Source organism: Cucumis sativus, chromosome 2 (genome assembly GCF_000004075.3).
Source record: "Cucumis sativus cultivar 9930 chromosome 2, Cucumber_9930_V3, whole genome shotgun sequence".
NCBI lineage: Eukaryota > Viridiplantae > Streptophyta > Magnoliopsida > Cucurbitales > Cucurbitaceae > Cucumis > Cucumis sativus.
In genome coordinates, this window is record NC_026656.2 from 8,591,398 (window position 1) to 8,735,576 (window position 144,179).

At 31.6% G+C, this 144,179-nt stretch overlaps 9 protein-coding genes, 1 long non-coding RNA gene and 1 other non-coding gene across 13 annotated transcripts; 4 read left to right on the forward strand and 7 right to left on the reverse strand.

Annotated features, from left to right (window-relative positions):
- Nucleotides 1-4,816: 4,816 nt before the first annotated feature.
- Nucleotides 4,817-15,401, forward strand: LOC101211328 (guanosine nucleotide diphosphate dissociation inhibitor 2). The gene is made up of 13 exons (XM_004138900.3): nucleotides 4,817-5,096; nucleotides 5,704-5,766; nucleotides 5,872-5,955; nucleotides 6,131-6,238; nucleotides 6,351-6,523; nucleotides 12,092-12,203; nucleotides 12,297-12,377; nucleotides 12,522-12,584; nucleotides 12,755-12,856; nucleotides 13,215-13,339; nucleotides 14,270-14,480; nucleotides 14,586-14,660; nucleotides 15,050-15,401. Exons 1-13 carry the CDS (start codon nucleotides 5,010-5,012, stop codon nucleotides 15,098-15,100), a joined length of 1,335 nt encoding a protein of 444 aa, XP_004138948.1. The 5' UTR covers nucleotides 4,817-5,009; the 3' UTR covers nucleotides 15,101-15,401.
- A 7,993-nt stretch (nucleotides 15,402-23,394) lies between these two features.
- LOC101211579 (vacuolar protein sorting-associated protein 9A) lies at nucleotides 23,395-31,621 on the forward strand. 2 transcript variants are annotated; one of them, XM_004138901.3, is made up of 6 exons: nucleotides 23,395-23,762; nucleotides 25,774-25,941; nucleotides 28,421-28,568; nucleotides 28,970-29,140; nucleotides 29,905-30,084; nucleotides 30,371-31,621. In XM_004138901.3, exons 2-6 carry the CDS (start codon nucleotides 25,850-25,852, stop codon nucleotides 31,202-31,204), a joined length of 1,425 nt encoding a protein of 474 aa, XP_004138949.2. In that variant the 5' UTR covers nucleotides 23,395-23,762; nucleotides 25,774-25,849; the 3' UTR covers nucleotides 31,205-31,621. The 2 variants fall into 2 exon arrangements, with proteins under 2 accessions (XP_004138949.2, XP_031736798.1); XM_031880938.1 differs by lacking the exon at nucleotides 23,395-23,762 and having other exon boundaries at nucleotides 25,797-25,941; nucleotides 28,325-28,568.
- A 6,884-nt stretch (nucleotides 31,622-38,505) lies between these two features.
- LOC101211819 (cysteine protease ATG4) lies at nucleotides 38,506-49,114 on the reverse strand. The gene is made up of 8 exons (XM_004138902.3): nucleotides 48,518-49,114; nucleotides 48,345-48,430; nucleotides 48,197-48,247; nucleotides 47,723-48,102; nucleotides 41,196-41,334; nucleotides 39,331-39,386; nucleotides 39,139-39,209; nucleotides 38,506-39,016 (listed from the first exon to the last, which is right to left on the reverse strand). The coding sequence occupies exons 1-8, from the start codon at nucleotides 48,969-48,971 to the stop codon at nucleotides 38,802-38,804; spliced, it is 1,452 nt and encodes a 483-aa protein (XP_004138950.1). The 5' UTR covers nucleotides 48,972-49,114; the 3' UTR covers nucleotides 38,506-38,801.
- A 4,874-nt stretch (nucleotides 49,115-53,988) lies between these two features.
- LOC101212058 (probable uridine nucleosidase 2) lies at nucleotides 53,989-61,190 on the reverse strand. Its single transcript, XM_004138903.3, has 9 exons — nucleotides 60,869-61,190; nucleotides 60,588-60,703; nucleotides 60,376-60,435; nucleotides 59,790-59,975; nucleotides 59,609-59,713; nucleotides 55,973-56,069; nucleotides 54,845-54,952; nucleotides 54,607-54,742; nucleotides 53,989-54,485 (listed from the first exon to the last, which is right to left on the reverse strand). Exons 1-9 carry the CDS (start codon nucleotides 60,915-60,917, stop codon nucleotides 54,377-54,379), a joined length of 966 nt encoding a protein of 321 aa, XP_004138951.1. The 5' UTR covers nucleotides 60,918-61,190; the 3' UTR covers nucleotides 53,989-54,376.
- A 14,375-nt stretch (nucleotides 61,191-75,565) lies between these two features.
- Nucleotides 75,566-79,386, forward strand: LOC101212301 (3-ketoacyl-CoA thiolase 2, peroxisomal). Its single transcript, XM_004138904.3, has 14 exons — nucleotides 75,566-75,789; nucleotides 76,105-76,181; nucleotides 76,349-76,433; nucleotides 76,550-76,676; nucleotides 76,761-76,859; nucleotides 76,992-77,059; nucleotides 77,187-77,294; nucleotides 77,374-77,451; nucleotides 77,554-77,686; nucleotides 77,784-77,880; nucleotides 78,165-78,288; nucleotides 78,366-78,474; nucleotides 78,878-78,961; nucleotides 79,047-79,386. Exons 1-14 carry the CDS (start codon nucleotides 75,703-75,705, stop codon nucleotides 79,154-79,156), a joined length of 1,386 nt encoding a protein of 461 aa, XP_004138952.1. The 5' UTR covers nucleotides 75,566-75,702; the 3' UTR covers nucleotides 79,157-79,386.
- Nucleotides 79,387-80,774: 1,388 nt separating this feature from the next.
- Nucleotides 80,775-88,433, reverse strand: LOC101212546 (uncharacterized protein sll0005). The gene is made up of 13 exons (XM_004138905.3): nucleotides 88,050-88,433; nucleotides 87,276-87,425; nucleotides 86,567-86,737; nucleotides 85,761-85,904; nucleotides 84,775-84,880; nucleotides 84,529-84,677; nucleotides 84,289-84,414; nucleotides 83,909-84,052; nucleotides 83,254-83,341; nucleotides 82,690-83,063; nucleotides 81,739-82,068; nucleotides 81,281-81,511; nucleotides 80,775-81,151 (listed from the first exon to the last, which is right to left on the reverse strand). Exons 1-13 carry the CDS (start codon nucleotides 88,278-88,280, stop codon nucleotides 81,017-81,019), a joined length of 2,379 nt encoding a protein of 792 aa, XP_004138953.3. The 5' UTR covers nucleotides 88,281-88,433; the 3' UTR covers nucleotides 80,775-81,016.
- A 3,133-nt stretch (nucleotides 88,434-91,566) lies between these two features.
- On the reverse strand, nucleotides 91,567-95,003 carry LOC101212780 (vesicle-associated membrane protein 722). Its single transcript, XM_004138906.3, has 5 exons — nucleotides 94,652-95,003; nucleotides 93,100-93,241; nucleotides 92,879-92,999; nucleotides 92,723-92,785; nucleotides 91,567-91,959 (listed from the first exon to the last, which is right to left on the reverse strand). Exons 1-5 carry the CDS (start codon nucleotides 94,839-94,841, stop codon nucleotides 91,816-91,818), a joined length of 660 nt encoding a protein of 219 aa, XP_004138954.1. The 5' UTR covers nucleotides 94,842-95,003; the 3' UTR covers nucleotides 91,567-91,815.
- Nucleotides 95,004-97,808: 2,805 nt separating this feature from the next.
- Nucleotides 97,809-97,895, reverse strand: TRNAM-CAU. Its single transcript is given in 2 exon segments — nucleotides 97,809-97,844; nucleotides 97,858-97,895. It is a non-coding gene; the product is annotated as a tRNA-Met (tRNA).
- Nucleotides 97,896-103,608: 5,713 nt separating this feature from the next.
- On the reverse strand, nucleotides 103,609-105,047 carry LOC116402234. Its single transcript, XR_004214699.1, has 3 exons — nucleotides 104,722-105,047; nucleotides 104,364-104,420; nucleotides 103,609-104,266 (listed from the first exon to the last, which is right to left on the reverse strand). It is a non-coding gene; the product is annotated as an uncharacterized LOC116402234 (long non-coding RNA).
- A 6,041-nt stretch (nucleotides 105,048-111,088) lies between these two features.
- LOC101213022 (non-lysosomal glucosylceramidase) lies at nucleotides 111,089-119,520 on the forward strand. 2 transcript variants are annotated; one of them, XM_011650786.2, is made up of 18 exons: nucleotides 111,089-111,945; nucleotides 112,056-112,166; nucleotides 112,275-112,331; nucleotides 112,487-112,563; nucleotides 112,663-112,762; nucleotides 112,966-113,039; nucleotides 113,474-113,574; nucleotides 113,701-113,804; nucleotides 114,356-114,409; nucleotides 114,490-114,545; nucleotides 114,637-114,675; nucleotides 115,216-115,357; nucleotides 115,502-115,686; nucleotides 116,116-116,183; nucleotides 116,674-116,746; nucleotides 117,270-117,331; nucleotides 117,433-118,726; nucleotides 118,966-119,520. In XM_011650786.2, exons 1-18 carry the CDS (start codon nucleotides 111,865-111,867, stop codon nucleotides 119,225-119,227), a joined length of 2,940 nt encoding a protein of 979 aa, XP_011649088.1. In that variant the 5' UTR covers nucleotides 111,089-111,864; the 3' UTR covers nucleotides 119,228-119,520. The 2 variants fall into 2 exon arrangements, with proteins under 2 accessions (XP_011649088.1, XP_031736647.1); XM_031880787.1 differs by lacking the exons at nucleotides 111,089-111,945; nucleotides 112,056-112,166; nucleotides 112,275-112,331; ... (1 more) ...; nucleotides 112,966-113,039; nucleotides 114,356-114,409 and having other exon boundaries at nucleotides 114,462-114,545; nucleotides 118,966-119,500.
- A 1,254-nt stretch (nucleotides 119,521-120,774) lies between these two features.
- On the reverse strand, nucleotides 120,775-121,449 carry LOC101204936 (E3 ubiquitin-protein ligase RING1). The gene has a single exon (XM_004138955.1). The coding sequence runs from the start codon at nucleotides 121,447-121,449 to the stop codon at nucleotides 120,775-120,777; it is 675 nt and encodes a 224-aa protein (XP_004139003.1).
- Nucleotides 121,450-144,179: the final 22,730 nt, after the last annotated feature.

The following is a 144,179-nucleotide window of genomic DNA, read 5'->3' on the forward strand; positions in this document are numbered from 1 at the left end:
GAAAATCGGTTCTTTGATTACTCGAAAAAGTTTAATTTGTTAGATTTAATAATGATGATGTGATGAATCTGGCTGCTTCGAATTTTTTATTTACCATTCTTTTATTATTTCTGTTCTTGTGTATCTATACATTGCATTTTCTCACGTTTCAATTCTCTATGATAATGATCTTAATTACTGTGGGTCCTTCCATTTTATGTCTGTCTCCCTTTTTTTTCTTTGTTTTACACCATAGTTTCATAAATAGACTAACCCCATCTCATATATAACAAATAATATATATTATACATATAAGGTTTCTTTATTATGGTAATTACCAATAGTAGATCATTTAATTTTATTTGTTGAATTGAATAGGCACTTGGCTTATTTTTCGTTTTTATTTTTTCAATTCTACCACTTTATGGAAGTACGAAATGGTGACAAACTTATATAATATAATACATAGTCGGAGATTTGTTTTCTGTTTTGCTTTTTTTTTTTTTTTTTTTTAAATCTTGTCTATATTTAGTTTATTATATTTGAAGGTGTCTTAGTTTTTAAAGAATTCATTGGCGATGGGGGAAAGTTGGGCGAAAGTTGTGCGAAATGGAGGAGATTGTAATCACAGGTAACGCCAATATTTTGGCTATAACTATAAGGAATAAATACTCCTATATAACCCCAAAACCAGCATCATGACTCAATTACCTTTTGGCTTTTATATGGTTCACTAATCATTTATATGATCAAAATTTTAGTCTATTAACATTAAAAGAAACAAAAATTCTTTTAACGTTTTAATTGGAAAAAAGATACTTCTACTTATATGTATCATTCTAAATAAAAGGTACTTTGATTTGCGTACCATTTTAAACTTTACTTCCTCATCTCTTTTCCAAGAGCATGCGGAAGCCAATTAATTTGAAAGCTTTTATGAATATGAAAGTAAAGGAGAAGGGAGGGAAAGGTTTTGGAAAGAAACAAAAAAGAGGGGAAGGGTAAGGCAATGTAAATGGACTGGGCCTTTAACTTGGTCCATTCAAATTGTTGGGGTGGAATTTATGTTAGGTCGTTAGAGAGAGAAACGGGATGGTAGTGCATATGCTTTTGGTCTCATTTTGCGTATTCAATGTATCTTGGGTTTGTAACGGTGATGAAGTGCATAGATAAGGTAGAATTTTCTAAACACATATTTTTCTAACTTGATTCTGAAGTGACTAAACTCTTTAATTTCAACCCATCTTTCCTCTATTTTCTGAATTTTTAAATCGATTTTATATATTATATTTGTTATGAATCACTTAGACTCCAAAAATATAATATTTGTTATGATTTAGTTTTTAGACTCCAAAAATATTTAGTGCTAGATGAGCTCATGTAGGCAAAATAAAAAATATTTAATCTAAAATAGATGTCAGTATTTACTTAACAATATAATTTCAAATTGTTATTAAAAATATATATTATGTATTATTTAATTGTAAATTACCGAAATTGTTTATGATATAAAAAATTAAAAAATTTTAATATATATTTGTCAATACAATCTTGTTCAAAAACAAAATCATAGATATCCTACCTCATGTTAGGATCCATTGAAAACAAAATCTTATTTCAAATATGTAAGCTTCTAAAGAATATGAAAGTAAAAGAAAGGGAAATGGTTTCAAAAGAAAAAGAAAAAAAAAGGGAAGTCTAAGGCAACGTAAATGGACTAGGCTTTAACTTGGTCCATTGAATTTGTTGGAGTGGAATTTATGTTTAGGTAGTTAGAGAAAAAAGAGAAATTGGTAGGAATGACAGAAAAAACAAACTAGGTGGCTATTAGAATTTTGAAATGTCACGATAGTTGCTTACTCTATCATTAACCAAATCAAGATGTAGGTGATGAATGTGACGATAGAGTTGTATTGTTTATCATGAACTATATCATACCAAGAAGTTAAAAAGTAGCAGAGTAAAACGTTAATGAATGTCAATATAGAGTTGTGTGGTCTATCATAAACCGGATTTAAAATAAATAAATAAAATATCGAAGTTTAAAATATTCAAAAAAAATAAAAATAAAAGATTAAAACATCTAAAGAAAATATTGAAAATGGCTAATAAAAAAAATTCGTTTAAATTGGATTTGGGGATTTAAGACCTAAAAATTTACCAAATTAAATTCATTAAAAAAATTATGCATTAAACTCAAAATTCATCCAATTTCATATAACATTTTAATCACTTATATTCAAATGTATAGTGTGGTTATTTTTACATATTAACTAAAGTTAAAGATAAGAATAATTTTTTTTTAGATAATCGTCTTCAAGATTTACCTATCCATACACGAGCACGAATCTCGAAAAGGACATTTGTTGAGCAATAAATTTCGGTCAATTAAATTATGTCACATTGTCATAGCAAACATTGTGATAATTATAAGAAAAATCACTTACGGTGTCTTTTATAACTATTTTAACCTTCAGATCAATATTAAATATAATTAATTTTCGAAAATATATAATAAATGTTACCTTAATTATATTATATCAAATTTATTATCTATTTTATAACTTACATAATAATTATAATAAATAATCCACAATTATATTTGTATTATTTAATCTTACGATATCATTTATTGTAAATTTACTTTTAATATGATATTAAGTTGAAGCTAATATGATAATATTATATTTAATAATTTTTATAAATTCATTTTATTTAATTTCATTCTCAACACAATGTTAAAATGTCACAAACCTACTTTTTATTAATCATTAACATACATTTTTCTAATTGTATTGATATAAATTTTTATGTGTAAAATTTGTTATAAAACTAAAATACGATGTAAAATATGCACACATACAACGTTATCTAATCTTATGTTAAATATACATGAGTATATAATGATTTATTTAAATTTAAAACAGTTTCAGTCACGGTAAAATTTTACAACTTAACTTCAATGATGTGAAAAACAATGCAAAGCGGAAGAAAGAATGGACGGACAGATAGATTGGAAAGTTAGAGAGATCGAGAGGAAATTTTTTTTTTGAACAAAATCACAAAAAATAATAATTAAGGGGTTTGAATTATAATATTACTATAATAGAATTAATCACGTATCATACTTACATAGGATATCTAATAAATGCAAATCTTAATCATGGTCCATTTTTCTTATTTCATTTTTCTATTTTTTAATATATTGTTAATAATAAATATAGGTAAATTAGTCACTTGGGTCATATATTTGTATAAAATATAGGAATAGTTACAAATTTAGTAATTAGATTTAAAATAATTAAGTATATAGCAACATTTTTAAAAAAATTGCAAATATAGCAAATTTTGGCAATAATAGATCATACGAGTCTATTAACGATAGTTTAACTATATTTGTAAGTTTTTTAAAATGTTGCTACATCTGTAATTATTATTTCTAAAATGGTCACGATTACAATTACCCTAAGATATAAGCCAATTTAGGACATTTTTGAAAAATTTGGGTCTTCTAATATGATATACTATTTTAAGTCTTAGTAGTTAAAACCCTTAATTATAATTGTTTGCGGGTAATCAATTCAAGTCAGATGAAAAAATTGGACCAAAGAAATAATGGGTCCAAGTCCAATATCATCGTATAGATCCAAGCTCAAATCCAACGAGCAAATGGGTTCAGGTCCAAGCTCACGTTAAGTCAATGAAAATTCTTAATAAATAAAGACATTAACTTCATTTAACGAATCTTGAATCGAAGGAATAATTAAAGCTACGAAGAATTGAAGATGACTCGTAATACTAAAATAATTCGTTATATTATATGAATTGAATTAAAATGTAATTATTGCAAAAGATTCCCGGGAGAATTTCTTATCTTATTCTCTACTTCAATTTCATGAATAACCTTATTTTTCCACGCATGCAAAAATTTTAAACTTTGGTGACACCCATAAAACAAGTTATACATTTAGATGGATGAACTATGATTTTTTTTAAGTCCCTTTCATGTAAACACTTCTATATAAATTGTTTTACATAAAAACACTCGTGTTTGGTTATTTTTAATCACATTCTAGAAACCAAATAAGTTTTTGCTATTTTTTTTAAGTTTTTAATGGTTGATTTGATTTTTAAAAACATTATTAAAATATGAATAACAAAACATAATAATTTACGTGAAAATAGTGTTTATATGCATGTATAAGTTTAATTTAACAGATATTTTGTATGTTTTCAAGAGACAGAGGTCCTGAGTTCAAATCTCTCCACAAAAAATTGTGCTTATATGCTTAAATTTTAAAACAACAGTCAAATTTTACTTTCTATTAGTGATCGATCACTCTATTTAGATCGATTGTTTTACTTATTTTAATTATTACAAGAAAGAATAAGTTTTAAGTAGGAGTCTTCAAATATCCCAACAACTCAACTATCCAATCTAAACTATAAAGAGTTGGGTTGAGTTTGAGTTACATTTTTTAAAATAACTTGACCTAACTCAACCCAACCCAACTTAAACTTATAATATTATTAAAATATGTATATTACTACTTATACATATTGTTAGAGAGTTTTTTTTAAAGTTTGTAATAGATATATTGATTTTTGATATTTAATTTATGAAATTTTAGTTATTAAGACGTGTGTGTGATAAAAAAATTAAAAATATTTTAAATTAATAAATAATACACTAAAAATAATAATAATCCAACAATCCAATCTCATTAAAATTTGTAGAGTGAAAATGGAGATATTAATGATAAATAAAAGTAGAGAGTAAAAAGGAATATATTTAAGGGAAAAAAAGAAAGGGAGATTGAAATATATGATGAGGTGGGGGAGGTGGTGATTATATAAAGTTTAGGGAAGGGAAGTAATGATTTTTGGTATGCATGCCAATTGACTCCTCCAGCAGGAAGGAAGCCCTAGGGTGAACAACAGGATCTTCTCGCTCATCAACTCTTACTGTAGATCCATTTCTACTTCCTATTGCTCTCTAAATTCTTCCTTTTCCCACACCTTCAATCGCCATGGATGAAGAATACGACGTTATTGTGCTTGGAACCGGTCTCAAGGAGTGCATCCTCAGTGGTCTTCTCTCCGTTGATGGCCTTAAGGTCTTCTTTTTATCCCTTTTTCAGATCCTTTACCCCGTTTCTATCTTTACTTCTCTAATTTATCTCCTTTTATTTTAAATTTGTTCGATCAATGTTCTGTCTCTGATTCTGATCGGTCTTACCAGGCACTTCTTTCTCATTTCTTGCATTTTTCTTGCCTTTTTCTATCTTGATCTTACTTGCATCCCTGAATTACTTAACATCTATATCATCCTACAGATCTTTGTTTTTCCCCCCCACTTGAGTTGAGGTGCTCCCAGATTAAGAAATGGGATATTGTAGTTCTTTTCTTTTATGCATCACCTGTGAAGCAATATCATGCCAGTGATTTTTATATATTTTTTTTTGCGAAGTATCGAATTGCTTATGAGAGAAGGAAATTGGTCGGGGCTGTTAGTGGAAATCAATTAGTCTTTGGTCTGCTACATCTTTTCCTTTATCATTGAGAGGGTTTACACGTTTGACTTTTTTTATTTTTTCTTGGCTGTTAACTGGAGTTATGGGATTCTTTTGACTTTCGACACATACCATACTGACTGCCGGTCTTTGTTTGCTATTTGAAATGGTTAGAAGCTTTTTCACTGACCTCCTTTTTTTCATGTTTTAGGTTCTGCACATGGATAGGAATGACTATTATGGAGGTGAATCTTCATCGCTTAATCTCATTCAGGTCCTCTTCTCTGCTGACTAGCCCCATCATCTTATCGAATTCCAGTTTTTTCTTGTGCTATTCTTCAATCATATCATGTATTTACTGTTTTAATTTAATTTGCAGCTTTGGAAGCGGTTTAGGGGAGATGACAAGCCACCTGCCCACCTGGGTTCTAGCAGGGACTACAACGTGGACATGATTCCAAAGGTCTTTCTTCCCCACTTTGTTTTGGTTTTTTTGCTAGTTTCTTGCACACTTCGTCAACTGATATGCTCGTTACTTCTATTTTCTAATGAATATGCTCTCTCATTATTTACACCTTTTCTTTTCATTATTCTCGATGTTATACTAATACGTATGGTTGTTTTCTCTTTGTGGCTAGTTTATGATGGCAAATGGAACACTTGTGCGTGTCCTTATCCATACAGATGTAACCAAGTATTTGTCTTTTAAAGCTGTTGACGGTAGCTATGTGTATAACAAAGGAAAGGTAATTCTACTTTCATTTTTATTTTGTTTAAGATTCCATGCTCTTTATCTTTGAACTATTAATAAATGTAAGTTATTTATATAACTTAATGATGCCATATGCCTTTTTATAGATTCACAAAGTTCCAGCCACAGATATGGAAGCTCTTAAATCTCCACTTATGGGCTTATTTGAGAAACGCCGTGCTCGCAAGTTCTTCATCTTTGTCCAAGATTATGATGAAAGTAATCCTAAGACGCATGAAGGAATGGACTTGGCAAGAGTGACAACAAAAGAATTGATTGCGTATGCCTCAATTTCCATATATAACTTTGTCTTGTTATTGATGTTACTATCGTTTTCTTTTTGATGACAAACATATGTTATTGACGTAACTATGAACTTTATACTAAAAGAAACTTTAACAAAGACATTTAAATAACTCTCACTAATGATATTTGAACGATCCTTTGGGATTTTCTACTTATCGTTGTAGAAAAATCATTGTCCATTGCTTTTAAATTAAATGCTAGGCACCTTATGAAATGGATATTACCTTGTTTCATAACCTTGAGTATTGACTAATCACGTAACAGTGATAGTTTTATTGTGACAGTAAATATCCATTATTTTGCTTGGACTAAGCAAATTGGCATAGGTTTATTGTAGAAAATAAAGAATTGTTTTTGTGCCAGACTAATTGATACTGATAATGAGTAGCTGTTGACAAACATGTGGAAAGGTACATGAAGCATACGGTCCTTTTCTTTAATTCCTCCACCCATGACATAGGAAGGATCAAGAATTAGCATGTGTTGAAGCAGATTTATCTCTTTGCCTATGAAATATCGTGCATTTCTCTCAATATAAGTGCACCATAAGAAACAGGCGACAACTTCTTTGCCTTTTTCTTGAAAGGTTGTTAAGTGAGAAGAGATTTGATATCAATTGGCTTTTACCTTATAGTTCAAAGTAGAAAACCATTTGGAATAGGGGAAAAGCTAGTTCCAAAAGTAGGTTGCTGTTGAACATTGAATGAAATATGGACTCAGAGATTCTACTGCTTTCTTCAAAAAATGTGTTGCCTTGGAAAGAGAGCCATCTAAGAATTTCTCGTTTGGATTTTGTTTAGGTTGCTAATATTATCTAACTAGGGGATCAAGGGCCAAAACCAGGAGTTATTGACTTTGAAGAGTTGCTTTTAAAGAAGAGTCCATAAAAGAAAGCCAATCTTGAAAATAATTCAAATTTCATCCAAAATGAAGGTTCGAAACGGACAAGGTATCATTCCAAATATGACCTACGGTTTTGAAAGAGGTAGTAGGGATGGCATACAATAGAGAGTAGAATAGCTAGTAAGGACGACCTTAACCTTGATTAGGTCAATACTGAGTGGAATCCCTATGAATTATTAATCCCTTTTTAGGGCCCCTAGCTTGATGTGTAGGAGTATTGATAAGTACATGAGAGATTTTCTGTGTGAAGTGGCTTTGCGCTTTTCCCTTGAACCCGATACTTTATGGCATAGGATTACTGTGGGTAATGGCACCCATTCTTTTGAATGGACTGTGAAAGGGGTTAAAGACATACATCGTAATCCTTGGAAAGATATCTCTTTCTAGCTTTGACAAATTTACTTGTGGGGGATGGTAAGGACACATATTTTTGGGAGAATCATTGGGTGGGGGAGAATTCCCTTTGTTCTTTATTTCCACATCTTTATCATTTATCCTCTTCCAAAGATTGTATGGTATCAAATCTTTTGGTTGGCTCGGAGAATCTCGCGCCTTTCTCTTTCGGGTTCTGTTGTAATTTGATCAATAGGGAAACGACGGAGGTTGCCTCCCTTCTTTTTTTGGTTGAGGGGTGTAGCTTTAGGGAGGGAAGAAGGGATGTTTGTGTTTGGAGTCCTAACCTGAGTCAAGGATATACATGTAATTTCTTGTTCTGTTGTTGGATCCCTCCCCTCCTATGGAGTGTTTTTGATGTGGTTTAGAGGACTAAGGTTCCTAAGAAAGTCAGGTTCTTTATTTGGCAAGTCTTGCTTGGTCGGGTTAACACTGTTGATAGGCTTGTTAGGTCTTTTTGTTGCTTGCTTTGTCGGAAGGCGGAGGAAGACCTTGATTATCTTTTTTGGGATTGCCAGTACGAGTAGGCTATGTGGAGTTCTTTTCTACTGGAATTTGGTGTTAGCTATGTCGGCCTTCAAGGCATTCGTGTGACGATCAAGGAGTTCCTCCTTCATCCTCCCTTTAGAGAAAACGTGGGTTTTTTTATGGCTTGCAGGGGTGTGTGCTGTTATTTGGGACATTTAGGGGGAGAGGAACAAGTGTTTCGTGGTAGGGAAAAGGGTTATAGTGAGGTTTGGTCTTTGGTTAGATTTCACATTTCCCTTTGGGCTTCAATTTCGAAGACCTTTTGCAACTATATTACACTGGTAACATTTTACTCAGTTGGACTCACTTTTAGTCGAGGTGTTTTCGTGGTCTTGATTTTTTTGTATGCCCTTGAATACTTTTATTTTTTCTCAATGAAAGCTATTATTTCTATAAGAAAGAAAAAGCAAGACATGAGGAAGAGGGAGGTGCTTCCCAGCCAAATTTCCTCCTATAAATTTCTATGGAGGCCAAATAACAGCAATAGAAGTAAACAATAGAAGTAAACAATAGAAGTAAACAATAGAATTAAACAATAGAATTAAACAATAGAAGTAAACAATAGAATTAAACAATAGAAGTAAACAATAGAATTAAACAATAGAAGTAATGAGAGCTTTAGAATCACAGGCTTCCCTCCATCCTCTCAGCCCAAATGACAATGGCTTTATGACAATTGCTTTCTTCTTTGAGTTGAATTCTTAGGTTAGCTTTTATTTTTTAATAATAATAGAAATAACAATTTCCATTAAGAAAAAAATGAAAGAATGCACTGACATAATAATAGAAATAACAATTTCCATTAAGAAAAAAATGAAAGAATACACTGACATACAAAAAACCAAGCCCACAAAAAATAGGGGACCCCCTATACAAGAAAAGGGGGTTCCAACTATACAAAATCCAGTCTAAAGGATAATTCTAAAAGATCTTCGAAATCAAAGCCCAATGAGAAACATGAAAATGAACAATAAACCAAATCTCCCAACTCCCCTTTTCAACCCTTCTATTCCTCTCATTCCATGACACTCACAAGATGTGCTTAAACACAAGCGTGCCACAGAAATGGCCTCTCCCCGAACGACGGATTAGGGAGGAACTCCATGATCATCACTCTAACATCTCTTTGATGAACATACAAAAAGCCGAATGTCTTGAAAAAGGCATCCCAAACACAACTTGCCAACTCACAATGCTAAAGAACATGGTTCAAGTCTTCTGGCACATAATACAACAGAAAGGCCCAACGAATGAAGGCAACTTCTTAGAAAGCCTATCCAATGTACTAATACAGTCGTCAAGAACTTGCTAAGAAAAGAACCTCACCTTTCAAGGGACCTAAATCCTCCACACCAAAGAAAAGGTTGACTTCAAAGGATAAGGCTCAAAATCTTCAAATCTCTTCGCCCAAGACAGAAAAATGACTCTCAAGAAGGGAAATGAAAGCCTCAATGTCTGCTCTTTCCCTATCTGAAAGAGAACAACAGAACCCAAGGAAAACATACAAGAGCTCCCAATCCACACCAGTAAATTTGTCACAAAATGATTTTTCGAAGAAGACAAATGATACAACTCGTGGAATAACCCACGAGACCCCCACCCACAGATCTTCCTGAAAATATGTCTCTCTTCCCTCCCAACCACACAATGGACCAAGGAATAAAATAAGGAAGCTCTTTCGTAATGTCTTTCCAAAGATTTCGATAAGCGCATTTAACCCTTTAGCCAACCAATTGAAAGGATGGGAACCATGTTTACTTGCAATAATCATGTGCCAAAGAGAATTAGAGTTGGTGGAAAACTGCCATGTTTCTAAAGGTTCAAGCTGCACTAAGGCGCAATGGTCCTCTGGAGTCTAGGCGCAAGGTGCATAGAACGGTGCGGGCTTTTTTTCATGAGGCGCATTATATGTAAAGAATATATATGTGTATGTATATATACATATGTATCTACAAAATTGAAAGGAGCAACAATGTGGCGTAGGTTCATTGCTAGTAAGCACCCTTATCCTTTCGAGTGGCTCTTTAAGGAGTTTAGAGGTACTCACTGGAATTTGTGGAAGGAAATATCAAAAGAGTCTACCTTCTTTTGTTCACTTGGCTTGTTGGCTTGTTGCGTGGTGGGGGAAAGGAAAGGCATTTATTTTTGGGGGGACCATTTTGTGGAGGAGAGACCTTTTTGTACTTTGTTTCCTCATCTGTATAATTTGTCAACTTCAAGAATCATTTTGTGTGGTTTGGGAGTTCTTGTTCCTTTCGGGTTATGTCACTCTCTCTCCGGTATGGAAGCGATGAATCTGGTCTTTTCTTGCTTTACTCCAAGATCACCTCTTTAGGCGTGGGAGAAGGGACATCAAAATTGGGAGTCCCAATTCTTTGGAAGGGTTCTTGTGCTAATCTTTCTTTCGTTGTTTGGTTGATCCTTCTCCTTTAGGAGTCTTGGTCTTTTTGATGCTACGGGGGATTACGATCCCTATAAAGGTGAGGTTCTTTACCTACAAGTTTTAGATGGCCGTGCTAATATGTTGGATCGACTTGTGAGGAAGTTGCCTTCCCTTATTGGCTCTTTTTGTTGTATTCTTTTCTGGAAGGTGGGGGAAAACTTGGAACATATTCCCTGATGCTATGAGTTTAAGAGTTGTGTATGAGATTCTTTCCTCCAAATGTTTGGGTTGATGCATGCTTGTCATTTAGATACTAGAGCTATGATCAAGGAGTTTCTTCTCAACGTGCCTTTTGGAGAGAAGGGTTGCTTTTTATGGCTTGTTGGGGTGTGTTCAATCTTATGGGTTTTGTGGTGAGCAGAATAGTTTTTATTGTAATGGAAAGGGACTCTAGGGAGATTTTGTACGTCATTTGCTTTTATGTTTCTTTGTAGTCTTCAATTTTTATTTCTTTTTGTAACCATTCTATTGGCGCTATTTTTGCATGGTTGGAGTCCCTTGTTGTAAAGGGAGCTCCCTTCTATTATGGGCTTGTTTTTTTCTTGTATGTCCTTGTATTCTTTTATTCTTTCTTAATGAAGTTGTTTTTACACAAATATATATAAACCACCCTTCTCCCTCTAAAGGCCGATAGAAAGTTTCACAGTATTCTTGTGGGGTAAGCAATCTGTAGGGGAGTCAAATTTTAGACGCTGACTCTTCTTCAAATAGCACTACTTTCAATCGCCTAAAAAATGTTAAGTATATTTAGAAGGAAGACCAAATACTTTTAAGAGAGAGATCTCCAGACTCCAATTCTGAATTCTCCAGAAAGGGAGTGGGTAATAGACTTTTGCTACTTACAAGATGGGAGCAGCCTCTTTGTTGTTACCTTCTCAAAACAATCTCACAACATTTTCTTAAGGTAATCTTCCCTGGAATGTTGAAAAGAGACAATTAATGTGTGGACAAGGCTTGTGAGTGATATTTGAACCAAGTTAAGGTGCCCACGTGTTCCAAGAGGTGGTATTCGTGGAACCATTTCCAAAACAGGCTTCTAGAAGACGGGAATTACAGTTCAAGAGGTTGACACTATCTTTCTTTGAGATTCATCACAACTAGTTTCTAAAAGCTTGGTTTTGTGGATGTTGAGATTCAAACCAAGGCCACAACGCATTAATCTTCTTGTTCATAGTATATTTGGATGTATCCTTTTTCTGATTTCCTAAAATAGATGTCTTTTATTAATATGTTGCAAAGACGAATGTGCTTATATGAAATTGATATGGTTAACAGAAAGTATGGACTGGATGACAACACTATTGACTTCATTGGTCATGCATTGGCACTTCATAGAGATGATCGCTATCTTGATCTGCCTGCATTAGATACAGTAAAGAGAATGAAGGTGACAACCATCTAGACTTGCTAATTTTTTCACTTTTTTTGTCGTATGTTATGCATTAAATATCTCGTCTCCCTTCTTTTATTTGTGTGATAGCTTTATGCGGAGTCTCTTGCACGCTTTCAAGGAGGGTCTCCATACATCTATCCTCTATATGGACTAGGAGAGCTTCCACAGGTCTTTATTTCTCTTGTCCTCCCTATTTACCTACTATTGCATTATTAGCTAACTTTATTTATCTTTTTGTATATCTGCCTTATACTGCTTAATTTAATCTATATTCACTCCCTCTTATCTTATCTTATCTTATTTTTTTTACAGGCATTTGCTCGCCTCAGTGCTGTCTACGGTGGAACATATATGTTAAACAAACCTGAGTGCAAGGTTGTCTTTTAAATTTGACTATCTGATTTCATATTGGACTATATTTTTCTTTTACTTCAAATCACGTCATTGCTTTTTTCACCATTTATTTGGGGTTGTCTTGGGTAAAAACATCTCAGAAACTGATGTATCTCTCTTTGAAGTAAATTGGGTTGGTCTTTGAATTCTAGGTGGAATTTGATGATGAAGGAAAAGTTATTGGTGTCACTTCAGAAGGGGAAACTGCCAAGTGCAAAAAGGTTGTCTGCGATCCTTCCTACTTGTCGAACAAGGTAAGGGATTTATTGTCATACCAAATCATTCCATGTTTTTTGATTGGTTTCATTTTATGACAGGTTTTGGACATGCAAATCATCTATAATATGAGTCTTTTTCTTTTTCTTTTCTTGACCCTATACTTTATGTTGTACTTTTCTTCTCATTCAACGATTTTATCAGTAAATGGAGCCCTAATATTTATGATAGCTTCATCTCATTGTTTGATAGCCTTCACCCCGTCAAGGAATCCATGAATGATGATTTCTCTAAACCAAATTCATTATGTCTTTCTTTTTAAAGTTACGAAGCCTGAAGAATGTGATGAAAACGTAGTTCTTCCCAACTTATATGATGTTGTATATCTTGAAACAGGTCAGGAAGGTTGGTAAGGTTGCTAGGGCTATTGCCATAATGAGCCACACAATACCAAACACCAATGATTCCCATTCGGTGCAGATTATTATACCGCAGAAGCAGTTGGGTCGCAGATCGGACATGTAAGTTATTGTATAGTGCTTATAGTAAGAGTAACTAAAATTCCATTATGCGCTTCTCCATCATTCAATTGATGTTCTGAAATTAGGTAGGGTGGTTTTAGGAGAAGGCAGGTATTTTAGTTTTTTTTTGTCAATTCCATCTGTTTTGGGGATTGCTCTTTTGTTTCCATCTGTGACAATTAAGATAGCTTTGACAGATTTCCAGAAAAGTCTCCATGACTATTTCTCCAATTGTTTTTTTCCAATAATTTAATGGCTTGGCTATGTCTTATCTAATGGTACAAAATTTCAAATGGAAGATTTGAAATTCTTTTGATCCTTTTTGGAATATACAACATACACATCTGTTTCATATAAATACCAAAGAAAAGTAAAAATTTGCAGTTCTATTGCTTTATGACCAGAATTCACTCCACTTTTGGTTTTTCCAATAATTTAATACTCACAACCTGCCTTCTACTAGCTTGGCTAGTTGTCATCTAATGACATAAAAGGAAGACTTGAAGATTTACTGCATATGACCAAAATTCATTTTTTTTTCTGATCTGTCGCTGAGTTTCAGATTCAATTATCTGTGTTATAGAGGGGGTTAAGCATTGGCATAGATATTTTTGAAGAATTAAAAATCTTTGTAGTGCTTTGCATATGCCAGTTTGTTGGTTGAGGTAGAACAAGTTTATCTACGTTGCTTTTACCATATAATTGGGCACTTTGTTTGTACTTGACTAGTGAGTTTTCATTTTAGGAGTTTTGTTAAGTGTACCTCAACCCTTCTAAACCCTTAATCAACTATAACTGTGCAAGTATTAGTGTCCAAATGGCTTTGTTGAAACTTCGATACTATTTTTGAGTGATGCTCTTGGAATCGGTTGTGTTTTACCCCATCTTCTAAAATCACATTGTTTTTAAATCTCTGCTCTGTTTTGACAGGTATGTTTTTTGTTGCTCTTACTCTCACAACGTTGCTCCAAGAGGCAAGTTTATTGCTTTTGTTACAACAGAAGCTGAGACTGACCATCCCGAGTCAGAACTAAAACCAGGAATTGACCTGCTGGGGGCCGTTGATGAGATATTTTTTGATACATATGATAGATACGAGCCAGTCAATGAACCATCTCTGGACAATTGCTTTATATCTATGGTATGTATTAACATTGAAAGCTTTTTCTCCTTCCTTCTTCCTCTGCATGCACGTTTATATGAGTGTGCATGTGTATGAACTAATTTGTATGCACACTTTCAACAGAGTTATGATGCTACAACACATTTCGAATCAACTGTTGTTGATGTGCTCAACATGTATACAATGATAACTGGCAAGGTGAGGATCATTTTCCCCAACTCTTTTAAAACTTCAAATTTTGAACATTTTTGTTGTAGAGAATAAACTTTATATAGTGTCTCAATATTTTTTCCGATCATAAAGTTTAAGCTATGGTGGTGACTTGCCTAGAATTTAATATACTACAAGTTACTTTAACAACTAAATATAGTAGAGTTAAACAGTTGTTCATTAAGCAGTGGAAACTTAAAGATGTTAAAAAATAGTACTAATAATAATTCGTATTTCATTTGTGGTTAAATTTTTTTGTATTGACCACGGGCATCTGATGCGTAGTGAATCAGAGTTTAATCTTGAGTAGGGTCTGGTGTCTGTATTAGTTTGTGGTAGTGGGAAAAGTGGTAAGAGATGGTGTTTTGTTTTTTCAGGCTGTTGATCTGAGTGTGGATTTGAGTGCTGCTAGTGCTGCAGAAGAATGACAAAGCCTCGGAATGCTTTTGTAATACTTCGCTTCTCTTTTTTCATTCTCTGCTATCATCTATACCCTAAAACTTAGAGATGTGCTTTTGTACTTTCCTTGTGAAAAAAATGATTTGATTTGGTCCCCTGTGTTTTCTTTTTTTCATGGACTAATTATAAATTTATGTGTTGATGCGCTGATTGCTTCAATTTTTTCATCTTCGCACTGCATTCTTTTTAAATCATTGGAATAGTGATGCCATAGTTAATAAACTTTGGATATTAAAATAATAATAATAACAACATATGTCTGCCGTCTAATGTTCTTTTGTACTTTTTCTTTGGACATTCTAATTAAAGCTTTATCTGAAGAAGTGTTGTAATCTAAGGTGCAATTCCTTAAAATAATTCAGAGAAATGAGGCCCTCCTTGGGTTGGATAGAAAGCGAAAGAAAAGTGTGCAATTTCAAGATTTTGCTTCAGATCCCTTTTCACCTGACCCACCAGTTTACTCATCCATTTGGGTCGGGTTGATTTCTTGTCTGTACAAGCTCGATTCTATTGGAGTTGGATTTGTTTGAAGGGGAAATTTTACCTGATCCAATCCATTTACATCTGTATGTTTTCTTCCAACCTATTATTTTGTAATTTCATAAACTTTACAATAAATTACCTAATCCAAAATGATTTTTGATTTCTTTTTAAATATAACAAAATAAATAAATATTAGTAAAATATTATCAAAATATCATATAGATTCCAAAATTTTGCTCAATTTTATAAATAATTTCACCAGCTTTACTGTATGCAATAATTTTTCATGTTAATTTTTCTTAAAATATAATTTAATTTGGATCTCTGCTTTATTTTGCCCGGAGAAGAGTGGGGAAAAAAGATGCATAATATATAATATTTGCTGCATATTATTTAAATGATTTGATATGTTTATTAAGTTGAACTCATGTTAACAATGGTCGAATATTTGGACCATATATTTCGATAGTAAGTGATTTGATAGGTTTATTACTTGGATTGTAAAGATGTGATCTTGTGTAAATGTGAAGTATTTAAAAAGAGAGGAAATATAAATTTAAAATCATTTGGGTCATTAGATATAAGTAAAAGAAAAATGAATGGTTGAGATCTAAACTTAATTAGTTCAATACAAATAATAATATAATAATATGTATTTTCAAAATACTTTGTTTAAAAAGAAATCAATAAAGCAACTTTACAAAACTAGCCGTTAGACACAAGAAAAAATAATAATATTAAAATCATTTTCCTTTTAAATTCATTTTCTTTATAAAAGCCAATGAAAAATAACAAAAAGCCACATTTGTTACTCCTTCATTGCTCCAAGTGGCTTTCTCTAATTGGTTCAAATTGAATGCTTGGTCGCCACGTCACCATCTCGGGTATTTTTCCGTTAACCTTCTTTTAGCAATATTTTCTTCATTTGAACTTCGATTTGGGTGATTCAAGAGGCGTTAGAATCATTTTTCCAAGCTCTACGATATGGTCTATTCAAATTAATAAAATTGTCAATAAAAAAAATCAGATTTGTTATCATCAAAACATAAATTAATTGAATAATTAAAATAAATTAATTTGAGATTAAGGGCCAAAAAGCCAACAATCTCCCCCTTTTTGATGATGACAAATCATTGAAGAAAAATAACTTGAAACACACATGATCAACAAGTAATTCTAATTATCAAGATGTATAACCATAAAGCTCATGTATATATTTCACCACAAAGAACATACTTGAAAACAATTGATAAGAGAACCTTCTTTGTCCTTAATTAATTTTTTTTTTCTCTAAAAAAAATATGCATTATTCAATAGAAACAATTATGCAACAAATTGATAAAAACATATTTTTCCTTATACTTCTCCCCCTTTGGAATCATCAAAAACAATACCAATGAAGTTAGCTCTCCCAAAAAACATGAACACATACAAAATGTCTAATTCTCCCCCTATCAATATGCATTACGGTAACAATATCAAGTAAGATATAAAATCAAGATGCATCCCAACGAATAATTCCAAGCTCAAGCCTATTTTTACAAAAGCTTTCTTCACTCAAAGGTTTGGTAAATATATCCGCTAATTGATTATTGGAACTTACAAACTCAAGAGTAATATGACCATTTTGTACATGCTCTCTAATAAAGTGATGCCTAATATCTATATGCTTAGTTCTAGAATGATGAATAGGATTCTTAGTCAAATTTATGGCACTAGTATTATCACAAAATATAGGCACATTATCAAATTTTAATCCAAAATCACAAAGAGTTTGTTTCATCCAAAGAATTTGTGCACAACAACTAGCAACCGCAATATATTCCGCTTCGGTAGTGGATAAGGCAACCGAATTTTGCTTTTTACTAAACCAAGATACTAAGGAACTACCAAGAAATTGACAAGTCCCACTAGTACTTTTACGGTCAAGTAAACTACCGGCAAAGTCCGCATCGGAATATCCTACCAAATTAAACTCAACATTTCTAGGATACCATAATCCAACATCAATAGTTCCAAGCAAATATTTAAGTATCCTTTTAACGGCATGGAAATGTGATTCTTTAGGACAAGATTGAAATCTAGCACAAAGACATACACTAAACATGATATCGGGTCTACTAGCGGTCAAATAAAGTAAAGATCCGATCATACCTCGATAAGTCTTTATATCCACACACTTACCTTTTTCTTCTTTGTCAAGCTTAGTGGTAGTGCTCATAGGAGTTTTTGCAACTTTACCTTCATTTAATTTGAATCTCTGCAACTTTACCTTCATTTAATTTGAATTTCTTGAGCAAATCCCTTGTGTATTTTTCTTGACTTATGAAGATGCCATCCTTGAGTTGTTTGATTTGAAGACCAAGGAAGAAACTAAGTTCTCCCATCATACTCATCTCAAACTCATTATGCATACACTTGGAAAATTCTTCACACAAAGATGAATTAGTAGAACCAAATATAATATCATCCACATAAATTTGTACTATAAGCATGTCATTATTTTTAACTTTAATAAATAGAGTATTATCAATTTTTCCCATCTTAAAGTCATTCTCAAGTAAAAACTTGCTAAGTCTATCATACCAAGCTCTTGGAGCTTGTTTTAAGCCATAAAGAGCCCTTTTCAACTTATAAACATGATTAGGTAAATCAAAACTTTCAAAGCCCGGAGGTTGTTCTACGTAAACTTCCTCCACAATATAACCGTTTAAAAAAGCACTTTTTACATCCATTTGATACAAAATGAAATTTTTATAAGAAGCAAAAGCAAGCAACATTCTAATAGCTTCTAATCTAGCAACCGGTGCAAAAGTCTCTTCATAATCTATACCTTCTTCTTGACAATAACCTTGAGCTACAAGTCTAGCTTTATTTCTAATGATATTTCCATTTTCATCCATCTTATTTCTAAAAACCCATTTAGTTCCGATTATAGATGCATTAGAAGGCCTAGGGACTAATTTCCAAACTTTGTTTCTTTCAAATTGATTTAATTCTTCTTGCATAGCTAAAATCCAAAACTCATCACATTCGGCATCTTTAAAACTTCTAGGTTCAATTTGAGACACAAAAGCAAGATTACTAAATAAATTAAGAGAAGAACGAGTTTTGACACCTTGTTCGGGATTGCCAAGAATTAGATCCTTGGGATGGGATAGAGCATATCTCCACTCTTTAGGCAAGGATGAAGAACCCTCTTCTTTCTTTTCTATGATGTTCACATCTTGCATACTTGGAACAATTTCTTTGCCTTTGTCATTAACAAGTAAATCTCCAAAATCTTTTTCTAAATCATCACTACAAATAGACTCATTAGAAACATTATTCCAAGATTCATCAAATACAACATGAATAGATTCCTCAATAACTAAAGTTTTCTTATTGAAAACTCTATAAGCTTTACTAGTAGAGGAATATCCTAGAAAAATACCAACATCCGTCTTAGAATCAAATTTTCCAAGTTTTTCTTTGTTATTCAAAATAAAACATTTACAACCGAAAACTTTGAAATACCCAATATTTGGAATTTTTCCATGCCAAAGTTCATAAGGAGTTTTATCTAAAGAGGGTCTAACTAAAACTCTATTTGAAACATAGCAAGCGGTGTTAACGGCTTCCGCCCAAAAATATTTAGGTAAACCATACTCATTCAACATTGATCTAGCAAATTCTTGCAAAGTATGATTTTTCCTTTCAACTACACCATTTTGTTGAGGAGTTCTTGGAAAGGAAAAATTATGGGAAAAACCATTTTCTTCACAAAAAGCTTTAAGAGCATCATTATCAAATTCTCCTCCGTGATCACTCCTAATTTTGGAAATAAAAAATCCTTTTTCATTTTGTACTCTTTTTGCAAAACTAATAAAACTTTTCAAAGCATCATCCTTATGTTTTATCATCAAAACCCAAGTAAATCTAGAAAAATCATCAACTATCACAAAAGCATAATAATTTCCTCCATAGCTAGCAATTCTAGAAGGGCCAAATAAGTCCATGTGTAATAGTTGTAAGGGTCTAGTAGTAGAGATCACATTTTTAGATTTGAAAGAGGACTTAGTTTGCTTACCCATTTGACAAGCATCACAAACTTTGTCTTTTTCAAATTTAAAACTAGGAAGACCTCTAACCAAACAATTTTTAGAAATATTTGAAATTAAGTGCATGCTAGCATGTCCTAGTCTTCTATGCCATAACCAAGAATCATTATGCAAAACCGAAAGACATTTATCAATAATAGGATAATCATTCAAATCAAGAGTGTACACATTTTCATCCCTATTTCCAACAAACAAAACTTTTCTATCACTAACATTTTCAATTATGCAATTTTTTTTTATCAAATATTACTCTAAATCCTTTATCACACAATTGACTAATACTAAGCAAATCATGCTTTAAACCATCAACCAAATGAACATTTTCAATCAAAGTAGATGAATCATTTCCTATATTACCCTTACCAATTATTTTACCTTTCTTGTTGTCACCAAAGGTTACCATGCCTCCATTCTTTTTGGAGAAAGAGATAAGCTTGGATCGGTCTCCCGTCATGTGTCTTGAGCAACCACTATCCAAGTACCATTTGTTTTTCTTGGAGGCTTTCAAACAAACCTAAAAACAACTAATTTCAAGTTTGATCCTTTGGTACCCATACTTGTTTGGGTCCTAGAATGTTAGCATTTACATATTTAGGGATCCATTTCATTTTTTCATAGACATTACAAGCACTAGATCTAGATAGGTAACAAGAATAAGCTTTATGTCCATACTTGCCACAAGAAAAAACAAACAACATTATGCAAAGATTTATTTTTCATAACAAATTTATGTACTCTACTTTTATTGGAGAAATTCTTCCTTGGAGCAATGTAAAACTTTGCTCTTTGCGAAAAATTTCTTCTTGAATAAGTATTTTGAGCATACTTCAATTTAAAGCATTTAGGTCTAATGTGACCTTCAACACCACAATTATGACATATGGGTACAAAACTATGATTAGACACATGATTAGACATGTTAAACTTAGGCACAATAGGTGATGCTTTAACGAATGTAGTTTTAGAACTTGAAGGAGTAGATGATTCATCAATATAGCCTAAACCTCTCTTATCACCATAAGATTTTCCTACTTCAATAATTTTGTCCAATCTTTGAGCACCTATTGTCAACTTTTTAATAGTTTCTTTAGCTTTATCAAGTTCTTGTAAAACACTTAGTTCATTTTCTTTAAGCACTTTAATCAAGTTATCTTTTTCACAACTATCATGCTCAAGAAATCTAACTTTATCAAGCAAAGCATCTTTCTCAATACAAACATGCTTATCACTAGAGACATTCAATTCTTCAATTTGCTCAAAATTTTCATTCTCTTTAAAGCAAGCAATTGTATCAAGTAAAGACTTATTTTCACTAATTAAAACATTGTATTTCTTCTTAAGCACAACATACTTAGAACTAAGTTTTTCTAGGTCATTTTGCATGCTTTCAAAATTTTCAAATAATTCATCAATAGAAAGAGGTTCTAGAGTTACCTTATCATCATGTTCATCATCTTTGTCACTATGAGCCATGAGACCAAGATTTGCCATTTCTTCAACTTCACTTTCACTTTCACTACTATCATCCCATGTAGCCTTCATTGCCTTCTTCTTGGATTTCTTAGATGATTTGAGGAGAGGACAATCCGTTCTTATATGACCCGATCTTTTGCATTCATAACAAATCACCTCATCCTTTTTGCTTTTCTCACCTTTTGACTCTTTTTGGGTTGATAGGTGTTTCTTGAAATATTTCTTTCTTTTTATGAAATTTTTGTACTTACGTGAGAAATAAGCAATGTCATCTTCATCAAGGCCATCCTCATCTTCGGGATCAACTTCCAAGGAGATAGTCTTTAATGCAATGCTCTTCTTCTTTTTGGACTCATCCTCCAAGTGCTCCTTCATGATGATCTCATGAGTCATGAGTGAGCCAATAAGCTCCTCTAGTGGAAGTTTGGTGAGATCCTTTGCTTCTTGAATCGCCGTTACCTTAGCTTCCCAAGTCTTAGGTAGAGACCTTAGAATTTTTCTAACATTTTCGGAAGTTGTATAAACTTTACCAAGACCCTTCAAAGCATTTATGATGTTAGTAAATCTAGTAAACATATCGGTGATAGTCTCATTAGCATCCATCTTAAACAATTCATAATTATGAACAAACATGCTAATTTTAGACTCTTTAACTTGATTTGTTCCTTCATGAGTAATTTCAAGAGTATTCCAAATTTCTTGAGCGGAAGAACACATGGATATTCTATTAAATTCATCTTTACTCAAGGCACAATACAAACAATTAATAGCCTTAGCATTAAATGAACACTTTTTCATTTCATTTTCATCATACTCTTCTTCTAATTTAGGCGTATCAACATTATCAACATTTTTCATGGGTACATAAGGACCTTTAGCAACAATTAACCACAAATTATAGTCAATAGATTGCAAATAAATTTTCATTCTAGCTTTCCAATATGCATAATTTGAACCATCAAAATAAGGAGGTCTAGAAGTAGATTGACCTTCAACAATACCATTTGCCAATAGGTTTGCCATAATGCTCTAACAATAATGCTCTAACTAATATTCTCTTTAATTATCATATCATGTTTCTTTAAAATTGTTGAACGTTACTTAATTTAATTATTTTCTTTATATATAATTTCGAAATAAGAAAAACATAGACATTTTCAAAAGAAAGAAAAGTCTTGCAATGCACATTTGTGTATTCTAGTACTTCTAAATGGCCACTAAGTTAACTTTAAATTAAACCGAATGCTTACTAGATCATTGAGTACTATGTGGACATGAGTTGTATTTAGTAATGTGTAAATTATATTGAATTAATTGAAAAATAAATTAAAATAAAAGCTTTAAAATATACCTATAACTTTAAAATATTTTATCTTTTATTATATTAAATTGTTGGTAAAAAACGAAAATGGTAAAAAATGGCAAAATGGATAAAACTATTTACACTTTATGCAAAATCAAATATAATAACTTTATGTCCTTAAGAGGTTTTTGGTTTTTAGAGGTTTTGTGTAAATAGTTGGAATATTTTAGTAGGAAATTTTTACATAATATTTACAACCCATGACAAATTTTTACATAATATTTTAATTTATTTTACTATTTTTAAAAATGTTCATTTTTATTATTCTTGAAAATACTCCAAAAATAATTTAAAAGTTATTAATTTAAATAATATTTAAATTTTAAAAGTTGATACATTTTTACCAACCGTACAAGTAAAAAAGATAAAAAATTTTAAAATTAAAGGTATAATTTATACATAATTAAATATAACTGATGTCCACGTTAGCACTTAATAAATATTTCGTAAGTTAAAGTTAACCCAATGACAATTTATTAAGTATTTAGAAATCGTGGGATCAAAGTGGACCAAAGTATCTGTTTTGAAATTTCAATCAAATAGACATAAACTTCGAAGGTTAGAAATCAAATGTGCATTTTATCCATAATTTAAAAAAGTATTGCTATAATTTATTTAAGAAAAATTGTAAGGTGGGAGTTAATTTAAGAAGGACATGAATGAATTGATTTTTCATTTAAAATAAATATTTAAAAGATTTAAAAGTGAATTTTTCTAAAATTTTATTAGATAAAGTATAAATAGCTTATCAATTAGTAAGAAAATCTATATATTTAAATTAGATTATTAAAAAAAGAAAGACTCTTTGGAAAGTCCGCTCATTAATTTGGTCATTTGCTTCGAAGGACAAAGAAGAAAATAAGAAAAAAACAAATGATTAGAAAACCTAGTCCCTCTCTCTCCCCTCCCCTGCGTTTTCACCCCGTACCAGCTCCTCCCACGCCTTCATTCCCTTCCCTGCCCTTCTTCTCTTTTCTTTCTCCGGCGAGGCCACATTTTGCGACAGGGAATCCTTACACGGTATCAACAGACGCCAGCTTCATCTTCTATCTTGCGCGACCCCAAACACTCGGCAAATCCACGAAACCTCTTTAGCCGACTGCGACCATCGGCAAACCCACGACGTTTGGCAACTTCTGGAACTTGGTCTTAGCAACCTGGGCATCCCCAAACACTCTGACATCAACGTTTCTTTTCCCCCCTTTCGAAAAGGTTTGACTCTTACCCATTCTTATTCGGGGTTAGATTTGAGTTACCCGGCTTCAAATATGTAGTTTCAAGTGTGTTAGGAAATGAAACAGCTAGCCTTCGAGTTGTTTCAGGTAAAATTTAGTGGGTTGAACACTCATTTTTAACTAGTTTAAGGTTCTTTATGTTTTCTCGTATCTGTAAATTTGGATTAGTTTGGAATTATTCAAACTCTTTTCTGCGAGGGTTGAAGTCGGTATCAGCGAGTTTTAGGCATTACAGCACTATTTAGACCCTTTCGAATTAACTTAAGGTGCTATAAATTAGTTTAAAACTCTTGGGTATTCTCCATTTCTAGTTTAGATTTGATTCGAAGTCTTCAGATTGAGATCTAAGGTTACTTTGGCTAAGATCACCCACTCCTAACACTTTTTGAGTTTTTGAATTATGTTTTGAACTAAGTGCTCACCTTGGAACCATGTTTTTTTTTTAATTATTTATTACAGGTGGTCTTTGATTAATGTAGAAGTGCTTTAAAACACTTAGATAGGTGGAATTCTATTATATGTTGGGTTTGGTTGCTTGTTTGAAAGCATGATGTGTGACTTATTCCTATTATGAATAATTAACTTATGTGATATTGAAATTGTGATGTGTTCTGATTCGGTTGAAGACACCTGGATACTCATTGTGTTGATTTTATAGTGTATAATACATTGAAATGCTGTTATGCGCTCATTGTGTTGATTTTATAGTGTATAATACGGTGAAATGCTATTCTATGTCTTTGTGAATATAAGCATGTTTGTGGAGATGCTTGAACACATATATGTTTAATGTTGAAAGCATAATTTGTTTTATGTGGTTTTGGCATAAAGCATTTTTAGAGTAGCATCAATGACCTTGTTGTTTTGGTTAGGGTTAGTGTTGGTGTTGGTGCAATGAGTTTAGAAAGAAAAGTATTGGAATCTTTTAGATCGTCGATGTCCTTTGATGAAATCAGTTGGGGCCTGTGAAGAGGTAGATGGCCTTGGATAAAATCAGTTGGGGCCGACAGAGAGTGTCAGTGGCCTTGGATAAATCAGTTGGGGCTGATAGAAACTGTCGGTGGCCATGGATTTGTTAGTGGGGTTGATGGACTTGATGGCCGTAGATAAATGTCAGTTGGAGCCGACATCGAATTTTGTTGTCCCTGGAAACAATTAGTTGGGGTCTGTATGTTAAAGGATTTAGTTTCAAAAAGTTTTGTCAAAGTTAAATTTATGTATTGAGCGAATTCGAGAAATATTAGGTGTTTGGTATGCATTATATGATGATTTAATTCATGAGTTTAACATGTTGTAACTGGTGCTTACTTTTCATGTATAGTGAGCATGTGTATTTTGCAAAGATTGCTTTTATGTTGTTTGGTGGCCTTTGGAGTGTGGTCTACTTACCTACCAATGACCATTTTATGTATTGGGCAAGTAGGTGTTGACAAGTATTGTGACTTTGGTGATGCTAAAGAGAAAGCTTGGAATGATTGACCATTAGGCTTGTTTTGTTTCTATTTTGATTCTTTTCCATTGTTTATTCTACTTAAGAACTTTTGGTAGTCGAAATTTTGTTTTAGATCTAAGTTTGTTGTGGTTGCCCTTGAATTGGGTGGTTGTAATAGACTTTAGTTGAGTTCTTTTGTTTCAAAGATTGGTTTGAGATTGACTTTAGCTTGAGTTGGTTAGTTATGTTTTACGTATTTGAATTTAGGAAAGTTTTTCTGAAACTGATTGGAAAGTGTTTAAAATATTAGTTTTCTTGATTACATTTGTAGTTAAACTGTTTATCAAGTGTTTTTCAAGTACATAATGTTTATGGCTATGTAGTTATGTTATTGATTTTTTCTAAAGCTTCATAGATGTTAGAGTTCGTTAAAAGGTAACTTTTGGCAATGTTATTTATTTTTGTATTGAAATTTGGGGTGTTTCAAGTTGCTTGTGGTTGTCTTCATCATCTAAGGTAAAAATTTACATCAATTCACTATTAATCATGCTCTCAGACATTTTCGAGCTCAGAGGTCTTCTACTGGAAGTGAACAGGAATTTCACTCAAGGTATTTAGGCGCTCGGTGGGGAATGGAGAACACTGACGTGTTCTTGGGTCTGCACGATTTTCTTGAGCGCATGCGTCAACCATCTGCCTCAGATTTTGTCAAGTCCATTAAAAGGTTAATTTGCTTCCTTTACCATTGATTCAAGCAAACTATAGGATATTAATTGACTTCAAATTAGTGTTATTGTGATCTTTCCTTCAAGTTTTTTTTTTTCCTTTTTGAAAAGGAGACAGCTTCTTTATTATTATAAACTCAAAGTACAAGAGAGCTATACAATGAGAATAATAGGAAAGCCAAGAAATGGGGGAGAGAGAGAGGATCAGAAGGTGCACCCAGACAACTCAACTAGGTTGACACCCCCATATCACCCTCATCATATCCAAAATACAAAGAACAAGAACAATACTAAAGTCATAAAAAGACCAAAGTAACAACCTAAATAACAATAGAAGCTACCTACGGTAGACAAAATCAAGGCTGAAAAGTTAAAACATAATGGCAGAAATACATATTAAAGCCCATCCAAACTACAGAACTTCAAGTTTATTTGGTTTCTTTACACGTTAATTACAATGCTTCCTCATTGTTTTTCTTTTCAGTCCTTTGTTTGAACCTTGAGTTTTTTGATATTGAATTTGTTTATTTGTTTTCTTTAGTATGTTATATTAGAAGTTTTTTAAAAAGAAAATTTCCGTAGTTTTCAGTGAATGAAGTAAAATTGGACTTCTGAAGTAGTGTTGTTGTGCGAGCTGAACTCAGTAAAGTTGATGATATTATTTTAACATTTGAGATAAATATTAATTACTTAATTTGATGAAATTGGCACTAGAGAGTGTTGACGATCTCCTCGTTTGGGCTTTTCGTTTTAGTTGGCATTCGTTTTGTTAGTCTCAAATTCCTGCCCATGAAATCCAGAACCATGGAAGCCCCTTGGTTACAGAAATAATAGGATTGTTGGTAGAATATTAGTATGGTTATTACTTATTAGAAGGGACAAAATAGTAATTAGTTAGGGTTTTTTGTTCTAAATATAAGGTGTGGGCTGAAAGGAAGAGTGGAGAATTTTATGGGATTTCCTTGTGAGGAAATTTGGGAGAGTCTAGCCCTCTCGAAAGGCTAGTGGTTACCTTGTTGTTCTTATGATATTATAACATATTATCAATATATTTCCATATAATTCTATCTTTTTGTGTTCCTTGTGACTCTTTGTGTTCTTGCGTTTTTTATTGTTAAGAGGGGAAATGTGAGATCCTAACAAGCCAATCTCTTCATTTTCTTCTAGGAGAAAAACACCCATTAATGGAAATTTAGAACACATACTCTTGGTAGGAAATGGATTAGCATTTACCAATCTCTGACAGAAAAGAACACTAAATGGATTAGCATTTACCAGCTGTCATGGTGTGCCGATTATTTTATTACTAATCTTTTAATTTTGGACATGGCTGGGACACGGCTTTGACACGAAAACTGTACACTTGGAAATAAAATAATTAAAACTAACATTTGCCCAAAAGCCCAGCCCAAAGACGCATCAACCCCACATTTTAGGGTTATTATTACTGTCCCTGTCCTTTTCTTTTCCACAAAAACAGACCTCCCACAGCTACAATATCTCTCATTTCTCCATGCCCAAAAATTCACACCCAAACCTTCATGCATAAATTCATGAATTTTATGGTGTTTAACTTATTATCTGATGTTTTTAAATGGAATATCTGACAATATGTTTATATGCTGGACATATGCTTAATTATTTTAATAAGAAAATAACGTGTCACCAACGTGTCGTGTCCTACTTTTATTTTAAATTGGTGTATTTTCGTGTTGGCTCCCTTAATGTCCATTCCTCTCAGATTTGGAAAATAAGGGAGCGACTATTCTTTTAAATGATCAGACAGGAGGAAGGCAAGCTGTGAGATTATCCATATTTGTTTTCCCAAGTTGGTGATCTTACATTTAAATCTTAGAGAGCTTCTTAGTCAATATAAACAACTTGTTTAACATCATCAAGAGTCTTTCAAAGAACCTGAAGATGTTAGAGATGTGACATCAAATGATGAGTCCGCTGGAGAGAGACATAGGTTAATTGGTGGCCCAGATGGAACCTCGCTGTTTGGAGAATAAAATGTTAGTTCCTAGTGACAGTTTAGTTTTATTGTTATGCACAGGATAACCTTCAAAAAGACGTATTGGTGAAGGCATGGGATATAATTAATTTGTTATTAATTGAAGATCACTTAATATCACCTACTTGAGAGTTGAGATAGTATAATAGTTAATACCTTAAGTGACTTGCTACATAATACTTTGGACTATTTAGTTTGGGCAATTTCAATCTCAAACTTGGGAGACTCATAAGATTTGTATGCCTAATAAATAATGCATGATGCATATGTGTATCTATGAGGGTGCTTCAATTTTCCAAGTTTTAGATCAATATTTTTTGTTACTGTATATTGAAAGAGTTTGGCTAACGTTGATTTTTTTTCTCTAGAGACAAGTCTTTATCATGTGTGAGGATATTGATTGTTGAGTTTGAAAAGTAATATACACATGCATAAAATTTTGGCTGAACACTTTATATCGGCAGCTTTATTGTATCATTTTCGAATAATGCTCCCGATCCTGAAAGGGATAGTGCTTCTGTCCAAGAATTCTTTGCCAAAATGGAGGGAGCTTTCAGAGCTCATCCACTTTGGTCTGGTTGCTCGGAAGAAGAGCTGGAAAGTGCTGGTGAGGTGAGTTCACTACTTTTGAGCATGTGAAGCAAATAATTAATTTTCAGCGTTTAAAAGATCTGGACAAGGAGACTTCTATTTGAAACATAATGTACAGTACATTTAATATTGTTAAATATAGTAATAAAATTAACCTACATGTAAATGAGCAACGCACATACCGTTCCCATGTGCATACAAAACAAACTTCACATAATTAATGATACCAAGATAACTAAACCAAGATCTTTTATCTTTGTGCATATTTTTGAGAAAACTTGCAAATTATCTTTCTAAAGGGATCGTATATTATGTAAATTTGCAATAGCACAGGGTTTATGTCCAAAGTATTTACTGCTTAAGTGATTTATTATTTCGAACATTTATTCTCTTTTCTAATCCACACTGTCTATTAAATACAGGGATTGGAGAAGTATGTCATGACAAAGTTATTTTCTCGTGTCTATGCTTCACTTGCAGATGATGTCAAAATAGATGAACAAATTTCTGAAAAAATGGCATTGATTCAACAGTTCATTAGGCCAGAAAATTTGGATATCAAACCAAATTTCCAAAATGAAACATCATGGTTGGTGAGTCAAGTTATCTTCATATAGTTTTTGCAATTTTCATCTCCTCTCTCTTAAACTTTGGATCCTTCTGATTCTTTATTTGGGCATAAATCATACTTTGAAGTTCTTTTGATACATTTTGCCAGCACAAGAATTTTTCATCAAGTGATGCTCTATCCAGCGAATTTAACTGAAATTTGTAAAAACATTTCTCCTCAGCATATCATCTATTAAACGTTTGCATATTTTATCTGGATATTCAAGTATAGTTAAAAATGTCACACAAATAAATTTTCTGTATCTTTGTTGCTTCCTTATTCTTTGGTAATGCCAAAGTGTAGTTGGAATTGTTAGAGAACCAATTCTGGGATCAGTTGATGCCTATCCATAATGAACATAAAAGAATTTTACACGAACGTAATATTTTAATGTATATTCACTTGAAATGATTATGAAACCCCCCTAGGTTCTGGAAAATTCTCAAGTTATATTTTATGTTTTCCATGAGGAAATGGTGGGAGAAAGACGATGAAATACAAAGCTTTTTGACACATTCTTTTTATGGAAAGATGAATGAAGTTTCTTCCACACAGGCTTGTTCTCACTCTCTACTCTGATAAAAGAATTTCTTTAATTCAATTTTTTAACGGATCTTGTCTTTAATAACTCAAACTTTCTTTTTTGAATTAGGTCATACCTGACATTTTAGTATGTGGAATTTTCCACCTGAATCTTTGCAGGTCATTAATACAAGTCTCACCTCCATGTTTACGTTTTATTGACAGCTTGCTCAGAAAGAACTCCTGAAGATTAACATGCACAAAGCTCCAAGAGATAAGCTTGTGTGTCTTCTCAGTTGTTGTAAGGTCATCAGTAACTTGCTATTTAATGCTTCGATTGCTTCAAATGAGAATCCTCCAGGGGCTGACGAATTTCTTCCTGTCCTCATTTATGTTATTATAAAGGTGATGTTTAAAATGATTATTTAATGTCATATCTAATGATGTGATTACTTGTGATGCTCTTTGGACTATAGCATGAACTCTTACGTGTCAGCATTTGATATTATGGTATTTTCATTGAACACCAGCAAATTCTAGTCATATCTATTTGGCATTAACATGAAAAGTTAGTCTTATATACTACAAACTATTTGTTTCATATCTTATAAGATAGCTATTGATGTATAAAATGTAGAAACTTATCACATCATGCTCATAAATGTGTTTTTTCATGCACAATCTCTTGTAGGCAAACCCTCCACAACTGCATTCAAATTTATTGTATATACAACGATACAGGGGTCAATCCCGATTAACTGGAGAAGCAGCATATTTTTTCACAAATGTACTCTCTGCCGAGTCATTTATCTCAAACATTGATGCAAAGGCCCTCTCAATGGAAGAAATTGAGTTTGAAAAAAACATGGAATCTGCTCGAGCTCTCCTGTCTGGGCTCTCTAGTGATGTTGAAGCTCTTTCTAACAAAAATAACTTGGATGAAGGGGTAGGCCATTATTCAGAACTTGTAGAAACCAGTTCTCAAGCTTCTGTTGAATCTCCAGTTAGACCTAAACCCACTGAAGGGAAGCCTAGAACTGAGGCACCACATGCCAAAGATCAATCAGCAGTAATGAAAGTTCCATCCCTCTCAGATTTGGAAAATAAGGGAGCGACTATTCTTTTAAATGATCAGACAGGAGGAAGGCAAGCGTTGCGGGAGTATCCATATTTGTTTTCCCAAGTTGGGGATCTTACATTTAAAGATGTAGAAGAGCTTCTTAGTCAATATAAACAACTTGTTTTCAAGTATGTTTCCCTTTCTAGAGGTCTGAGTCTGACAACTGAATTTTCATCCTATTCAAAATCTGAAATGCACTCCCAACATCATCACGAGTCTTTCAAAGAACCTGAAGATGTTAGAGATGTGACATCAAATGATGAATCCGCTGGAGATAGACATAGGCTAATTGATGGCCCAGATGGAACCTCGCTGTTTGGAGAAGAAAATGTTGGATCGGGGTTACCACAAGACAAGGTAGAACTACCTCAACGTGAAGGAAACAACGAAATGTCTCAATCCTAGCACCTTCGACAACATTTATTTTTCAGTCTGATTATCTTCCTCAAATTTCTGCCCACCAGCAAAGAGATCATGTGTGAGGAGGATGTGATGTTTACGTAGGTGATGAGTAATGGCAATAGACATCAACCAAGGAAATTTAGCCCCGAGTTTGGATCCGGCAATGGCCAGTAAATCAGATAACCTCCACGAAGACAAACTAATGGCTATCGGACTCAAAAATTCTTCCCATGTTTCCACAAGTATGTCTATTTTTCTCCACTTGTAACATTAAAGCAATTTCATTCGAGAGCATATCAACAAATTTATAGATTGAAAAGACTTGGACTTTATATCAATATACGTTGATCATTTTTTAATTAAACCATGTATTATTTAGTTTTTGAAAATATAGCTTATAAACAACACATTGAGTTGCTTTATTTTGCTTTAAGCTTTCTAATTGTACTTACAAAAACCATGCCCTTGTTTTTGTAATTTGACTAACCATTCAAATGTTTGAACTTTCTTAAAGAAAGGTGAAATTTTTTTGGCTTCCTATGAAATTAAAAATCTTTCTTAATTGTATTATTTAGTTTTTGAGAGGCAATATTTTCAAACTGGCCTATGAAATTGAACATATTTTGGACAGAATTGGCTTTACCTGAGTTGAACTATAAGAGTATGGTGGTTAGTTTGGGGGAATTTTGTATGATGGCCTATTTTGACAGTGCAAATGACATTTGTGACGATTTCTAAAAATCCACGATTTTGGGGATTTTGCTTACCTCATCGTTGGGTAAAATTACCTAATTTGATCAAGCCAATTTATTCTCGTTATCCTCCATTTTTTAGTCTTTTAAAATTAACTCAATAAATACGTCTATTTCAAACATTGTTTCTTTGTTATTATCAATGGTTTAAAAAGCAAGGTAAAATTGGAAAACTAGATAAAATAGCTTTCAAAAAAATTCCTTTTTTAGAATTTTGGCTAAGAATTTTGAATAGAAAATATATAGGATCAATTTTTAGAAACAAAAACAAAAAAAATTTAATGGTTAAACAACACGATCTTTTTTTGTTCTTACTTGGAGAATCATATTTGGCTACTCTTTCCTTCTTTCAGGAAACCCATCAATTTCACGAAAGAAAAAAAGATCCATTTGCAACCTGGTTAAGAAATCCGTCTGTTGCAAGAACGTTTGATGTATAAACTTTCTTAAACTTGGATTTTGCCCAGAAACCTATTGGTCTTTGAAAGAAAATAAAAAATAAAAAGAAACTCACTCACAATCTGGGGTGGGTTTAGACTTTTCAAACTTAGCCTCTTGTCAAGAAGCCTATTGATCTTAAAAGAAAAGAAACTGCTGATCTATGAATCAAATGAACTATTGTTGCACTTCGGTGGAGCTAAGTGTTGTAGTAGGAAAACTTGGTTGAGTCTGTAGATTACTCAAATGCGCAAACATATAAAAGTGCCCAATTTTCCTAGGATAAAACAGTCTCTAGTTCGCCGGTAGGAACTGCATTGGAATCAATCGATATACCAACACTCACTAGATACTTAGTTGCTTGAAAAATTTAAAAACAGTATGAGATAGAATAAGGAAGATAGGAAGAAGAGAAATTGAGAGAGAATAGGAGAGCTTATATTTTCGGGGAATAATGAAATGAGATGGGAGTGTTACACCCTGTTCTAGGTTTTCCCTATTATTCTAGATCGTGAAATGAAAACACTTTTTGAAAACAACCTTTTTCAACCTAAAAGCCAAGTGCATAGGTTTTATAAAATTCTCTAGCAATTTCGGCAGCATCTCCCCTTAAATATGGGTTAGCCAAACCTAAAAAGAGATGAAAATGACACATATATATATATATATATATATATATATATATATATATATATATATATATAATCTTTAGACTCAAAGTAACATCGAGTGTCTTACCATACACTCATCCAATAAGCCCAAAGTCTCAATCAGAGTTTATATTCAACTAAAAATTAATTACAAAAGAAGTAAAATCTAACAAGGGATCTCTCAAAGCACAAGTTCTTAGTGTGACTCTTGCTACTTCTAACAATCGTATGATGCAATACAAAACTTAGGTATATACATACAAAAAAAAAAAAAGAGAAACTACAATCGGTGACGGGAAGCTCAACAAATGCTTGGAGCTTGATTGCTACTTGGGGGGGGGGGGGGGTAGCAACCTCCATCTAACCAACCGTGATAGAATATTAAATATACAGCCTATAATAGCTCACATGTGATCCATATTCGCAAGAAAATACACCGTCAAACTGAGCTCACACATATTTAATACCTACCACAGTAGCAACCTCCATATCCATGCTCTTATGTGCACATAGAGCCACCCACCATGGGTTAAGCTAGGTCTGAAGCCAAAATCACAATCCTCCACCCATGTCCTCACCTAGACTCAAATTATTGGTTCTTTGGTCACAGTCTCATTTAGTCCTAGAATCCACTGACAGTTGTAGGTGGCGGCTACGAAAACACATTCACATAACCTTGAGGAAAATCACAAACTTTCTTTGATAAAATCACATGTTACATGTTTAAAAGTCAAACATGGTCAAAAGCACATTTTCATAAAGTAGTTTTTCAGTCCTTAGCCATCAACACATGCTTTTAGAATAACATTTCATTCAAAGCATCCAAGTTTAATAACAGATCAATGAGTATTTTTTTAAATTAGTTGTTATCTAAATCATGACTAATAAGTTTGGCTTCAACTGCATTTTCGAAATAGAAGAGTTCATGAAAAATTGAAAATCATATTTAAAAACATTTCTAACACATAGATCATAAAATAATCATACGGGTAATTGTCATAGTCATAATGTACTATAATATATATAGGTTTATTATTAAAATACTTGAAAATAAATAACTCACGATCAATGACTTAAACCCCTCGGACTATATGTTTTTCTAGTTCAATTTCGCCTTAAACAAAGATTAAGGTTTGACAGTTATCTTCGCATAGCAAAATGACATTGTTGGGGTTGATGCTCTAAATCTCGTGGTCTTGTAATTTGTAACTATATATTATAGAAATATTTTATTTATCTAATAAAATAAAGTGTTTTATTTTATTTGACATTTAGTTGCATTAACCCACAAAACCAATAAACTAACACCAAAGTTATCTTTTATAACCTAAACATCCAAAGAAGTTTTCTACACGAGAGAGAGGGAGAAAATTACTAATAACTTCCCCCACCACCACTCTTTACCATTATGGTTAAAATACGATATGCATTTAGGTCATCTCTCTGCTAAAAAATCTCTCTAAAAAGTTTTTCCTTTCGCCAAACCAAAAATCACAGAGGCCCCACATACTCTCTATTGATTTTCACTTTGAGAATAGGAAGACTTCGTGGTGTTCTTTGGGATTCGAGGAGTTCTTGGGAGATTCTACAAAATTTAGAATTCATTTTCTTTTCTTCCTTAGAAGCATGTTTAGGCTTTACTGTTGTTTTCTCTGAATTTCTTTGTGTGTTTCAAATTGAATTTCATTTGCACGGTGTTCATATGCTTCTGCTATGGAAATTCCATTCCTTCAATTGGTATTAGAGTCAGGTTGTGCAATTTTTTTTTCAATTTTTGAAACAAAATTCATAGAAAAGGTGGGTATTTTCTTTTCCTCCACATTGTAAATGTCGGTTTGCAAAATAGATGTTTTTTTATTTTGACACAGTTTTTAATTAAGGTAAGGACCTAGTGTTTTTTACATTTTAATTTCGTAATTGAGTTTGAAAGACTGTATCGTTCAACGACAAGTGTTGCTGTGAAGATGACATTTTTTGAGGTTCTTTTGACAGTTTGTATAGATTCAAATCTGTATAGAGTTGCAACAACGTTTGTTTAAAGAAAAAGAAAAGTGAAAAACGAATATATTGTTTTGGCATGCTTTTAAAGTATTGTATTTAGGTTTTTGGTGCAGTGGTTGTTCATCGCCTTATGAAAGTTTTTATCCTCCCTCATTGACACACAATTGCAAAATAGATGTCACTTATGATATATTAAAATTTTGCTAAATTATTTGGTTTTCTATATGAAAAAGCTAGTATAACTAATATAAATAAATTGTATGCATTCAACAATTTAATAACGACGAGTGCTACTTTGAATATGCTGGGTACTGATAAACTTAATAGCAATAATTATGCATCTTGGAAAAATACTATCAACACAGTGCTAATCATCGATGACCTGTGATTTGTCGTAGTTGAGAAGTGTCCCCAAGTCCCAGTTGCTAATGCAATTAAAAATATTTGAGAAGCACATGAGCATTGGGTCAAGGCAAATGAAAAAGTCCAAGCATACATCTTGGCAAGCTTATCTGAAGTATTGGCCAAAGAAACATGAATCAATGTCACTGCTCATGAGATCATGGACTCCTTGTAGGAGATGCTTGGTTAGGCCTCTTATTAGATCAAAAATGATGCTCTAAAATACATTTATAATGCCCATATGAACGAGGGATCCTCAGTGCGAGAATCCTGATATGAAGGTTCATTTCAACGTGGCAGAAATGAATGAGACTGTCATCGATGAAGCCAATCAAGTTAGCTTTATTTTGGAATCTCTGTCAGAGAGTTTTCTGCAATTTAGAAGCAATGCTGTTATGAACAAGATTGCTTATATCCTTACCACCCTTCTCAACGAACTACAAACTTTTGAGTCTTTGATGAAAATCAAGGGACAAAAGGGAGAGGAAAATGTTGCTACTTCGATAAGAAAATAGAGGTTCGACCTCTAGAACTAAGTTTGTGCCTTCTTCATCTGCCATTAAGAAGTGGAAGAAGATGAATGGTGATCAAGGAAATAAAGCTAACCCCACTGCTTCTAAAACGAACAAGAAAGCCGAGATTGCAAAGGGAATATGTTTCCATTGCAACCAGGAGGGATATTGGAAGAGAAACTGTCCCAAGTACTTGACAGAAAAGAAGAAGGCCAAACAAAATAAATGTGATTTTCTAGTGCTAGAGACATGTTTAGTAGAAAATGATAATTCAACATAGATAATAGATTCAGGTGCTACTAACCATGTTTGTTCTTCATTTCAGAGACTTAGTTTTTTACGGCAGTTGGAGACTGGAGAGATGACAATGTGGGTTGGAACTGGACATGTCATTTCAACAGTTGCAGTGGGAGGCTTTGACTTTGTTTACATAAATCTTTTCTTTTATTAGAAAATGTATATGTTGTTCCTGATTTAAAAAGGAACTTGATTTTTGTAAAGTGCTTACTAGAACAAGCTTACTCTTTAACTTTTAATGTAAATAAATTGTTTATTTGTAAAAATGGTATTGAGTTTTGTTTTGCCAAGTTAGAAGATAATCTTTATGTGTTAAGATCGTTGAAATTTAAAGCCCTCCTTAGTACTGGAATGTTCAAAACTGCGGTGACTTAAAACAAAAAACTTAAAATTGCTCCAAAAGAAAATTCTCATCTTTGGCGCCTAAGATTAGAGCACATAAATCTCATTAGAACTGAGAGATTAGTAAAGAATGTACTTCTAAGTGAGTTAGAAGAAAATTCTTTACCTGTATGTGAGTCATGCCTTGAAGGTAAGATGATCAAAAGACTTTTTACTAGAAAAGGTCATAGGGCCAAAGAACTTATGAAACTTGTACATTAAGATCTATGCGGTCCTATGAATGTTAAAGCAAGAGAAAAGTTTGAATATTTCATCCGTTATTCAATGAAAGACCAACACAATAACAAGAACTGTGGAAATAACAAAGAATATGGAACATATTAGGTTGGAGAAACAAGCTAAACTATGAAAGAAAATGTTGGAGAATGGTAAAGACCAAAAGAGTGCAAGAAACTAGAAGAATGCAAAGGACTAAAAGAAAACTTTTTCAAAATAAATGAAACATTCTCGTGGATTGTACCCCGACTTTTGACTTAAATATCTCTTAGGTGCAAGGATGTAGTGCTTTAGTCTTGTGGATTTTGTAGTAAATTAGTTTTGTGGATATTACAATACCTTAGTTTTGTGGATGGTTGATTTTGTTATACCAATATAGAAAAATGTTGTATCGAGTAGATCATTGCAAAGTTAGGTATCTTTTATGTTTCCATTGAGTAAGGACTAAATAGTTTTTTTTTTTTCTTATATGTGTGGAAGTCAATCGGTATGGACCATATTAGTAATAGCCTTCATAATAACATTACCTTCACATTTAGTTGATTTTGTCATATTAATTATAGAAAGGTGTTGGATTACATATTGAATCATTGCAAGTCATGTATTTACCAATTGGAAAAAGAGTTATAAGGATTAAATAGTTGTGAACTTGATTTTGTGTTTTTAATATAAAAAAATGTTGGACCAGTGCAAAAAAATAAAAAAAATAAAAAAATTGTGCTTTGTATCGAATTTTTTTTCTTCTGAAAACTCAGCAAAGGTTATTTTTAAAAATGTGTTAAACTTTATCACTAATATAAGCTATCGTGTAGACTTTGATTGAAGCTATCAATGATTAACGATATCAGTGATAGAGTTTCCAACATTAATAGACTTAAAAAATGTGTCAACAAAAGAAGAAGAAAAAAACACCACCATTCAACTCAACTCATAACATTGAAAACAGTCTAACAAGGATAGATGAGTTAATATCAATAATAGACAAAAATATGAGTGAACAATGAGAGTTGCCAACAAATCGCTTCAGAAGATGGAGAAGAACGTGTGAGGAGGGTTCCGTTTTTAAGAGGATGAAGAAAAGAAAAAATCACCTTAGATTTTTTCCATTTAAAATCAAGGCTATTTTAGGAATAAAGAAAGAAACAAATTAGAATATTGAAGAGAAATTGCTTGAAAATTTTCTATATTCTTAATTAATTATACTAAATACACGTCATCCACTCTAATTTCTCTTAATTGGAAAAGTTTAATTGAAGATAACTAAATGAAAGCAACTACCTCTTTGTTTATCATAAGAATGCAACTTCCTCTTTGTTTTATATAAAACAATATGGTACACTTATTAAAAAGCTTCATGCATTCAACTTATGAAAATTAGAGATAAAATAGTAATAAATTTTATTTTCAAACAATAAAATAGAAAATTAAATATTAATTAAAAGTTCTATCTGATTTTAGGGATGCTACTTTTACAACAAGGGTTTATTAATAAAGGTGAAGTAAACATAATTATAAAAGTGATTAACATACCAAATACAAAAAATGGTTAAAATAATAATTTTATAATCACTTCTAGGCACTCTCAAACACACCCTCATTTTCAACTTTTCATGGGATGCTATGTAATGCTATTGTGGAAGAATGAAAGCACTAATAATTCATTTATGAATTTTAATTGAAGCTGCTTTATTATTATACACACGAATGTAGGCTAATTTCAAATAAAAGTGGACCAAGAATAAACAAATTCAACAAATAAACTCAACGCCCCTATTGATTGTACAATTAACACTAAATAAACTTAAAACATTTCACATATTGGCCATCCCTTCCCCACCAACTTCAATCATATTAGCTAGAAAAGCTCAAGGGAGCTTGGAAGCCTAAAGCAGTAGTAATCAAGGAATAATACCAACCCTCCTCAAGCGGTTCAAAGAAATTGCCAGTCGTCCTCATGTGATTCCTCTTCGTTCGGCATGTGCACCACGCCATCCCCATCGTCCTCCACTAACCTACTATGGTCATTCAATGCACTGCTCTGTCTCCCTGGATTTGTGGAATGTGTTTCAGCAACAGTAAACAGTGGAGCTCCATCCGACTCCTCTGCCAACTTCGATGCCCGATGACAGAAATTGTCGAAATCATCTGGCACCAGGTAAAAACAAAAAACACAGGAGCAAAATAGGAAACCAAGATTAGGTTTCACAACATGAAACGAATCAATCAAGAACCCATCCACAATTATGAAGCTAGAGGGGTGTGCACACCTTTGTCTCGACAATAAAATCCAATTGCTAGAGAAGGATCTATGGATTCTAAGGGGATGTGCCGGATGACACTACAGAAAACAATGTGAAGAAATAATATATATATATAAGAGAACACAATAAATAAATACATAAATGATTGACGAAAAATGAAAAACAGTAAACTACAAGACATGAAATGGAAAAACTCACTTGCAGTGATAAGAGGAAGTATCAGCCTCTAGGTCATCCTTGTCAATATTAACTACCTAAAATGAAAACTTTGTTAGACACTAATTACCTATCCCATTCTGTAACTTTACAAGAACAAGAAAATCACACAACAAACACTCGGCATACAAAACAACAACGCGATCTTGTTTGAAGAATCAAGATCACAACACAATGGGATGAAACGAAAGTTAACATGTGACTTTGCTTACTCATACAGCAATTCGCAGATAATGAAACAAAGTTAGTAACCAAAATCATGATGTTAACATTTTGGTATCAGGATGTCATAATTTGTAACAAATTTTATAGAGTACATCCAAACCCAAGCAAATTTATATTTGAGGGATTGAATCTTTTATCATTACAAATAAGATATATTTACAACAATGTAAATATTATCCTGGAGCTCAGGGAGACATTTGTTCTGGATAATATGGAGCTTTAGGAAAAGTACTACATTATAGTATGTACATTTATGAGAGGAGTTCACCAGCCTACAATGGATCACAACGCCTATGAGTACTAAGGGGTACTGTAGAACATTTAAGACTTTAATTCAAGTGTCCAACATGTACTTATGCTTGTTTTAGATTCGAAGATCTAGATAGAGCTCGAGAAACCAAAATTATTTTATTTGGGAGCTTTCATTGGTAGAAATGAAACAATGTAAAAGGCATAAAAAAGGAGGGGGAAACTATCAACAAAAAATAAAACCCCAAAAACTACTGAAAGGGACTCCAATCCAATAAAATCAAACTGAGGTCATAGTTTATAAGAATGCCTAGTGACCAAGAACCCACAAGGAGGCATTGAGCCTCACCATCTCCCAAAACTAATCACAAGGCCTCTCCACCTCTCTAAAAAACTTGTTCCTACGAAACCAAACTCACCATTAAGACGCTAGCTTGCCACAAAAAAAAAAAAAAATCTTCCCCTGAAAAGGCAAACACAGGAAAACATCTTCAACGATTGTATAATAACCCACTGGCATTATCAAAAGCCTTAAAGCACACCTCTTCCTCTCTCCACTCCCCTGCTGTAACTCCATCAGCCACCACAGAATCACCAAGTTCTTGATAACCTTAACAATCCAAAAATATGGAGGAACATCTAACACTTCAACCCACCCCTTCTCAAACGTGAATTAGGGAGTTTTAGCCGCAACCCACGCCCAAAATCTAACAATTTCCTCCTTAGAAGAGCTTCACATAGGACTATCACCAACTTCTCCACAAAACTGCCTTCCCCAAATAACTTCCTCACTCCCTTGTCAGTTTCCTCCCAAAAATCAGTCACCTTATCCTTCACCACCAAAACACCAGTTCCTTCTCATTCTAATCATCTCCAACCCCCAATTATAACATGTCGACAAAACATCTTTAAGCACCTTCACAAGGCACGACTCTAATTTTGGAGGTTTGGCTCTTTTAATCTTAGACAAACCTGACGCTTTCAGGAGACACTATTTAGCACATGCCAAAAAGAACCTCAACCCCCTCGTTCTTTACCCTCTAGTACAACTACAAATAGAGAACATCTGCTACTGCTTTGTTTCACTATAACAACACAACTGCCTTTCGCATTTGAGATCAGCTGTACCCAACACAATACCTTGCGTGCTCGTCATCTTCTGAAGAAAGGTGCATCACTCACATTCAAGATGAACCTCTTTCAATCAACCCTTTATGAGGGGACCTAATTACGTTCTTCAACTCTCATGGAAACCCCGATGAGACACCCAGCTCTCTGTTACTATAAGCATGGTGATATCATATATCACACACATACAAGCAAGAATAATTTAGATAATCTTAGAAATGGAGCTCTAAAGGAAATTAATGTACCTGCTGAACTTCATGAGGATCAAGGTAAAAGGCATTTTCATCTTGAACGCCCACTATGTATGTTGAAGCACCAGGCTTCCCTCCCAAGATCCCCAGGCTTTGGGGAAAGGTAAATGTTGTTCGCAATGATGGGATGTACCTTCAAAAATTGAATAAATATGTTGAGCATAAATTTCTAAGCTCAATTTCTACTAGTCAAACTATGGATACAACAGGTAAGCCCTTGCAATAGTTAGGTGAAGCTGCTATATTTTAGCATATGAGTTACTCAACGCATAATTCATAAATACATCTTTATGAAAATCAGTAAAAGATTTATATATAAACAAAACTTCATTGATGCATGAAATTTACGAAAGGTGCCAAAAAATGTAATTTTATGTATATTTCACAAAGAGAGAAGGGTTTTCTTAAATAGAGAAATAACCCACTACAAAACCAGGAGACAAGTCCATAAACACCTCTTCTACAAACTCCCCATTGAGAAGCATTTTTAACATCAGGAGCAAATGTTTCTTGATAATCAACTCCATAGGTCTGTGTAAAGCTCTTAGTAACCAATCAGGCCTTCTACCTTTCAACACTACCATCAGCTTTACATTTCACCGTGAACACCCACACCAACTTGCATCCAACTGTTTTCTTATCTTTTGGTAGTTCAATTATATCCCATGTTCAATTTTGTTTCAGAGCATTTATCTCTTCCATCAATGCTAATTTCCAATTCAAATCATTCATGGTTTCATGTATATTCCTTGGAACAAACAGGTTGGTTATTTTGGATGTAAAGGCTTTACGACTATCAGACAATCTATGATAAGAAAGTTTGCAATTGGATATTTGACACAACTATGGGTACCTTTCCTACGGGCAATTGGAATATCAAGGTCAAAGACATCAGGGAAGGAATTATGAGAAGAACTGGGAGAATTAGAAGTAGGAGGAGAACGTATGTTAACTGGATTGTCTGACACTTTGACCAATGAAGAAAATTGTTTCCATTAAGTCAGATCGTGGTGATTTAGATGGTGGGGAAATTGGAATGGATATGATTGTCGACTTTAGCCATAGTAACTTAGTATTCGACATGGCAGAAGCAATAAAGGTAAAAACACGAAGAGAATAGATCTAAAACACAAACAAAAGTCGTCAGCGGTTACGGACAACACAAAAAGGGGAGACTGGTGAGGACCACGACGAACGGCGACAAAGAAAAAAAAACACCAACTTATAGCCAAAAACCGCAGCTGTCGGTGGAGTCTAACGAGGGGTGGTTGGTGGTGACGATCGATCAGTGTCTACACTGACGATGATAACCCTCAAGGTGACAGAGCACGTAGGAGGTAGCAGCGGGCTGTAAGAATTTTAGGGTTTTTAGGTTTTCAAAAAATTAGAGCTTTTTTAGGGTTTCAAGAACCTTCTACTCATATCAGGCCAAAAATATGTAATTTTCTATATGTTTCACAAAGAGGAGGGTTTTCTTAAATAGAACAACCCATTACAGATACAAAAAAAATAATTTTGGCAAATATAATACAAGCATTGGAAATTAGGAGCTAGTGGTGTGTTTATAGTCCCACACGTATTTGTGCAATATAATGTACCCTAGTTTTATTTCCTTTTTTGTTAGGGCTTATTATAGCCTATACATATTCTTCCCTTTTGTACTCTTTTGGTTATTAGAAAGTAATAAGAGTGGCTCCTATCGTGGTTTTTTCTCCTTGTACTAAGGCTTTTCACTTCTTTTCAATATGGTATTAGGGCATGGTGATGAAACTCTAGCCACCATTTATTGGTGAAAAGCAACCAGTGCAACATAACCTTAGTTTAGCACCAGCCTCGCCTTAGCCACAACTGTCGCCCCCAACCAGGCAACGACAGAGTGAGTTCAGTCACCGGAGCTGTGATTTTTCCCACTGCCGATACTGCCTCTGCTGTCCAAGCTGCCATTGATAGTTATCTTCAATCCTTGCATATCCATGCAACTCTAGTGCCACCACACCCTTTGATGGAAACCCTAGCCGAAACATACACCATGAAAACGAGATTAGTGAGTCGTCTGCCTACCATAAAGGTAAATTCCCTACGCGACAACAAGTTTATCGCAACAACCGGGTTTTCCTCATCATATGTCGCCTAGTTATGAACATTAAGGTTAGGTTGGTTTATCTCCAGCAATGGTACAATAACATTTGGCTAATCTTCAAACAAGTTTTCAGCAACCAATCGTTGCTCTTAGGGCAGTTCTAGGTGCTTCCACATACTCCACAAATACGACCACTCCTTCAGTCTTACCAATATATCCCGGTAACCTTTTCCCCTACCTTAACTTCTATAAATGATTTATCTGGCTCCATAGGAGTAATTGGACGGAAGAAATTGAATGGCCAAAACCCACCTTTGTTAAATCTCAAGGCTTCTCTCTGGAACATCCTGATCATACGTTGTTTACAAAAAGTAAGAATCTGAGAAAGTTGTTGTGTTGATTGTGAATGTCGATGATACTATCTTGTCAGGAGATGATCCTGTTGAGATTACCAGGCTAAAAACGAAAATGGGTAACGAGTTTGAAATCAAGGACCAAGAAATTTTGAAGTACTTCCTTAGGATGGAGGTGGCACGATCGAGGGAAGGGATCTCTGTTTCACAAAGGAAGTATACTCTTGACTTGTTAAAGGAAACAGGTATGACTAGATGCAAAACTGTTGATACCCTTATGGAATTCAATGCGAAACCAAAAAATCCTAGTGACAAAGTTCTATTGACAAAGAGAAGTATCAGCGTTCAGTGGGAAAGTTGATTTATCTAACCCACACAAGACCAGATCTCCTATGTAATTAGTACTGTTAGTTAGTTTATACAAGCACCCTACGAAGAACACATGGAAGCTGTGAATCGCATTTCGAGATACTTAAAAACTACTCCAAGTAAAGGCTTGATGTTCTGAAAAACTTATAGAAAATGTATTAAGGCTTATACCGACTCTGATTGGGTAGGATCGATTACTAACGAAAGGACACTTCGAGATCCTGTACCTTTGTGTAGGGTAATCTTGTTACTTGGAAGAGTAAGAAGTAGGGTATTGTTGTTAGGAGTAGTGTTGAAGCCGAATACAGAGCTATGAGTTTGGGAATCTGTGAAGAGATCTGGCTGCAGAAATTTTTGTCTGATCTTCACCTAACTGTGAGTTACCGATAAAGCTCTTCTATGAAGATAAAGCTCTTCTATGACGATAAAGCTCTTCTATGACAATAAAGCTGCTTGAGCATAGCCAACAACCCAGCTCAACGTGAGAGAACGAAACATGTGAAGATAGACAGACATTTTATAAAGGAGAAACTTGACAATGGTAGCATTTGTATCCCATACATTCCTTCTAGTCAACAAATTGCTTATGTCCACATCAAAGGGTTACTCAGGCAGAGCTTTGACTACTGTGTTAGCAAGTTGGGTCTAATTGACATCTACGCTCCAACTTGAGGGAGTGTTGAAAATTAGGGGCTAAGGGTTTGTTTATAGCCCCAAAGGTATTTGTGTAACTTATTGTACCCTAGTTTTATTTCCTTTTTTGTTAAGGCTTATTATAACCTATATATATTCTTCCCTCTTGTACTCTTTTGGTTACTAGAAAATAGTAAGAATGGCTCCTATCGTGGTTTTTCTCCCTATACTAGGGATTTCCACATACACCTTGTGTTCGTCTTCTTCTTTTCAATAAAAACCAATACAATACAATATAATACAAAAAAGTAAATAATCAATAGAAGGAGTTACAAAAGATCTCTCGACTTGGTCAAAAGAAAGGTGAGAGAATATGACCTATAAAGGAAAGTGCATTTCCGAAAATGAGATCCATCCAAAGAATTCTTTTCCCTTCCTTGTTAAGTAAACAATTAATGTCATTCAGAATAATAAGGTGCCAAATTGATGTAGCAATCAAATCTTTCCAAACACTAGTGGCAAACTGACAGCTGATGAACAAGTGACTTTGAGTCTCTGGACAGTTCTAAAGATTTACAGATGATGCCAAAATTGTGGGGACAAGTGACTTTGAACCTCTGGACAGCTTTACTAATTTACATATGATTCAAAGTGACGGACAAAACCATGTATGAGGCACAGTGTTGCATTCTATCAAGAGTATTTATGGCATAGTGGATAAGCTCCCGAAGGAAAATTTTGATTGTCTTCAAGTAAAATCAGATTAGATTGCTTCCATCATTCCATGTAGGTCGTCTACCATCACCGTGCACTGCCATTAAGGTCAACCAGCAGACTTAATAGAAAGTATGGCTTTTGTAGTCAACTTCCATGCCCAATAGTCCCTGGATTGTGTCAATTGGATATTATTCAACAAATTCATGATATTAAGTCCTTCCTCCAATTCCTCATCAGAAAGATTTCGCCTAAAAAATAAATTCCAGCCACCATGATCACCAGAAGTGTCCTGGATAAAGGAATTTTTGTGCAAGGAGAGGGAGTAATCCAGGGGATAAAAAGCAGCCCAATGTTTCATAAGTCAACCATCTATCAAGCCAAAATGATGTGCTTGCTCTTCATTATCCACTTCATTGTTGACCCAGGAACCTTTCTAGCCATTAAGAATCATTAAGCCACATTGAGGCTGTTGAACAGGCTTCTGGATTGAATGTTAATCATCAAAAACAGGAAATCATTGGGATTAAAACCTGATGATGAAGAAGCTAAGCTCAAAGAAAATATTTTTAATTGTGGTCAATGGCCAAATATTTACCTTGGTCTTCCTTTATTTGGTAAGGAGTACTATGGCTTTCTAGACTCCTATCGTTCTTTTGAGAAGATGAAAGAAGACTCTTCGCTTGGGGTCATTAATATTCTACTAAGGGGGTCGATTTACTCGTCCACAAGCTACTCTCACAAGTCACAAACCTTTACCTCCCCTCTTACTGTACCAAAAGATTCTTTGGGAGGGGAGCTCTGCCACATCTTGTTAATTGGGAAGAAGTCACTAGATCCATTCCTTATGGTAACCTAGGGCTTCAAAGTTTGAAAGAAGAAAAGAGAAAACAGGGTTTTGTTGGCCAAACAGATATGGAAATATTATCATGAAGAGGATGCTCTACGGCGAAAAGTAATTCTTGCTAAATATTGAAAGCCTATTACAAACTTGTGGCCTAACATCATTTCCAAATTACTTTCGAGGTCCTTAAAGAGTTGTTCTAATACATTTTGATCTTCTAAATCGTATTCATATTAGCAACGATCTCAACCAGCAGACAGAAGAAATTGACAGTTGAGCTCATTGCAAGAGCAAAACGATTGTATCAAGCTCTTAATGAATTCCTAGCTAATTCAACATTAATGGCAAGAAGCAACCAAAAGTTCTCCAGCCCTACGTTTGACCTATTAAGAAGCAAAAAATTCACTAGACCACATTTTTCCCATCACAATCAGCACATCTTTAAAGGAAATGGAGAAAACCCATGTAAATTGGAGGATGTGAAATACCCTCCTATCGACAAAAGATCAGTGGGGATAGGTCACATGCCCTTCTTTATAAACCTAGTTCCAAAACAAGGTAATTCATAGTCAATTCCCTTCACGATCCCTTTTCCTATATATCTGAATCCATCAAACTAACAACCTAAATTTCATCAAACCTTTTGTCACAAGTGACTTTAAACACATATAAGTAACAATTGAACCACTAGTACGAACTGTCTACGCTAAGATGAATCTACCTCTCTTAGAGAAGAATTGTTCCCCCATTATTTGAATTTTCAGCTGCATTTTGTACCCTGGGCCTGGGTTCTCCTCAAAAGTCAACATTTCACCATTTTCAGTTTTTATTGATGGGGAAAAGAATCTAAAGTCAGTGCATTTCTATGCTTAGAAAATTGGTCATAGTTTGTTGTATTTTGCACTCAAAATAATTGTTATCATATGTGCTTTCATTTAGTATACTTAACAAGTGGTTTGATATAAAATAAAATAATAATAACAAAAAAGGATACTTTACACATCTCCTAAAAAATAACAGTAATAATAGCATACTTAACTAGTGTTTGATGCATGTCAAACAAATGTTGGATCTACTCTCTCTTTGTACAACTAGCGTCTACGGCATCTATTGAACCAGCAAATGTCTAAGATGTGCCCAACAAGCATCAGACACAGACACCCTAGTCAAACTAAAGTGTTTGTACTTGTGCTTCTTAAGATGGGTTTTAGCCTCATCCATACAAATCCTTACCCACAAATTCTCCCACCCACCCTTACCCACAAACCCTCCCACCATAAAGCACTGCTAGACTTAAAAGAGCTTGATACATCAACCATTTCCAAACCTAGAGCGTCAATTTTTAGTACTTCTAATCAACAGTAATAATTTTCAACAAAACTGCTAAAGCCAATTATTTGGAAAAAACTGTAGCTGCTAAGGCTAAACCTACTGCATCTTGAACGAGAATCTAATTGCACTGTTATTAAAATGAAAGTCAAGCCCAAAGTATTAAAAAATACAAGGCCAGTAAACAATTAAAACATACCTTGGGTTGATTTTTTCAAGTCCAAGAACCAAAGGAACTAATAAGAGAATGGGGCTCCAATCATGTTGGCCTTTTGAAAATTCAAAACAATGTCTTGAGGCATCATCAATGTATAAAACTGGAGCACCACCTCTCTCTCCATCTTCGTCTCCAGAAACAATGTAAATGGCCATCGGAAGTTGCTGGTCTTGGAGAATAGGGGTCTCCCTCTTTGAGCGGACTAGAGTTTCCCATGACCTACACATGGCATATGGTCCCACCCATGACCCAGCAGCAAGGTCATAGGCCCTTCCTGCTTGAAGAAGATTATGAATAGAAAATGCCGAGGTCTCCGAGTCACCAAAAAGGTGCAAAATTTCAACATATTCTTTATCCAATGGCTGTCAATAAAAGTAAATGAGGTTTAATGCTAATTTTGTTTGGGAAATAAATCAGCAAGTTAAACATATCTTTCGGTAACATCACCAGCCATACCTTCTGTGAAGGCTTTCTCCAAGATCTTCCTAATCTATGAAAAAGCAATGCCTGCAGATAATCGACACCAGAACCGATATTGAGAACACCAATGGATAGAAAAACATAAACAACCTCACCAAAAAAAATCAAGTCTGAATTTGTGAACCTGAGCAACAAGCATTTGGCTGCTTCTTAGCATGCAGCCCCAATTAACATCACTGGTGTATTTCGAGTCTTGAATAACATGAAAACCTAAAAAAGGAGAGACAAAAAATAAGTTAGTCGCAAGTTGTCCAGGAAAAAAATTATGATATGTTTATAGGTAAATATTGATGAAACCTTTACGATAGGTCATCAGAATTCTAGATGAAAAATCTTGCTCATATCCTGCTACACCAGGGCTAGATGCTGCATCATCAGGAGGGTGATCTTGAGAAATTTTATGACACACACCAAGAAGCCATATATCACCACCGGAGCTATAGACACCACTTCTGCGAGAACCCAGTAGGCGCTCCTGAATTCTCCTCATAGAGCCACTTGTCATAACTTTCCTTACAGTTGCCCAAACATTGTGTCGAGGATGAAATACCTTCTTTTCAGTGACAGAGGAGTCTTTGTGATGTTCAAAAATTGAGAAATTGGATGAAAAGAAGCCTGACCATGAGGAGGCTTTGGAGGATATGTGATTTTTGGACCCTAACTCTGGGTAAACAGATCGATGAGTTCTATCTATGGCATCAGCTGCAGGTTCAGGAGAGCATGTTGATTTCAGATCTTTCCCCCTTCCCATGAAAACCCTTCATTACCGAGTCAAATAACCGAAAAACAAATCAGTATACGGTGAACAACAGCACCGGCGTTGTTTCAAAGAAATTTTCACCAGCCATATTTAATATAATATAGATAAAGAAAATTAAAAGAGGCGAGGTTCAAATAAAGAAACAGAAAGGATCTTCTACGGGGAGAAACTTCTTTAAATCTTTTTTTTTCTTTTTTTACCATTTTCTACCTTAACATATTAATTTATTACAATTTTGACACAATTGATTTCCAATTTTGAAATATCAATTATTTATTTAACCTAATTTTAAAAATTTGCAATTAATTAAAATTTTCTATTAATCTTTCAAAACTTATTAATAGATGGTTTTTTTAAAAAAATATATACCAAAGCGACCACATATTTAATAATTTGGAAATCGAAAAACTATGGATGCAACTTGTGAGAGACCGTGGGATGTGTTGTCACATATCCCTCACCCACTTACTATGAACTACTTCCCTTATTCACCTTGATATTAATCCATGCAAACACTCTCCGAAGGAAGTTCGCTCCTATGCACAACACAAAGCCCTGCATAGATCTCACTGTGTGAACTCTTAGAGACGCTAGAGTTTAAAAGTACACTACTTCTCTCTAGCTGAAGTGTTCTATAATGGTTTTAAGAGTATTTAACTACTTTAGGATTTTATGTTGGAATTTTTGTCCTAAAACTCGTAGTTTGCGATCATATTATGTTCAATAAAGTTGTTATTGAGAAACTGAATATTATAATCTTAAATACAATAAACCAAGTTCCAAGGCTATTTTTGAGTAAACTTGAACGTTATGTGTAGACATAAACGTGGATCAAGTTCGAGTATATAGTCTAAATAGTCTATAGTATATGAATAATGGTTGGGCGCCTTATTTAGAGAAACTATGGATGCGACCCGCTTTGTAGTAAGTACAAACGAGGTGATCCTGAATCGTTCATGTAGAGACATGAAAGTGGGGGCATCCTATGTAAAGTGTTTACATAAGACTGAACCATGAATTAGTCACTTTTATGTTATAACACATTTTACTGTTTAAAACTGACTATCTCGATTATTAATGATCTAGGTAACCTAATCTTAATCCTAAGCTAACTATGAACTTCTGTTCACACGAGATTATCCTTAGATCTGCTTAGGTGATGACAGCTCATCAGCATTGGCCCAATAAGCCTCCCATTTCAGAGGTATGATTAGGTGGATAGCTAAGGACATAGAGTGCAAGACAAAATTCACTCATACCTGCTTTAGGGTTGGTTAGTAGATAGGTTGTTCTCTTAAGCACTGAATCCAAGTCTTAAACAAGGAGCCTCACCCTCTCATTGGTCCGAGACGGATTAAATTTATAGGTTGGACCTTAAACCAATTGTTCAATAGTGGATTAGTGGAACTTAAGGAGCAAGATGTAATCTTGGGGATAAAATGGTATTTTGACCCAGCCAAGGTTACGAGCAACCTGTGAAGGATTGACTTACTGATTACGGTTTTATCAAATGGACATAAATATATCTATAGTGAGGGGAGTGCAACTACGAGACTTTAGTGGAATGATCCGTTAGTTAACGAATATTGATTAATTCGGTCTAAAAGAATTTTGTTAGTTAATCTTGAATTGTTGGAGTCCGTGATCTATAGGTCCATTAGGTTCCCCTACTAGCTCATATGGATTAAACTTAGAACAGTGTGATGAAATAAGTCGAATTGTTCGAATTGGGAGAAGAAAGAGAAACTGACAAATATAGTGATATAGTTGTCAATCTTTTGATTAGAAATAGAGCTTTATGTTTAAATAAGATTTAAATACTATAACTATGAATACAGATTCATACTAAGAAGCTCGAAATTGATGGAAATGATCAAAGTTGTAAAAAGTCAAAATGTTGACTTTTGACTTTGAAAAGTCAAACTTTGACCGACCTTATATTCAAATGTGATTTGAATTTTGAAAAATGAATGCGGATTCATGCTCGGAAGATTGGAATTTGTCAAGACGGACAAAATGGTAAAAAGTCAAAATATTGACTTTTGACTTAGAAAAGTCAAAGATTGACTTTTGACTTGAAAGGTCAATTGACCATTTTACCCTTAGACTAAGTTAGTGGAAAAATCCAACATTTTATTGGATAATCTCACTAACTCTTAGTGGGATATATGGCTACATGAGATGTAGGCACCTAGCCCACTAAGTTCCACTAATTGTTAGTGGAATATTAGGTTTTGAAATTTGACAAATTAATTACATGCATTTTTACATGTAATTAGGTTATAAATAGAGGTGTTTTCAAATGGTTGAAAACTTTTGCCTTTTTCTAGTAATTAGAAATTACTATTTCATCATACTCCAATATCTCAACCAAAAACTTCTACCTTCCAATTTCCTTTTATCTCCATTATTTTCTACACCAAATTGGGTCTCACAACTCGGTTCTTTGTTCAGAGGATAGTACGTGACTACTAGTGGTGGTCTCGATTTGAATTGGTAAGGAGATATCGAAGATTTTCGAAAGCTTCAAAGGTAATATTCCTTAAAACCCTAATTTGATTAGTTTAGGGTTACATGTTAATTATGGGCAATTAAGGTAGAATTTTGATTCTATTTTCGTTGTGCATGTCTTAGTTCTATCATGTTATTTATGCTAACTTAAACAAATCCTAAGTTTAGGTGAAACATTCTGGGACAGAACCAAAAAACTAAGTCTCGGGCATCACCATTCGCCTTTTGTGGGCAAAAAACTTTAATATTACTCAAAATGAGGTCACCCGGTAGTTAGATGCGAACTTTCGAGACATTTGACACCGTTCTGAGTTGGGTCGTTCCTTTTTAGGCTATCACGTTGGCCGTTTTTTTTACATTTTGGGACGAAACCAAGAAACTGAGTCTCGAGCATCACTGTTCGGTTTTTGTGGGCTAGAAAACTTTAATATTACTCAAAATGAGGCCACCCAGTAGTTAGATGCGAACTTTCGAGACCTTTGACACCGTTCTGAGCAGGGTCGTTCATTTCTAGGCCATCGTGTTGGCCCTCTTTTCGATGTTTTGGGACGGAACCAAGAAACTAAGTCTCGGGCATCACCGTTCGACTTTTGTGGGTAAAAACCTTTAATATTACTCAAAATGAGGCCACCCAGTAGTTAGATGCGAACTTTCGAGACCTTTGACACCATTCTGAGTTGGGTCGTTCCTTTCTAAGCTATCACGTTGGTCCTTTTTTCGACGTTTTGAGACGGAACTAAGAAACTGAGTCTTGGGCATTACCGTTCGGCTTTTGTGGGCAAAAAACATTAATATTACTCAAAATGAGGCCACCAAGTAGTTGGATGCGAACTTTCGAGACCTTTGACACCGTTCTGAGATGAGTCGTTCCTTTCTAGGCCATCGCGTTGGCCCTTTTTTCGACGTTTTAGGACGGAACTAAAAAACTGAGTCTCGGGCATCACCGTTCGGCTTTTGTGGGCAATTTTTTTTAATATTACTTAAAATGAGGCCACCCAGTAGTTAGATGCGAACTTGCGAGACCTTTGACACCGTTCTGAGTTGGATCGTTCCTTTCTAGGCCATCTAGTTGGCTCTTTTTTCGATGTTTTGAGACGGAACCAAAAAACTGAGTTTGGGGCATTACCGTTCGATTTTTGTGGGCAAAAAACATTAATATTACTCAAAATGAGGCCACCCAGTTGTTAGATGCGGACTTTCGAGACCTTTGACCCCGTTCTAGTTGAAAGTCTTATGTTTGTTGCGTATGATTTTTTGTTGTAACATCGTATGAAGCTTCGAGAGGTTGAAAATAAAAGATAATGATAATGAAAGAGCCATAAACTATTTCACTTGGCAGAATACAAGATTGTCTTCAAACATGGGGGTTGAAAGCAAACAAAACACATACCTCACAGACATTCAAAGGAGAATGACTTGTAGTTTATCAGTTTGATATCAAGTTCGTAAAAGTTGGTTGTTCCTTGAAAACTTTAGAAGTTAAATAGTAATCTTGAGATCCATCCTGCAATGAATTGAAACATTAAGGTGGCAACATTATCACATGAGAAGTTTACGACACACAATGGAAAATGCAAGCAATACTACAAAATTTCAGGTATCTTGTAATTCATAACAATGGACTAATCATGTTTTTTTCTTTCTGACAGATATAATAAGGAAAGCGAGAACCTGTCGTGCTATTGCTAGTATTGAATAATATCTTGGGACACTACCTAGTTCTATGAGCAATGGCTTGCACATCAATCCTCCATGTTTTTACTCCTTGAAAGATTATATGGTTTTAGTTTATTTTATCTTAAACTACTGTATTAACCTCTTAAAGTTAGCAAGAAAATAACACTGAGAGAAATAGGGGAAAAAATTAGTATGAGATAAACAGATGCATGTGGTGCTATGTAGTTTGAAAAATCCTCTATATTTAGAAACATATTGAAATTTGATTAATGGAACAATCGACAACACTAGACTTGCCAGAAGGTGAAACCTAAACAATTTCCATTTTAAAATCTAAGACATCTCAAATAGAGCATGATAAACAATGCTAGTGCATTCATGACGCAAGACCTCTACATATGAGAATTCATAAATTCATAAGTTTTTCTTCAAGGTAGAATAAGTGTCATGGTTAAATGGAAATAACATTTACCTTCTTTAGTGTTCTATACGAAGTGTTGGTGGAAGGAAATTTAGTAGTGCATTCACTTTTAAGTGACCATAAAATTTTCAGTAAGCGCTTCTTGAGAAATTTATATAATGTCGATCAAAATAGCTAAATAATATTCACAAGCTAGTGAAACCATGAAAAAATTATTTTAAATGACAAAACTTTTATACATAATTTACAAATATAAAAAATATCATAATCCATCCGTAAAATCATGATAATACATACAGATAGATTGCAATCAGTTTAATAAAAATATATGAAAACATTGTTAACGTAAAATAGTAGTCAATTTAAAAGCAGAAGGTTTCGCAATCACTAAAAGAAGCATGTGAGAAGCTCGTAATTTTTTATTATCCTACCAATTAAAAGTGATTTTTGGGCATCATATTGTTCTGGCTGTTCCAACATCAATCCCAAACCATCACCCAGAAATCACATCAAAGTAAATTCTTCACTCATAAACAGAAAACGCAAAATAAGGATAATTGAGTGAGATCCTTTCTAAGTTCTTAAGGATTAATGTGAAACTCAATATCAAATTACATGAGAAGAAGTTAATCAGCCAACTTCCACGTACAATTTATCTAATTCATAGTAATACGTCCTTTGTACTGTGAGCTTTCATTATTGCATTGACAATGAAAGTGAAAACCGGAATGATACAAAATAAAACATTTCTCCATATGTAATCTCTAACTGGTAGCTCTTGTATTCTCTACGAGTCGATCAATCGGTCCATTACCAGTTTAACAACAGCCGGAGCATCAACTGTGATTGCCACCTTCACAGTTGGTTTATCACACCATTCACTCACTTCACCAAACCTGGTTTATTTCAAACTAACCAATTACCTGCCTTTTTTTATATAAATAGCTGAAACTTTTCAAAGGACCAAGCATTTGATAAATAATAAGATGGAGAAATAGCTTGCTCAAACAAACTTACCTTTTTTGCTTGTTGTACAAAATAGTGAGTCCCCTTGAGATGCCCGTCGTTTGGACTCGAACTACTCCTTCGGTGTATGTGAAAAGTGTGGGATCGACAGCCGCAATCAAAGTTGCTGGATCATGGAGGTAAACTCCTACACGCATATTGGCAGCATGCAATGATAACAAGTCAAACAATCTGCTCCTAAATCTGTGGGCTTATTTTGGGCCCTATTTATTCATTAGGATTAGCTAACCTTTTATCTCGTACGAATCCTTGTGATAAGAGAAATAAATGTCCATAATTTGGCAGAGATACTTGGCAAATTTCCCGTTTGAACGTGCCAATTTGTCACGATCAGCCTCTAAAATTGTTTTGTGAAGCAGAGCTTAGCCAAATTCAAGGGAAAACTAACATGACTTCATAAATAGCTAGGGAGCTGAGCAGAAAAGAGCTTAAAATCCATGGGAGTACTCATAAAAAATACAAGTGGGATACTTCGAGGTGACAAAATGGCGGAGGCATTCAGGAAAGGTTTCCATAGAAGATTAGAATGCATCCAGATAAACGGATGATTGGCAGAATAACGAACCCAGTTTCTGATAGGAAAGCTATTAAGATAGAAGTGGAATATTATTAGGTACTTATGATCGTATGCATTGTTAAGTTGGTTTAGATTAACTGGTTCTTTAGTTCATCATAATGCAATGCATTTAGGTTCTATTAAATCCATTCTCTTTCGATATACATTTGTTCATGCCTACACAAGCTAATTGATATTATTAAAGAACAAAACAGACTTATCACCAACATAAGCATAGTTTAACTAGCATATGTATTGTTTCCGTGGACAAAAGATCTTGGATTCAATTTTTTACCCAAGTTGTACTTAGTAAGACCTTTTTGTGAAAAAAAATTGATCTAAACTTATCACCACCACCAGCTTAGCTTAACTAGCATATGTATTGATTCCGTGGACAGAAGATCTTGGATTCAATTTTCTACCTAAGTTGTACTTAAAAGACATTTTTTTGAAAAAAAATTGATCTAAACAACTCCAAGACTATGCTGAGTCAATTCACATGATTTACTTAACCATCAGAATTAACGATTTTTTCCGGAAGAAGAAGAAAACGAAAAATGTTGTTGCAAATTGAACTTCTAAAACTGTTTTTTATTATTTTAATTTTAAAAACTATCTGAGGGAAGAAGAAGATAACTATACCCGACAGCTAATTGAAATAACAAAGAAAACAATTGTAAAAAAGTACACATAATTTCCATTTCCTTGCTATTGCTCACATTGAAAACAGTTTTAAAAAAATTAACCTACAAAATAAGTTTTCTAACCCAATCCTTTTGTTTACACAAAAAAAACAATTACCTGTCAAGACAACTTGATGTGTAACATTTAACCCCACGACTATCACGTCAGCTCCACTTATGAATACCATATCTGCAGCTTCTGGATCCCCAAATATCTATTTGTTCAAACTCAAGGGTTAGAACGGAAATCACTACTAACCAGATTCCATTATTTAATTAAGGTTGTTTTTTCTTTTCTTTTCCTGTTTCCTTAACCTTAGGAGTCAATTGTCATCACCTCCTTGAATAACAATTTTGTTTTTAGTTTTCTGTTTTTGAAATTTAATCATGTTTCTTCCAAATTTCCTAATCAAAATTTTCACTTGTCTTAAAAGAAAGATTTGAATTTCTAGTCAAAATTTGAAAACAAAATAAATTTTCGAAAACTAATTTCAAAACTTGTTTTCTTTAAAATTAATTTTCAAAAACTAAAATCCAAAAATCAAATATTTATCCAGCTAACCAAATTTAATAATTATTTAATCTTTTAATAGGGAACGGGCAGTAAAGAGAAACACAAACCAAAAAGTACATTTGTACCAAATATAATTTTTAAAAGATGCACCATTTTAAGCTTCACTATGAGGAGTTACAGTTTTAGAAACAGATAAAATAGTAACAGTGGAAATCTGGTTTATTAGAACATTCCCTAGTGTACAAAAATAATTATGCTTGTATAAAAGGATTCAGTATTTTCCCAGTAAACGTGAAACTAACAAAAATGATTGGCAACAAAGTCGGTAATAGGTTAGATGGTATGAAACAAATTACAGGACAAGGTGTTGAGGCATAGAAAAGTCATTCATAGACGATATAACTCTCTTAGGTTTTATATACTTTTGCTCATACCATCATACATATTGTTAGTACTAGTTACTATAATTATGATTAAATAACATTGACGAGTAAATAGGATTTCAATATCATTTTAAATATTAGAATGAAAAATACTTTTGGTCTTTAAAGTTTCTTAGAAGTAACAATTTAGTTCTTGAACTCTAGTTAGCAACAGTTTAGCCTCGGTACTTTCAAATTTGTAACAATTTAGTCCTTAAAATTTAACAAGTAAAAATCTAATCCATATACTTTAAAATTTGTAGCTATTAGTCCTATCATGAAAATTCTTTTCAACATCAAGTGCTAACTTTTGCTATGCAATAACTTAAGCCTTTATAGTAAAAAAGATTATTACAAATGATAGGGTGCATAGACTAAATTGTTACTAATTAAGATTCAATAACTAAAGTGTTACAAATGGTAAAACTTAGAAACTAAATTGTTACCATCTATAGTTTAGGAAGCAAAAGTGTCTTTTAACTAAAATATAAATCCTCATAACTAAAGTCTCACAAGAATAATACATATGATAAAGTTATTACTATTATCATTAGACATATGGAGCCCATTTCATAACGTTATTGTTTCTTGTTTCCTGTTTCTGTTTTTCACTTTTTAAGAAACAAACTCGTTTGATAAATGTTTTCGTTTCTTGCTTTTAAAGTTTGAGAAACATTCCAGAAAATGGGCTAAAATTGAGAAACAAAAAACAGTTTTTCAATTTTGCATTTAGTATCCGTGTGTGTCCAAACCAGTTTATGTGCACCTCGATTAATTTCATGGAACAACTCATCTCTCTTGTTTCCTATGCCTATCTCACCATTCCCATAAGTAATCAATTTGAGCTTTTCGCCTATTGGTGTTAGACAGCAATGATCATTGTCTTCCACTTCCAAATCATGTATTCAAATCCCAATTGAAGAAAATTTTCATTTCTTTATTTTTACTTTTTCTTTATTAATCTGTTTATTTACAAAACTAATTTTCTAATATTTATATATTTTTTAATTTTTTTAATTTTTTAATTTTCTTATATTTAAATCTATATAGATATATATTAATTTTTTATATTTCAAATTTCAACTTCCAAGATGAGACTTTTATTTTTATTTTTTTTCCTTTTATAATTGTTTTCCTATTTTATAATTTCTTTTATTAATTTTGTAATTTACAAAATAATTCTTCTATATTTTATTTTATTCTAATTTTGAATTTTAAAATTATATACTATTTAAATTTATATCTTCTTTTAATTTTCAATATGTATATTACTATTTTTGACCCTTCAATTTTTTAGTATTAAATTTTGCAATAGGCCTGTTTATATATTATTTTAATTCTAATATTTTGAATAATTGTAATTAATGATCATTTGAGAAATAATAATTAAGGATATAACAACATTTTTAAAAAATTGCAAATATAGCAAAACTATTGTTGATGTCTGTATGGTCTATCAGTGATAAACCAATATTTACAACATCATCTATCAGTTATAGACTTTTATCATCGATAGAATTTGACAAATTTTACTATATTTGTAAATTTTTTAAAATGTTGTTATATACTTAATTATTTTGAATCTAATTGCTAAATTTGCAACTATCTCTATTCTTAGTTATGATATGAAATTGGATAGATTTTTTTTAGAGAAAAACAAGTAGAATTTATAAATAGATGTTTCTGATTTTTTTAGTTGTCTTGACTTTTACAACATAAACTCGACATCTTTTCTTATATATATTACTATTACAAAAAGAAAAAGAAAAAAACAAAAAAACAAGAAATAGTTATCAAACAAATTTACGTTCATGTTGCTTTTTCTCAAGAAACAAGACTAGATAATAGTTATCAAACATAGTTCTTGTTTTTCACGTTCAAAAGAGAAAACAAAAAATGAAAAACATGGAACAAGAAATAGAAAAATTATTGAACGGGCCATAGCTATTCGCAAAATGATTAACTTCTCAATATAAAGACATTTAAATTTCTAAGAGGCTAATTCAAAACTCTTTTGCAACTTAAGGCCACCTATATCCATGCCTAATGCTTTAACTAAAACTTCATGCTATCATGGATTTAGGATGGATTGGCCTAGTGGTAAAAGGGAGAACATGGTCTTCAATATCTAGCTACATGGTCTTCAACATCTAGCTAAGAGGTGGGCATAATCTAGTTTGGACACTCATGTATATAAAGAAAACAAATAGCCAAATTCCACGCTCCCATATCTACACTTCCAGTAAATGACTCCCTCGAGCAGCTTCAATAATTCACAAAACCCCATACCCTCCTCACCTCTAAAATCCCTTTCAACAAGTATGCTCCACAATTTGGAGGATACCACTCGACATGAAGGAACTTACATCACTATTTAGTGAAATCTAAAAACAATTTTGGTCTCTTTTCTTTGTTCTTCTCATCTATCGGTTCCCAGATTCTATTTCAAACCATCCTTATAACATCTTCTGTATTAATGTCGCAGGTTCAAACCCCTAAATCAATTTTATAATGACCTCTCTTAATTTTATAATGACTTCTCTTTGGCTTTAACCAGGAATTTTAGATGTTTTTTCAATTGAAGCAAACAAAAGAGCATTTTCCTCCACCATTATAACCTCCTCTGTCTCAATCCGGTAGATTCAAATCCTTAAAACACTTTGATATAGACTTGGATGTCACATTATCTTAAGAATATAGATAAAAGTAGGAAACACAAGATAAAGAAATACTGTTTCAAGCGTAAAAGTACTGACAGGAAGAGCAGACAATGGAATCATAAAAGCTGTTGTGGCATTAAAAGAGTAAAGCAACTTACATTGGCTTCTGCAGCAGGATTTACATTTCCATTGACAAAGAACGCGCCTCCAAGAATAATAATCTTTCCAATTTTCTTTGCAAATCCAGAATCTAATTGCAAGGCCTATATCAACCTTATGTGGGTAAATTGGACCGAAGAAATATGAAATTTACAATTTGCTAGGAATTTAGAATCTGACCAGTGCAATGTTTGTAAGTGGTCCAAGTGCCACAACTGTTACTTCTCCTGGGTAAAGATTTGCCTGCTCAACAAGAAAAACAGCTGCTGCCTGGTCAATTGGCTTCCCATTTGGAGGTGGAAAATTTTGGTTTCCAAGTCCATCGTTCCCATGAACAAAATCAGCAACACGTAGCTTTGTACCATTCTTCATATGAATAACAAATCAAATTATCAAATATCTCAACCAAAAAGAAAAAAGAGACTATTCAATCATCAAGTTAGATATTTGCATTTGCATCTCAAATGTCAACATGTGAAAAAGGAAATCATAGTTAGGTGTTAACCTTAGATAACTAATGTCCTTAGTATCATACAGAAAATATTACAGTTCTTTAACAATAAATTTGGCTCCCGAAAGCCTTATAAATTAAATGTCTAAAACTTCCGTTGATATATATATACACACACACATACTCATACATAATATTTTCAGAGGGTTCAATTTGGCCAAAAAGAACATATTGAAACGGTAAAAGTCAAGACCCAAACAAATAAAACAAGTAGATATGATCTGAGAACAACTCAATGTAAGATAATTATTTTACAGTTATTGTGACGTGCGATCCTTCAGCCACTGGGATGTCAGTCCGACCAGCAATTTCCAACTGATGAACAAACAAAAACTAACGTCATGTAATAATATAACAAAAGGGGAAATGAGAAAGAAGGAGAAAGGAAAAAGAAGCAAGAGATAAACAATCTTAAGCAAAGGTGGATTAAAGAGCAATTTTATCATTTCAACTTATCAATCACTCACCAGATGCAACGCATTTTTTGTAGAAAGAGTAGTATAGACGTTCCCAAAAATAGTCGTCAATCCAAGCACCTCCAACTCTGGCGATTGTAAAGCCAGAAAAATCGCCATAGCATCATCTACAGACATAAAAAAAGAAAAATCATCAGGCTCCAACCGGATCGAATTAAAAAATTTGCTCAATCAGTATCGAATATGAATAGAGGTGTAGGAATTTAAGTCACAGTCTAATATTTATTATCAAAGTCTCCAAAAAAAAAAAAAGACAAAATCAGAAACAATACCGATGCCAGGGTCGGTGTCGATGATAATCTTCTTGGGCGAATCGGCCATGGATGGAATGGTAAAACAAATAAAATGAACAGAAGAAATCGAGGAGAAGCCAATGGCAATAAGAAGAGAGAGAGGAATAGATCAAGAAATGGAATGCATCTTGTCGATAAAACCAAATTAATTGGAAAAGAATATATGGGATTTATGAATTTGTAATGCATAATTAATAGTTTGGGAGTGAGGATGAGAACTTGAACACTCAATTTTTTAATCAAAATAAACATTGAAAAAGCAAGTTCCCACGTTTTAGAAATGGAAAACGAATCATGATTCCATGGAAAACAGAAAAAAGAACCACAAAAAGATGATTGCCTTTGTGTTTTTCTCTGTTCGTAGATACGGGTGGGATTCTACCCAGCTTCTTTGGGTTTTTTGTACGGATAGCCTCCTTATGAGGCCCAAACAACAATTGGCCCATCTTTCAAATTCTAATCAAAGATGCCCTTCAATTTATCAAAAATAACTCATACGCTGGTTCGGTCCAAACTTCTTTCGGATTAAAATTTGAACCCGAAATCTCTTATCTACATGAACATATAAGTGCCAGTTGAGTTAAACTTATGTTAACTTCTGGTATCTATTTTTTGTTTTTTATTCTCTGCTTAAACACCATTCTTCTCTCGTAACTTTTCATTTCTCTTTCTCGTTTCAAATATCTATTTCTCTTTTCTCTTTCACTTTTTTTTCTTTGTTTAGATTCTTCTTTCTCTTTCAAGCTTTCGTACAACAAATAAAACTTGGATAACAGACCATAGGGAAAGCAAGAAAAAGAAAAAAACTTAAAAATGGAAGAGGAAAAAGACGATGACACCAAAAAAAATGAAAAACAGAGAACAGAAAGAAGAAGAATAATGAAAAGAGAATGCGACAAAATGAGCAAGTAATAGAAAAGAAATGTTTAAAGTTTAATTTCATAGAATTTGTTCAACAAAAGGTCAAATCACGTTTATTTTTTTTTAACTTGAGGCTATTCTTCATTTGGATCCTTTAAGAAGGGTCCTCTATACTATTATTCTTATAATTGTGTTAAATTTCAAATTTAGCTAATATAATTTGGAAAGTTTAAATTAAATTGATACGAAAAACTTTAGAATTCATTTATATCACTTAAAATTATATTTTTATCACTTGATTAACTAATATTTACAAGAATTATATTGACTATTTATGATATTTTTTTACTAAACATTTAAGTTCTAACTTTTTGTTTTCTTTTAGGAAAAAACTAACTTTTTAACAATCATAGAGATTAACTTTGTAATTTAGTTAGGAAGTGCTTCTTACTTTTCTAATTCTTGGTTTTTGGTTTTAATTATAAAAAATATAATAGCTTCTTTTGTATTAAACTAATTACATCTATATCTTTAATAACCTTAAATTAGACTGTGTGTATTAGTTGCATTATTAGAACTTTTGATGTCATATTTATGAATGAATTACCATACAACCAATTCAAAACAAGCAAAAATGTACCTCTAAGGGATATAGATTGCAACATTTTCCTATAAGCACAGAAAAATTACCAAGCAATAAACTTGAGTGAACAACGGAAAGGTGTACGAGTGTTATTGAATGAAAATAAATTAAACTTAGACAAATTTTTAAACCTTAAATTTGGTTGAACATCCCGTATATATTGAAAATATCAACAATCTCACAATTTTTATACGTCTTCCCTTACCAATTATTATCTAACAAATTTACCGTCTACAAACAATTTAAACATCATACCATAAGGAAAGCGACATCAGCCGTATCAAACGTATTGCCACCAACATGTTGAACACTTTCATACTCTTTTAAAACAAATTAAACACGGAACCTTTCTTGGTCGGCAGTGTCCCAAATCTGAGCCTTAACCTGATTTTGAAATTCGATGCCAATGGTGGCTTTGGAAGGGAGATTGAACCCATTTCTAGCATAACGACAGAGTAAATTGGACTTTAAGTGATACTCCTCACCGCCTTCCTCGTCAGATAGAGAGGGTTTGTAGGATGTGGGTGTTTGATGAGTTTTGTGAACAAAGGGGTTAGGAAAATAGGAACCACTTTTGCGAGGATATTCTAATCAATGAAAGGAAACAAAAGAGCAAAAATGAAAGGTGTTTGATGAGTTTTGTGAAGAAAGCAAAAATGACTTTTGATGAAGGGGAAGGGTTGAGCAAATAGAAAGTTTTGGAGAAAAGTGGGAAAAAAATTTAGAGAAAAGAGGGAAAGAAAAATATTTAAAAATAGACCAAACGTTGGCATTTACAAAATGTCAAATAAATAAAGTTAGACTTAAAAGGCTTTTATTTGGTCAACAAAATTGAAAAAGGATCCATTTTTCACTTTTTCGTTATTTTTAACGTTTTTTCATTTTACTTAACCGTTTTTATTAGAACTGTCAAGTATTTTTTTTTAAACTGCAGATATCAAATAATGCAAGTTTTTCTAGTGTGGCTAGGCTACATGAGGTGTCACACTCCACCTTGCATAGATCCTAAAACTTGCAATGTGGTACGTGATGTAACTTGAGCAATTTTGACGCCTTTAAAGTGAAACGCCAAAATGCTCATCTTAGATCCTTAAGCTTTGCTTAATCATATGATATCTTGACAGTTAAAATTAATTTTAAACTTTTAAGGGATAAGAAACATCATACCGTTGTAAATAGATAAACAACTTCTTTTATTAACTTTAACCATGCAATCTACAACATAAATTATATACATCCTTGATTATAACAAATTAAACTAAACACCTTGCATAACTTCTTCGCCTAGAAATCGCTTTATCCTTTATTAACTTGGCATTAACGATTGATCACCTAGGGAGGAAAAACTTAAAACGTAAGTCAAAACACTTAGTGAGTGAAGTTTTAAGAAAACCTTTTAGAAACACAAATCATAACATAATCGTTGATTAAAAAAATAGGCTCATCACCTCATTTCACAAATATTTTAATCGCATTACACACATTAGTCGCACTTGTCCCTATCGTCAAGATTATGAAACCCAATGCCAAGACTCAACATCTTGTATTTAGACTACTATGATATCCTTTTCATCAACAACATACGAGAATTTTCTGGTTTATTCCTCGTTGGTTAGGCCACCAAAACACAATACGCTAACTCCTTTTACGCATTGGTCAGCTTCATTCCTCTATCTAGTCCTTTTCTATAGATTGTCTTGACTTCTTATGTATACATAATAGTTGCTCATTGATAAGAGTAATGCTAATAGTTTGAACACATCCATTCGACCACAAAAACTTTACTTTCAAATATGACATAAACTTTTATTCAAATCACTTTACAAACACTCTTTACAAATCAACACAAAATACAAAGAAAACTTTTTAAAATATTTACAAATACTTTTAGGAAAATCACTCACTGAACCTAGTTTTCCCTTAGCTCAGAACTTAATTGTTCGACTCCAAAATTAAAGAGTTCTCTCGATTTATTGTGAGTTAACTCAATTTAGTTTTTGTTTGAATAAAATCAAACATAACTCAATCAAATTGAAGAAACAACAAATTTAACTTTCATCTTAAAATATTGTATATGAAACAACATCTTAATTTGATGGTTTCAATCCAATTTGAAGTACTTTTCCAACAAATGAATTTAATTTATACAATTAAATCCAAATTTTTTATGTTTCAAAACCCACAAAAGTTTCAAATCTCGTTCACTTTAAATATCCAACCGGTCCTTCTTTAAATTTATGTGTGTTGCGCGTAGTCTAATAGATACAATTGATATTAATGGAATGCAACCTTGGAGGGAGGTAGTTACATATCGAATTCGCTCATCATCTTGTATGTACGTTAATATGTTTTGTTTAAGTTACTAAAAAGTTATTTCAATCGTCCAAGTTTAGCGAAACACAAAGAAAAATGAGAAGTTACATCAGATAACAAAAACATTTAGAAAAAAAATAGTCCAATGACACTTTTTTTTATATATTGTGAATATGGTAAATATGACAAGTAATTAGTTATATCGTATGTTATCAAAGGTGTAAGCTTTTAAATTTGCTATTTTTATAATTTAAAAAATATAATAACATAAGCTTTATTATCATAATTTTTTTTCTTTTCTTTTTGCTATTTTTGCAATGGTAGCAACAAAAATTACACACTTAAAAGTACAAATATATTTAGAAATAGTCAAATTTAAAGGCAAAATTTACCGATAAAATAATAATAACTCGAGCTTTTAAGAACATAGAATCAAGATGATGTGTGTGTATGTGTATATATATATAGCACAATTAATTTGCTTCGAATTTTGAAATATTTGGATAAATTCTTTCTTTAATACCAAAACATGATTTTTTTTATAAAAAAAAATGGATTAATTATGGCTTCGTTTTGTTGTAATTATAGAAAGTAAAATTGTTTATGCTATATTATTATATATTTGTTAAGACAATTAAACATTATTTTTAAACTTTAAAGTAAAATTCCATTCTACCTGAGGTGTATTGCATTTACATATATTCATTAATAGTAATAAATGAATTAATAATACTAAAAATGAATTGATACACCAATGTTACATTTTTTCTACAATGTATGAAAGGAGAGAAGATTTAAATATCATAGGTACGTACTTAAATACACACATTTTTTTTTATATATTTTCTCATCACGGAAAACAAATAGAATATCCAGCGTACAACTCAATAGGTGCCATGACCACCGTCCATGACCACCATGGATTAATTGACTTGAATAACGATATTCTTTTTGACCAATTTGTCTATTCTAAATAAAATCTATGGAAAAATAAATGGATTTGGAATTGAACTTCAACTCCTTCACCAACGCCTTCAATTATGCATTGTCTTTCCTGCACAAGATTAGCCAAACAATTTTTTCACTGATGCAACGATTTGAAGGTCTTAGGTCAAATTTATGGCCATCAGATATTTTTTCTTTTTTTATAAAGGTATCATGCCAAATCCATAGTTAAGTACATGACTATCTATTTTTAAAGAAACTCCAAGAATAAGCCAGAAAAAATAGAAAAACTTCTCTTCTTTGAAATGATAGAGAAGGAAGAAACGGAATGGAGAAAAATAAAAAAAACAAAAGCAGTTGTTAAAGGAGAAAGAATAAGAGAAAATGAGAGAAATCAAAGAATTCGCTAATGAAATATATTGAAGATGTGATTCGTGAGAGATCTATGAAGAGCGAGACAGAAGATCCATTCAGTCGAATAAAGCTGAGTGAGAATAAGGTAGGGCAAGGTGAGCAATCCATACTTGAAATAATTGAAGAATCCAAAACGAGCAATAGTATTATTGAGCGCTTAGAGGATCAAACCGAGAAACAACAACATATTCAGTACATCGAAAGCTTCGCAAATAAAAAAATTGCCATGAGTGTAGAAAGCACAGTATCGGCAAGTCAAATGTGGATGACTGACAATATAGTCGAAGGAAGAAATATACCATCAAAAGAAACCAAGAATGAAGAACGAATGAAGAAGATAGGAATTGAAGAAAATATGAGTGATCCAAACGAACTCAAGAAGGTAGAAATACCAGTATTTAGCGGCAAGGACTTCAATTCAACTTTTTAGGTACCGAACAAAAGTATAAACTGAGTGATTTTCAGAAATTAATTGATGCACCAATAAGTTTCGAGGAAACACCATTAGATTGGTTTCCATCAAATAAGGTGAGGGAAGAACTTTTCTGCGGACGAATTTCATCCATCAAATGGGAAACAACCATAGAATGTCAACAAGAATTAACGGTGAGATACGAAATGAAGATTCGAGTAAAAAAAAAGTTGTTGCTTAAGGAAACATAAACTGGTTGGTTGCGATGAAGAATGAAGAAGTCGGAAGTGGTTTGGTCGCGATGGGAAAAGAAGCAGCAGAAACTGGTACTCGTCTAGATGCGAATGAAGAAGAAAACGATGGTAAATGGATGGGAAAAGAGGACAGTGTCAGTCGTCTGGATGTGAAGGAGAAAAAAAACGCCAGAAAATGGCGGTCCACGGTGGTTTGAGGAGGTGATCGGGAAGATGAGAAAACTACGTGAAGAAGATGAAGTTACACACAAAGGAATGCCAATGACGTGGTAGAATGTGATAGGAGAGAAGGTTAGTGCAAGAGGAATAAACCCTAAAATCTCGAGCTTTATTTTTACCGTGGGCTTCAACTTTTGATAAATGGGCTCCAACTCATTATAAACAAAATAGTGGAGGTCCATTATTGTGTAGAGGAAGTGGGTGAATTTTTCAAGAATGGGGAAGATGAAAAAAAATGTGCCTAAAAGTGGGAAAATGAAGATTAAGTAATAATGAGCTGGTTTGTGGGCTGGAGGAAGAATATTTTGGACTATGGACGGAAAGCAATGGATCTGTTTGGAGTCCAGAATTTTTTTGAAACTGAAGAGAATTTCTTTTTCAAACATGATGAGCATATCATTATGAAGAGTTATAACTAAAATTAAAAAAATTAAAAAAAGAAAGGAAGGGTCAATTTTATGATCATATTTGTAAGCACCACCTTAAGAACAAGGTATTTTTGAAGGCCCGGGTAATGAAATATACTTACATTTAGATATGGCTAAGGATAGTTAGTTATACAAGGGAGTTAGATGGTTATAAATAGGGATGTGGGGAAGGAAGAGGGAAGGAAGAAATTGGGTGAAGAATTAGGGCTGCAACATTCCTGGAAAGAGAGGAAGGACAAAGGGTTAGGGTTAGGGTTCTTTTACTTTTCTTTTACTTGTTTGTTCTTTTATATTGTAAGTTCTATTGAAGGTATCAATAAAATGGAAACACTATTCAATGTTCTATCAGTAACTTTAAATTAAGTTTGGATTATTACTCAAATAGAAATAGTATTTTTTAAACCAAAATCATGTAAACTTTAGTTCGTGTTATTAAAAAAATAAATATGAAAACAACCTCACATAGGAATACAAATGTTTAGAGAAATAAATTGAAAATAGCTAAAGAAATCATTTATCCAAACTCTTAAGTAAAATATAAAAGAACTCATAAATTTAAAATAAAAATTATCTATTAGATAAATAAGGTAGCGGAAGCATCCATCATAACTAGTCCCAATGCCAAGGTCATGGGGTTATGCCTTTGCTTGAAAAAAATAAATATATAATGGATAACTATATAAAATACCCACTATTGGACCCACTAGGTGAACTATTTACTATTTATTAAGCATACATCGTGCCATAACAGTCTAGTGATAAAAGTGGACTTAGAGTACAATTGTCACTCAATGTAGGTAACACTTTCGATCTCAATCCAATTTAGTCATAAATATAGAACATGTAAAATTTAAGAATTTATATGATAAACAACCATTTCAAAACAATCATAATGTGAATGAAACTTATTTTTTTATTTGTTTGTTATTGTTGCAATGCTTTAAACCTACTATTTGACCATTCGAAAGAAAAAACACGAAAGTTAGAGAAATGTGTACTACATAAATTCTCTTGATATAACACTGAAAATGTGTTATCTTGTTCTGCTTAATTTAGAATTATTGTGTTTAGGTTGTAAGTGCTTATTTTATTATTTTAGAGGTTTCAAGCACCTAAGAAATAGAACGGAGTGCTCATGACAAAATGGAACTAAGATGAACCACAATTAAACTTAATTGCACTAAAACCAAAAAAGAAAATGTATAAATTACTACTTTGCCTCTGGAGGGAGAGGGTAGTGGCACCCCGCCAGGTATCACATTCAATGTTACAAGGCAACGAGTGTTCAGTTTGTAAAAAGTTCACAACGCCGCAATGCTTTCTTAGAGTGCTATGGTGCTCCAAAAACCTAATGTGCGCACAAGATGTGCAATGTTGTCCCTAAGCTACAGCATTGTGCCTTCAACCTGAGGGAGTCCTTTAATATTGAAGAGCATTGCAAAGACGTTAGATGAGGAGAAGAAGAAAAGAATTAATAAGAGGGTTAGGAGGAAACATATAGTTTTTTTTTAATGACCCTTCCAAAAAGAAAGAACATAGATTTCTAAAGCTTTTCTTTTCAAGTCATGTTATATTTTGTATAGTTAAATGCATGTATAAACTTGTTTATGTTTATAAGAAAAGCATGACTCTTTGAAAGAATGTATTGAATTTGAAATGTTTTCAAGTAAATTAAGTGTTTCATTTTATGTTGCTTGTATATGAAATGCATGCTTGTATATGAGTAAATCATTAGTTTTATTTCTATCATGAGCTAGCAATTATTTGCATATAAGAGTCAAGGCAATCATGCGTTGAGTGGTTCACATGGCAATGAGAAGGTGGTCGAATATGTTGAGAGGTTCGTATTTGAGTTGATTGTCTGAGCAACTTGAATTGAACATGTAATCTTTAGGGATGTCGATGATGATACAAGTCGTCACGGTAGTCTATAAGTGGAAAAGGTTTCAATGTCTAGGCAAAAGAAATAAGTAGAGGTTGATGGGGTGTTTAATATTTTTAGCGCATGATGTGGCATTGTGAAATTGATCTTGCAATTAAAATGAATAAATATTTATACATATACTTGTATTCTCCAAAGGTTTTCCTAAAATGTCACTTACTAAGCGTTGGGTTTATTTTTTAAGTTTCCCTTCCTTAGGTAAGCGAAGTGAGAGATGAGTCACTGAATTGTGTCAGACATTAAGAGTTTGGCAAGTTGTTGGAGTTTAAGTTTAGAAGTTTTAAGTTCTTAAAGCATAACTTTGTAAATGTACTAAGTTTACTAAGGAATGAATAAACTTGTTAAGTTCTCTCAATACTTTTGTGTTGTTTTTTCATACCACAAGGCACATTCTTTTTTAAGCGTTAGGTTTTAATAGTAGGTGTTTTGGCTATAAGTTTTAAGTTTAAGTATGGGTGTTGGAGTTGTTGATCAAGTCGCGTTCGTGCTTGGAACGCGAGGGAGGAACATGTTTCGGGTGGAGGCGTGATAGAGGTGAGGGCTTTTTTGGATGCCTAATTTTTCATCTTAGAGTTTTTTTATAGATGAAGTTCTCCTAAGATGTCTAGTCTCCCATCTTTAAGCGGGATTCGAGTATCAATTTAGCTCTAACATTTCCAAGGTTAGATTTAGAGCATAGAGATAGAGAAACTTGATAAACTATTTTACTGCTTTGCTATGTTTATTACTTGCAGATTTATAAAGCATGTTTTGTTTTAAAGCTAGTCACTCAATGAGTTTTACCTCACATCTTCAAAACATTTTCTCACTTTTCAAGTAGAGATTGTGGTCTCGGTGTTGGAATTTATATCGTAGAACTCATAGTTTGTAATCATATTCTATTCAATAAGTCATTATCGATACTATAATCTTAAAGCCAATAAACTAAGGTCCTAAGGTTATTATTATGTAAATTTGAACTTTATGTAGAGACATAAACATGGACCAAGTTCAAGTAAATAGCCTAAATAGTCTATAGTATCGAGTTGGGCACCTTTTTCTAGGGACACTATGGATGCGACCTGCTTTGTAGTTAGTACAAACGATGTAATCCTAAATTGTTCATGTAAAGACAAGAAAGTGGGGGCATTCTATGTAAAGAGTTTACATAAGACTGGAACCATGAAATAGTCACTTTTAAGTTATAACACCGTTAACTTTGTAAAACTGACTATTTCGTTTATAGATATCCAATGTAACTTTATTTTAATCCTGAGCTAACTATGAACTTCTATTCACATGAAATTGCCTTAGATCTGCATAGATGAGGGCAGTTCAATGGCGCTGGTCCAATAAACCTCCCATTTCAGGGGTAAGATCCGGTGGATAGCTAGAGACATAGGGTGCAAGATGAAATGAATATGGATTCATGCTTGGAAGGTTGAAATTAGTCAAGACGACAAAATGGTTAAAAGTCAAAATGTTGACTTTGGACTTGAAAAAACCAAACTTTGAATTTGATTTAAATGTTGAATTACCATATTGCCCTTATACTAATTTAAATAATAACACTTGTTGAGATATGACAAACTTATTACTTGTATGTGATATGCAAGTGACTTATTGCATGTAAGACACCTGTCACTAAGAATGCCAAGTGGTGACATAGGTAAGCTCTTGCATGTACTTCGCTTGTAAACAAGTTTTATGCAAAGGTGAAATTACTCTTGGATTTAAAATTCAAAAACTAATTTTGTAATTGAGAATTACAAAATAACACCAAAATTTTTTTTCAAAGAGAGTCTCAACATCAAAAACAAAGAAAAACCTAAAGGTTTAGGTTCCTCCAAAGAATCTCATCTCTCTCTATTTCCTCCACCATTTTTGAGTCCCACAACTCGATTCTAAGTCCGAAGAATAGCGAGTCAATGCTAATGGTAGTCCTGGCTTCAATTTCGTGAAGAGATCGTGAAAAACACCTGAGGAAATTATAAGAAAAGAAAAGCATCAAAGGTAAGGTTTTTCTTTTAACTCTGTCTTTGTTATTTTAGGGTTTTTTATGCACTAAACTAGTTTAGTTGTAATTAGAGTAAAAAATTGATCCTAATTCTGCTGCACATGTCTACCGTTTCCATCACTTGGAGACTAACTTACCGTTGTTCATCTGCTAGAGAGTTTTAGTTTTCACCATAGTATGTCTTGACATAAAACTTGCATATGGTCTACTTATATTTTTCTTATTGAAGATTTTGGGTGTTGTATAGATATTGTCTTCTATTACGTATGTATGTCTACCTAAGATTATTGAAACTTTAACTATATATAATATGGGCTACACTACTTTTATTGTTTATAGTTGTTTCATGAGTATACATACATCTTACTGTTTATTTTCAGTTATTGAGTTAGTAGTTAAGTTAAGGGTCAGCAAGTATCATTGAGAGGCAGCAAGTATCGTTGAGAGGAGAACGATATTTGTTGGCTTCACACCGTGTTTTGGGCTTAAAGATAGTAGTCTTGGACGAGGTGTGACAAATTATATTATTTAGATCTTCAAAGCTTCAATCTTTAAACTTTAGATCTTTAAAGTGCTTTTAGCATTCAGTTCTTCCAATCTTTCTTCATGAAATATTTAAAGAATTCACCTAGTTTACACATGATTTTACACAAATGTCTTAAAATTTCATTTATTTTCTTAATTAAGATTGTGTACTTTTAGGACCATTTTAACTTCACATGAATTTTAAATATAAATGAATTTCAAAACTATATAAGAAATATTTCCACAATTGTATTATACCAAATTTATTACTTATTTTATAACTTCAATATTTAATGTAATAAATAATTCAGAATTTTACTTGTATTTATTATTAGGATATCATTTATGGTAGATTTAATTGTAATATGGTATAAAGTTTAAATAAAATATGGTAATGGTATATTTATTAATTTCTATAAATTCTCTTTATTCAATTTCTTCAGCAAATAGAAACAAAATTTCACAAAACTACTTTTCGACGTTCCAATCACTTTTCCGTTTGTTCTTTCTGATTTTGTTTTTTCACCTTTCCATCTCCTTCAACAAGAATATCAGTAAGCACGTAATTTTTTCGTTCATATTTTGTTATTTTTCCTATTTATGTAAATTTTGCCATATATAATTCATGTTTAAATTTTCCATAAACAAAAAGTATAATATGAGTTCAATAATTTGGTTATCTTCTTCAAATAATTTTTTTTGATGTTCTTAATTTTATTTCTTAAATGTGTCATTGCCAGTAGATAATATTTCATATATAGAATTTACAATAACAGTGACACATATATTTTTAATATTTCATGTATGAACAAAATTGCAGTATATTCTGATTGTATTTTAAACGATTCAAGTGCATATTATTTTCATTACTATATTATATATCACTCCATACTATAAATTTGTTATGTGATTTATTAGATATGTACACCTACATATTTACAATAATACGTAAGTCATGACACATATAGTTCTATTATTTATTGTCAGTGTACATTCATTTCATTAATATTATCTACCACTGCATGTCTTAAATATGTTTTACGATGTTACCAATATATACATCTGCATATTTACAATAATACGTAAGTAGTGACACATATAGTTCTATTATTTATTGTTAAGTATGATCAAAATTGTTATCTATTTTAATGGTCATCTTTTTCAACTAATTGTTTCATGTTAATAATTTTCTTTCTTAAATCTCAAGTAATATAGGATACAATATATAATGAATTTATTTTTCCTTATTTAATGTTATTGTGCGGTTAATGAACTTTTTTAAGTTTCTAGACTCTTGACCATTTATTCCCTTTTAGAATCAATGTAGTGCACCCTGCGAATTTACAACATAAAAAATATAATATAGTTTATAATATATATCATATATCATTAAATATTAAGCATTAAGCATCATACACATAATTGAAAAAGAGGAACGAAATAAGAAAGAATGGACGAGAGAGATATCGAACGGAGAGAAGAATTTTTTTAACAAAAACACCAAAAGAAAAATAATTAAGGGGTAATTTTGATTATAATATTACCATAATAAAATTAATCACATACCATATTACATAGGAAATCTAGTAAATGTAAATCTTTATCTCATGTTACGGTCTACTGTTCTTATTTCATTTTTCTATTCTTTTAATATATTATTAAAATAAAGATGAATAGTTTGGTCTTTTGGACTTTACATTTGTGTAAAACTGAAGATCGTTAGGACACTTATGAAAAATTTGACATCATTAAATAACTTGTAATGAGACATCTTTATTTAAGCTATCTAGCTATAAGAGTTAGAAGCCCTCTCTTCTTCTTCTCCTCAAGGGATAAGGCATTTACTTATAGAGGCCTATATGGGCGTGAGCCAAATTGTTTTTGGGTTTAGGTTTGATCTCAATATTTATTAGGTTAAATTTCGACCATAGTCTTGAATAATTTGTCGACCAATCCAATTTATAATTTACACAATCTACTTAGCTTTTGTTATAATGAAAGAAAAATATATGATTAAGTTTAATTTATGTAGGATGGATGATTCACACTGCTGTTTTCTCTGTTTTGTTTCCTTTTGTGTTTGATAGAGCACAAACATTTTAACACCAAATCCTCACGCTAAATACCATAATATGATATTTATCCTCAAAACGCAAAGAAAACCAAATAAACTAAATATAAATAAGTAAATGAGAAGCTGAAATTCCGATAATATTCCTCTCAATTACAAAACTCGTGCACGCATCTCCATGCGTCACTCTCATTTACCTACATGTGCTGCATCACATTCACACAAACATAATTTGAATGAGATTTTTTTTACTAAAAAAATAATTTGAAATTATTTTCGGAAGATTCTTTCATAAATCATCTGTTTTACTTTTACTTCTAAACATTCTATTTTAAAATTTCTAATTTCTGAAGCAGTTGTATTCTTAAAATTAGAAGGTTTAAATATTTAATTTTTAAATGGGTAATATAAAATTGAACTTTGTGATGAATTGAGATACACGGGTGTTGACCGAGTGTGGGGAGAGAGAGAGAGGAGTACACAATCCTCCGTCCATAGTCTGGTCGGTGTGATACGACCCCGTTTTCTTCCTCACCTCCAATTTCCCACTTCTAACAAATTAATTTTCTTAATTATATATTTTGTTTAATAATTACAACTAAATTTTGAGAACTTGTTGCTTTCTTTTTGTTTTTTTTTGTTCTATAAATTTTTAAAAGGTTTAATAAATCACTAATATTTTTTTTTTGTATGTTTTCCAAAAAAAAAATTGTTTTTACGTTGATAAATACCCAAATATAACTTTAAGTTTTCAATTCTATACCTAATATTTGAATGGCATATTTAACTAGAATAACCAACCGTTCATATGTGTTAAAGGTTAATGTTCAAAAGCTATAATAATACTGCAATCATAACTCTTCCTCCAAATGTTTATTATCATAACACTACTATTATAATCTCTCTCCTAAGAGCATACTATCATAACACTACTATTCATCTTCCTACCTCCAAACACATATTACCATAACACTACCGATAAATCTTTTATTGTAAGGGTTTCTTGCAAAATATAACAAATCAGTAAAATATTTATACTGTATAGAACAATTTCAAAAAAAAAAAAAAAAAAACTCACAAATTTAACGATTTTTTCAAGATATGTACCAAATAAATCTTTTAGATTTGGCTACACGATCAACTACCAAATTGATAGCTCGTGTACAAATATTCAACAATTTTTTTCACGATCGCAGTTTAGATTTGAAAAATATAAAAGAAAAAATGCAAAAGAAGATGGAAAAGAAAAGAAAATTTGAATTTTTTTAGAAAAATAGTCGATTTTATGGGCTTTTTAATTTTGGTCGGCTCTAAATTTTTTATTTGGTAAGTATAATTTTATTACTATTTGATGAATGATAATTAAAAGATATAGCAACATTAAAAAAAAAAATTGCAATTATAGAAAAACTATCACTTGTATTGCTGATAGATTTGTATGATTATTTACAATATAGTCTATTAGTTATATTTACAATTTTTTTAAAATGTTGCTATATACTAAATTATTTCGCATCTAATTACTAAATTTGAAAGAATAGGTAAAAGTGCTATTTGTTTTGTAATGGAAATTAAGCTAAAATGGATCATATTAATGTTATTTAATATTTTGGCGTAGATTAAGAATGATTGTAAATTATAGATATTTAATATTTGTTGGTTCCTCGAAAACGGATATGGATGAAAAGCTGACTGTTTATATATGAAGTTTGTACCTCAAACAAATCGTAGATTAACCATTTCTTGATTTTTCTTCTCTTCCATCCCAATTTCTCGAAGGACAAAGCAAAATGGAGAAGGCAATCAACAGGCAGAAGGTTTTGCTTCACCATCTCCGGCCATCTTCTTCCCTTCCCTCTCATGATTCATCCTTATCGGTATGATCATCCACTCTCAATTTCTCACGATTCCTCCTGTTCTTCGTTTTGCCTTTTCCGCTTCGTTGATCGAGGTCGCTTTTGGTCCTTTTCTTTAAGGATTTGTTACTATGACTTGAAACTAAAGTAGAATTTGAATTGGATCAATTCGACTTTAAGTCATTTTTGTGCGATGGTCTACAATTATGTAATTCATTCTGGAATATTATATTTTCTATGTATATTCAAGATTCGTTTTTCATTTAGATCTATGATCTCATCCTTTTATAAGGTTGAATCACGATTTTATTGGAGTTTTTTCTTTAATTAAACTAGGCATCGGCATGTTTAGCTGGGGATAGTGCTGCATACCAGAGGAGTTCGGTTTTTGGGGATGACGTAGTGATTGTTGCGTAAGTTGCCTGCCTCCCTCCCTCTTTCTGGTTGATTGATTTTCGCTAATTATTATTACTAATAATATTGTCTCCTTTGTAAATAAACATTGGTTTAGTTTAGCTGATGAACAATTGTAATATCTACTTTCTTCTATTTTGTATTTGTGCTCTTTTATTTTCAATAGAGCATATCGAACTGCACTCTGCAAATCAAAACGCGGTGGCTTCAAAGACACTCACCCTGATGATCTTCTTGCGCCTGTTTTGAAGGTTTGTTTCTTGGCCAATGAAGTTTGTGGGCTGATTTACTGTCACAAAAATTAATACAAGTTTTTCTTATTTACACTTTTAATTTATATAGTACTTGACATATGGATTTTATGTAGGCATTGATTGAGAAAACCAATCTCAACCCAAGTGAAGTTGGGGACATTATCGTCGGCAGTGTTCTGGGACCAGGGTCCCAAAGAGCAAGTGAATGCAGGATGGCTGCGTTTTATGCTGGCTTTCCTGGTAAATTTTCTTGCCTATTATAGCTGACAAGAATTTGATATTTGGAATTTTATCTGTTGATTGATACATTTTTTTGTTGTGCAGAAACTGTGCCGGTGAGAACTGTTAATAGGCAATGCTCATCTGGATTGCAGGCTGTTGCAGATGTGGCTGCTGCTATCAAAGCAGGGTTTTATGATATTGGTAAGAAATCAATGTACTACTGTTGTAACTAGTGGCTTTTGTCCTTTCCCCTTAGAAAAGTAGTGTTTGAAATCCTTTAATCTTTTTTTATATGACACCAAGAACTTAACATTTATGCAATTATTTTTCCAGGCATTGGTGCTGGTTTGGAGTCTATGACTGCCAATCCAATGGCTTGGGAAGGATCAGTCAATCCAAAAGTATATATATTGCCTACCCTTCACAAAATTTATTATGCTTTAAGAAACATTAATCTGTCTTTGAAATTGAGACTATTCTTTAGTTTTGCATTTTGGTGGCTACAAAGTTTCTCTTCAATCATGCTAGGTAAAGATGTTTGAACAAGCTAAAAATTGCCTGCTTCCCATGGGCATAACCTCCGAAAATGTTGCTCATCGTTTTGGTGTCACTAGAGAGCAACAAGATCAGGCTGCAGTATGTTAAAAGTTCCAAGTTCTGTTTTTAGTGTTCTTTAGTGACCTTCTCCGATAACTTTTGTTATTTGTTTGCTTAGGTTGAGTCTCACAGAAAGGCTGCTGCTGCTACTGCTTCTGGTAGGTTTAAAGATGAGATTATCCCTGTGAGCACCAAGGTATTTCAAGCATTATTGTGGTTTTGGCATCATTTTTCATGCATGCACTTATAGGAAGGCATTGGATTTATCCTTTCGGGCTCTGGTATTTGTTTCAAACAGCTCGTTGATCCTAAAACTGGTGAAGAGAAATCTTTTACAGTCTCTGTTGATGATGGAATTCGGCCCAATGCCTCGTTGGCAGATTTAGCAAAGCTGAAACCTGTATTTAAAAAAGACGGAAGCACCACTGCAGGTACTGTTCAATTTCTTTTTGATAGCAATATAAATAATGTGTCATTCAATTTTGTTTGACAAGTTAAATTGATATTTTGTTGTCTGACCTACTGTAGGCAACGCTAGTCAAGTGAGTGATGGCGCTGGGGCTGTACTCCTGATGAAGAGAAGTGTTGCAATAAAAAAGGGACTACCCATTCTTGGTGTCTTTAGGTATGGACATATCTTTTGGAACAGAGGGATAAAACATGTATGCATCTCTCATCGTACCCTCAGCATCCATGCGTTCTATGATGTCTGGTTCCCCTTTACTTTAGTTTGGCATGTTTGCATGTTGATTTTCTTTGAGGATGTCCTTGCTTGTGTTCTAAGAGAAATGATTGCTTATTATAAAGTTGTATTTATATACAAGAGGTTCTTGCATTTCTACTTCCATATTAGGCTTGTAGCCAAGTCATTACCATGCCCATAAAGTTTTATTTCATTTGCCAATTTAGGACTTTTGCTGCTGTTGGTGTGGATCCGGCCATCATGGGCGTTGGTCCAGCTGTTGCTATCCCAGCTGCAGTGAAGGCTGCCGGTCTTGAGCTTGATGATATTGACCTTTTCGAAATAAATGAGGTATTTTATCGTAAAAGGTTAATTTGGTTTTTAAACAATTGAATACTCATCAACCTTGTTAATGAACTACTGTGCAGGCATTTGCATCACAATTTGTGTATTGCCGCAATAAGTTAGAACTTGACCCAGAGAAGATTAACGTTAATGGAGGTGCAATGGCCATTGGGCATCCATTGGGTGCAACAGGTACTTTAATAGCCAAACAATTTATAACTCGATTTACAAGCGGTAATATGTATTACCTTGCACTCATTCACTAAGTGATTGAGATGGAGGTTCTATGGTAGTGGTGAATGTTCTTTTATTGTTGGTAAAATTTCTCTTTATTTCATTGGCCGTGTAAGGATTTACAACTACATATACATACACACACACACGTCTGCATCTATACACATATAAATGTATGTATCATATCTTACCTACGAATGTTTGGCTCTGAGTGCCTTCATGTGGATCCGAACATGAACATATATTGCAATGGACCAGCAAATTGATCAACTGTGATGACCAACAATGATTTTGGATGTGTATCAATAACTTAAGCTTCATCTTTGTTTTTTACCAATTAATTTGTTTGTTATTTTAATAGGTGCCCGTTGTGTCGCTACTCTGTTGCATGAGATGAAGCGGCGTGGCAAAGACTGTCGTTTTGGAGTTATTTCAATGTGCATAGGTACTTTTACATGTTTTTGTGGTTAAAGACAATAATTTGTTTAGGGGCCTGCTGAGGCTGACAAGATATATAAACTAAAATGCAGGGACGGGAATGGGCGCAGCTGCTGTCTTTGAGAGGGGCGACGTGGCTGACGAGTTGTGCAATGCTCGGAAGGTTGATAACCACAATCTATTGTCCAAGGATTGTCTATAGATGACAAGATTCCGCTGCTTTACACTTAAATAATCTTATTTCTTTTTCTTTTTTCTTTTTTTAAAAAATAAGAATAATAATTTTGGTTCTTCCAATAAGTAGATGGTAATAGGGTTTTTTATTATTTGAAAACCTGATGATGTGTATGTTAATCTATCTTAATGATGGATGGACATAATCATATAAATATGTTAAGCCTTGTCACTACTTGGCCATTGGTCTCTTTTACATATGGATTCTTTTTATTTATTTTCATTCTACTAACCATAAAATAACAGACTTAAAATTCAGGTGTTGCATTGACAAAGTAAAAATAAATCCCACGCTAAACTCCCTCTTTCCCCATAAGACTCGCGGAGATTTTGAAAGCTCAAAGGTCAGAAGGAGTTGGTAGTGTATTGGCTATAGGAAGTAGGATGTGCACTTCCATCTTAATATTGCATCAACCAGATTACTATTTTCGTAAGCAGAAATTCAAGCGTATGTGTGAGCTTAATATCCTCCTCTCTTCTACTTTCTACTAAGCCATATTTAACGCATACTACGCTAGTTGAGTTTAATCCTAAACCCAAATGCACAGACATATTATCATGCCACATTCAAGCCCTACTCCACCTTGAAGTTAAATGTTTATCCACTATGTCAATCACAATTGAACATTGATTGTTATTTGTGTGACATAAGCAAAAAAGTTAGTCTCATTTTTTTTTAGGATTCTGATTATTTTATATTAGAAAAATCGAAATTGGGTCCTAGACAAAGTCTTGAAAATTCCACCTTGAAAAAATTAAAAGGCCCTGTAATGTATATTATCCAATATGATATCAGAGTAACAGAGTATTTGTTTAATTTTAAAATACAAGTAGTTTGTTTACGCAATGAAATCTAAGAATGGTGTGTTTTGGGGACACAATCATTGACTATATACGCTGCCTCCACCGTGAAGTTGTTTTTGCCTTTTCCTTTAGAGAAGAAGCACTCATTATTGGAGTAGTGAAAGGCTGAAAACAATGGAAACAGTCTCCTCTTTTATAAAATCTTTTTATTTGGTGAAGTAATTGATTTTTTCAAAATACCAAAATGAGCATTTGGTGCTGTGTATTAATACATGTATATGATGATTCCATAAATATTTGATTATATTTGTCGGTTCCCAAATTCCATGGATTTGATTTAGGAACCCAAACAATCTGTGTTTTATTTAGTCTGGATCATACATAATTTTCATATATATGAAATGTGATAATAATCAAGTCTTCGAAGTTTATAATAAAAATCCAATAACATTTATTATTATTATTATTATATTTAGAAAAAGGTGAAATTTATTTTTTTAAAAGTCATCTCTAACCTGAAGGAATAGTCTTTTACGATGAGTGAATCCACGACATGCATAAAAGCTTTCAAAACTACTCATAAAGTAAAAATTCTTAGAAGTATTAAACAAAAAACCCATATATTATGAAACAATTGCTCTTCTTAAGCAAGCTTTCAATGCATTAGAAGGGTCATAAGAGTAGGAAAGATAAATAATATAATTGATAATAATAAGCATAAAAACAATGCATTATAAAAGAGAAACTTAGACATAAAAGATAGTAAGATTAAGGTTAGCATCAAGCTGTAAACACGGTCTCTCTATCAAAATAATTTTTATTTTCTTTCACTATATCAAGCATTTTGGCACTCAAAAGAACTGCCAACTTTTTACATTTCCTGTTAGTGAATGCTATACAAAAAAAAAAGAAAAAATTGGAGCATATAAGCATTGGAAAGGCCTGAAAGATGATCAGGTTAGGCTACATATATATATATATATATATTATATGTGAAGTGTAAAGGTAGAATTGTGCAAATTCTTCATAGCATTGAATCGCGAATTAACCGGGCAATTACTCGGGATGATAATCGACTGGCCACCTCAGGAAGAACTGTGGCAGAGATGCCTGGCAAAACTGGAAGAAGCTCTTGAATAACTCGAACAACATCAAGACCCTGTTTGTGGCCACAAGGATGAAAAATGGAAAAACAGTAAGGATATATTTGGCTAATAAAAGAAGATTAAAAAGAAAAAAGAAAACTTCTTAATTATATTTGAAGACTTTCAACTGAGTTTTCAAGTACCTCTTTGGATTTTGTTGAGATTGAACTTCCTGCCGTTAAGAACTCAAGAATCTTTTGAACATTATTTAATATGACCCTGTCTTCTTCTGTTATAGAGGGTAGGAATGCAACAGGCTTGAATGGTCCAATGGAAGGAACCATGTTAAAAATTGGTGTAGTATTTCTAAGTCCAAAGATTGACATTAGCCGTACTAACTGTTCCCTTGTGATTGCATCAATGCCCTTCACAATCTGCACATAGCACATGGCACAAAACACAACGCTTTTATAAAAGCAACAAATTGGCATTGCTTGTTTAAACTTCAAAAGAGAAAAGTGACATAAAGCAAGAAATTTCTGAAGATCATAGGCTCAGTTTACTTCAAAGACCTACAATGTTGGATACATAAATGCACTTCAGGAGTCGCATTTCTGGGACCCAAAAAGGTCATCAACTGATCAAAGTTCTTGAGTTTTACCTCATCAAGAAGAAATTCTCGAAAAAAGTTCCCTCTATCAGAAAGCAGAAAGGCTAAGGAAGCCCTTGTCTCAATTGGTTTCTTTTGCTGGAGTTCACGGGGAGCGGGAAGAAATTGAGTAAAGGGAGATGCTGTTCGGGTTCCCAGACCACCAAGCTCGGCCATACCCCCATTAAGACCCTCTCCACCCCCACTTTTAGCAGCAGTTATGAAGTTCTCGAAGGCTTGCATAACATCAATGAATCTCTCAGCATCAAATACTCCAGACTTCCCATAGATCGTGTATCGTAAGGCATTCCTTAACCTCGGAGACTCATCAGTCAGAAGTCTCTGAAAGAAAGAAGAAAGAGATCCATATGTATCAAGTAAAAGAGCTCAGTTCAACACCTTTTCGTAAATTTTTGGCTAGGAACAAATGGTTAGTAATGGTTGTTAGAACATGTTTCTAGTTTTCAAGAGCCCATAATCCAATTTGATAACAACCAAAGGACCAAAAGGGAGTCTTCGAAAAAAAACTACTGTATTTGGCCTACAAGTTTATTTCAGCACCCAAGAAAATCAAGTATTTTTCCAAGTGCATGGGTATCAAAGCTAAAATTGGTGAACTTGATTTAGTTATGAACTATAGATCCGACTCTTAGTTCACTGTACATATAGAAAAATGCTAATTAACATTTAAAGTTGAGGTTTAGTTTACATCATTTGCAAGAAAATATGCAATAATTCTTTATACTTCACAATTTTCAGGGAAAAAACGAAAACGTACCATGAAACAAACAACACTATCCTTGTTATCAATGTTTGTGTAGCACACTTGCACTACTAAAACTCAACTAATAGATCTATCATAAAGGAATACACCCACTGCCATGAGCACGCATTTATTTCTATCAAGAAAAAATTGTAGGTAACCAAATAATCATAAGAAAAGAAAAGGAAAAAAGAATGTACCTGTGCAATATAAGGATAGGCCTCATCAACAATGGCAAAATCAGAGTTTCCCACTAAAGCTATTCCTTCTAGAACCCCAATTGCCCTAATTATAAGAGCAAAATATGGAGGTATCCGAAACGGATAGTCAAATGTTATCTGAGCTAAATCTGAAGCCAGTTCCTGGAAGTTGATGTTCTTAGCACCTCCACCTTCAAGAGCCTGATCGAAAACCTTTGCTAGGACTGGCAAGATTGGTTCCAAATTAACACCCTCTGGGATAAAACCAAGCTTAACAAAGTCTTTGACTATAGCTGAATAATCTCGATGAATGAGATGTGCAATTGCTTCAATCATTCCATACTTTTGATCATCAGTTAACTTCGTGACTAGACCTGTAACAGAATAAGAATAAATCAAGTCACCATTAAAATCATGAGAATGTTCGAGATAAAAAAGACTAGTTATTAGACATGTTTTGTGCACAAAACCATGTTGAGATATCTAAGTCGTGGTTGAATGGAAGAAATTATAATGAACTTTATTATATGCTTTATAGTAGTCTTGAGTGCTTTAGTTTGTTACCGAAGTCAAGTATGGCCAACTTCCCATCTGGTGTGCGGATCAAATTCCCAGGATGAGGATCAGCATGGAAGAATCCAGTGTCAAGTAACTACAAAGAAAATGCTTTTAGTTAGACGACTCAAAAGATAAGAAAAGGAAAAGAGTAACCGCGGCATTCTATTTTGACCCACATTAGCAAAACATTTTCCTAGTACAAAAATCTTCTTTATGTATGACATAACATTCCAAAAGTCCCTTAATTCTAATCACGGTAAAAGTATGCCAGGATCTTAGCGTACCAAGTCTTTTTCCTTGATTCTAACTTTAATATGCATAGCAACTAGATATTATAGTGAATTGAACAGGAATGGGGGACCAAACTAAATTGGCAAAGAGCCAGGAGCAGGAAACAAATATATACTGGTGTTACCATAGACACTTGATCATAGATTCATAACTAGATTATCCTGGCAGAGGCTACACTATGTCAGCACTATCAACTACTCGATGCCAAGAAGGTTATTGGTTAAAGGGGAAAAAATAGTTCTTTATGAGGATACGTATTGCCTTGTGTAAAATGTAGATGTATACCTGCTTCTGAATTTTTGGTTCAAGGGAGGAGCATCCTCCCTTAGCATGAATAAAGGAAAGGGTGCTGATTGGCCTAGTAAATTACCTGCTTTAGGTAGCATATAACTCCCACATTCACAAGTTCCCCAACATCACTTTCCGTGCTCTGGGATAGCTTCTCTCCATCTATCCATCCTGTTGTGAGGACTTTCCTTGAAGTATATTTTTGGTATGTTGTTGGAACAACCACCTAAAAGCATGACAAGAACTAAGTATCGATAATAAAGCATAAGTAAATAAGTAGAGAAATCATATTACATATTTAAATCACCATCTTAAAATATTATGGTGCATGGCCTACGTATAAAAATATGAGTATTGTATATTTACTTTTCAAACACTTTGAGGCTAAAGCTGAAACAGTTGAACATTAAATACTGACATCTACATATCAGAGGATCACCATGAACAAGCTGCTGGGTTTACCTGAGGAAGATCCTTTCTCATCTCCTCAGCAAAGCGTGTTCCATTTTCACCCTCATTCACATAATCCAACTCCTCAAAAAAGCGTGCTGCCCATTCATCTACCAACCCAACCACATCTAGAGAAATCTGAAAAAAAAAAGATAAATCAGAAACAAGAATTGCATTATAAAAACTAGTTCCATCTTTTAGACTTAAAAGATAACTAAATTATATCCCCTTCATTCTTGTTGAGAAGAGTACCTGTGGAAACCTCCGAAGAACCAAGCCCAAATTTCGTATGATAAATAAATCAATAGTCACAGTCTCTAGAACAAAAGGTCTCTGAACTTTAACAGCCACCAGATCTCCGTTTTCTTTTAAACGACCCTTATATACCTGTCCTAAAGAAGCTGTCATATTTTTCAGGAAAAATAAATAAGTGAACATGATATCATAATATTAAAGAAAACTTTGGGCTAGTAAATGTCTGTACATAAATGTACGTACCAGCAGCAATCGGGGATGGAGAAAGTTCAGAATAGATGTTCTGCCATGGTTGACCAAGTTCCTCTTCAATGAGAGCCATAGCAACATCATCAGGAAATGAAGGAACCTTCAAATAGAAAAAGGAAAAAAGATCAGATTGTAACAAAATAGGAGCCATTCTAACTTAATGATAACTGACAATGGGAACATCAACAGTAAAGTCCCTATGTCATGTCCAGATGAGAACTAAACTAGAATAGAAATATCTGGCCTGCTATAAGCATGCAGTCAGTTGGTGGAATGAAATTGGACTAAAATTTAGCTACCTAATAGGCCCGATTTACCATAAATTTAATGTCATAAAAATTGATACCTCAGTTCCAGAAAGATATCATAGTAGTTAAGCTTCAAGTGAATATTTTCTTTTCTTTTTTTTTTGCATGGATCAAGTCAATTAACATAATTAAACACATGAAGACTAAAGCTAGATGTTCATTACAAGAACTAAAAAAAAGCTGCAAGAAAAGATGTCCAGAAAGGATGCAGCAATCTATAAGTTTTTCAAGCAATAACTCTTGTTTTGAAATTCCAATAGCATGAGCTATTGACGTAAAGTTTGACATGGAAGGTTCAATATTAGAGCTTCACACCCCTTCATCCCCTACAATGTTGTTGTATTAGCCAAGTTCAAATTTTTACAGTCACAAAGCATTGCCCAAAGAGAGAGACAACCTCCCCAGGTGAGAATTGCACCCCCTGCCAGAGAGAACTACTCACTACAAAACCACCCAATTGAGAAGGATAGTAGAAAGTTCTTGAAGAGTATCTATTATCAACCACGGGAATAAGAAAAATAATGTTCACTTTGTCCATCATCAACTACATAGGATTAGATGCATGTTTCCAAGTATGTTTGTCATCACTTTCAATTTGCAGTGCTTAATTCTAACAAGGAAAATCAGATAATCTAAACCATACCATCTTTATATATAAAATGCTAACCTTACCTTATCACAAAGTTTTTGCAGCTCAGTCATTGCAACAGGTGACAGTATATCCGGTCGAATACTCAGAGCTTGTCCTAGCTTAATATATGCTGGACCCAATGAGGTCACAATCTCCCTTAATTCAATGGCTCTTTCAACTTCATTCTGAATTAAAATGTTTCATTCGCAAAAGGAAACACGGGAAAGAGAGGTTATTGGCATGATTAGGAAAAGAGAATTATAAGTGGTATATTCATCGTTGTTAAAGAATCAGTTAAAATGTGTGTTATCTTAATAGTGACTGTGTATTATAAGATTCAATGTTTTATTTGGTTTTCATATATCAGGTGTAGTTAATTACACTGCAGGAAAAGGGTGAAAGGGGACGAGTGATCTGTTGGATAAAAATTCAGTTGTAAAACTATTCGACTAATCTGTCCTGATGCAAACATGGAATGTTGTGAGTAGGTAAGTACAAGCAGTGTACATAGCACATGGCTGCATAGAGAGATGTAGCCTTTTTTGGAGGATGGTGAAGGAATTAGAGAGCATGAAGTAATCAAAACTTCACCGCTGGCCATGATAGTCACTGTTCTTTGTAAATGCTACCAACAAGTATGATAATATCCACAACCAATTACAATAGGCACTCCCATATCCCATCAAGCATTCAAAAAGACCATATTCAAGCCCCCAAAATTCACTACTACTTAAGAGAAAACTCCAAATTCTAAATTCTAAAGTTTTCCCAATGTTTGCATACTGTACATGATTGCCCACATCTGACTGTAGCATTACAAAATAGAAAAAGCGGAATGACGATGTACCTCCTTAATTTTCTTGTTTATGATATCCCAGGCAATATGTGAGAGAAAGCCTCCAGCAACAGAAAGCAACTGAACAATTCGAGTTGCTACAGCACGTGGTCTTTTCCCCCAATATGCAGATATGCTTGCAGGATCATATGCCAAAGGCAAGAACTCACTGCTCTCATCTACCTAAAATATAATAATTTAAATATTTACATACATCAACAAAAAAAGAGGGGGGATCACCTAGAAAAATGAGCTTGCTAAAGCTTTGTCAGAGAGAATTTTGTAAGTTCCATGCACACCAATTTAGTTTTTCATATTATAATCTTCCATGAAGAGGTGTCCCCTCTATTTAGACCAAACAAAACTTCAGTGATAATACATTGATTCACATCCACAACCTTCCAATGTTATTGATGACAAACAAAAAAAACAATCAACTCTAACCTGATAACGCGTTTATCATAATCTTAAAATGTAACAGAGTTCAGAAAAACACATTTTACATTTTCCTAAGTGAATTTTTCAAGAATGGTAGAGAATCAAGATTGTTCTGAAATTGGTTTTACTCACTTTGCATCTGAACAACTAACCATACGTATCTCACTTCCATGTTTCAAAACTGGATTTCAGGTCATGAGTAGAACAGAAAAGACAAACTATATCACACATTATTGAGAGATCAAATAAAATCGTGTGTTAATCACGATTCACGCACTTATACCTCAACAAGACGGAGCTCAACATTATCCTCTGCAAAAAGGGAATCTTTTAAATTCTGTCCCCGTAGTCCTCTCATGAGTATTGCCAACTCTTCATTTTCTTCCATCTGGGCTCGGACTCTTTTAATTTCCTTCGAAACATCTCCAATTTTCTGTCATTTCTAATATCAGTTAAGAGTGCCACCAATAGAGCATATTTAATCAATTTAGAGGTACATCAATAAGGAACATAACCAATAATCCACGGAAAAGTGCACCTTAAATAACAAGGAAACAAACACACAACGAGGAATCTGGTTAAAAGTTAAATAATATTTCGTTGATTCAAAGTCGGAGGATGAAAACGAAATATTGGGTATCTAACAGCACAACCTACCATCTCTCAACGTAGATGCTAGAAAATAAGAGAACCATCAAGAATACGAACTAGCTCGCCCTATAGACATTCAAACCGTTCTTTTCTTCGAAATGAACTCAGATGAAGCAAAAACTCCTAGACCACCAAGCTATAGACAAGTATGCACATTTTGTTAATTATTTAAGCTGAGTAGTCCGAATTCTATTATTTCATCAAAAGTCGTCCAAGAAGATATGAAAATTAACCTATCACTCTAGTTTTACATTTACGTCATTCAAATCCTAGACTAACCAAACGGCGATATCGAATCCTACCGTAAAACAAAGGAACTGAATAATCATAAACCAGTTCAATAAGGAAACAAAAAAAGAAGGAAATCAACAATCCGGTTCAATTCAAAGAAAGGGAGAGTAATTACAGTGGAAACTCCATTGAGAGGTTTAGAGGCCGGGGGAGACCTAGGTGATCCGTTAACGGATTTCTTTGGAGAAGAATTCGTGGGTTTCGGCTCAGTCGCAACAGCAAGAACCTTACCGGAGCGCTTGCGAGCTCTGACGGTCGTTTTAGGGAATGGAAGACGCGATGGTAGTGTTCGGTGGCGAATTGTGTCGATTCCACAGGAGACGAGCTGTGGTGCTGCAGCGTCCATGGCGGAACCTTCTTCTTCTTCTTCTTCTTCTTTTTCTTCAGTAAGAGAGAGAGAGAGAGAGAGAGAGAGAGAGAGAGAGAGAGAGAGAGAGAGAGAGAGAGAGAGAGATGAAGTGTTTGGTAGAGAATAATTGGGAGAAGAAGAGAAGAAGGACTGAAATTGACTATGTGATGTAATGTAATGTAAACGAAGGGTGGTGTTGGTGTTGGCGTTGGTGGTTGTTAGTTTGACAATGTGCATTGAGGAATGAGAACCCACAGACCCTTTGGCCCTCAAAGTAACACGTGGCCTCATTTGGAGCATGGAATTAGTTTAGAATGCACTTCAAATTTTACCATTTTAGCATTACGCAAATATAACAATTCCATTATCACTATTTAATATATCTCTATGTATACAAACTTTTTTTTTTTTTTAATTTGTAAACATAGCACTACATCTACTACTTATCAGTCTATTAATGATTATCCTCCATACATTATGTTGTATTTCTAATCTTTTAAAATAACATGTATGTTGTTATTGTAATCTTTTAAAATGTTGTTAAATCTCTACCACACAAAAATCAATTTTAAAAATAAAAATGTTACATGATAATATTTTATTAAATTATATACTTAGGATGCAAGAAATTAGATATGGATCTACGAGAATATCTTAGAGACTCATAATATTTTAACTGTTATAAGTAGGGATGTCAACGGCTTGGGTTGGGTTGAAAGAAATGTATGGTGAACCCAAAAGACGGAGAAGCAAACGTTGAATGCCGAAAATGAGAAATTGAGACGAGAGAGAGGGTGAGTTAGAGAGATTAGGCACGATGTGAAAACTGAATTTGACAAAATGAGGATGATGCATTACTAAATTAATGATATAAATATAAATATATATATTGCACTTGAGTTAAATTGAACACAATCTTTTAATTCCCAATTCAAGATCCATAATCCAACTAAAATAAGAATAATAATAATTACTCAACTCATATAATATGGGTTGGATAGTCTCGTTTATTCGGGTTGTCGGTTTAATCTTACACCCCTAATTACAAGATTTTACTAACGAACCGAAAATTTCACTAACTCAAACAATTATTGTAAAATAACAAATTCATATATAAAATATTTGAATGGAGTAGTTTGGTTATTGAGTCATTTGATTTTTTTTTAGTAAAATACTAATATCTATAATTTCATGAGTAAATAAACAACTTTAGACTTAACAATATGTGTCTAGTTAATTAGTTTGTTTTAGTTAGCACTTATTTGAGGAATTCTATAAATGAATAGATGCAACTTGTTGATTGTATTGGGTTGATAAAGATTTTTTGAGTCATTGATGATTTTTAACATACCTAACAATTACCTATAAATGTACAGAACATTTTGTTTAATGGAATTGGTAAGGTCAATCAATTATTTTATTAGATGTGATAGTCTACTTAGATTTATGGTATGAAAGAGTGTTGCAAGTATAAGATTTAGGTTTGTGAGTCGAAATAGAAAAAACATATATCTTAAAGAAGTGCTAAAGAAATATTTATTGAAAAGAAAAACATGGGTATATAAAAGGTCATCACTTTCAAGCCTAACTTTGTTGAATTGAAGAGGCCACTAAATCTAAGTAGAATAGGAATGTGATTAGTGATTATCACGAGGGGCAGCTTAACTTCTTTAACATGCAAACAAACACCTATTTAAAAATCATAATTTGATTTTTCCACGTTAGATTTGATTTTAGAGTCGTTTGTATAAAGATGATAAACTAAAATTTGTTGTCGTATGAATTTTATCTAGTTCGAGATTCTGCGTGGATTTGATCTTCTATCCATTTCTATTTCTTTCAATCTAGTTTTGAATGTCAAATTAATCTGTACAAGAGATTCTTTTAACAACATGGTGTTGAGTCGATATCTAAATATATAAAAGTAAGATTTAAACTTATATGATTACATGTAATGACTCTAAGATGTCAGAGTCGTTGTTCATGACTTGCAAAGTGTCCACTTTGTTATTTTATGATTAATATATATTTAACAAGGCTCTGCTAGTTGGCCTAAGTCCCATGTTGAATGCTTGAATTTGGTATGTTGCGTTACGAACAACCTAGCTAGTACGAGGGTTTTGTTGATTGGTCAGCGAGTCGGGCTCTAGAAGGCAGTGTGCTCTAGTGGGTGTTTAGTTTTTGTAATTGAGCATATATACTTATTTACGAGTTGTTTACAATTTTGACCCTAGAGTTTAGAGAGAAGTGTAATATATAAACTCTTTAATCTAGTGACGTTGTATTATATTTTAAAAATTCTCACTAATAAAGATTGTTCTCCTCCGCTCATGGATATAGCTAACACACACAATTAATGAATATATACCTTTATGTCGATCTTTATACGTTTTTATATTACTTAATTGTTGATCATCTTGTAACACCATCCCAAAGACACTTTGTCTTTTCAAGATACATATATTCACCTATTTCTGTTCCCCAAGACACTAACCTTTGGACTTGGACCTACTTGTGGCCTTTAGGGTTGCTTATACCAGAGTTATTATATGTTTACATTATTGTGTGTGAAATATTCAATAATTTTTTTTCATTTTAAAACTACCATTTGATATTTTTTTCTTGACCTGAGTAATTATTATGAGATCATTAAGGATCTAACTATTTAAAAAAATGGAAAAGATATCGATTTATACCCTAAACTTTTGTATTTTAGTAATTTAAACTTTGGAACTTTGGTAAGTATATCAATATTTACCCATTATTGTCTTATGTTTTGTTTAAAAAAATGTTATGTGAAACTTATTATTGTATTAATTTAAGTTTAGAAGTTTAATTAGTTCAAATTATAAATTTTGCACAATCCATCAAAATAAATCTAAGAAAGATAGTGTAAATGGATAAACTCACGACCATTTCAACTTTAGATATACCATTATTAGTTTGGAATTTGAACTTTTAAAGCTAAGGGTATAAATTGGAAAACAAATTAAAAAGAAAAAAAGAAGAAGAAGAAGAGTGAGACGTGGCAATGGGCCATCTCATCTCCCCTTCAATAGTAATAATGAACCAAAGGATAAAATGAAATATACATATTATTTCATCTTTATCAATATTTTCAACTTTTAGTCTTTTACTTACAAAATTTTCAATCACTAATACAATCTAAAAATTTAAAATATACGACACAAACATCTCAATATACTAATTACTACTATTATTCTTTTCCCTAATTATCACCAAGTTAAATCATATTGGTTATTGAGTCTCAATATGGGCAGACTTTTGATATAATAAATTACTGATCATCATCTAGTACTTTATAAAATTCTATTCTTACAAATTATGTAGCTATATATACTTTAACCATAAACACGATGCCATTAAATCAATCCAAAGCAACACTATACAATAATAGTAAAATGGACCTGAAAAAACAAAAGAGCCCTCAGCCATAAACAGCAAAGGCAGCTTGCAATAATTATGGCATTTGGGACAATAGCAATTTTGATCAATATTTAGAGGGTTTTAATTAGCAGTTAAAACCTCGGCAAATGGACAAAACGATGATCAAAGCCAAGATAATGAGGATAGAGAACACTATCAATTTTATCTTCATATTTTGGTACCACATCTTCTTCTTTATTTGGGTTCCATTTGTCTGGAATTCTTTAGCCTAACATAAATTCAAACTCTAATTAAGTTCTTCTCATGATGATATAAATGACTTCATCACAACCACTCAAGCAAAATATAAAAATATCTCGAGCCAACAACATTATTTATAAAATAATACAAGGTTGGAGGTTGGAGGTTGAAATGCCTAATTATAGCAGTTGAAAAGAAAACATAATAAAGGAAAATTTATGCAACGTTTTTTCCTGTTTACCTTATATCCTTTAATTTAGTTATGTTTTCAGAAACCAAGTTGTTTATTAAAATTTTATCATTGATTTTAAAATTTGACTAAGAATTAGACTTTTTTTTACTCAAGAAAGATGAAAACTATTGTAAAAGAAAAAAAAAAAAAAGAAATAAGCTAAATTTTCAAATACCAAATGCTTATAAGAAGTAACTAAATATTAAGACCTCTTATAACTAAATATTAAGACTTCATTAGGTGTAATTTTTAGTTTATGAGAATGAAGCTTATAAACCCTATTTTGACCTCCTTTGTTTGTTATAATATCCACTTTCTTTTCAAAAACCAAGCTAAAATTTTAAAACCAGCAAAACGCAGTTAAAAACTTATGAGTTTGGTTAAAAATGGAAGTGTTTCTTAGAAAAGTGTGAAAAGTACCATGCAGAGTTGAGAATTTAGGAAAAACAAATTAAATCCTCCAAAAACCGAATACAAATATATTTAGGAGCATTGGCAAATTTGGCTTTACGCATTTAATTTTAACTTCAACTGTATGTAAAAAATTTAAGAGACTAACCTGTGAACGAAGATTCTCGGTCTTATCTACCAAGTCCTCGATCTTAGTACCTCGTTCCATAATCTGTTACAAATGAAGCAATCCACTACAAATTTGTATCATATAAAAGTACAACTAATGCATAAACTGATCAGAATCTATCGTTCCCCTTTTTACCTTGTCAATGTTCTCTATCATTACAGCTTTTACATCAGAAACCTGAGCCTTCACTTGCATTAGCTTACTGCTTTCTTCAGGATGATCTACACAGTATTGCATATGACCCTTCATTTTAGGTCTGCATGCAACATAACATTATTATTGTTTAATAAGTCAATTTCCATTATGAACCAAAAGCACATCTAAGATAGGCAAATGATCATGACAATATGTGTTACCCAAATTCCTTGTTCAGACTCTTGGCAACAGCAACTGATGCTTTTCCTCCCCCATATCTCCTGTCGAAGTCTTCTTTTATTCGCTCAAGGCACGCCATTGGAACTTGTCTTCCTGCAGCCTCAACTGCAACTACACAATATGCTGTAGCACCAAACAAGAAACAGTAATTATATGTTAGAACTTAAAGTATGTAAATGTAGAACCATTGTAGCTGACAAATTTTTTCACACAGTAGGATAGAAGTACACAGCATCAACAATATTATAATAATAAGCCATATGCTTAAACCAACCAAACCAGCGGTAGCTAATAAATCTTTTACACAACATAGAGATATTGAACGGGATCTAAATATAGGAATGCCATTCAAAGCATTAATATTGAAAACCAATAAATTATAGTATAAATCTAGTTGTGTGTTTGTCTACTACTCCAGTCCAGTCCAAAAATCATGGTCAATCAAAGGAACCAATTTTATTGGATCATTTTTGTAAGGGAAATTTCCATAAAGGCCCAAATATGTGGACCGTACCACTATGTTTTTATATTAAAACATCACAGCAACCAGTCAGAAGACTCAGAACATTCTTATCCAGAAACTTGAGAGTGATAGCAGTGAGAAAAAAAACAGATACAGAAAAGAAGGATTTCGTGCAATAACGTATTTTGAGCAATTTTGGAGATCGATTGGTACGGTTGAGCTAAAATTTTGACTGTGCTCTTGACACGAGTATCTTCCATCTGAGTAGTAGAGGATCGTTTTATGTGCTACTATCACCAAATTACAATAGTGAACGATTGGACGTGACTTTGAGTCCTTTTATTTTGGTTTGTTTGGAAAATTTTCAAATATATAGCAAAATTAACTAAATATTTATACAATATAGAATAATATCGACATGATCTGAAATTTTGTAAAGATTTTCTACCGTTTTGTTGTTTATAATAATTTTTCAATAACTTTACGTTTCTCATTATTGGAGAAAATTTGCTGTTGCTTATTATTAATTAGGATAGTAATTTTTACTCAGTCCTCGTCTTTTTCGTCCTCACCTTGTGGATGTTTTTCCACGTTAAATTTGTCTCATGTTTGTCTATTATTATTATTGTCTCAAGTGAATTAATTTTGTATAAGGTTCACATAAAACGAAATAATTGGTCGTAAGAATATAGTATTTGTCCCAACATAATTATCCTGGTCCATGTTAGATCCCATCATCCCAACATTCAATTTGTCCAAATATTATGAGACCAACTAGCAAGAGTTCTTGTTCACAAACCAAACAACACATGACAATATTTAATTAACGGACAGCAAGCTCACAAACTTCTTCAGGCTCATATATATATATATATACACGATCATGGGAGTAAAAGCAGAGGTTATTGTCAGTTGACTCTGTTTCCTTAGCTATTAAACATATCAACGACCAAATCGTCAAAGGAATAACTAGTGAATCCTCAATTGGCAGCCATAATCATATGAACCGGTGAAACAAAAACGATGTAGAACAGAAACTAAAGAGAGAAAGAGTAGTGAAGGAGACATACTGAATCCATTGTTGAGAAGGTAATTGAAGGTATGGCCATCGCAGGTATAAGTGAACCTGTTGTTGGAAGCAGGAAGTCGTTGGAGGCATTGAAAAGCGATATTAGTGAAGTTACCGGAGAAATCGGAGTAGTCGGCGAGAATCACCGTTCCTCGAGCAACGAAACTGTAAATCAAAGACTTCTGCGCCATGATTGAAGAAGCAGAAGAAGCGGGCGGTTGGAGAGATCAGAGAGGATGTATTATGAGTTGTTGAGGTGAAATGAAAGGGGAAGTTGAAGAAGAAGAAGAAATGAAAGTAGGAATTGGCGTGGCGGGGGGAAATGAAGTCAATGGAGAAGGGAGGGGTTGAATAATGTATTTGATTTGGCGCGTTCTATTACGGAGTCCGTTCTTTTTTTTTCTACGGACATTTTTTAAAATACTAAATTTGAACCTGACTTGGTCTCTCCTGTCTGCGCTGATTTTTTCCCAACCCTTCTAAATTCCTTTTTTTCTTTTTTCTTTTTTTGCAACGAAGCTTCTAAATAATTAATTTTTCTTAATTTTATAAAAAGAAATTAAAAATATATAGAAAAACCAATAGTTCCACCCAACAAAACCACTACAAAATAAAATTACTATACTTCATTTTTTTTATAATGTATAAATACTTTGTCAAATGTTTAATATACTCACACAAGTCTATTATTAATTGAATACTAATAAAAATGTCCATTTATATTATTAGTAATATAAATTAATTTAAGTCTATGCATTACCATAGATCGTGAGAAGTTTATCAATATTTGTCTTTTCTTTTTTTTCATCTTTCCAAATAGGTGGATACTTTTTTAGAATAAAATATTCATTATTGTGATTATGGTTTATTCTAATTTATGTTTTCCTTGTTATTAGTTTTCTTTTAGTTATTTCCTTTATTGTATTTTTTGAATTCAGCATATCATAATTAATTTTGATGATTCAATCAAATATGTACAAAATTCACAATGCCGTTGTAAAGGGATATTTTTAGAAATATTATAAAATGAAAAGATTTTAAAAAATATTTCAAATCTTAATTAAATATTTTAAACTTTTAAACAAGTTCAACCATCTATTAATTATTTTATATTTGTAATATTTTGTTGCTTATTCTATCATTTTTCATGAATTTTATAGGATACAATAGAAAGGTTGATTTATTAGTGATATTTTTTTTTGTGTTTTGTAGATTTTTCTAAGATATAATAGAAATGTCGATTCAACCTCGACATATATCATATATGTAAAAGTATTGAGATATCAACAAAATCATATATATATATATATATATATATATATATATATATATATTACACTTATATGTGTACAATCAATTTAAATTTCCATCATAGTTTGTCGTATCTAATTCAATAAATAGTAGAAAGATGAGTGTAGTCTAAGTTGTATCAAAATATTACATCTTCTAACATATTTTTACTTAATGATTAATTTTCATAAATAGTTTACCCTTCCTTTTTATCTTCTTTTTTCTCTTATGCAATTTTTTTTTTCTTCTCATCATCAAGTTTTCTTTCTTTTATATTTTTTCTTGAAATTGTGGTCTTTATTTTCAATTAATCATAAATTTTATATTTTTTTCCAAAGTATTATTTGGTTTGTACCAATTATAAACAAAAATCAAATATAAATTGGTATAACAAAATTGGTTGGATATTGGTTTAGATTTGGTAGACCAAATCTAATAAATATAAAAGATGTTAAAAAAAATGGTTATATATTGGTACACGATTATTTATTTAGATTAAGGTAGCCAAATTAAGCCAAATTAAGTACCAAAAAATATCTAAAAATGGTTTAAATGATCGTGCGTACCCAAATCTAAACTAGTTCACGTAGAGGATTGTGTACCAAAAATTTTGAAAAAATCATTTAGATTTGGACTTGAACAGTCAAATCTAAACGATTTTGACAAAAGTTTGAAAAAAACTTATTTACATTTGGATAGTCAAAACAAATTGTTTATAACGAACAAAAATAAAAATCATTTAGCCAAATATATTAGACACGAATAATCAAATAAGAACATATTAATTGGACGTTTTTTTTTTTGTATTTTTCATTCGGACAAGTGTGGACTTTTTCCGTTTTCAAAATTAGTAAGGTTTGTTATAATTTTTTTAAAAAAATTCCATACCTAATTGTTATTTAGATTAAAATACTATTTGGTTCTTATCTTTTGAATAAATATTAAATTCAGTCTATATACTCTAATAAATTTAATCTTTTTAAGTTAATTTATACTGTATATTGATTAAATAATAATAATAATTTTTATTTTATAAAAAACGCAATATCATTTACTTTCCATAAGTGGAGATTAAAATACTAATATAGACTAATTTTTTTAAAAAAATAAAAATCGAACAACAAACTAATACTAATTACTAATTTTAAGTTACATCGAAATAAGAAAAATCAAATTTATACACTATTAATCAAACTTCTAACATAATAATACAAACACTGTGTTATTTATATTTATTTTAGTCCCTTTTTATTTATTTTAAAAAATGTTTTAATTATTGAAAAATGAAAATTAAACATTTAATCCATCAAATAATTAGGATGCATTTTAGAGTGCCACAAAATTAATTTTAACAAATTTAAAACTTAAGGTTAAAATACAATTTTTTTTAAGAAAAAAAGAAAATTAAAAAGTAACAAAAATGTAATGGAATCCATATAGACCATAATTGTAAGGTAGCCCAGTAGAACTATTGGATTGACATGTTCCATATTTCGATTTTCTTCCCACTTCTCCAAATTTCCATCTAAATTTCGAACACCATATTCTCTCTCCCTTTCTTTCTTTACAATTACATTACTTCAATTGATGTTCTTAAGTTCTGTTCTATGGACTTGTATTATTGATTATTACCAATTCTATAATTTCACACAACAATATATCATTTTCTCTCTAATTTTTCTTTTCTTTTGTCGAATTTGAATCACTCTTATTAGTAAATCATTTCATTGATAACAATACGCAAGACATTTTTAGTCTATGATGGTCCTTCAAAATTCAACCATATCAATTTTTCTTTCAACATTATAGAATTTGAATCACTCTTATCATCATTTTGGATTAGATTATATTATCAACAAAAAAAGATTTGGGGTGAGAGAGGCTCGAACTCTCGACCTCAGGATAACTCGATATAGCTATGAGACCTACGCGCTAGCCAACTGCGCCACCACCCCAACGTTGAACTTCAAATTCATAAATTTAATTTAATTTAAAAATAGAAACTTCAATTATGTGATTTGGAGGAATTACTTTTAAATAATAGAAATAAATTTTGAATTCTTTTAATATAAAACATTTTGGAATTAAAAAAATTGACTTTTAACTTAATATTAGCAGAAATTTTGTGGTGGAAGGACCCAATAGTCTGAATCTCTCCCTCTTCTTATTTGCTTCAACTTTTTATCCTTAATTAATAATGGTTTATATTCAATTATTAAAATTTATATCTATCTATGAGAGAAAAATAACATAAAATTTAAAACTTCATATTTGTATTCTTCCAACTCATTCTATTTTAATTTACTTAATTTCACTCATCCAATGTTTTGGGACAAATATTTCAATTTTAGTTCTTCTATTTTAAATAAAGTTTTTAATTATTTTCTGCTTATGATTTGAGTTTTTTTTTTTTTTTTTTTTTTTTATGGAACTAGATAATAAAAATCATTTTTATCTTTAGTCAAGAGAAGATTCCATATTAATATGCTTTCAAAATTTATAAAGTAAAATGTGATAGATATTAAGTTTAATTTGGAAAAGTTAACTAACAATAGTGGTTAATTATTTAAAATATTAAAATCGTAAACAAAATATTAAAACATTAAGGAAAAATTTGCCTTTTATTTTTCTCTATAGTTTAATTTTTTTATTTTAAAAAATCCCAATTTTTATACTAAATAGTAATAGATAAAAAGATAAAATGTTGGAAAATTGATACACACACTTTAACGGCTATTATTTCTATTTCATTTTCTTAATATGTTTTCATTGATAAGTCAGCGTTATATTATCTTTTTAATTGAAATTAATGTATATATAAAGTTTTATTATTTTTATGTTTATAATAAACAAAAATCCTATTTAAAATTATATTACTTTTTAGAAATTAAACTACAAATGTTTTGGTTGAAACATATTCACATGTTAGTGACTCATAATTACTTCTGGAGTATGAATATTTGAATGGGTAGCCCCAGTGACTTTGGAACCAATGATTTAATAGTGGTGGGGTAAAACTTAAAAATTGAAAATGTAAAATTTAACCCCTAAATAGTAAATAAGAAAAGAAAAATATATTTGAAATTGATGTAGGAGTAAGTTAATTTGAGACCACAAACATTTAAAATTGAATTTTAGTGCCGACTAATGTTCTCACACCACATTATTTTGCACTTCAAAGAATATTGGATGACCGCCATGTGTCCCGCCCAAACAGCATCTGTCCTGCTTTCCATTTCCACCCCCCACTTTTCTATTATTAACAATTCATTTTCCATCAAACATACTTTTGTGGCTCTATTCACACACATATACTAATATATGTATTAATAAACCTCACACTTCACACTCATTTTAATACATTTTGTGGTAATATGTTAAGACTTATATATCTACCGATAGTATCAAGGATTTTCACACCATTTTACTACCGAATTTGTTGTGGAGAAAGATTAGATCGTAGAATTGTATTAAGAGTTTTGTAGATGACACATTTTCCCTGATTTGATATAATATAACTAAGGAAAGAAAAAGTGCATTTTTCGTTATAGAATAACGAAATAAAAATAATAATAAACAAAAGAAGTGATCATTTGTGTAGAAACGTCCTGAGGTGAGTTTCATCATTTATAAGGTGGTGCTTCCAAATTTTATGGTTTTAATTTCCACAATTCTCCAAACTTTCTGTTTGGCTCTCGTTTTTTCTTCTAGAAAAAAATTATATATATATATTTTGAATTCCATCACCATCAACTCTCAATCCATTTCTCATCTTTCATCGTAATAATGACGAATTGTGAATGTTTGAGAAACAGTTATATCGTACATTTTCATTAATTCTTTCTAAATATAGATTATCCATCGTATGATACAATTTGTTACATATTGTGTAATATCAATTCAAATTATATTAAAGATCGATTAAAAAACACACACACACAAAGTACTTGTGATCAGAACAAAACACAAAACTTTGTAAATCAATCATCTCATACAATACCTCAATGAAACTTAAAACTCTTTTTAAGTGTGAGATTCTCTCATCTTCAATGTACTTGGACTCCTCTTTAAGTATAAAAAGATTAGTGAACATTCACTTGTATTAACGTAATTATATTATTTTTAGGAGATTTTGTTTTGCATATTCTTTCCTTTCTCGTTGAGTATATTTTGGTTTGTACTATTGTTAAATTATCAATGAAATAGAGATTCATTTCATAAAAACAACTTGGACTTTTTCTAAATGTGAGACTCCCCTATTCCAATTTTCTACTTTCAGATTAAGATTATTGAACTTAGGCTCTTTGTAAGTTTAAGAATGCCAGACTATCTAGAATGCCAAATGTAGGTACAAATTTTTGAAGTTTTAGTATTTAAATCAAATTAATTAACCTTTATTTATTTAATTCATGTTAAATAAAGATTTCCCCTACAAAATAAGAATTTCAACCGTTTTTCGTTCATTAGATTTCATAATATTTGAATTCAAATGTTATGAAATTTAATTCCTAAAACAATGATAATTACTATTTCATTATTTTCATATGATAATACATAGTAGCTATGGTTAATAAAAAATTGGTTATGAGAATTTCAGCCATTCTCAAATCATTATATTTCATAATATTTTGATTTCAAATATTACATCGTATCATTAATGGCAAACATAAATTAAGCATTTCGTATTATTTATATTTCAAGTTATTTAAAGAAAATTATCAGATAATACATAGTACGTATGATTAATAATAATTTAAAAACAAAAGTTTTATCATCACTACAATCATGCTAATTATGATTATACACTTATTTTGATTGAATTTTATTAAAAAAATAATTTGTTGTGCCTCTTGTATCGAATACTTATTTTTCACGTGTGTTTTTTAATTACGTTAATATTCATATTTATTTTAATTAGACGTTTTATTTTGTATGTGACGTTTTATTTTCAATCATCATTGTTATGCATGTGTAATCAAGAAGTATAATATACATGTGTTATATCTCTTTACGTAGGATAATACGTGTTTTACTTGTATTTACATGATATAAATAATGAGACCAAATATCATACCGTATAGTGTATTTGCAAACTTTTGAAAAATATTAATTAATTTAAGATATTTTCGATATTGACAAGATTTTCTCAATATCTCTTAAATATATGCTTACAATTCATAACAAAGTTTTGGATTTTTAATATTCAAATCAAATTAATTAACATTTATTTATTTAATTCATAAAACCTATGTTTAATAAATATTTTTTTCTAAAAAATTGTTAAAAAAATTTCTATTTCCTTATATTTCATAGTATTTTGAATTCAAATATTGTAAAATCTAATCCCTAACATAATATCAATCATTAATCCACAATTTTCAAAGGATTTATATTTCAAATTATTTTTAAAAAATTTATTAGATAATACACAATTATTTTAATTTATATTTCAAATTGTACACTTATTTTAATTGATTTTTATTAAAAAAAATTAATTTATTGTGTTTCTTTTATTAATGAAGTGCAAACAACATTCAAATTTGGTAAATGTTAACTAATTTTGCTATTTTGTTGCTAGATTTACGCTTATGACTATTTTCAAATTTGTTATATTTTAAACAATTTATTAAATAACACGTAATATATAGCTTTTAATAAAAATTTGAATTTAAATTTCAATATATATTTTTAATAACAATTTGAATTTAATTTTTAGGATTTAATTATGCCTCAATAATATTTTTGAAATTATTTGAATCTTCTTAATTTAGGTTTTATTAGAGAAAAGAAAAGAAAGAGACTGATAGAGGCAGCCGACAAGAGATAAACACAATGTGAAAGAGAATTTTTTTATTGCAAACAAGAGAAAAGAGCTCAAATGAATCTCGAATGTATAAAGAACTCATCGATTTGAGTGGACGAACTCACTAATGCACATTTTGCATATAAGTTTTCAATTCTATGGTATAATTTCATGATTTCATCTTTACTGTAATATCAACAATGCTCCCCTTTTCATCTTCAAGCTCTTTGATTGAATGTGTCTCAATTTTGCAATTACCCATTTCATATAAATTGCATCTTTTAGACATTGAAATATATTTTAAATTTTGCCGGCATGAGGTGGAGCTTTCCTTTAATGGCAAATTTTCTAATCTTTAATTATGTTCTTGTGAGAAATTTTGTATGTAGCATGTGTTATTTTAATTACCATGTATTTTGGATTTAGGTAAAATAATTGTATTTTTTATATTGGATAGGGGCATTTGAGAGATTTTTCATTTATTTATTTTTCTAATTTTTATGTTTTGCTATTATAACAATTTAAAATTATTTTTGCTATTTTCTCTAAATAAAACTCATAATTTGGTAGTGTTGCTGAGACCCTCAAATGTTACCTCTAATTTGGGTTAAATAAAATCCAAAAAGATTAATTATAGTTAATGCTAAAATTTAATAGTACTTTGTGTATTAAGTCAATAAATTTGGAAGAATTTAGGCTTCTGAATATTCCATTCCTTTTAGCTCGAGAAAAAGTGGGAGAAAAGGTTTTAATGGGATAAAATGTTTTCCCCCTTTAATCATTTTATTCTTTTTGACTTTTCTTTTTTTAATGTTTTTATTTTTCTTTGCCTTTGTTTATTCTCTCAAAAAAAAAAAAAAAAAAGAAAAAAAAAGAAGAAAAAACAAGAGAAATGAATCTTGTGAATAAAGTCGGTGATGCTGATGATGCAAAGTCGGCACAGCCACAACTACTGCACCACCAAAATTTATACAAAAAGATAAAAACTATATACACACACACACACACTTTTTTAAATTTTTTTTGTGGTGTAGGGTTTTTCTTTTAATTTTATAGTTTCGTTTTTAATTAATAATGAACTTATGCGACATAATATATATAAACACTAAAAGGAAATACTATGAGGAGCTGTTTGGCCCGTTGGCTTGGCATCAGAATTTTCACATTTCATGTCAAACGTGCCCTATGGATACTTATTTTATTTATTTCAATTTTACTTCTCAAATTTAAACTACTACCTTCCTTCCATTTTAAAATATTTGTTGATTGAAATAATTGGAATTGGTTTGATTAAAAACATTAAAAATTTGTTTATAATTTTAGGTATTAAATAAGATTTCTTTTAGTCAAAGTGGTCGATGTAATTTTTTATTATTTTGAACGAATAAATATACAAATGAGCCCTATCACACCGATAGATTATAAATAGAATATTATTGATAAGCAATACCAATCAACCAAATCAACAAAATAGATCATAGAATATTTATCTTGACAAGAAATTATCTACATGATAAGATATGTATCACAAACACAAGGGTTATAGCTCAGTTGGTAGAGCACCTCATTTACACTATATCCATACAATTAATATTTATACATTAACATTAATATCTATAACCAAACATCAACCTTATACATTAACAGACTTACAGTAAATATTTATACATTAACAAACTAACCTTATACATTAACAAACTTACGATAAATATTTATACATTAACAAACTAGCCTTGTACATTAGCAAACTTACAATAAATATTTATACATTTATTTATTTATTTATACATTATTTATTCATTTATATATACATTAACAAACTTACAACTACATTAACATTTATTTACATTAATCAAACACCCAATTCACACAGTTGGATTTCTAAAATAGAAATATGCAAAGGTTGATTCCTTTGATCAAACACACAATTCTTAAATTTCAAACTAAAACATAATTCAAAAATCCAATTCCTACAATAAAAACTAATTCAAAATCGTATTTTCTAATTCAAAATCCTAATGTATTATGTTAATAAAACAAAAACAACATCAAAAAAGGTATACCGATATGTAATGACGACGACAACGACAACGGAAATGGCAACGACAACGAATGCTCTCTTCTTCACGATCTCCCTCTCGGTCTCCCTCTCCCTTTATCGATTCTCTTTTCTGTTTTCATTCTGTAAAGAATGGAGTTAAAAAAGACGGAGAACTCCCGACGCACAACGAAAACGTCGAGAATAGCATCATATTTCCGACGCAATTAGTGACACGTCAGGAATCCCTAAACCCTATTCCCGACGTGTCACTTCCCGACGCTATAAGTGACACGTCGGGAATTTCTAAACTATTTCCGACATTGCTGACACCTCATCGAAGGAAGGCGTAACGTACAATTAATGATCTGTATTTCCTCCGATGCAACACTGTAGATGTCGGGAATAGTAATCCATTGTCCGACGCACCTGTCACCACGTCGGAGGAAGGCCAAACAGTGCATTTCTATTTCTGGTGAGTATCACTGCAGAAAAATAATTTTTTAGTAAATGCAAACAGAAGATTCCAATAGGCCTTTGAGGTGGGAAACATCATTTAAAAAAAAAGTACAAAATACCAACCTAAACTCGTTCTATTTCCATTGAAATTCAACCTTTAAAATCTTGTATTGAATACCACTGAGACATCAAATTTTAAAAATACAAAAGTAAAATATGTAAGCACTTGAGAATAAATAATTGAACAAAATCTATCGAGGTAACTCAAATAAACATAGTAAAACAAAACTCATTATTAAAACCCATCAAAGTAACTCAAACTGAACAAAATCTTGAGCAACGATCTCATAATTTCATACTAAAGAGATCGCCAACAAAATATACTAAATATGATTTGGGGGTCAAAGACACAATATTCTTGTAGAACAAAACTACAATCATGCTCGAAATTACAAATTAAACAAAACTCATGATCATATACCTTGAAGAACTCATACAACATTAAAGTAACTCAAACGAAACAAAACCTTGAACAAGGTACCCCTTAAGTTAATACTAAAGGCACCATTAACGAAATATGACGTGGGTCTTGTAGAAAAATCACCACACCCTTGCTCGAAATTGCAAACTCAACAAATTGAACAAAATCTTGAAAATATTCTAAATAGGGGGTTCTAAATTAAACTTGTTTTTGTTTAGACGTTTCCTCTTGACTTGTGAACCTTTTGAAAATTTCATCAATTGTGACTTGTCTTTATCCAAATGTACTTTGTTAGTGTACAATCGGAACCTATAACATAATTATCCAATGACACCTGTATGTCATAAAATAGGAAAGAAATGTTAATGTAATTCATATAAAAATATGAGAGAATTACCTAATATGCAAAATCCAAATATGTTGACAAACTAGAAATTAAATGTGTATGTCAATGTACTAAATATGTAAAATTCAAATGTGACATTGAAGACTTGTGTGAATAAAGAAAAATACAAAAGTGAATCCAAAAGTAGGTTTCTTATATAAAAAAAAAAAGAATACCAAATGAAACGAACTGATTGCTTCAATGGGCATATCATGACACCACCACTTTAGCAAGAGGCTAGGGAGAAAATATAGCAAGTATATACAATCTTTGGTGTTAGGGGAAAATCATTCTTTTCAGTTTTGGGTACTAACATAAAACCCTAATTTATAACGAAATAATAATACTTTATTACTATTTAATTCATCTTCTTTAAATAAATAAATATATATATATATATATATATACTCCTTCTCTTCTCGTCTATATATAATTATCAATTTTTCACTTATATTAATTAATATAATCAAAATTATGTATTTAATAATATTCTTCACCAAATCTCAAAATCTTTAATTAAATATACATATACTCACTGTATACTTAATTCAACACATTACACCAAATAAATTGTACACAATACACCAAATAAGCTACATGTTCTATCGATCTCCATTAATATTATTATTGATAGACATCAAAAGAAGATGTTGATAGATTTATTAATATTTATGATGGATACATTTGATATATTTATAAATATTTTGATTCATTTTAATATTTTTTAAAATATGACATTTCTATCTTATTTACTTTCGAGTATTAGCTTCCAACTTGGAGTTGTTAGACAAAATTTATTCCTAAAGGTTTTTTTTTCATTTATAAAAAGAAATACCTAGAAAGTTCCTAATAGTGGGCAAGCCACAAATATGTTATTGGTTTTTTTTAAAAAAAACAATTCAAGTATTGATCCTCATCACAAATGAATGGACATTAAATATTTCCTTAAGAAAGAAAAAAGAAAGAAGAAAGGGACATTGAATTTCATTAAATTGAGTTTGATTTTTAACATATCTAAACTAATTCATTTTTGTTATATTTGATGACACAGGTTTGATCTAATACTTGAAGGTTAAATTAAAAAGTTATATATTCTAAATAATAAATTGTTTTATGATAATTTGATGATCCAAGGTTTAGAACTATTCCATATAAATTTGGTTGATTTATGTGAAACATTAAGAAGCTATAACAAATCCTTTTAACACTGTTTTTAAATTGCAATTTTACCAAAAACAATTTTACATTTATATATATAACAAAAATGTATACTTTAAAACGTCTTTTTATTTATTTCTTTGTTTGTTTACGTATCCTTTTAAAGGATTTAAAGGCAGCATACAAATCAGGCGAATATGATTGGTGGAAAAAAAAACAAGTCTCGCCTTAATGCTTTTAAATTGAAATTTGAGACCGCTTTACCACAAAATCAAAACGCTTAGCTTTTAGTGCAAAATTATAATATCAAGAGAGCCTTACATAAGTTAACACACATGATTAACGACTATGCTTTCGAGTGTTTTTCCATGCAAGATGGTGAAAATAAGAAATGAAGCGAGGATTGCACACACGAACTCAATGATAAGAAGATGCCTAGCAAGTCATAAGACGAGATGCCAACACATCATTAGGAGAGATGATTTGCTAGAAGACAAGAGTGGTAGTTGAGGCTGATGTGACAAGAAATAGTTACTTTCTGCACTCTCATTTGTAGGCAAGGACAATTGTGCAACATAACATAATTAATTTTCTAGCTAAAGTATGCCTATAAAAGAAGCCAACTCCATCATGAACAATATACAGAGGAGGCCCTCCCCTAAGGAGGCTGGTGAAAGGATACGTTTTAGAGTACTTCACCATTTGTAGTCTAGTAGTAGTTTTTCCTCCACCTCTTCTTTAGTCAATGTTTGGGTGAGAGTTTCGAGAGAGATAAAGAGAGAGAAGCTCACCTTCCAATATTCCCCCTGACTTGTAAAAGAGCCAAAGGAATGCATTTTGTAGCTCGACACATTCTTTACTTTCCATTTTTGTATTATGTAATGTTTATTGTATGAGCATTCTCGTCTTTATGGTCGAGAAGTCTACATTATCAATACAATGCATGTTTTATCCACGATTTCTCTCCCATTTCTTGACTGTTCATCTTGTTGAAGTGTTTTAAGTAGTAATTTAATTGTATGTTAAGTGCGCTTGATAAGGATTCTTTAATTATAAGACTCATCGTGTTTAGCCCGAGCTTAACTAAATCGCTTGGCTAGCACTCATCGCTAACTTCTTGAGAGAGTAAGTTGCAAAGACATCACTAAACACGCACAAAAGGAAGTTTGAACAAACCCCGTTCTAGCATTTTGCCTTCAATCATTTGTGTTCAAAAAGAAAAATATTGGTGTTTAGGCACTGAGATGTTGCTCACCTAAAATAGAAAATGGTTAAGTGATTTATATCGCATCTAGAACATATTGCATGACTTAGATAACTTAGAATACAAAAACATTCTTTTATCTTTCTCAATACAAGTTACTTGGCATTCCATAACCTTCACATTCTATTACCCTCTATAGTTTAATACTCATACTGTATAGAATTTATACCGCCTAAAATTAGGAGTAGATGTTATAATTAAGTTTGATAGAAATTTTCTGTGTTTGATCCTGACCTACCCAAGAAGCCTCTCTTTTTGCTTACAGCTGGACAAACATGATAAAAACTTGGACTAAACGTGATCATTATGTATAACAATATAAGGTAAGACATACACCATTTATCGCATAACCCTAATTTAGACGGTGACTGAGTCGCATCATTAGAACCTACCATAACATATTTACGAATGAATTTAAAATAACAAAATAACAAAATCACTAACTAAAACAAACCAAGTATCACCCCTACCAAATAAACTAAATTCTAATTATGAACTATAGAGACTAAGTTGTATGATTTTGAAATCATACGAATCAAATTTGTAATTTAACTTAAAAATATATATAATTATTATTTTGTGATATCATATAATTTATAATATACATTATATTAAAAAAATGAATTGAGTTTATAACATGATATAATTGTATTTCTTAATATTTAATATAACTTTGCTTTTTAAAAGGTAAAATTCACATTTTAAAAACTGTTCTAAAATTTTGCACGATTTTGATTATAGAATTCGAAAACACCTTTGATTCAATGTAAATCTGAAAATTTAAAACAAATATGTATTGTTTATGAAACTGACCCTTTATATTTTCAAATTTTTAAGGGTATGCATTTTCAATTATTATAAAGTTTTTTCTTTTCTCTTTCGTTGGATAAACTAGGGATATACAAACCAAAACAATAACCACAAACCAAAAGAAAAGAAAAAGGAAACCCTATCAATTGGTAGAGATAAAGTTAAAAAGAAGAAAGAAAGTGGGGCATGAAAATAAACATTTAGAAGTGGGAGAAAGAACTTGTGATTTTATTATAAACATTTATGTGTATAAATCCTGTTTTTTAAACTTTTAAAAAGATCATATTTCGGTCTATGCCTTTCCAATTCAATTATCTCTTTAGCAAAACGATGAACACTCCTAAATATTAATGGTTAGGTTGTCAATTAAGATAGTTAATTTTAGAAATCTAGAATTGTGATTTTTAATTAGAGGCCACATGACAAATTGATGTTTTATCGAATAACTAAAAAAGTCGTTTGCTTTCAAGATTTTGATCGTTATCATTTTGGCTCAATGACATTCTACTCCATTTTCTCAACTCATGCTAGATGCAGTTTCATTCACATACAATTTTTATTAGTGTTTCAGATTTGGATATTTTATGATTCATTGACGTGTTTTTTTTTCTTTTCCTTTCAATTCTTTGACAGAAGAAAACAATAATAGTAGTGAAGGATGAGGAGCGAGAGAGATTCACGTTTTGGAGAAAAAGTAACAAAATTAGTTGTTGGGTTAATTTGATAACTGTGTTGATCATGTTTTTATTTTGGTATAAAAGTTTTATAGAATAAATGAGTAAGATTTATAGAAGTCATGTCATGGTTCAGTTAACAAAATTTTAATGGTAGGGATTAAGGTAATTTTTTTAAAGTTTGGAGATTAAAACTAAGTTAAGAGATCTAAATAAAACAAAATACAAAATTTAGAAACTAAAATAAGATTTAAACCTAATTTAAAATTGAGTAAAAAGTAAAAAGTAAATGTAATTGATAATGTGGTTTAAATGGTACATATATATTAAATTTAATTAAGAAGTTTTTTTTATATAAAAAAAATATAATATATTGACGAAATATTTACATTGTATAAAACAATTTTAAAAACGAGAAAAGTCCACAGACCCAGAATGAGAAATACAAAAAATACTTCAGTCAATAGACGATTAATTGGTCACACGCAAATCGTGTAGAAAATGATATCGGTTGTTTAGGTAATTCTTCTTCTAAACAACCAAGATATGCTGTTATTTAGGAAATGATACACGATCATGAAGTTCTTTTTAACGATGAAAAAAATGCTTCAAATTTAAACGATCGTGTTAACTATGGTAAGCGATCATTTATATCATATCTACACGATTGTGTATTCTTTTTAAACGATAGAAAAATGGCTTCAAATCTAAATGATTGTGTTGACAATGCTAAACGAGTATATTGACTAGGTAAGCGATTGTTTAGATCATATCAAAGTGATATTTAAATGATCTTGATATTCTTGAATATGAGAAAGATGAAATTAATAGTTAGATGAAGTTCAATATTCTTTTTAAACGATCTTGAATATTCTTGAGATTTAAACAAAACAATAGATCGTTTAAAAACAGAAGAAATAAAATCTAGAAGAGGAACTAAAGAAGTCTAAAAGAGAATATGAATAAACGCAAAGAAAAAAGAGAAGTGACGAATTGTCCACAATATAAAAAACAAATTTAAAATTTATGAAAATATTTTACGTGCCTCGTCAGTTTTTTGATTTTGTTACAGGACTTGTAAATAATTTTGTGTTTTGTTACATTTATGAAAATTAACTTTTAATTAATTTATCAACTAAACCTTTAATTGATTTATTATAACTTATAAAAGTTAGTTAGCAATTCTTAGATTCAAACAATTGAACCTCCAACTTCTAAAAATAAGTCATATATTCATATCTTTGTCTTCGAGCTAAACTCCATTCAATTTTAATTTATCGTACTTCCAAAAAATGAGTGAGAGACCACATCTATTTTGTTTAGGATCGAGAGATGCTTGTTGAAAATTCCATATATAATTTATTGCGAGTAGGCTTAAAATAATTCAATAAGATTTGCTTTTTCAAATTTGATACAATTGACTTACTTATGTAAATACTATTTAATTCTAAAGGTTGTTTGAAATTTTATAATAATGTCTTCATGCCAAAAAAATAAATTTACTTAACTAGTATATATGTATGTTAGAACTAAAAATGTGTGGTTGAAAATTTTCACCGTTATATATAATTATATATACATATATTCGTAAAAAATGGTTATATATATATATATATATATATATAGCTTAAAATTTAAAGATTTTTACAAAAAGAAAAAAAAAAAGACACTTATTGATTAACTTAAATAATGTCAACTTAGGCCTACTTAGGAATGAATTGTCACACATTGATGACATTTTCTCCTTCTCTCTCTCTGTTTTTCAAAGTACACACATTGGATGGCTTCTTATTTAAATATTGATTACACCCAAAAGTATATTATCTACATTAACACATGGATACATCAAATTAATATATCAATTCAAAATAACAATAATAAAATCGAAATCAATATTAATTTTTCAAAACATTTTTCACTTCAACAATCGGGAATAAATAACTCACCATAAAAATAAAAATAAAAAAGCGAACAAATACAATAATAATAATAATAATAATAATAATAATAACAAAATAGCCGACGCCGACTCGTAATTTTCCAATTTTCATTTCCTTTTTCAATTATTTTCCCTCACAAATTCACTTTCATCATCTTCTTCCCCGCAAAAATAAAACCAAAAGAGGAAGCAAACGCGGTAAAGTAAAGTATTTCAGAAGAGGCGAATCAAATCAAAAGAGCTACTCTGTTCTTAATTCCAATTCTCCACCGGATTGTTTCTTCACCACTTGGCGATCAACCAGTCGGTGTTCAAACCCAACTGGACAGCTGGCTCGCCGGCGACGTGCCACGCTGCTCCCCTATTATCTCGCTCTCTTCCCAATCAATCCAAGCCTTGTGTATTCTTTTACCTTTTTTTTCTTTTTTCTTCTTTTTGCTTTTTTTAATTTCTTTTGAGATTTTTTTCTTAATCTGATGCGAATCCCGAGAGGTTCGGCTCTATTTTGTTGGTAAAGTGGACTGGACTGGAATTGAATTCGGTTTCTTAAACGGCGTGTTGTTTGCTCTTGTGTCTGTACTGGATCGGACAATAGTCCTTGGATATTTTTTGGATTTGGACATGAAGGTCTGGAGCTTTGTTGGATTGGGAAATGAGAGCTGTGTTTTTTGATTTCGAATTAAGGTAGTGGTTTGCTTCGGCTTCGTTTTTTATTTGGGAGCTGGTACTTGTCCTTTTCCTTGCTCTTGATTGGACCTGAAGGCAGCTCCGTGGCTTCAATTGCCTTGAAAGGAGGTTTTGATTTCAGGAGGAATTTCGTTTACGCTAGCTACGGCATTTTATATTTGGACTTCGGTGTTTGTTTTGGGCTGTATCTCCGTTCCTCATCTGGAATTGATTTCTATTTCTCAACATGGTTAGTGGAAATTTGTTTCACTGTAGAAAGAACTCGTGGCCACCGGAAGAGTACATCAGCAAGTCGACTTTGCAGCTGGTAAGTTTTTTGGTTTTCTTTGATATTGTAAAAGTCTTCATTCTCTACATCAACTGTTAAAACTCATGTGATTTCAAAATTTTCCATATCTGATCTTCTTTTTCTTGCAGTTTGATTTTGATAGTGCTTCACCACCTGAACAAGCTTGGAGAAGGAAATTGAATGGCCATGCGAATCTTCTTAAAGAATTTAGTGTCACATTTGTTGAGGCAATTAAAATGGTAAGTGACGCGGTTTCGACATTTTTTTTTGTTGCTGTTCGGGAGATATCATTGTCTCATCAATATCTTCTATAATGGTTTGAGTGATGCGGAATCTTACTGCTATAGGTTCGACTTGGTATTCGGTTGTGGTCATACGTAAGAGAAGAGGCATCTCAAGGAAGGGTAATTTCCTATAACTTAGAAAACAGTTTCTTTCTTCATCTCTTGATGACTTCAGTTTAAGTTTTTATTGTAATTGTGTGTATATTTTTAATACCCATTTCCCTTGAGGATTAGTTTGAGACTTTGAAACTAAGAACAAATTTTGATTTGTGCAGAAAGCACCTATTGATCCATTCACCAGAGAAAGTTGCAAACCTTCAGCTTCTCAAGGGGTTCCACTTGGAGGAATGGGGTATGTTTTGGATCTATAGGCATAATACATGATATTTCTCTGTTCGTCGTTCCATAATACATTCTTAATCTCTTGGGGAACTCTTTAAATGTTATACAGAAGTGGAAGTATATCCAGAGGGTTTAGAGGCGAGTTCAGGCAATGGCAAATTATTCCTGGTACATGTGAAGCTTCTCCTGTCATGGCGAATCAATTTTCTGTAAAGCCCTGCCCTTTAACTATCTTCTGCAATGTTTGGTAAAGTTGTATGAACTATGAAGTGTATTTAAGAAAACATATAGAAATAACTATAAGAACTGGAATAATCCTGTATAAATTTTGTTTCCTTTACTCAATCAACCATCTATGGTCAAAACATGTATTTATTTTCAATGTGGTTAATATGGCCTGATGTGTATGCAGATTTTTGTATCTAGAGATGGAGGGGGTAAAAAATATGCTTCCGTCTTGGCTCCTGGTCAACATGAAGGCCTGGGGTGAGGCAACCAGCTTATGTAACCTCATTTTTTGGAAATCCGTTTATGTTGAATGCTTGACTCTCAACGTAATATGCATGCCAATCTGTTAATGCACATTATTGAGATACTATCAATTCTTCCAATATCCTCAAAGAAGAGTCGACTGTGATCGGTCTAGTTACCTGGAGGGTAGATTCAATGTTTTTTTTGAAATTACTGAACACTCTAGCCAATGCTGTTGATGTTATAGGGCTAGGCCAATCTTTGAATTCCTTACCTCTAAAGTAATATAAGCAAGCCTTGTGATCTTTTTTATTAGTATTTATTATGGACATCAAGATCCATATACAGAACTTGTGTCAGCAAATCATGGAACCAGTTGTTTCTAGTTTTAGCCAACTTTTGCCCTCTAGTTTGTTGCCGTAGATTTTAATTGTAATTCACTGTTGTAGGAAAGATGGAGACTCGGGGATATCATCATGGGGATGGAATCTTGATGGTCAGCATTCCACATATCATGCTTTGTTCCCTAGGGCATGGACAGTATATGACGGTATCATTCTGCTCTGTTATTTTGGCTTACCTTTGTGAAGCCTTGTAACATATCACTCAAATCATTTGTCCGTACTAGATGTAGCTTTTCCCCCATATCACTGATTAATATCACTTGTTTTTTCAGGTGAGCCAGATCCGGAACTTAAAGTTTCGTGTAGGCAAATATCACCATTTATCCCACATAATTATCGAGATAGCAGCCTTCCCACAGCTGTTTTTGTATACACAGTATGTTCTCTCAGTACCAATCTTATGCAGTTCCTTCAAAAAGTTATGCATCAAGTCATAAATGAAATTATTTTAAGTTTGTTGAGCAACTAAAACTGCTAAAGACCTCTTGTATGGGAAGGCAAACTCAACATTTAGTGTTGCATTTTAGTGTTATTCTACAAACTGCATATTTTTCATAACATGATACCGTTCATTAAATGTTGCATTCGTACAAAGGCACGTCCAAAAGGCCACTGATACTGATTTGATTACTGCAGTCTTACTTTTTACTCTTACTTGTGGAATTCTTTTGTTGTTGGTTATATGTTGCATGAAATAGTTAAACAATATTTTATCTCTTTAGTTCTTTTGATTTTAGTAGTAAGAAACAATGCTTCATTTTACATTTGTTGTTTTTTCTATGTTACCTTGTTTGAGCACTGAAGCATTCAGTTAGTAAGCTTTGCTTATCAAGTATGGTGGTAAATTTATTTATTACCTTTGACAATTAAATTTACTTGGTATTTGTTTCTTCTCCTTGATATCCACTTATGTATTCATTCTTTTAGTTGGTAAATACGGGACGAGAAAGGGCGAAAGTGAGCCTTCTTTTTACCTGGGCGGTAAGAATTTTTCTTTATCACTAAAGGAATTTTATTTCCTATGCTTTCTTAGATGGTCAACGAATATCTTGTATCTGCAGAATTCAATAGGAGGAAACTCACATTTATCTGGCAATCATGTGAATGAGCCGTTTATGTGAGTACAAAGTCAAATAATTTGTAATTACTTTCTTTCTTTCTTTCATCCTTCCTAATGTCTAACATTTGAATACGTTTTTCTTTGATAGAGATGAAGATGGAGTTTCTGGAGTGCTTCTACATCACAAGCAAGTCACCAATCCTTTTACTCTATTTTGCGGTTGGTTTGCAAATATCTTGGTTCGTTAATCCCATGCATTTTGAATGTGTGGGGTGGCTGTCTTCTTGTTGAACACTATGATAAAGTAAATGTTTGTCTTTTAATAGATTACTGCCTACTGGTGCTGGGAACTTTGAAAGAAAAATGACTGTTCTCTAATGCAATGTTGAGAGTTGGTGTGGTGTACAAACTTAAATTTCTTGATCAATAAACTTCTTGAAATAATTTTTTAGAAGTTTAATTGATGTAACTGAAGTAGGCATCTAGAGCAGTGACTTTTATTCATTAAGATTTTGGAAAGCTATTGCTGAGGACTTAAGAAAACCTCACGTTGTACAAGTATCTGTACTGTAAAAATGACCAAGATAAAGTTTCCTGACAAATTGTTGGATCTAGTTGTCCAATTCTGTTTGACATCCAACTTAGTTGCTGGTTTTTATTCCTGGTTTGTCTGCTTTTGGTGTATAAGCCCTAAAAAGAATTCAAAAGATTTGTGCAAATGTTTCAGGACCGCGAAGGGGAATCCTCCAGTTACCTTTGCCATAGCTGCATGTGAGACGCAAAATGTTAGTGTGACAGTTTTGCCATCCTTTGGACTATCTGAAGGAAGTTGTATCACGGCGAAGGACATGTGGGATAAAATGGTGCAGGTAAGAAGCTTATCCTGTCTACAGTCTTGTGTGGTAATGAGCAAAAACATGGCTCAGTTTTCGTAACTTTTTATTTGTGTTCTCATGGCTCTTTAATATACATATAATCATAATATGATTGAAAACACCTTCTATTGTTGAAAGGATGGGCAATTTGATCGTGATAACTTCAGTTCGGGACCAAGCATGCCTTCCTCACCTGGAGAGACACTTTGTGCTGCGGTTGCAGCTTCTGCATGGGTAGAACCTCATGGAAAATGCACTGTTGCATTTTCTCTTTCATGGTCATCTCCAAAAGTGAAGTTTTTGAAGGGATTTTCATATCATAGGTATTTTATTTATTTATTTATAATGAATCATAAATCAAGCATTCATTAAGACAAATCAACTTTGAAAACATAAGTTCGTATTTGGTAATTATTAGGTAGATATCTGTTCTAAAGAAATTAAATTATTGGAAAGATGTGTATTTACTTGATTTTTTATTTTCAGATATAAGCACTTGTCTAATTATTTAATAGGATCTTTGGTTTGGTTAAGAACCTTCAGCAAAAATGTCTGGCATATTTTATCTGCTGATTCCATTGAACTCTTTTGATCATTATCATCTTTATACTTCGTGTCTAATGCTCATGTATAAGGTGTGTGGACAAGAAATCATTATGATAAATGAAGAAAGTACGCTTTATCAGGAAAAAATAGAATTATTTTTGGTTGATGTTGGACAATGTAAAGTCTCATCTTGCTGTGTGTTTCAGGAGGTACACAAAGTTCTATGGTACTTCTGGAAAGGCTGCTCAAACTTTGGCACATGATGCACTTACAAGTTAGCATCTTTGACTTATATTGTTCTTGTTAGTGATATATGATTAAATTTGCCTTTACTCACTAGTTTAAGCTAATTGGTGAGTTAAGATGGTAGCAGAGAATGTTGATTCAAGAGGACCAGTGTTCAAATCTTTGCATTGTTGTTTCCTCCTTAATTAAAATTGATTTCCACTTGTTGAGTTTTCCAAATATTTCAAGTCCACAATTAAGGGGAGTGTTTCTATCCAATAAAAGAAAAGGTGAGAGAGAGTGTTAATGATTTATAATTAAATTTACCTTTATCCACTAGCTTAAGTTTTTTGGTCAATAGGTGATTTAAGAGTTCTTGATTGGACAAACATTAGAACAATATTCTGTTTAGGATGACCTGTGCATCGTCATTCCTTGACATACTTCTAAACCATACACTTCACACACTATCAATTTGTTATGTTCATAGGATGGCTTAAAAATATGTATATATAATATCCTTCTTAAATCATCGACAGATTATAAGAGATGGGAAGAGGAGATTGAGAAATGGCAGAGGCCTGTTCTCATGGATGAACGGCTCCCTGAATGGTAATATTTGTTCGAACATTGTTAATTGTATGAGTTTTTAGTGGAGTTTGTTTATTCCTGCCTGGTTTCTTAAAGGAGGAACTCCTTCAACATGAACTTCCTGTGTCTAATTCCTGCTTTTAGAATCTCAAGAACCCAATCATATCATAGACGTGTTATGAATGATGTAAGTTCGTTCTTGGAACAGATGAAGTTTGTTATTTATTAAAAGTGTCTGAGTACCGTTGACTTTTAGTTGACTTTTCTGGACCATTGAAAGCAATATTTTATGGTGATGATTATGTAATTCATGTTGGAGTCGCCCATATTGCCCAAGATTAATAAAGTGCCTTAAATTTTTTTTGATGTACAGAATTAAAGTAGAAACCATTTTAATTTTAAGAAACCATCAGTTCTTTTAGAGCTCTGTCAGTGCATTTTTATCACTAACACTGTGTCTAGTATTCCGCTATTGTTCCAAGGGCATGAGACCTTTTATCCTGATTCACACTTCTATGCCTTTCTATGTCTCTATTTCCTGCAGGTATAAGTTCACATTGTTTAACGAGCTTTACTTTCTGGTTGCTGGTGGCACAGTCTGGATTGGTACTAAGCTACGTTAATACTAGTTTGTGGATTTTGAATATTCCCCTATTCATCTTTCTTATATTTACTATAAACAAATGCTATTTCTATGGTACACACAGATTCTTCCTTTGTGGGTAAAAAAGCGTCATATGATCAAGATCACCTAGCTAGATTGAAAAATGATGATGTAAAGGCTGTAGAAGCTAAAGTTAGTGGCAGGGGAGAAGAAGTCTCCAGAACTACGACCACCACTACTCTTGATGGGTTTCCTAGCATCGAATATGATGACGAAAATTCTACTTCTAGTTCCCATGCAAGTGAAGATGAGTTGATGGTTCCATTAAAAAGGGGCTATACTGACCGTTCTTATCAAACATACAAAGTATTGGAGCCAGGAAATACGGAGGAAGATGTTGGCAGATTTCTTTACTTGGAAGGAGTAGAATATGTAATGTGGTGCACGTATGATGTGCATTTCTATGCATCCTATGCCCTTCTTGAGCTATTTCCCAAGATTGAACTTAATATTCAACGAGACTTCGCCAAAGCAGTCTTATCAGAGGATGGAAGAAAAGTGAGGTTTCTTGCTGAAGGAAAATATGGTATCCGTAAGGTGAGGGGTGCTGTTCCACATGACCTTGGGACACATGATCCTTGGAATGAAATGAATGCTTACAATATCCACGATACGAGCCGGTGGAAGGATTTGAACACAAAGTTCGTGCTTCAGGTTTATAGAGATTTTGCTGCAACAAGGGACATGTCATTTGGAGTTGATGTTTGGCCCTCTGTTCGTGCTGCGATAGAGTACATGGAACAATTTGATAGAGATGGTGATGGTGTTATTGAGAATGATGGATTTCCAGACCAGACCTATGATACTTGGACTGTTCATGGTATTAGTGCATACTGTGGCTGTTTATGGGTTGCAGCTTTACAAGCTGCAGCAGCAATGGCCCATGAGCTGGGTGATCAAGAATTTGCCGAAACTTGCAAGAGCAAATTTCTAAAAGCCAGACCAGTTTTGGAAGCAGAACTGTGGAATGGTTCTTATTTTAACTATGACAGTGGATCAAGCAGTAATAGTAAATCAATTCAAGCTGATCAACTAGCAGGGCAATGGTATACAGCATCCTCTGGTTTGCCTCCTTTGTTCGATGACTTCAAAATCAAAAGTGCTCTAAGAAAAATCTACGACTTCAATGTGATGAAAGTTAGAGGAGGTAGGATGGGTGCTGTAAATGGGATGCATCCCAATGGAAAGATTGATGAGACCTGCATGCAGTCTCGTGAAATATGGACTGGTGTTACCTATGGTGTTGCCGCTACAATGATCCTTGCAGGCATGGAGGAGGAAGCATTTAAAACTGCAGAGGGTATCTTCCTTGCTGGGTGGTCAGAAGAGGGATTCGGGTAAGTAAAAACTCACCCTAACTTGTTGCTACTGTAGATTCCTTTTACTATTGATGCCCCTCTGTTTCTACTATACTCTTTGAAACAATCTTCTTTGTAACTTATAAAGAACAATGTAATATCTACTTTCCAAGCTGCAACATGACAACATTTTCGTAATATGATATGATATCTTTCCATTATTCTTCTTCCGAAAATTAAATTCATTTGATCTTATTCCCTTCTCCACTGCTCCACAGGTACTGGTTTCAGACACCAGAGGCATGGTCCACCGATGGGCACTACAGATCACTCATATATATGAGACCATTGTCTATCTGGGGAATGCAGTGGGCATTATCCCTACCAAAGGCGATACTCGACGCCCCAAAAATCAACGTAATGGACAGAATCCATGTTTCCTCTTCCAACACAAAGTTTTTTAACCATGAAACTGGTGTCAGAAGAATAGCTACAAAAGCTAAGTGTTTTGGTGATTCTGTTTTCAATTGTGCATGCTAAAGCTTCTATTTTCTTTTCTTTTTTTTTAATTATCCCTTATAAAGTTGTCTTTGCAAAGCGATGATGTTCATGTGCTGCCTTAAACCTCTCCGACAGTTAATAGGGTAGAATACTGAGGGTAGGTTTGAGGAAAGCATGTTTTCAGAGTTCGGTAATTGGTAGTGAAGATAACCCATGGTGGTCGGTCAGAGGCTAGATAAGTTTATTCTCTCGGCAGCTTAATTCTGTATGAAAGTGTTTATATAGACAATCTTGTGTCATATATATATATAACAATAATAATTTTTTTAGTATTCAGACTAGATTTTTGGTCTGAAGTATGGAACAGGAATGTTGCACAATTGATGTCCAGTTGGAGGGCCTCGTTGAAATGGTATGGTTGATGGATTTGTAGTTTGATGTATAAGAAATATTACATCTCGTGATAGTCAGGGTGAGAGGAGTAGCGTCAAATGAGTTTGGTTAAATTATAAAACAAAACACACCCTAATGACCTCGTTACAACCAACACTTGGCTTTTCATGAGTGTTTCAGAACTACTAGAAATTAGGACTTAAAATAGTATGGCGATGATTTGAAACAAAAATTCAGATCACCATACCATTCTAAGCCAAAGTTGTAATGGAATTATGCTTGAAGGTAATGGTGAAATGTTTGTGGAAATGTAAGATTGCAGCTTTGAAAGAATATACCTTCTGAAACAAAATGTAAAGGCAGAGTACTTTTATATAATTTAGCAATAAGTTTTTCAGATGTGGGGGGAGGAGAAGTAGTAGGATAGTTTTTTTGGTGGGCGACTTGAGGTGTTTCATTATTATGATTCAAATGTTAGGTTGCAGATTCCTTGAGACACTCCATTGAAGCATTAGGGACTGGGTGATAAATCTTTCTTCTCTATAGATTTGATACTACATAAAATGTAACAAAATGTTTGGAATACGTGAGAGTGAGAAGACAAAACCTGGGAATTCTGTCTGGGGATCTCTAACCTTAAACAGCATATTGCTTAGAACTCAATTTTTGTGGCCAAAGAGGAATTGCACCACATCAGATTACTCTTCTCAAGATTACAAAAAATAGAATTTCAAATTAAACCATCTTATATTGGGATACTTCGTCCAATTTGCTATATTTCCCCGTCTAACACTCCTGGCCTCATATGATGGGAAACCATGTTATTTAGGCTACACCTGTAAAAATTAGAATTCTGTTTCTTTTCTTCTTCTTCATTAGGAAAAAGAATTCATCACTCGCGCACCAAAACTCTCCTCTCTGAAACCATTTTTTCTTTCTGTGCATTTTTCTTCCCAGATCAATTTCTGTTTTTGCTCACTTCTTTTATTTTGTTTTTTTCTTTTTCTACTACCATCAGTTGATTAGTTTCAAACCTCAAAAAACACTTTCAGTTCTTACACAATATATTTGCAGTAATTCATATTTCAAACGAAGAGGAGAACCCTAAAGTAGATCTACAAATTTGTCAAGAAAATAAACGAAGAGAGAGAATTAAGACAATTCTCAATACCAAAATGTAAAAAGATGGCGCGTCATGGTTCCAACGCTGCTCTACACAATGGGCAGGAGTTACTAATTTCAAGCCATTTGAGGATGCACGATTTGTGATACACATGACCGCATGGAATCCTTCTCACCTCCCCTCCCTTTCTTTTTATCTCTTCACAGCAAACACTGCAATCTCCAATTTCTTCTTCTTCTTCTCCCCTAAACCCATCAAATTTTTGCTTCTTTACTCTCTCTATAGCCGACTCCGACGCCCCTCTCGGTGGAAGACCTTCCTCTCCTACGGTGGAGATGGGGTATAATTCAGGGGCAGCCTCCGTCCAATACTCCTTTATGTAATCGACGTTCGTTTCTATTTTGAAGCACTCGTTATTTATGTCGAACTGTTGGGCAAAGGATAGAATGTTGTGGGATACGATTCGGCAGACGGAGGAACGGAGATTGAACGAACGCAGAAACTCGTTCACCATATACTCTAATTCTTGTTGTTGTAGAGGATACTGCAGGTTAGAAAGAGAAAACAGAGCCTCACCTATGAGAGTGAAAGGGGTCTGTTCCAAAATTACATCTGGAACAATCTCAGGAGCGAGAGATTGGGAAATCAGGCGGCTACAAAACCTAAGTCGAACAATGAGGGTCTGATCGGTGTTTGGATAGCCGGAGAAAGAACATTGGACGCAGGAAGTAGCAGAGAAAGACATGGTTGAAACTGAAATTGAATTGTAGGGAGGTCTGATGAAACAGAGCAAGGTTGATATTATCGATTTGAGAGAGGGGGTTTATGTTTCGAAGGTGGAGGAAAGTGGGATTGGAGTTTGATTTAAAGGGAGGAGAGGAAGGGGTCTGCCGCTCCGGTAAGGAAAATTCAGACCGTTAGGGTATTAGGTTTGAAATTTTGAATTGGGATATGAGATATGGAAGCGATGCACCGTCCTCTGTTTACAGAACCTCCACTCTGTTCCAATTTCTTCTATTTACAACTTCTTTCGATTTTCTTTTTCTTAATCCTAATCCTAATCCTAATCCTAATTTATATTATCACAATATTAGGATTAGGATATTTAAAAAATCCTAATCCTACTCCTAATATATCATAATACTCATGTTAGGTTAAACATGAAGTGGCTTAAGGCAAAACAATCTCTTTTGTTTTTGAATATTTCAAATTTGAGGATGTTTAAATTCTATGTTTTAATTTACAATATTTATTTTCAAAAAACAACGTACAAAACAAAAGTTATATAAAAAGGTAACAGAAACAAAGAGAGATGGAGATTATATTTTTCACACCAAACTTTTTTTAGAGTTACCTTTCAATATTATACTAAAAGAATTTTGTAGTCATGATACGGTAATGATTTTGTTTCACAACCTACACAATACGAATTTTCTAGTTGAAATTGAATGATTCAAATTTGGTTCAAGATATAATAGTTCTAATACTCTTTAAGAGCTAGACACATGGCTTAATGAATTTAAAGATCATAAGATATAATGATAAGAGATTAATTGATTAAACACAAATCACGTTAATCAATATTCGTTAATTGTGTATACATATCATTGAAGACACTAAACTCTTCTCACTATAGATATATTTTTTCTGTGGATATAAATTAGTAATAGCAAGTTAGTTATTCACAAATATTCACCACACCTGTTGGATCAAGTTACCGTCTTACTTTTGAGTTATTTTTTAGTCTTTAAATATTAGTGCTTTTCTAATGTGAACTTGTTTATGGTCCAACCTACAAACAAAAATCAACATCGTGTCATAGAGAGAGTAGGACCTTTGTTTCGGTCTTGAATACACCATATAAGGGAACAACCATCTAGTACTTATCCTATGTTGGAAAGGTGTCAATTCCATCTTGTAATATTATGTTTCTAGCTCTTAACTCGATCTCGTCCAAAAAATGATAACCTTGTTGAGTTCGGGAAACGACTATACTCTCACTTGTACAAATCAAAGGACAATCTTTTACGAACACGAGTTCATAATACATATATTCATGATTAAGACTAAATTGCTTAGGTCCTTCTAATAAAATAAAAACCTAACTAGTTAACGGAATTACATATAGTGATTACTACTTTGTGGTCCAGTCTTATCCAAATTCATTGTATAGGTTACCTCCAGTCGCATGACACTTACACGGATGTATTGGATTATTGCGTTTGTATCGAATAAAAAAGTGGATCTTATTCATAGTGTTACCAAGATAAGGTACCTAAACTTATCTCTATACTATAGACCCCTTAAGCAGTATTTTAAACATCATTGATATCTATATGTCTCTACATACAATTTAAGATTCATAAAACAACATAGGGTATAGTTTGTTGCATTTTGGTTATTAAGACAAAACTAATAAAATAACCAATAACATTTTATCAATAATGTTGAATGAAGTTTATTATTCATGCAAGTTTGAGGACATAAAGATCTAATAGGGAGTAACTTTATCAAGACTATATATTGTTACCTTGAAAGGCCTTCCTAACGTCAATAATCTAGTAATGCATGTGAAAGACTAAACCAACCAATTTTCCTATCTTTGGTTGAAAATAAAATTAAAAGAAAAAAGAGAAAATAAACCAACTCTATGTTAATTAGTACTAAGAAAATCACTCCTAGCATGAATTGGACAAGAATTGGGCTTTCACAGGATCTTGACCAAAATATATACTTCAAATCTAATTGAGGGCAACATTACCTGAAGGAGCACATTTATAAAAAATAAATTTAAAAAAAAAAGAAGCAAAAAGAACAAAGAACAAAGAACAAAGAACAAATAACAAAGAACAAATAACGAAAATGGAATAGGACTTCAAGTTGGTTTGGCGACATTTAAATCTTACTTTTGCCAGAGTAGAGAAAAGGTGAATTGAGGGTCCTCTAAATCTATTTTGGGTTTTGTTTAGACTTAACTGGAAAGGTTTCTAACTTGTTTATGCATAAATAGATTTGAGGAAAGAATTCTAATTTTTCTGCATCAATTGATTGCTTGTTTTTAGATTGCACTGTGGATTGCATTCTTGGTTTTTGTTGGCTGTTAAAGGCATGAGAAAAGCATCTTGACATTCTACCAAGCTATCTTGTGTCACTGTCTGTTTTATTCTACCTTTCTTGGGATGACGAAGGATTAAGGATAGCACTAAAAATGTGCAATCTAATCTCACTTATTTCGAAATCGTTTCATGATTTTATGTTTCTATTTTGCTATTTTGTAGGTTTCGAGCAAATTAGGGGAAGAATTCAGTGTTGATGTCGATTTGGAGCTTAATTAGGAAAAATAGAAGTTATAAAGTATCAGCCAGGGTAAAAGTGTGAAGTTAAGAAGTCAAATAGGTTTCTGCCTAGCAGCGTTTGACTCCTCATGATGCTATGCATAGCATTATAAGGCATAATAGTCAAAATTCACGAAAAGCGCATAGCTTGCGATGCTTTGAGTTAGACTCATGTGCAGACTTTGGTTAGTGCCAGTAAACTACAATGTATTTTATAAATAATTTTCTATTGCCTAGGTTAGAACTCCTCCCAATTTCAGTAGTCATAGCACATTTTCTCCTATTTTTTTGAGCTTTTCTTGTAGGGTTTATGTCTTCTAACTCTTTCTCATCGTTTGACACGTGGATTGGGAGACTAAGGTACTCTTTTCTAACTTGGGTTTCTAGAGTTTCAGTCTATTTTATGACATTTGTGAGAATTTGATCTAGGAATATATCATCGAGTTTTAATTCTGTTTTGAATGATTCTAATTCATATTGTGGACGCTTGTAGACTATATGGTGATAGCTTGATTGTTTTATAATTCTATTGTTTGGTGCATGACAATTTCATTAAGTTAGATTAGCGTAATAGCAACTTATTTGGACATTGTTCTAATCAACTATGAATTAATTCATCTCAATAATTAATTAGACGCATGTAAGTTAATTTTTCAATCAATCTCCACATGTTGGCCTTGTGGTAAAAAGGTAAAAAAACTAATTTAGAGGTCATGGTTTGTATACTCACGAATATTGAGTTGACATGCTTTTCATCCCTTCGAATAAGGCTAGTTTGATTATTAGCAAATGTTTTGAATAGATTGGACCATATTAAATTTCTCGAATAAATGGATTGCAATTAAGAGGCCATTTGTATTGATTAACAGGAAACAATGGTGACAAAAGATATGAACTATGACGAGCTTTTATCATTTTTCTCTATTGATTATCTTTATTGGTAACGACTCCATGAACCTTTAAGATTCAAATGGGTCCCAACATCCTTATACATGAAAAGGGGTCGTGAATCCATCGATTTCAATGTTGCTAGTCTATTTAATGGAAGGGGGCATATTTGAAGACGTTCTAAACATAATGTATTTTATGTGATCTCGTCCCGAGAAAAAATGTGAATAGTTTTGCAAGATGTGATTTTGAAAATTTTGTTTAACTGTGTATAATAAATTTTGTATCAAAAAAAGAAAGAAAGAAAGAAATAGAAGGTAATTATAATTGGTGACAATTTTTTTAAAATTAATAAGTATATATCAACATATAAAAAAAATACAAATATACCAAAATTTATCCATAATAGACTTTTACAGTCTATCGATGATAAACTAATATTTGCAACTGTGATCTAGATACATTCTTAATTATTTTGAATAAGAAAGAAAGAAAAAAAAATCAAGAGATATCCGTGAGAATGACAAAATAATGGAGTACAATTTGAAAACTAGCAAATCTAAACAATAATTTGTTTTTTTAACAAAATCGCCTTAAATAGATATTTTTGACAATTTTTCAACCGATTTTACTTCTTCATATACTCAAACTCATTTTTCTTACGTACAGTGTATTTGTGCAAAGTAAAGTAATGAAATATAACACAAATACAGTGTATTTGCATATCATTCAGTTTTATAAAAATATTAAATAAATATTTATTTTTTGGACTAATCTCATTTAACTAACATCTTTTACATTTATGCCTTCAATTTATAACAGATTTTCGAATTTGTAGGCTTCAAATTAAATGATTAACAATTTATTTTTATTAATATATATATATATATATAATAATAGCTATTTAATTCACATTCATAAAATGATTGATAATATAATTCCTTCATTGTACATTTCATAAGGTTGAGTTAATTCTTAATAAGACATTATTATATCATACAAATACAAAAATTTTCATATAATGATTTAGTTAATTCTTGGTAACATTTTATACCGTATTTTCAAATTTGTAGGTTTCAAATCAACTATTTAAAAAATTATTTATATAATTCATAATATATATACTAATAGCTATTTAATATATATTATTTTTTCTATCCATAGAACGATTGATAATATAATTTATTTAGTGTACCTTTCACAAGGTTTGGTTAATAATTAGTAACATTTTATTATATCGCACATACTACACAATTTTTATATTTATAATTCAATGTTTATAAATATTTATTTTATTATTTGAATTTAAAATTTTAGTTGAAATATTTTCAAAATTTCAACAAAATAGTTCATTTAACTATTTTCTTGGAGTTTTAGAGGAACACAACCACTATACCAAAGATAGAATATAGTAAAATAACGCATTATTTAAGATATATTGTAATTTAACACTTTAAAACTAATATTAAAATACAAAAATCGGGAATATGAGGGGCACGTGCCCCTGGTCCCATGATTTAACGTGCATATTATTATTTAAAAAAGTTATCATCCATAAACATCGTGATTCTTGATTGATTCTCCTAAATTAGTGGCAAACATATTTCAAAATTTTAGGACAATATTGTTAATATCTTTTTATATATTCCATAAGTGTTGTTTTAAAATTGATTTTAAAATTTGATTAGAAACCGCCAAATGACTAAAATTTTGATTTTAAATGTCAAGATTCCATAAAAACCGTGATAGTAGTGTGATTTTTATCTGAAAAAAATTATTTAATTGTACCAATAATTTTTGTATGACATTTTTATTTTGAATTGCACTAATATTTGATTTTACTTTCCCTGTTAGAAATAATTTAGTAGTTTGCAATCGAATTTCTTTTACGGCAGGTTTGACTTTATTGTACAATTTTCCCATTTTTAGATATTTCTTTGTGATGCAATAATTCAAACGTTACTCAGATTATCGAAGATAGGGACGTATTCTTGGTTGTGATTGCTGATTATGCACCTACTGGTTCGGTTGAAAATACACCGTATTTGAATAATCTATCATTTCTCATATTTAGATTTTCTACAATATTTATAATAATAAACATTCCAAACAAATAATACAAACCAATCACTTTGTTTGCTCATAAAATGGAGGAGATACTGTTATACATTTTATTTTATAATAATAATAAAAAAAAAACAAACGATTGGTTATATCTAAATATATTATATAATTAAATAATAAAAACAACAAATATTTATTCAAACTATTATTTTCTTTTGAAACTTCCAAAATTACATAAGCCACAGCAATGACCATATTCCAACTTTTCCAAAAATAAAAAAGAAAAGGCGTTCGAATGGTTTCAAATGGTTTTCTATAGGGTTTCGAATGGAAAAAAAAGCGCCCGAATGAAAGAGGAAGAGAAGGAAGTAAGCAGACAAAGTGCAAATGAAAAAAAAAATCATTTGCAAGATTTTAAGAAGATGAAAAAAGTCGAATGAAAGAGGAAGAGATTTGGAATGTCTAGAAAGTGATATGTTCGACTATTGCCCAAAAATGATACGTAAGAAGATGAAGTGTTTCAAATGGCTTTCTTTAGGGTTAATGAAAGAAGGAAGTGAGCAGCTAAAGTACAAAAAAAGAAATAATCAGTGAATTTTAAATTTTGCAGACATGAGGTGAAGTTTCCCATTAATGACAAGTTTTCAAATCTTTTATGTTTTGGAGAAAATTTTTATATAGCATATGTTATTTCAATTATAGTGTATTTGAGGTATAAGTGAACAATTGTATTTTTTAACTTAAGTAAGAGTATTTAAGAGATTATTTTATTTATTTATTTTCTAATTTTTATGTTTCTCTATTATAATGATTTAAAATTGTTTTTGCTATTTTTCCAAGCTAAAACTTATAATTGGCCATTCTTTCTCCCAACCCAAAAATCAAATAATGGGGTAAGCCCAAGTGATAGCTAGTGGGTTAAACCTCATTCAAGCTCATGGGCTCACAATTCAGTCCCATACTATTACTATTAATTTCCTCAAAATTGTAAGATGAAGATTTAGGTTTAAGTCTCATTTCCATCGATGGTGTAACTTTTAAAATAATTGTTCATATTAGTGTTAGGTAAATTAACAAATTGATTATATGAATTTGATAAATAAATATTAAAATAGTCGTGGTATTGTTTTATTTTTGTAATTTATTATTATTAAGTAATTGTTTAAAATTTCTCCTTAAAAAGTAACTGTTCAAAATGAATTTAAATCAAAGATAATTAACATGAAATTAAATTCATACTAAATAGACCACATTAAATGTACGTGAAACTAAATTGAAAAATAAAATACATATGATATACACATGAACATATATATATATATTTTAGAAGTCTTAAAGCTCTTTTGTAAATGATTTGTTGACGGTGAAATTGTGGTCTAATTAGCAATCCAGTATTAATTTGAGGAAGAATAACTTGAAGTAAAAAAAATAGTTTCAACAAATTAGATTATACTTTAATAATTACTTCAGTTGTGTTTGTCCGTATTTTAATTTCAACATATATTTTAATATATATAAGCTAACACTAACATACATCTAAATTAGAAAATATTGTATTTAGAGAAGTGGATAAGTGTAAAATAGAATAGGAAATTATGTTTAGGATATGAATGTGTAAAAATAGAGTTTTTTGTTAGATGAAAAAAATAGAATCTTTTTAAAAGTTATAAAGAAAGAAAGTACATAGGGTTTAAAAGAAGAGTTGAAAATGGTTCTTGAAGCTTTTTTTTAAAAAAAAAAAAGAAGAGAAAAACATGAATTAAAAGAATACATTTCTGCACATACTTAACCTTTTTTTCTTCTTCTTTTTCTGTTTAATCTGATTTTTGTTCCCATCTTTGGTCACTATATATCCTTTGCTTTCATCACATTTTTATATTTAATTTAATTCTTAATGTAAATGGATTTTTTCAAAATCTTAAAAATCGAAAATGAATTTGAAAGCTTAATTAATATATTGTCTCCACATAGGTGTGGATATCCCTTTCTAATTCCAAATTGAATTATAGTATAAGTTTTTTATTTAGTGGATTGCAAAATAGATGACAAATAAAGGGTTATAGCAATTGAATTAGAAAAATCATTTCCTTGGTTGAGAGAGAAGTATTGGATAAAAATGGGAATGCCATGCTGCACTCTCTTTCGATTAGGGTACTTGGAGAAACATGAATCTTCCTTTCCTTATTCCATTTGGTTTTCTATGCTTATATCTCATTATGTTATTAACTTGTTGTTCACTTCATTGTTTCTCTTTTGCTTTTGTTTGTATTGTCTTTAAATGAAAAGTTTTTTTCATAAGAAAACAAAAACATCTAACTTGCCAAATACATAAAAAGAAATGCTTATAGCTATTCATCTCAAAGGGGAAAAAAAAAAACTAATCACTTAAAAAAGTTATCCATATATAATTCAAGTTTACAATTCAACTTGATGTGATTATTCTTCTTTTCTCCACCAAAAGAAATTAAATAAATAAAGAAAGAAAGAAAAAGGAAAATCTACTAAATTAAAATTTGACAAACCATATTGACTTGAGAACATATAATTATTATATCATATGAATGACTCTTTTACCCAAAAACCTTACTCATACATTAGTAATTGAAATTTGTAGGTAACCTTAAACAATGGTAAATTAATGAAGGAAAAATGAAAAAAAAAAGAAAGAAAGTAGGTGATGTTTCCAATAACTTTATGAAGGCATTGAGTGGAAGAATGGTTGCAATTTTGTCAAAAAGTTATCCTCCATGCACATCATACCTTTATATCTCATCTCTCCTTCTTCTCCAAATGGACATGAACCAAACAACCTTTACATCACTATCAACTCTTTTCATCACATTAATCTCTTAATTACCTACTTTTCTAAGAATCACTTTCCTTTTGTATTATTATTATTTTTATATTACTTCACATTTAATCTATTTCAATCAAATAGGATCACACAAATGTAAAAAGTCACCTAATTTTATAATTTTATTTTTGTCATTCCATACTTCCATCATTTCAATTCAAGTCAATATAGTTTTATTATCTATTTTATCTTTTTATACTTACTTTTCATTCAGTTTTTAAATGTATGGCCCTACTAGGATACTTAATTAGTCAAGATCTAGACAAGTTTTTAATTAGGTATAGTTTTCTAAAGATAAAATTATTTTTCTTTTGTTTTCTTGTCATATAAACATTTATCTACAAATTTTTAAGCTTTTCTTTTTAATAATATGTAGGATGGTGAGGATTCAAATTAACCACGAGGTTTATAGTATACACTTGATGTCATTACTAGTTGCATCATATTGATACTTTTTACTCAAGCTCATTTCTATATTAAATAATAAGTTTATCGGTCTTTTTTATTTTTCTTATACGCATTTGAATTCTAAATTGTATAATCATATTTAAAAAATATAAAATTCAACAGCAAATAAAACACAACAAATATTGTACTTGACCATATATTAATAATAATAATAATAAAGAAATGTTATTTAAATAGAAAGAGATCAGAAAAGAAAAGAAAAGGATAAAATGATTTAGAAAGTGAAAGTCAGTAGATCAAATATGTATAACTTTATAATTAAGTAGCAAGCTCATTATTTTGTTCTTTGGTTTATGTCAAAAAAATATATATATATATATAATATACATTGTCTTTTAGTTCACTTTATTAAATTTTGTCCAAACAATATTGTAAATAAATAAATAATGTTATTAATGAACATACATATATCTATATCTATTTATTTATAGAAAAATTGCATACCATACCATTTTGAAAATATGATATAGTAGTTATAGTATACTATTTTATAATTTTGTAAATATAGCAAAAATTTTACTTTTCCATCTTAAATTTGATATTATTTCTAAACTACCGTTCAATAACTTATTTTTCTTCCTCTTTTTAATGCCTTACTCATTATTTATTTTTATACTGAAAAATTAATTATTCTTTTTGTCTTAATCTTAATTTTAAATTATCAATAGTACAATGATTGTAATATGAATAATATAATATAATGGTTGTTGAATTTGAGTAATTTAACTTCATTTGTGATTTTTTTTTTACTTTCTTCGATGTGTATTTTGAGTTGAATTTGATTTCAAATGATTTTGTTTTATTTTTTTACATTGTTTTTTTGGTTTTACTTTGTCTCAGTTTCGTATGTCAGTGTTGTGATATACTTATATTATATGTATTAGTTGGTTAATATATTTACTACGTGATTATTTTTTTTTCAAATTTTATGGAGTTCATAAGAGTATTATTAAGTATATGAATGATGTAACTCAGTGTATCATTATCAAGTATATAAACAATATATTGTTAAAGCATATCAGTAAAGTGAATCATTATCAAGTATATGAATCGAGTTTACAATTGTATATCAATAGTATATCAAGTGTATAAGTAGGACTTCAAACATATCAAGTGCATTTAATCAAGCAATTGTATAAGTAAAAAATACTAGATGTATATACAGTGTATCAGAGATATTAAACATATATTAAAATGTTTTGGTATCGAGTGTATCAAAGAGTATCAGGTGCACAATCAAATATATCTCGTGTATCAAGAAGTATCAAGTATATCAAAGAGTGTATTAGGTGTATCAGACGTGTATAAGGTGTATCAAATGTATATTAGTAACAAGGACACTTGTGACATTTTACCTCTTGATGTGTGAGCTGGGTTTCGTTTTTGCCATTTTCGTAAATAGTAAAATGTGTGTGCTATGAACTTAATTACTATAATTTATTTTGTCATTTTTGCAAGTGTCTTTTATATATATATATATATATATATATATAAAGAAAGAATTTTAGACAATTGTGTTTACTTTTCTACGTTTATACATAATATCTTGGACGTTTTTAACAAAAGTAAAAAATTTGAACTTTTCACTTGGCTAAATAAGGTTGGATGAATTTTATTATATTTTATAAATTGTTTTAATATGTTACCTCTCAAAAAGTCTTTATAATAAAACTTACCATTTAACTTTTTTCCATTTACAAAAATTAGAATAAAAATTTCATCATTAGCCGTACGGGTGTAAATGGGTTGAGTTGCGGAACATTCTCAACCCAACCCATATTTTCGAGTTGCTTGGGTTGGCAACCCGAATAACCCGTATTATTTTACCAACCCAATCTAAATTTAAACAATAATATGAGTTGGATTGAGTTGTATTGTTTTTTTTTTTTTTTTAAATGATGACTTTCAAATTTAAACTATCGTGTAGATCATGATACACGATCTCAGACTTTAGTTGCACTGAGATGCTCCTAAATGAAAGAATTATGTCTTTATTTTATTCGATCTCAGGCATACATTTGCCTCAAAATGCCCCGAGATGAAAAACTTCTTCCTTTAGTTATTGGACCTCAAGCCTTAGTGGCACCAAAATAGCTCGGGATCAAAGAATTATGCATTTATTTTCTTCGATCTCGGGCATACATTGTCTCAAGATGTTCTGGAATGAAAAACTTCTTTCTTTAGTTATTGGTTCTCAGGCCTTAGTAGCACCGAGATGGTCTGGAATGAAATAATTTTCCATTTATTTTATTCGATCTCGGACATACATTGTCTTGGGATGAAAGACTTTTGCTTTTAATTATTCGATTTTGGGCCTTAATTGCACCAAGATGGCTCCGAATTTTCATTTCCCATATAAATTCTATATATAATTAATATATGTATATATATATTAATTATTAAGAATTAAGTTATTACTAATGACGCTTAAAATATTTATCTCTCATCTTGCTTAATTATTCGAGATTGCTCTCATATTGTATGTGTCTATTCTTTAGCTTTACATATATTGAAAATAATTTAAGTAGAACCGACCGTTAGTACCAAGCTTGGTACAAAATGAGCTTATTTGAAGGTTTAGAAGATCAACCGAGGTAAGCATCATAAAGTGGACTATTTGAAGATTGGCGTCCTCTACAAGAAATGTGGGATCTTTTGATGCATAAAATCATCAGAAGATATATGAAAATGCGTCAGGAAAGGATCGCTCGACGCACAAATGACCATTGGAACCAAGGTCAGGAGTAGTGCGTCGAGAGAGGAATTCTCGACGTCGGGAGTTTGTTTATTATTTTTTTTAAAAAAATTCTGATCAAATTGGTTCTTCTTCCTCTTTTGCAAGAAATCAAAAAAAAAAAAAAAAATTGAGAAGATTGAATTGCTTGTGTGAAAAAACGTCTAAGCAAACAAACCATACAACTATACAATCAATAGCATTGTTCTTCTAATAGACTGATAATTACGCTGCACTGTTTATAGCCTATAAGAATGATGATCTAAAACTTCTAAGGTCAAATATTTTCTCCATAAATTAAGAAAGAATTACCATGCATGATTTTAGTAATGGCTATAAAAATGCCGATATGCAAAGAATGGCAGACCCTTCAATGATAGAACAAAGAAAAAACATCAAATCTACGAGAACCCTCCAAAAAAAAATTAGGGCAAAATTTAAATATAGCTTAAACTTACCAGAAGAGATAGGGGTTGTGGCGGCACCAGAAGAGATTAGGCATGCAAGCGACGAGGATGACGGTGGTGGGTTATCACACATAGTTCGTTCTCTTTGATCTCCTCTTCGCAAACCCTTTGTTCTCTCTTTAATTTCTCTTTGTAGATCTATGAAACATATTAGAAGAGAGAATTTAAATGAAAACTATCGACACATTATTGGTAGTGACCACAATTCCACCACCAACTTCTGATGCATCAAGAGAGTGTCGAGAGTTACTCTAACTCCCGATATTGTAATTTTTATGTCGGGAGAGGCCCTATCTTCTGACTGTGTGAAGCTGCATTGGAAGATCCAAAATTCTTGTAATGGTCGTAGTACTATATAAGATAAAAATATCACAAATCAGGTATTGGGTGGAGTGTCATGATGCTTCATAGTTTTAATGGATATCACAATCGTAGCACCACAATTCTTGTGTTGCACTGCAACGTTGCTTCTTTCTCCTGAGAGCTACATATGTTAGAGCATTATGACACTGCCTCCAATCACTGCGACACTCTTAAAGTAATAATATATACCATTATTTTGTTGAGAAAACTAATAAATAAAATAATAAACCTATATTCATTTAGAAGAAAATACAAACTAATAAAAATAAATATGTATATAAGTTCAACTTATATTAGTTAGATATAAATTTAAGACAACAAAAATAATTACCAAGTATTCCTACGAACATCTTGAAATTAAAATATTAATACAAATCAATGATGATTATTATCAAAGGATGTCTGATATCTTCAATTTCTTAACATGCATCCATAATTTTAAACATCTAAATATTTTGATTATCCCCTTCTTCAAAACATATATTTATAAAACTTTAATTTTTGTATTGTTAGATCTTTCACTAATTTAAAATGGAATGAAACAAACTTAAAAATTTACGTTTTATGTTAAATATAAATTCTAACTTTATATTTAATTGGCCTATTAGTTTTTAAAAGTTTCAAAGTGACCTAATAATTAGATATAAAACTGAAAATTTAAAAACATATAATAAACACATTTAAATTTTAGACCCCATACGATAACCATCTCATTTTTGTTTTTAATTTTTTAAAATGAACCTCATAAACCCTTCTTCAACCATTAAATCTCTGAAGAGAAAATGAACCTCATAAATCCTTCTTCAACCATTAAATCTCTGAAGAGAAAATGAACCATAACTAATAACTATTATTATGAACATATAAAAGAAAAAATAATTCTAAAGTAAATATATATAGTGTGATATAATAAAGATTTTGTAAGAGAGGGAGATGGTGGGGACTCCATGCATAGGATCTCATAGACAAAGCTTCTCCATTTTCATAAACCTCATCAAATATCAAAGAAAGAAAAGCACTGATTGAGGATTTGATTGATGCTTCGGTTGGGTCTTTGCTTTTCCTACCTCTATTCTTACCTTTAATTCAAAAACACTCAATTCTATATTACAAATAAATAAATACCCTTATATTTTCCTAAAGTTTTAATATTTTGAAGTTTCATAATGTTTATAAATTGATTATGTTTGATGTGTTGAAATCCGTTTTGAGATGGAAATGGTTGAAAGGGAACTTTAATTTGAACTAAAATTACCGAATTTGAAACACAAGGAATTAATTTTGAAGGATTATTGAGGATGATATTATGATTTTAAAAAGAAGGAGAGGTACATATATTATTTTAATTTACCTTCAAATTTCTTTATAGTCTTTTGTACTAGTTTTAAATTAATAGAATTAACTATGATGTGTTTGAGATAAAGTTGTCATACCTTGTCTTATTTCTTTTAATAAAGAAAAGTTTGTATAGTCAATAAATTACATATATATTCTATTTAATTATACTTCAACCAACACAGTTTATTTTATTGATATTTGAAAAAAGAATTAGAAGTTTGAATGTTTTTTTGTTATGGGTAAAAGAAAACACATTTTTGTAATTTTATTTGTGTGTGTATTATTTACCAATTTCAATTCATAAGTTTCACATCAAAATGTATGCTTGAGTTCATTGGATCTTATTGAATATTGCATGGAGTTGTATAATATTATATGGCCTTTAGTTAAAATCATTCAAGGTTTTCATTAAATACACAATGTTAAAGTTATTAATGATAACATAAAAAAAAAAAAGAAAAAAAAAAGAATAAGCATGTAAACCAAATTTGCTAAATTATAAATTTAGTTTTTCTTCAACTTTTGTGCTTTGTATATTTTAAAGAATATAACTTTAAATAGCCTTTAAATTTAAAAAATATTTACTTTCAAATTCATCTTTACTAAATTTTATTTATAAATAAATAATTTTTTTTCGAAAATATAAAAAATCAACAACAAAATTTATCAAAAAAATTAATAAATGTTTTATGTTTTATCAAATGTTTTATTTTTATAATTTCTCTCCAAAAATCAAATGATTTATTAGATAAAAGTTTAGTTTTATATCTAATAAAATTTTAAACTTTTTATTGAGTACATTTATGAATTAAAAAAAGAATGCAAGGAAGGGAACCATTATTGAAAAGAAGATTGTATCTTTGTTGGACACAAACTTTAAAAACAAAAGAAAAATGTATCTTTATTTGACACAAAATTTAATGTTTTTTAGGGCATGCATTTGTTTTTTTACTATCACTTTTTAAGAAACCCATGGCGTATAAAATTGAAACTTAAAAAAATCATTGAATAACCTTTTCTTTAAGTAACATAATTGGTTTTCATGATTTGGAAAGAAAAAAAAAAAGTTAAACCAAAAAAAATTGCAACAACTATAGTTAAGATAAGATAGACCATCAATCTTACATTAATGGTAAAAATATTACCTATGAATTATGGAAATTGAATCATTCAACTTATATAATTAGTAAAATTTAAATAAGAGTGTAGAGGTGAACTTTTAGTTTTAAACTTACATGTTAGTTAGTATAGTTTTTTTGTAATTTATCCTAAAAGTTAATATGTATATCTGATTAATAGTTTCTATGAAAATTTAATTGAAATTAAAATAGAAAAAAATAAAAAATAAGAAAAAGGGAAAGAAATAAAAAGAAAAGAATTAGAAAGAGAGAAAATTGCTTTAGGGAGAAGCAGACATAAAAGGAAGAAAAAGGGCACAGTTTAATGTCAGTATGACCCCCCAATTTCATCTCTGAATCATCTACTTTATTATAATGTGTTTTTCCCCCCCCCCCCCCCCCCCCCCCCCAAAAAAAATAATATAATATAACATTTTCCTTTTCATAAATATTATTTCACAGATTCTTCTTTCCCCACATGATCTTGTTTTTTTGTCAGTTTAATTAATTGTCCAAATTTGTACCCATTTTTATTTTTTTTATCTCAACCTCTCATACTTTCTTCAAATCTATTCCATTTTTTTCTTACATATTAACAAACAAAAATCATTTATAAGGAGAGAGGGGGAAAAGTCATATTTTCGGTGACAAAAAGTCAAGCCCTATATCTTGAGAATAAATAAATTATATTAATACTAACAACCAAAAATGTTTATCATTACATTCTCATCAATCTTATTATGAAAATATTATCTAAATTATGTTTTTCCATTATATACTATTTTCATGAAACTATAACTTAGTACTTATCTTCATTTTGACATTATTTTCATTCTTATGTATATATATTATTTTTATTTTAGTTACTATATTGTTAAATAGTTTATTTTAATAACTCTTTTTACCTATTTTTTTAAAAAAATTAGTAGATACTATTTATTTATTTATGACTATATGTTTATTTAAAACATTTGAAAACATACCATATGTTGGTATCCGTTCATAATATAAATTCGTGATAGTTGAATTATGGTTGTAGTGCAAATTAAATGTGATTTTCCTTATATATTAGATTTTCATTTTATTTTAATATATGTAATTTTAAAATTTAAAATTTAGTCCAACTATTTTTAACAAAGGGTAAATTTAAGCTTAATTGCTGCTTGAGGATTTTATTTTTAGTATTAAATTTGTATAATAATAATGATATTTGTTAAAAATCATTTCAAAGTTAATAGTAATTAAAAAGAAGAATAGAATTGTTAATCAAACCTTTAATCTCAAAGTTAATAGTACATACATATGATGTATGTCAATTGTATTGTGCTCGTTTTGATATACACATTAAGAACTATCATAAGAGTGATTGTATAGCTCCGAGTAGTCCTAACAAATAATAGACAGATGATTAGCCTGTAGTTTTCATAAATATTAAAAAAGATATTCATAAATTGTTTACATTTTTTCTATTAAGCCAAATCGTGATGGCTAGCAAATCCATATAATTGAAGTGCCTAAAAAGAAAATAATGATAAAGAAAGAAAATGTTAGTCAAAAGAAAAAGGATGTTAAAGTCTCTCATGATCAGCTCTCTACTACCATATGTCTCTCTGCCAAAACAAAGTGACCAATAATTCCATCTTCCCAATGCCATTAACACTCTCGTACTGTTCTCATTTAAACACTCCCTTCCCTTTTCCCTTTCTTATAAAACTACATTACTCCCACCATTTTCTTTTTATTTTCCTTCTTCTTCCCTATATATATTAAAAAAAAAAAGCTGATCATCTCCTTCTTTCCCCTCCCCCCCTGTTGCATTTAACTGTTTCATGGATATTGACTTCTCCTTCGGTTTCCCAGGGGTGTCACCATTGCCTATCGTTGTCATCCTGATCGTCGTCATCTTTCCACTCCCTTTTCATGGCAAAACATTTTGAAGATTATTTGAAGTCTCAAGCTTGCTTCTTTCTCTTCCTCCTCGTTCTTCTTCTTCTCGTCGTTCCTCATCGCTGCTCGACAGTGCCGAATACTCCATCTCGTCCTCCTTCAAATTTTATGGCCATGGTAAAAGAAGACTTATTCTCTAGCCCTAGTTCAAGTAAAAGAACATTATTGTTGCAACAGTTTGAAGCAGCTATGCATGAAGTTCCTAGTGGCCCAAATCCCACATCCAACAAGTAAGATTAAGAACAAAAGGAAAAAAGAGAGAAAATGAAAGAGGGTTATATTGAATATTAATGGAGGATAATCATTGTTATATTATATGAAACATTTCTCTATATATAAATCCCCCTTTTTTCTAATTAAATTTTTAGTTTGTGAGTTATTATTGCATAATTAGTAGATGTGTGTACGTGTATAGTAAACTATGGTCTGTCCTTTTTGGGTTAATAAATTTTTCTGCACACTTGGAATTTGTTATCACATGTGTGATATATATATATTATTGATCATTTTCTTCTTTTTTGTTTGTGAAGAAAATTAAATAACTTTGATATTATGCATATAATATTAAAATTAAACTTGATGTTTGTTGAGTTGAAGTTTCATGAGCCTTTTCTAAATATTTCACATCGTAAAAATTGTTTTTGCAAGTCTTCGTAATAAATCGTAAAAATTGCTGATTTTTCCAGGTTAATTAGGATTTGATGGATCTAGTTAAAATGTTTGTGATATACATATGTGTGCATGTGATGATTTTATCTAAAATCTTTTAGCTTTTGTATGATAAAAAAATATATATTTTATTTTAATTTAAAAGGTAGCTGGGTTACTAATATTGTTGGTGTTTCCAAAAATGAAAAATGAAAAATTATATATATATAAAATGAAACTGTTAATGAATGGCTAAATATTTTAGCAAAATTTTTATGAACAAAAAAAATGGTTTGAGTTCCGTAATTGTTGTGTGAAGGGAATTAATGATTAATTTGAAGTATTATTTTTGTAGAGCATAGATTGAAATATATTAAAGATAAGAATATATGATGGAAATATAGGATATCAATAAATAAATCTTTTCTAATAGTTAGACCTCACACATTTGAGTATGTGTTTGAGATTGATATTGAGAGGATTTAAATTGCTCTTAAATTAGAATTTGTAACGTTTTTATGTTTGAGAAAATAATAGACTTTGATTAATTGATCATATATCTGATTTTTTTAAAAAAAATAAAAAACTTATGCATGTCTCTTTTAAATAATAAGTCTTTCAATTTTCTAAAATCAGAATTTTCATTTTATGGAGTTTAGTTAGTACATCTTTCATGTAACTAAAATTAGTCTTATTATCTGTGAATGCAACTAATTTTGTTTTTTCTCAAATAAAAGTCCATACCATATTTATTCATTTCTTTAAAATTTAAATTCATTCAACTCTTCTTGTCTTTTTTATATTATTGACGATTTTTTAAGAGCAACAATTGAGGGTACTTTCTATCTATAGGTGTAAGATGAAGTTTTCTTCCTTCCTCTTTTTTGTTTTGTTTTCTTTAAGTGTAGTTCAACATCATCTAAAGTATAGTCTTAGTTTTTACAAAATATTAATTTAGGGTTTAATACTTTCTATCTCTATTCTCACTTGTAAAAATCCTTATTTGGCCTATAGTTGATTTTAAAAACTTTCTTAATTTTGTTTTCAAAATTCTTCCATAATTATATACTAGGGTTCTTTTCAAATATAACAAAACCAAAGTATTTACAAAATATACCAAAATATCATAGTTTATCTACGATGAATCACAATAGATTAAGATAGATTATTATTTATTTATATTTGTATGATGATAGACATAGATAATAGTCTATAGTAGTCTATCAAATAGATTGTGATATTTTGTAAATATTTTTAAAAGTTTTAGTTTTTAAAATATTTTTTAAATTATTTTATTTGTTAATTTACATAAACACAAAAGTATTTACTACTCGCGTAACAAAAAAATAAAAGCTCATGAAGCCACTATTGATTTTTTTTTATCAATTTTAGATTTGCAATTGTTGGTTTTGAATTTCACGAGACGGGTATTGAATTCTTACACATCTTCTTCATATTATTACTTCTTATTCTTCATATTCCAACTTCTTCTTATTCGTGATTTCTTTATTTCCTCTTCTAGTATTTCTTCCTTCTTTGTTATCTCTTAGAGATAGATAAGTGATAGATGTAAATGATCGTTTGCCAAGATCTGCACGATCGTATACCAATATCTAAATCAATATCATTTAGATTTGATATACGATTTAGTACAAGATGATCGTGTACACCAATATCTAAACGATCAATCGTCTATTTTAGATAGACAGAGATAGACCACTATCACTATTTATCCCAGATAAATAAGTGGTAGATTTAAACAATTATTTTCCAAGATATGAACGATCATGTACTACTCTCTAAATGATCTTTTAAATTAGAAGTTTTTCACGTACATGTGTGGTCGATTAATTGTGAGATATTTTTGTTATTTCACGTTGTGAACTTTTTCTTTTTGTAAAATTGTTTTATAATTTATAAATATTTTTGGATTTTGTTCTATTTTTCAAGAAAACTCCTTTTTTTTTCTTTCAAAAATTAACTAATAGTAAGTTTCCTTCTAATTATTTAAAATAAACTAATGGTCCTTAATTTAACGGCTAAATTCGAGCCATGAACATGCGTAAAAAAATAATTTTGATTTTTAAAATTATTTCTTATCAAATCTAAAACAAGGTAGTTGATCAATAACATAAACTTTATGTTAAATTGAGTTGCATACGCTCGTATTGATTAAAAGAAATTTGACTAAAACAAAGGTGAGTGTGTTTGGATTATCTATAGAAAAATTATTTTTCAAATATACATTTTCTTTTAAACACTTTCTAACACTTACATGTTTGATTAGATATTTTTATAAGTGTTTATATACATAATTTTGTTTAAAAACCTATTTTTAAAAGAATTTGAATATGAGTGTTTTCTTTGAAATGGATTGTTTTCCAATCTCACTTTTTTGAAAATGCATTTTATAAAGTTACCAAACACCTCAATTTTTTTTAAAAAAAATTAAACACTTTAAAAGGTAATCCAAATTAAACACACCTATTTTGTTAATTTTTTAATTAAAAATACAAAAAAAAAAGATGTTTTACTAAATCAAAAATATTGGAAGCAACTCTTTTTTTTTCTTTTTTACTATATCCTTGGAAAATGAGTGAACTCTTTAAATAAAGAAAGTGGTAAAAAATAGCAAATTTGACAAAATATTTATAACTTATAGCAAAATTTTCAAATTATATCAATAATAGACATTGAATAGACACTGATATCATTCTATTAGTGACATTGATAGATAGTGATAGAAGGTTATCAGTTTTTATAATTGATAGAATCCAAAATTTTGCTATAGTTTATAAATATAATTTATTTTACTATATTTAAAAATATCTTTTAAATTAATATTAAAGGCACATGGTAAAAGAAATAATTTATGGCATTTTGTCACCAAAAAAAATAGTATATACTTTTCGTCTTTTCCATATTTATTCGTTACCTCTACATTTATAAGCTTAAAATGATGGGAATTTTATTTTGTATAACAAAATATGTGGAACTATTTAGAAAAATAACAAAATCATCCATTTGTTTCTTTTAATATAGGAGTTTGATTTAAAATTATTAAACATTTCAATTTTATCGTTCTTTTGTTCGAAATAGATTAGACACACAATTTAGAACATGCTTGGATTGACTCTTAAAGTGTCCAAATAAATGTTTATAAATAACTGTAAAAAGAAATGTTTATAAATACTTAGAAAATCAATCTAATATATTTAATATATATATATATATATTAATTAGCATTATACATGCTAATGTGTTATGCTTTAATTTGTTGATATTTTTTATCTCGAGTAGTTTTTTTTTTTTACGAACATGCATATACCCTGATTTCTCTTCCATAAAAATTCACACCATAGATTTTTGGGTTTGCTATGAATTAAATCCATACTTTATTTTAGTATGTAGTAAGAATAAATATGGAATCAATTAATATAACCGAACCCTAATAGGAAGTCGGGTTATTATCAATGGTTAAGTCACATTCGTGTTCAAATACACAAATTATATACTCCATTGAAATAGTTGGTTTCTTCTCTCTAGCAGACTTCCTTCCCATTTCTTCTTTGAGGTTTCTCTCGTTTTTCTCCTTTTCTTGAACAATGACATTTGTAGTTGTTTTTGGCTATTTCATACCCCATGTCTTTGTGGGTGTGGTTGGGCTACAATAACAAAAACAACATTGAGATAGATGGCTTGGTGTATTTTGGTCAATCAATGACTCTTTTATCTTTTATATCTTTGCATCATGTGCTTCCACTCTTCCAAACTCTACTCTTTTCAAGGGAGAGAGTATTTTGAAACTCTACCATTCTTTGTACTATGGCCAGGACAATAGAATATAGGACAAAATTCACTTTTGGTTCCTGAAATTTGAGATTGATGTTTATTTAGTCTTCGAAGTTTTAAACTAAACACTTTAATTTTCGATGTTTGTACAAAAAAAAAAGGTACATGGAAGGTTGAAGGGGAGGAGGGAAGCGAATGGAAGAGGGAAGGGATGTACCACGTCATAAGAAAATAATATTATAATATATTTTGCCAAACTAGTCATATTTAATGGACACGTCATTTTTTCTTTAGTCAACTAACGGTCTAACTATAGGAACCATTTAGAACAATATTATTTTTCAAACCTCTGTAACTAAAAGTGTTTACAAGATGAAATAGATATCAATTTTAAATCTTATAGACCAAAAATGCATTTTTTCTTAGATATATACCTATTTAACCTCTCTTTGAATATATACAATCAAATAACTAAAGGGATCATAAATCTCTTGAAGAAGCGATTGGTCGCTTGTTGTTTTAATTTTCATTTAGAAATCAATAGAAAACAAAAATGCACATACTCAACGCACATTTTAGCAATTAAATTGGCTAAGCATGCATTTATTAAAAATATAGAGGAGAAAGAAATAATAGCTTTGAAGATACACTCTTCAATTTTTCTTAAATTCTTCACGAATTTCAAGAATCAATCTCCTAACTAGCAATACTTTGACGTCACCAAAGGATCTTCCTTGCTATTCTCTTGGCAAGGACCAATTTGTGGGAACCAACTGGAACCAACTTTTCGAAAGTGCAAACAGAAACTTTGTTTTTGCGAGTGAAATTACAATGAACTTCTTTCTCTATAAATTAGATTGTTATGAATAGTTTTTATCCATAAGCTTTGAGAATGCTACCTCTAAAAGCTATTGATTCCAATCGCTACAAGAATTTTCTTCTATCATTCACATTTCTTTCAAATTTTACTATTTGTTGGTGAGGTCCATGTTGTACCATCACTCCATATTCTCCAAATTCACTAAGAATCATCTTCGTGTCATGTTGCTGAAGTGAACATAAATGGACTGAGTGTAAACATACTTAACCTTTCAATTATATCATGTGTCCAATACTTTTTTGTTCCTAGAAGATATCGTTGAATACAATTGAAGGCAGTTTTCTTTTTCACTTGATCCCTTTTTTCCTTTCTTAAAAAATACACATTATGTTTCTTTGTAGGCTGTTGATGTTAGCGAGTGAAAGATTTGAGAATTAATCAAAAGATAGATATAAGATTTAAGATAGCGATTTTCTTTTATAAATAAAATATGTAACTATTTCTGTGGTGCAGATTTTGTTTCAAGTGAATGTGAAAGATTTTAATTTACACAAGTTTTGGTTACATTGTAGAGGGCTTTTTCGGAATACCAAAAATTTAAATCACGTGCTCCATTACCGATTTGCTAATTTTTTTTTA

What these genes read in the sequence shown, in the direction of transcription:
- LOC101211328 (XM_004138900.3), top strand. Translation starts at nt 5,010, where the DNA reads ATGGATGAAGAATACGACGTTATTGTGCTTGGAACCGGTCTCAAGGAG. An exon ending in ATACAGTAAAGAGAATGAAG is followed by an intron (nt 12,204 to 12,296) that starts GTGACAACCATC and finishes TTTGTGTGATAG; the next exon opens with CTTTATGCGGAGTCTCTTGC. An exon ending in CTTCCTACTTGTCGAACAAG is followed by an intron (nt 12,857 to 13,214) that starts GTAAGGGATTTA and finishes ATCTTGAAACAG; the next exon opens with GTCAGGAAGGTTGGTAAGGT.
- LOC101213022 (XM_011650786.2), top strand. Translation starts at nt 111,865, where the DNA reads ATGGTTAGTGGAAATTTGTTTCACTGTAGAAAGAACTCGTGGCCACCG. An exon ending in CAGCTGTTTTTGTATACACA is followed by an intron (nt 113,805 to 114,355) that starts GTATGTTCTCTC and finishes TCATTCTTTTAG; the next exon opens with TTGGTAAATACGGGACGAGA. An exon ending in TGGTCAGAAGAGGGATTCGG is followed by an intron (nt 118,727 to 118,965) that starts GTAAGTAAAAAC and finishes ACTGCTCCACAG; the next exon opens with GTACTGGTTTCAGACACCAG.
- LOC101212546 (XM_004138905.3), bottom strand. Translation starts at nt 88,280, where the DNA reads ATGGACGCTGCAGCACCACAGCTCGTCTCCTGTGGAATCGACACAATT. An exon ending in CTCTCAATGGAGTTTCCACT is followed by an intron (nt 87,426 to 88,049) that starts GTAATTACTCTC and finishes TAGAAATGACAG; the next exon opens with AAAATTGGAGATGTTTCGAA. An exon ending in TTCTTCGGAGGTTTCCACAG is followed by an intron (nt 84,415 to 84,528) that starts GTACTCTTCTCA and finishes TTTTTTTTTCAG; the next exon opens with ATTTCTCTAGATGTGGTTGG.
- LOC101212058 (XM_004138903.3), bottom strand. Translation starts at nt 60,917, where the DNA reads ATGGCCGATTCGCCCAAGAAGATTATCATCGACACCGACCCTGGCATC. An exon ending in CGACACCGACCCTGGCATCG is followed by an intron (nt 60,704 to 60,868) that starts GTATTGTTTCTG and finishes TTATGTCTGTAG; the next exon opens with ATGATGCTATGGCGATTTTT. An exon ending in ACATCAAGTTGTCTTGACAG is followed by an intron (nt 54,953 to 55,972) that starts GTAATTGTTTTT and finishes AAACAATTTTAG; the next exon opens with AGGCTGATCGTGACAAATTG.
- LOC101204936 (XM_004138955.1), bottom strand. Translation starts at nt 121,449, where the DNA reads ATGTCTTTCTCTGCTACTTCCTGCGTCCAATGTTCTTTCTCCGGCTAT.
- LOC101211579 (XM_004138901.3), top strand. Translation starts at nt 25,850, where the DNA reads ATGGAGAACACTGACGTGTTCTTGGGTCTGCACGATTTTCTTGAGCGC. An exon ending in AAAATGAAACATCATGGTTG is followed by an intron (nt 29,141 to 29,904) that starts GTGAGTCAAGTT and finishes TTTTATTGACAG; the next exon opens with CTTGCTCAGAAAGAACTCCT. An exon ending in TCATTTATGTTATTATAAAG is followed by an intron (nt 30,085 to 30,370) that starts GTGATGTTTAAA and finishes AATCTCTTGTAG; the next exon opens with GCAAACCCTCCACAACTGCA.
- LOC101212301 (XM_004138904.3), top strand. Translation starts at nt 75,703, where the DNA reads ATGGAGAAGGCAATCAACAGGCAGAAGGTTTTGCTTCACCATCTCCGG. An exon ending in GATGACGTAGTGATTGTTGC is followed by an intron (nt 76,182 to 76,348) that starts GTAAGTTGCCTG and finishes TATTTTCAATAG; the next exon opens with AGCATATCGAACTGCACTCT. An exon ending in CCCATTCTTGGTGTCTTTAG is followed by an intron (nt 77,881 to 78,164) that starts GTATGGACATAT and finishes TTGCCAATTTAG; the next exon opens with GACTTTTGCTGCTGTTGGTG.
- LOC101212780 (XM_004138906.3), bottom strand. Translation starts at nt 94,841, where the DNA reads ATGGCGCAGAAGTCTTTGATTTACAGTTTCGTTGCTCGAGGAACGGTG. An exon ending in TGATAGAGAACATTGACAAG is followed by an intron (nt 92,786 to 92,878) that starts GTAAAAAGGGGA and finishes CATTTGTAACAG; the next exon opens with ATTATGGAACGAGGTACTAA. An exon ending in CCGAGAATCTTCGTTCACAG is followed by an intron (nt 91,960 to 92,722) that starts GTTAGTCTCTTA and finishes AATTTATGTTAG; the next exon opens with GCTAAAGAATTCCAGACAAA.
- LOC101211819 (XM_004138902.3), bottom strand. Translation starts at nt 48,971, where the DNA reads ATGGGAAGGGGGAAAGATCTGAAATCAACATGCTCTCCTGAACCTGCA. An exon ending in TCTGATGACCTATCGTAAAG is followed by an intron (nt 48,431 to 48,517) that starts GTTTCATCAATA and finishes CTCCTTTTTTAG; the next exon opens with GTTTTCATGTTATTCAAGAC. An exon ending in ACTTCCTCTTATCACTGCAA is followed by an intron (nt 39,210 to 39,330) that starts GTGAGTTTTTCC and finishes TGTTTTCTGTAG; the next exon opens with TGTCATCCGGCACATCCCCT.